General features: G+C 41.0%; 2 protein-coding genes across 3 annotated transcripts; both read left to right on the top strand.

Moving 5' to 3' along the window:
* Window positions 1-28,871: 28,871 nt before the first annotated feature.
* On the top strand, window positions 28,872-63,232 carry LOC142158758 (enoyl-CoA delta isomerase 2-like). The gene is made up of 10 exons (XM_075213007.1): window positions 28,872-29,010; window positions 38,934-39,096; window positions 41,348-41,446; window positions 50,146-50,331; window positions 52,853-52,922; window positions 53,339-53,441; window positions 54,644-54,764; window positions 57,868-57,957; window positions 60,488-60,631; window positions 62,461-63,232. The coding sequence occupies exons 1-10, from the start codon at window positions 28,949-28,951 to the stop codon at window positions 62,614-62,616; spliced, it is 1,194 nt and encodes a 397-aa protein (XP_075069108.1). The 5' UTR covers window positions 28,872-28,948; the 3' UTR covers window positions 62,617-63,232.
* A 16,728-nt stretch (window positions 63,233-79,960) lies between these two features.
* On the top strand, window positions 79,961-128,334 carry LOC142158759 (enoyl-CoA delta isomerase 2-like). 2 transcript variants are annotated; one of them, XM_075213008.1, is made up of 10 exons: window positions 79,969-80,029; window positions 84,797-85,061; window positions 86,615-86,705; window positions 107,518-107,691; window positions 110,485-110,554; window positions 113,927-114,023; window positions 122,749-122,869; window positions 122,974-123,063; window positions 123,476-123,619; window positions 128,084-128,334. In XM_075213008.1, exons 3-10 carry the CDS (start codon window positions 86,655-86,657, stop codon window positions 128,237-128,239), a joined length of 903 nt encoding a protein of 300 aa, XP_075069109.1. In that variant the 5' UTR covers window positions 79,969-80,029; window positions 84,797-85,061; window positions 86,615-86,654; the 3' UTR covers window positions 128,240-128,334. The 2 variants fall into 2 exon arrangements, with proteins under 2 accessions (XP_075069110.1, XP_075069109.1); XM_075213009.1 differs by lacking the exon at window positions 84,797-85,061 and having other exon boundaries at window positions 79,961-80,029.
* The last annotated feature ends 15,845 nt before the right edge of the window (window positions 128,335-144,179 follow it).

Raw genomic sequence — 144,179 nt, 5'->3', positions numbered from 1 at the left:
CTCCTCTCCCCTCCCCCACTCTCCTCATTGCTCTCTGGTATTGACTTTACTACCCACTTCACCTCCAAAATTGAGTCAATACAACAGGACATCTCCTCCCATCAGTCATCTCTTGCCCCTCCCTCTTCAACCTCCTTGCCCACTTTGTCCCAACTCCCACCATCCTCTGTGGACACTTTTTCCATTCATTCCTCCCCACTTTCACTTTCAAGCCCACACTCCTTCTCTTCCTTCACTTCGGTATCTGCAGATGAAGTCTGCACCCTTCTCTCTCATCCCTGCCCACATGACACCACCCCCTCCCACCTCTTCCAGTCCCTCTCTTTTGAGGCCTTTTAATGTCTTTCCCACCTCCTCAAACTACCCCTCTCCTATCTTAAACCTTTCCCTCCTCCTTTAAACATGCTTACGGCTTAAATACCATCCCCTGACCCTGCCTCTCTTTCTAATTATCGCCCTATCTCCCGCCCTCCTTTTGCCTCCAAACTTCACAAACGGTTTGTCTACAACTATTTCACCTCCTTTATTTCTTCTCACTTACTCCTTGACCCACTCCAATCTGGTTTTCGCTCCCTCCACTCCACCAAAACTGCCCTCACTATTGAGCTTCTCTTTGCTAAATCTAAAGGAAACTTCTAAACTTCTCCCTCCTTATACTTTTAAACCTCTCTGCTGCCAACAATACCGTTGACCACTCCCTCCTTCTGCAAACTCTCAAATCTATAGGCCTCTGTAACAATGTCCTGGTTTTTCTCTTACCTTACCAACCTTACCAACCACTCCTTTTCAGTTCCAACACATGACTCTATATACCGCCACCCCTTCTGTTACCAATTATTTCCCAAAATTCCCCAATATTGCATTCTTGGCCCCCTGCTCTTCTCCCTCTACACCATTTCCCTTGGTAACTTCATATGCTTATTTGGCCTCCGGTACCACCTCTATGCTGATGATACCCAAATCTATCTATCATCTCCTGACCTCTACCCTTACCTTATGTTTCATGTCTGCTGCTATCTCTCAACCATCTTATCTTGGATGCTCCAGTGCTTTTTTAAACTCAATATTTTCAAGCCTGAACTAATCATCTTCCCCCCTTCTAGAGCTCCCTCACCGCCCCCCCCTCTTTCTGTTAATACTACCCTCCTTTCTGTCCCTCAAGTCAGATGCCTTTGGGTCATCCTTGACTCCTCCCTCTCCTTCAAACCTCACATTCTGTCCCTCTCAAAATCCTGCTACAACAACCTTCAGGACATATTCAAGATATGGCCCTTTCTCACCACAGATGCAACTAAAACTCTTATTCACTTGTAATCTCTCGCCTTGATTACTGCAACCTCCTTCTCTCTGGCCTACCTGACTCTCACCCTGCCCCTCTGAAGTTTATCCTCAATAATGGTGTCAGCTTTATTTTTCTCTCCTGCCGCTCTATCTCTGCTGTTCCTCATTGCCAGTCAGTACACTGGCTCCCTAAGGCCTACAGAATTAAATTTAAACTACTCACCCTCACCTTAAAAACTCTCAATCAATTCTCCCCCTATACGTTTACAACCTCATCTCTACCTACACTCTTGCCTATCCCTTCATTTGGCCAGTGCACACCACCTCACTGATTACCTTTTCTCACCTTTTTTCGCCTTTGCCCGGGCTCTTCCCAGCTGTGGAGTGATCTCCCACTCTCCGATACCCTGTACTCTCAAAGGCTTTAAGAATGCTCTTAAGACTCATTTCTTTATTCATGCTTCCTCCTAACTCCCTTGTGTTGTCTTTCATTCCCCACTCCCCCAGTCAATACCACGATATATATGTCTCCCCATTTCCTTTAGGATGTTAGCTGTTAGGGCCCTCTTTCCTTGTATTCTCCTTCTACTGTTCCATCACCCTCTGTACCTCTTCGCCTGCTTCTCTAGCGCTATTTTCTTAATCTTAGACCTACTTCATAGCAATAATAATAATAATAATAATAATAATAATATTTTGTTTTTTATTTTAATCTTTTTGGTATATGGTTTATATTAGATTATGTCAAGCCTGGGACTTGTGTGAAAAATGTTCAGAGACAGAATATGGCTCCTACAATTGCTGCTGATTAACAGTCAGAAACAGGAGTGTGCTACAGCAATCCCTGAAACTGAGGACTCCTGTTAGTCAGAGGCCCTTGGAGGTTCTGTTGGGTTAGATTATGGTGGTGAAGATGGGGTGACTGCCCAAGACCCATGGCTCTGTTCCAAACTTCCCAAACACTGCCACTTCTGAGTAAGGTAGTAAGACAGGAAAGTGCCTAGGTGGTCCATTGGTTCTAATGGTCCCCCCCCTCCCATAGGCTGCATGCACATCACTAGATACAAGCAGCTTGAGGAGTGTCCATGAGGTTAAACTACCCTAAGGAGCAGATGTGGTAACAGGGCCAGAGGTCCCTCTTAGTAGCACTGCTTTAGTTAGTTTTTAACAATGTATAAGCCCTAGTTCTCAAAATCTACTTAGTTTATTCCATTTCATGTCTAGAAAAGGAGGGGAGAAATGCATATAGTGAAGTCCCGTTTACAATTAGTAATAGTAAAAGATGAATTGCACTTACATTTACATGAAAATGAAAAGACATATCTTATATGATCTATGTAACCACTGTTTTCACCTGGAAGTCCAAAAGCCTAATGGAAGTTGAAGTCCACTTCTAATCTGTCCTTTAAAAACTCCTGTTTCCCAGAAGAGGAACCTGGTACTGTCCACAGTCTCTACTTTTAGCTGATGGTGTGTATTACTTTTCAACGCGCTTCTTCACACTCACGTGACTTCAGGGGGTGTGTAAAAAATACATTAATTGGGGGAATTCAATTCCCAGGATGTGCCACGGAGTTCCTTCAGAACAGTCATGAAGACACTGAGGCGATGTAACATTACTGATTGTTCTTTTTCCCTTGATTTTCCTTTCCTTTACATTCCCTCCATTGTGTCTTAAGCATACTAAATAGTAGTCATATGTAACTGTTCTGCCCGTTATTGCTTACATGCTGCTGATGTTACATTCATGGCAATGAAAGAAAGTCCATTCTCCACCATAATCAATATATTTATAGGTACGCATATCAATATCATATCAAAATAATAAAATGAAATACAAACTAGAAAAAAATTACAGAACTACAAAACAAAAGTATGGACTGAAAAGTAAAAAATGTTAGGGAATGCAACAAATAATATTGTCTAATGAACATACAAAATCTTGTGCACAGAAGCTTTACACACGCTGAATTAAATCTGTCAAACACTGTTCCATATCTTGAATTGAGGCTTTTTTTGAATTATCATACATCTATCAATATCTCTAAATATCATACACAAGTAGTTCTTAGAAGAAAGAGTAATACAATGGTTATATTTAAATACAGACATAATACATAAAGTAATGTGTGCATCATGCAACACTGTGTCTGTTGTGGGTCGTACGTGTGCTATGTATAGACTACAGAAGGTCCACTGCTTTCCTCCCACGAAAATATACTGGTAGGTTAATTAGCTTTGGATAAAACTGTGTGTTTATGTGGTAGAGAATTTAGACTCAAAGCTTCACTGATTCAGGAACCAGTGTAAATGACTAAGCATTCTTTGTAGATCATTATGTAATATACTGGCACTATATAAATAAAGAATAATAAATAAATACCAGCTAATAATTGAGAAAGTAGAGCTCACTGCAGCCAATTAAGTTATATTAAAGTCAACTTGCCAGACATAATCCAATTAAATTCTAGCAAGCATATAGAAAAATTGTACTTCAAAAATTGCAGAAAATAATGAAGCATAATGTTAGAGGGCTATATCGCAGGTATAATATGCTATATCTCGCATCCAAACCTCTCTCTGACAGTCTTCATAAACATTCAATTATCTTGCAGTTCACCACAGTCTCCCAATAAGAGAATCAACACAATGAAATGCATTATCTTTCTATCTGCACACACAAGAGGAACAATATAGTGTGTGTGCCATGCAGTATTTTCCATACAAAATATCAAAATGTAGGGGGATCAACTATGGATCAAATCACCATGTGTTTGTGATTTGCATGTCAATTTGCAATTCACCTAATCTACTAAAGGAAAATTGCCATGTAAATCTGCACATTTTCAAACCTCACTTTGGCATTGAAAACAATTACAATATCCCATATTCCAGCAGACATTCAAACAAGTCCCTGGAAATTATTTTCCTCCACCACATTCAGGGGCTGACTGGAAGACTTTAACCCAGGGTACAAGCACATAGCACTGGATCATAAGTAGTATATAAATATATATTTATCAATATAAAAGAGGCTATTTTAATGTTGCTTAACCCAGCGATACTTTATTGTTATAAATCTTAAATAATACAAACAAAAATATGCAACAACAGACAAACCTCACTTTATATTGCACTTTATTTTATATGTTCCTTCTCCCTACGGCACTTTTGTTTTTGTTTTTTTACATACCTCGCTGACTATAATGGGGTATAAATTATAGCAATAAATTATATAATGTTCTATTACAGTACTGAACACAGGGGCTGATTTATCAAAATGCAAAAAGCCCTTTTGCTTTAAAAGCCTGATGTTTTTGCAAGCATAAGGTTTTGTTTTTGCTTTGAACTATATACTAACAGGGTTATTTGTTTTAGGGTTAACCCAAAACAAATAATATGAGCGGTGCTACTGGTAGGAGAAGCAGAGCACTAGGTGTCAATCTGACGCCCTGGCCCAGAGCTGGATTAAGGCTCTGGGGGGCCCAGGGTACTTTAGACAGGGGGGACTCCTTTGATGTAACATTATTATCATTTTAGACAAATACACAGGCAATACTGTGTGCACTACTGTTAGGTGCACACAGCTCTACCTCTCTACCTTCACAAGCAGTATAGTGTATAGCGGGACATACCTCCCAACTGTCCTTGCAGTCAGACTAAATCCTGACTAAATGAGACAGTCACCCAAATTCTGGACTACTCCACAGATTCAGGACAGCTGGCAGACTGTCCTGCTCTCTCCTACCAGTTCATGTCACTTTCACCACTTGTGGCTGCTGGTGTCTTTAGATCAGTTGCTGCTTGTCTGGAACCTGGAATGTTGGATGCCCTATTTCGAAAAAAAATGGGTACATGAAATTTAGAAATCTCCAACCAGCCATTGTGTTAAATCAATATAACAACCACGTTTTATAATAAAGCCTCTCTCCAGCCCAAAATTAATATAATAGTAATCACATTTGATAAATATTTCTATTTCTTTCCAACTAGCCCTGACATTAAATTAATAGCATACACATTTAATAAATAGACCTATTTCCCCCTAACATCAAACAGTATTCCCATTTAATAAAAAAAAAACTATTTCTCTCCCTACAAACAGCCCCCGCAATAAATTAAATAACATTTACATTTAATAAATATAACAATTTCCCACAACCATCCCAGGCATTAAATAATTCATATTCACATTTCATAAATAGACCTAATTTTCCCAAAACAGCCCCACATTCAATTAATAGCTCTCAAATCACCCCAGCATTAAATTAAAGGTCCAATCACCTCCTCTTAACTTCATAAGCCCAATTATTGAATTGCTCCACCACCCACAAATAAGATAGCACCCATAATCAGCCCCCAACCTGCACTCCACCATTATATAATAGACTAACTCCCAAATTATATTGAGATTCCCCTTCCCTCACACATTATATTAATATACTGGCCCCCAAACACAAATATTATATTGATATACTGGTCCACACACACACACACACACATTATATATACTGGCACACACACAATATATATACTGGCACGCGCACACACACACAATATATATACTAGCCCCCTCACACACACACACACACACACAATATATAGTGCCCCCCCCCCACACACACACACAATATATAGTGGCCCCCTCACACACACACACACACACATACACACAATATATAGTGGCCCCTTCTCACACAGACACAATATATAGTGGCCCCCTCACACACAAACACACAATATATAGTGGCCCCCTCACACACAAACACACAATATATAGTGGCCCCCTCACACACACAATATATAGTGGACCCCTCACACACACACACAATATATAGTGACACACACACACTATACAGTGGCCCCCTCCCACACACACACACACACACACACACACAATATATAGTGCCCCCCCATACACACACTATATAGTGGCCCACACTTACACACACACACACACAATATATAGTGACCCCCACACACACAATATATAGTTACCCATATACACACACATACACACACAATATATAGTGGCCCCCTCACACACACACAAATATATAGTTGCTACCACACACACACACACACAATATATAGTGGCCCCCTCACACACGTAATATATAGTGGCCCCCTCACACACAATATACAAAGGCCCCCTCACAATACAATACTCTGACACACACAATACACTGACAATACACTAACATACCACCTCCCACCGGCACTTACCTTGTTCCAGCCACGCTGTGCTCTGTGCTATGAAGTTCCTAGTCTTCACACATGGGACGGCACCTGTCACGTTGTGCGCGTCCCATGTGACAGCAATAAGAGGCCACACAAACTGGGAGAGAGGAGAGACGGATCACGGCCAATAGGAGGAGGTGGCTGGTCCCGGGCCAGTCACCAATAGAAACTAGACAGGGACCGGCCCAAAATAGTCTTTTTGGGTCCCAGCCCGCCCCTGAATACCTTATATGGCATGACACTGGTCTTTGTCCAAACTGAGAGTTGTTAGACGAGATTTAGACTAAAGATCTTTGGGTACATAGGAATAGGCCTGGCTGACATCCTGTTCAGGGACTCTGTCGACAAAAGAGCAGTGACAAAGATAAATACCACATCCATTTATCTCCTCTTTCCTTCCTTCTTCTATTCATGGATTTACAAAAAGAGTACTGGCTTCAATAAAAGGCTGAGTATGAGCTAAGACTGTAAACATGGGAATTGGAGATAATCGTGTTGCAATTTAGCAATAGAGTTGTAAATACCGTATATACTCGAGTATAGGCCGAGGCACCTAATTTTACCACAAAAAATGGGTAAAACTTATAGACTCGAGTATAAGCCTAGGGTGGGAAATGACTTGCTTCTTTTAATAAACTCAAGCTCCCAAAATGTCTCCAAATGTACCAAAAAATCAGCAACCATATTAGTAAGGTGTATATATAGTGTATATATAGTGTATATAGCGTTCACATGGGATAGCAATGCTACAATTTATAAAATATTGGAGACGATGTTTGTTATTAATAATTACTAGATAAACTGCACACCCCAGGTACTGCGCCCGTCTCCAACTAGGCTGTCTTTAGGACAGTACACACATCTTGCATCTCTTTCTCATTGACAAGGAGCTCTGGATGTGTCTCCCCTGTGTTTACTCTCCTCTGTGCCCGATAGGAAGGGAGGGAGGGATTTTCTTCAGTCCTTAAATTTCGCAGTGGAACACATGTGCGTTCCACTAATAGTAAGTTCGACATTTGGAACGCAAGTTTGCGTTCCAAATGCCGAACTTCCTGTCAGTGGAATGCACATGCGTTCCACGGCGGAAGATAAGGGCTGAGGGACCGGAGACCAGGGACTCACTCGAGTATAAGCCGAGGGGGGCTTTTTCAGCATAAAAAATGTGCTGAAAAAGTTGGCTTATACTCGAGTATATACGGTAGTTAGTTTCACAAGTCTGATAATGCTAGGAATAGTGAGTTTCATTGAATACTGTAATTATTGCTTCTATCGGATGTAAAGTTGTATATTTGCAGAGGTTATTAGAACATGGTTTAGCAGACAATATATGTTCAATATGGAGTTTATTGTGATATAATGTGTTGATATGTCTGGATTGATTATGTTGCACAAATAGAATTTGTATACATGTGGTAAAAACTTATGGTTGTGAGACAGGAAAGGCAATTAGGATTGAAAGGTTTACATACTGCAAATATTGCATAATCTGTAGGTTTGTTTTGTAAAATGAGTTTGTATGCAGACAATAGAAAAGATGACCGATATTAGGTCATGTGCTTTGTTAAGATGCTTTCAAGATGGCCGACATGGTAAGATGCTTTGTTAACCCCTACAATTCTGTGTAATCGGGGGACTGCATATGATGTATGGGAATATGGATGATAAATATACATGAGTTGTTACGAGTGCCTCCTGGGAAACCTGGATGTCGGGGTGCTTTGACCCCTCCTCAAGGGGGAGGGTACTGTTACGAGCCATGGCGGTGCTTCTAGTCACTGCGACTCACTGCCCCTGTCTGCCTGTGTCCCAGCCGTCTCCATGATGACCGGGATGTCACTTTCTGGTTCGCCCAGTCCATTGCTAAGGCAACGGTCGGAGCGCTCTTCTTTTGATCTCCGCGTTCCCGGCATAAGGAGGAGCTGGGCACAGGTGCAATCTGTTTAATTGCCTCCTGATCTGGCACTCTGGATACTGAACGCAAAAGGGCCAATTACAAAATAGGAAGAACAGCAGGAGAGGAAGAGCTTACGAGGCAATTAAACAGATTTTGCTCGGAATGCGGAGATCCACAGAGGAGCGTCCTGACGGTTACCTTAGCAACAGCCGGGGCGAACCCGAAAGTGACTTCCTGGTCTTCATTGAGATGGCCAGGACACAGGCAGACAGGGGCAGCGAGTCGCAGTGACTAGAAGCAACGCCGTGGCTCGTAACAGTACCCTCCCCCCAAGGAGGGGTCAAGGCACCCCGACATCCAGGTTTCCCAGGAAACTTTCTAAAGAACTCCATGAGGAGTTTGTCAGCATGGAGGCGTCTCTGCAGAACCCAAGATCGTTTTTCCGGGCTGTAGCCTTCCCAGTGTACAAGAAAATGAATATGCCCTTGAACTTTCTTGGAATCAAGTATCTTTTCCACAATTAATTTGTGATCTCCATTCACATAGACTGATCGTGGTCTGTGTGGTTTATGCAAATTGAATCTACTGGGAGCAGCAACAGGTTTCAAGAGAGAACAATGGAATGTGTACAGACGTTTTAAAGAAGCCAGTTTGAGTCTGAATGCCAATCTTTTTGATAATCGTAAAATGTCCAATGAATCTGGGTCCAAGTTTCTTACAAGGCTGTTTGAGTTTGATGTTCGGGGTGGAAAGCCAAACTTTATCACTGACTTTGAAGAAGCAATCCAAAAAGGATTTGAATCTGAAGGAGGTCTGAAGCAAGGCAGAGTGGACTTTTTTTCAAATAGCTCTGAGCCGTGAGGCAGAACAGACGCTCCGGAAACACCAGGAGACATGATAGAAGAGAGAGAATTTACCCTTGGATGGAAACCAAGGTTGCAGAAAAACTGAGATATGCAGGTTGAGGAATGACAAGAATTGTTATAGGCAAATTCAGCCCAGGGGAGAAGAGAGGACCAGTCATCATGAAATTTACAGATACAAACAAAGAAACTGTTCCAAGGACTGATTAATCCTCTCCGTTTGGCCACTGGATTGCGGGTGGTACGCTGATGATAAGCTAACCTTTATTCCCAGCAGGCTGCAGAAAGATCTCCAAAAGTGAGCGATAAATTGGGAACCATGGTCAGAAATGATGTCCTCAGGCAGACCATGTAACTGAAAAATATTTTGAATGAATAATGAGGCTAGTGTTCGTGCATCAGGTTGTTTAGGTAACGGTATAAACTGAGCGATCTTACTGAAGCGATCCACGACCACCCATATGGTATTGTGACCAGACAACCATGGTAGATCAACAATGAAATCCATCGAAAGATGTGTCCATGGTTTAGCTGAAGTAGACAAAGGCAAGAACTGACCTGAAGGGCGGCTTCTGGAGGATTTGCTTCTGGCGCACTCTTCACAGAAAAGGACATAACTTTGAACACCAGAAGACAAAGTGGGCCTGCAAACCCAACATGAGAGGATTTCGATGGTCTTAGATATTCCTGGATGCCCGGTAGATTTGTTTTCATGGCATTCAGTGAGTACCAATTTCCTAAGATGAACTGGAATGAACAGCCTGTCAGTAGGGGTCTCAGCAGGAGCAATTCTTTGAAATTGACGAAGAGTAATTTCAAGATCTTGGGCCATGTCTGAGGACTGGAGCAGATGTAAAGACATCTTTAATTGTTGAAAAAGATGCTAAAGCTGCTGGTGACCAATTAACTGTATCGGCACCTTTGTGTGTGAGAGCAGTAATAGGTGCCACTAGTAATGAAAATGAACGGATGAACCTCCGATAATAATTGGCAAAGCCAAGGCATCTTTGAATAGCTTTCAAATTAGTGGGGAGTACCCAATCCTGGGTCATCTAACTCATATAGTACTATATATGGAAACATTGATCTGCAAGTATTCTACCTCACTGATCTCTGGAGAACTAAACTGCATTAAAATAAATTATAATCATTCACAGCTATTCTATTCTTTCCTTTGTCCCTTGCACCCTGCTTAACGATGTAGTCTGTAGTTTAAACACAATTTTCTGAGCAGAGCACTGCATACTCACTAACTGTAATAGCTCCTTCCTCCTCTCCTCCCTCAAAGCATGTTGGGAGTTGTAGCTCTCAATTGTGGTTCTGGCTGAGACTATACGGCGCATGTGTATTATGTCAATGTTAAGTGATACCACAATTCCTTGGTGTGTGTGTGTATGTATATTATATATATATATATATATATATATATATATATATATATATTACATATACATACATACATATATATGTATATATATAAATATATATATATATATATATATATATATACACATACATACACAGCACCCGACGGGGGTTGCCACTCCTTCGGAAAAACCATAGATTTGTCCCAGAAGATATTTAGGTATTTATTTTAATGTAATTTTTTTTCTGGGCCCTGGCGGGCCGTAAACAATATGCGTTTGTTTGACACGTCTGAGTTGCAACCATAGAGAAGAGTGCTACCAGGGATGAAGGTGTAGCCATAGAGGAGAGTTCTGGAAGAAAGAGAGCAGCAATAGAGGAGAACGCTGTCATAGAGGACAGAACTGCCAGAGGTGAGAGCATAGCTATAGGGGAGAAAGCTGTCATAGACAAATGAACTGCCAGAGAAGGGAGTGTGAATAAAGGGAAGAGATCTGCTAGACCAGAATATTGCCAGAGAGGGAAGTGCTACTCTAGAGGAGAGTTCTATTACTGAAGAGAAGGTGAGCATGGAGGAGAGGAGTCATTGTGGGCTTCAGAGTGAATGAACTACTTACAAATCCAGAGGTCCAACTGTGTTCAGGTACCCTGAGGGAGCCCAGATCTGCTCCAGGCGTCTAGAGGGAGTTCAAATCAGGTTCAGGTGTCCAAAGGGATGCCAAATCCTGCCCAGAAGTCCCGAGGGAGTCCAAATCTGGTCCAAGTGTCCAGATCCAGTGCCAGTGTCCAGCAGTGCCCAGATGTCCACTTTCACTACCTTGCCTAGCCATCAGAGAACTGGGAGACAGAGTGCTTTAAGGCCCTATGTTGAATGTCTACTGGGACTTCAGAACTGGCATTTCTCTAAATATCTAAATATTGACCCAATAACAGAAAATTTTAAGACCAAAAGCCACACATGGTGCAAGCTCCCTCTCACAGTCACTGGTAGGATCAACCTAATAAAAATGGTGATCCAACCAAAGTACTTATACCCCCTCCAGCACTCCCCGGGGTACCTACCGTTAAAGGTTTTCGAAATGTTAATAAACATCTAATTTCCCTGGTCTGGAGTGGCAAAAGAGCTAGGGTGTGCTTTAACACATTATGTAGAACAAAAATTCAGGAGGTCTGGTCCTGCCTAAGCTTAGAATTTATTATCTTGCATCCCAACTTACACATTTGACATCCTGGCTGGGCGATACACAGAACATCTTTCTAAAACACTTTTTGGGTGCACAAACGGACCCTTTCCTTGGAGCTTTGCAGGTTTTGTTATCTAAGCACAGACCTAAGGAGGTGGCCCCTATAATAAGAGAGGCAGCAATGATTTGATCAATATCACATGCTCTTAAAGGAGATGAAGGGATGGACCCAGACACTCCCTTGTGGTTCAATACTGGCTTCAAGAAGCTGATGGGGTTGGAAGGTTCAGTGCTGTGGAAGGGAGCAGGAATTTACACCATTGGTCTAATATATATAGACAGTCAATTAGCTACAAATGAACAATTGAGAGCGGCCTTCTCGTTACCCAACAACCAATTCTTCCGGTATCTCCAGCTGAGACATGTCCTAAATGCAAAGCTTCCTGGGGGTTCGCTTCGGATATCAGATTCTTCAGTTAAAAATGTATAGCGGTCTGTGGAGTCATATAATACTATTTCTGTGCTTTACGCCTTATTGTTGCCTTGAATGTCCCCGGGAGGACTAGTTCCACTCAGTATAAAATAGGAGGCTGATCTGGGGGGTTTCTCGGATGAAGAGTGGAATGTGGTGGTGGGAAGTACTAGACATGCCACCTCTTGTTTTAGGCTTCAGCCGATCCATTTTATGTGGTACACAGAGTATACTTAACACCAGCCAGGATGCACACAATGAGACTGCGCACCTCTGCGGAGTGCCCCAAGTGTGGTGACCCTGAGGGCACTTTTTGTCATCTTTTATGGTCATGCCCAGTTGTCCAATCCTTCTGGGGCCAAATACGAACTGCATCTCTTCCTCACTATCTGTGACCCCTTCTTTATGCCCTAAGATCTGTCTGTTTGGCACTACACTAGAGAAGAATTTGAGTAACCCACTCTTTAAATATATATTTACCTTAGCCTCCGTGTCTAAAGTTATTATAGCTAGGGGGTAGATGGGGACTGAACCATTTAGTGTACCTCACTGGATCAATCTAGTTACTGAAGTCTGGAGGCATGAGAAGTTCATGTATGAAAGTAGGAAAGCAATGCATAAATACCATAAGATAAGACACCACTGGTATGAATCAAGTTATGTTATCCACCCTTATCAGGATGATATGGTGGGTGTGGGGAATGACTGGATGGGTAGTTAATTCTCAGTCCTGCGCAACTTCAATAGATTTCACCTGAAGTACAATTTATGAAAGTTAGCAAATATTAATATTAAATATATATATATATATATAATATAATAATATATAATAAAAAGAAAATATAATATAAAGTCTATAACAATATAAATATATCACTGTATAATGTTTATAGAGACATAGATAGAGATATGTGTTAATAAGATAGGATGTTTGATAAGTTATTTATATGATGTAACAAAACAATTTCAATAAAAAATACATTATTAAAAAACAAATACTTACCTGATGCTGCAGCATCCTGCACCCTCCTCCACATTTGCAGTGAGGAGCACACAGAGAGGAGCCCTGAAAAGTAGAGAAGACAATATAAAGATAAGTAAAGGGGAGCAAAAGCAGCAAGGAGGGCACAGTGTGAAACAGGGGAGACAGGTGAAGGGGAGCAAAAGCAGCATGTAGGGTACAATGTCAAGCGAAAGAAAGAAACCATTAAACTTTATTTTTGTTTTTTCTTAATAATAAGCCTTATAAAATTGCATATGAGATTTTGTTTTTCTTGTGGGCCACACAGTCCCAGACTTTGATTATTTGGAGTTTTGAGTTTGACATACCTCCTTTCCCATTTGCACTCCCGTGCTTCTCTTTTTTTGTGCCAAACTACTTTGGGGGTATATTTACTAAACTGCGGGTTTGAAAAAGTGGAGATGTTGCATATAGCAACCAATCAAATCTAGCTGTCATTTAGTAGAATGTACTAAATAAATGCTAACTAGAATCTGATTGGTTGCTATAGGCAATATCTCCTCTTTTTCAAACTTGCAGTTTAGTAAATATACCCTTTTGTCTCTGACATCACTTCAGCACATTGGGCATGTGAGAGATGGAGTCTTCAGTGCCCAGGGACTGACAGGATTACCCTAGGCCATCAACCCCTTCTCCTCTCTATCTCGGCCCCCAGGCCCTGGTTCAACCAATGCAGTTGAGTGCTGGGACTGGGGGTTACATTACTTTGGTAGATATGCACGTTCCAATAAAAAGTTTTCATGAAAGACATTCCACTGAAAGTATAGGCTAAAGCCTGGTGGTGGAAAACGTTGATTTGTGGATTGGGGGAAAGATCATGAGGTCACTCATCCCAAATAAGGAACATGCTCGTAAATGCACCCTCTCCACTCCTTGAATTTCATTCCTGCTCCACAAAACAAAATGCAATTTTGCAGGTAGATTTAATTTGAGACACACAAGTGCCCCTAGCCTGCACTTAGATGTAAATGTCCCTGATCCACCCAGCTTCTCCCATCATGCCAAGCAAAAATTATCACCCCTATAGATGTCACCTTTTCACATACAGTCTCCATTCTTGCATAAAATTGGCAAATTAGCTCAAAAATGGGCGGCAATAGCTGGGGGAAGAAGGTTAGAAAAGAAAGAACCTTGGAGACCAAGCAAGAGAGCTCTGGTGGTAGATGCAGTGGTGTAAATACCAACACGGCATGGTATGTGTCCGTTATTATGGGTCTACTATTCTGAGAATGCACTTGTTTCCTCTTCCCACAAATTTTGCTATGGGGCCCCAAGGGAAGAAGATATATAATTAAGATGGAAAAAAAAGATATTGATAGAAAAAAAAAAGAATTCTGTTAGAATAGAGGGAGCATGAAGCCAAAAAGAGTACACTAGAGGGAGAAAAAATATTTTGATTATCTAAAAAGGGCACTGTTGGACAGGTGACTGACTCAGAGCAAAAATAACATATACTTTATCTATGGTTATGTATTTATTTATGTATAAACAATACTTGAATCAACAACTGTTCTTGTTATTTAAAGTAAAACATTTTGACTACAAAATATATATGTTTATTGCAGGGCAGACTTATTGTTGCAAGTTGTTGTTTTTTGCTTTGTTATGCAACCAAGCTTTGGGAAACCTCACTCTAGAAATCCTGCATATGCCCCCTGGTGGAGGCCTGTATTATTATTTCCCTTTTGTAAATTACATTTATAGCCCATTACGTGTGGAACTGCTATCCAAAAATTAAGAAATATGTAATTCTATTTCTTCAAATGAATTGTGTCTTTAAGCCAGCACTGAAAAGCAGTGACAGAACAAAATATGTAAGGAAATGTATCTTTCAGCCATTGATTAAAATATTTATCTTTAGCCAAGTTACCAGGACAACATGAAACACTGAAAAAGGTGATGATTTGAAAAAAAAAAAATCAGCTTTTAGAGTCCAGTGTTTAGATAAGTGGACTATTCAGTGCACAGCATGTATGGGGAAGTGTGTCATTGTCACTCTCTCCACAGGTGAGATCATTCAGCATAGTGAAATCCCAGAAATCCCTACAGACAAAAATAAAGACAAATAAATGAAATGAAAAGAATATTTGATAACATGTAAATAACAGAGCAGTGAATATTTGCAAATAATAATGACTTAGCAAAATATAGAACACGAAACAATACAGAAAACAGGTGCTGTAGAGAGATGGGATATACATTGGACTAGGGCTGGGGAAACAGGGTGCAGGGCACCAAATAAGAGGGGGATCAAGAAAGTCTTGGCTAGCGTTCAAGTCGCCCTTGGTTAATACACCTGTAATAAAAAAGGTTGATTATCTGTCAAACTATAAAAGGTCTAATAATTCAGAGTTGATGAGTGTGCGATACCCATTTACTCATTAATTTAGAATTGGGAAGTTTATCCCTCCAATTGTCAAAAAAGGCAAAGAGCAACGCTTCAAAATGTATCTTTAATTGAAGATGAATGGTATAATTTAAAAGATACAACCTTATTCCAATATTTGCTTATTTTTGGGCATGAAGAGGCAGGTGGCGTGCCAATATGAGAGAAGGACTAAGAGAAAGGGAACAGAAGAGAAAGAGAAAACCTATTAAACATTTTATTTATGGCTAGCCACGCGGAAAAAGTATCTTTAAAGAATATATTTTGAGATGAATGAGGCGGAATATCAGTTTTTGATATTCTGTAGCACTATTTGTAAAGTGCTCACGGTGGAAGAACCAGTCCGACCTACTGAATGCCAGCATATCAGGTAAGTCCATCCTCCCTGTTTCTTTGGCAAGTACAATCTATTGCTTGCTTTTCTAGGCTTTTTCTGTTGCCAGATACATTTGCTGAAGACAGTGATACATTTTAAGAGCATTCTTTCTGCTGATATTGATAGGGAGCATTTCTAGGTAGTATGACAGTTCACACTCTTTACGACTGCAACTCTTCCCAATACTGAAAGCCTTAGAAGCTTCCAGTTAATTGGGAAACAATGGTAGTAAATTTACATTTAGGTATCTGAAATTGGTTCATGTACAGCAAAGAGGAAGTTAATGCAGTGTTTTGTGTTAGCAAAAGTACTTTTGATTTGTGGACGTTAACTTTATAACCTGCAAACGTGCTAAAAAGATTGATAGTATCAAGAATCGTCGGGATAGGAATCGATGGTTTGGAAACAAAGAGCAACATGTCATCTGCTCACTTCTACGCATCTCACAGAAATCCCAGTATACAGTTAGTTATGTAACGCCTGCGGGGAACAGGACAGAACGCACACAGATGAACTTACCTTACAAACGATGGTCACCTCCTGTCCGCTCCCGATGTACCCCAGCCACTGTCCTCTCCCAGCAGATAAGCAATCAAAACCTCTGTCTCCTCCACAGACTTCCCTCTGAGGAAGAAACAAGAATTAAGGCCGTGCCTACCAGGAAAGGGCTGTCCGACACTACGGCAATGAGCGAACACACTTACGTCAACCTCGCGTACCGCCACCTCGTGTTTCTCTTGCCAAGGCGCGGGACTACAGGTGCTTGAGACCAGGAACAGTCCCGCCACAAGCACCTCGCTCACCTCTCGGTGAGGGCCTAACCGAAAGAGGGAATAGAGCGTTATACACACCGGGGCACTCCAACTTCCGGTCCCTGCTTTCCTGCTCCTCCCCAACACCTGCGGATGACAGATTACACACAGCCTCCCTCTACTCTACCAGTGAGGCTAAGATGTACACCCACAAAACTACTTACTACAACAGGCGACCCGACCCTAACAACTACTAATGGCCTGTAACGCAACTCAACTATATAACAATAACTGTAACTGGGTGTGGTGTACTACCGGGACCTACTCACTGTACTTCACGGGGAACACCAGCCGGTGTTCAAGGGCTATTCCGGAGGGCTATTCCTAACACCCTCACCCAGGTCGTACCAAGAAGACTGTCTTCTTGCTATGGGGTCACCCATGGAATCCTAAGGACCGGCTGAACAAGGCCCGAAAGAGGCTCACTGGAACAGCGCACCACCGGAGTATCGACTGCCCCACGGAACCGCCGATCATCACCGCCGGAACTCGAAACAACTGCCTCCACTCAAGTGGAACACTTGTCCCAGTCCGGAACCGCCAGAGAACATGCCGGAACTGAGGACTGGAACACTCAACCAGAACCACGGCCCGCCCCTGGAACTCAATCGAGCTGTGCCGCACTGCCAGTGAGATACTCAATCACCACCTCTGGAAACCAGTGTAACCCCAGAGACCTACGGGACGGGAAAACTACTATGTGTTCTTTCCCTGGCTATGTGTAAGCTTTTAACTACACCTTGTCCCCACAGTACAGGTCAATACAGGAAAACAATCAGGAAACAAGAGCCTACCTTTAATGGGGGCCTGACGTCTTGTACCTGGAAAGAAAACACAGCCCAGCACCAAACACAATACACAAGGCAATATTCGCCGCACAGACGGAATAATACTCTGTTACAGTATATGGCAGGCTGACCACGCAAGTACACAGCTACTATTTAACCAGACGGTTAATATAGCTCTAACAGGAGCCTTCTGCTCTACTATTGTCTCCCACCTAGTGTACTAACCACACACGCAGGACCGCGTCCTACTCTCCTCAGGGCTCTCACGCCACTGACTACAACCAGGGCCTTATGCCCTACATCATGGGCCTCTCTGCCCAGCTGACTACAGAGCCTTGTGCTCTGATTATGGGCCTTAGCCCCCTCTCTACCTTGGGCTCTACACCCACTAACTAGGGCCTTGTGCCATTCACTATGGCCTCTAGGCCTCTAACTAGGGCCTTGTGTCCTGTCACCTAGGGGCAGTAGCCCCTACCTCACTAGGCCTTGTGGCCTTCCTAACTATGGGCACTAGCCCACTGCCTAACTACAAGGGCCTTGTGCCCTTTATGCACCTTTGGGCTTGAAGCCCACTAACTACAATTAAGGGCCTTGTGCCCAGTTCCCTGGGCCTTATGCCCCTAACTTGTGCCCGCGGGCCTAGCGTCCGACTGTGGCCACGGGCCCTGTGCCCGACTGAATGCTGAATATACTTACCTGCTTTGCGCAGGATACTCAGCTTGGTCTCGCCGTCTTCTTTTCCGGGTCTTTCAGAACCTCCAGCCGGCGACGCCTCTTCTCCGCTTCGGCACACTGTCTCTGGCAGTCTTCTGGGCGGGGGCGCTCTCAACCCTTACAAGGACTCCCCACCAACGTCTCCGTCGCTGTCTTCTTCTTGTTCTTTGGGCGGGGGCGCTCTTAGCCCTTACAAGGGCTTCCCGCCGACGTCTCCAGCGGTGATTATCAGTGGCAGGGTCGCTCCTTGCCCTGACAAGGGCACCCTGCCACTTCCGGTGTCTTGTTGATTGAAGATCTCTCCGGACGTACCACGACGTCCTCTCTTCACTCCACCAACGAACTACTGGCAAGATGACGCCGGTCGGTGGCTTATATACCCGCCGGCGCGACGTTATCACTGGGCCCTGCCACGAGCGCTCATTGGCTCACCGCGGCGCCAATCTTTTAAACGCCCGGAGGTGAGCCGTGATTGGCTCACTCATTCGGCTGCCGATTGGCCAGCAGAGAAAGGCGAGCCCTGATTGGCTTATCCTCCCTCCGCTGTCAACCCCTGCAGGAAGAAAGAAATACTCACCAACGCTGGATCGCAGGAATGGTAAGTACTTCTCCTCTTCTTTCTTCGCCCTCTTGATGGGCACAGCAGCCAGGGCCATCTTCAGTCTCTTCTGGGGCACAGCGGCAGCCTCCATCTTCGCCCTCTTCACGGGCAGAGGAACCGGAGCCAGGGGGCACATCTCTACAGTTACGTCAAAGGGCCATAGGTAAATCTTTAAGAATTGCATTATTGAAGTGTGTAGGGAGAACCTTGTCAGTAATAATATTATTTTAAACTGATTTCAGTAATTTCTGTAATTAAAGGTAGAAATATTTTTTTAAAAAAAAAACTCCACGGAAAAGGAGATTTCATGGGTTTCAAATATTTTATAACGGAAATAATTTCCTCATTGGTTATTTTTTGGATGAGACTAGACATTTGCTGCAGAGAAATTTGTGATAATGGAACTTGTTGCCAAAAGCTATCTTTATTCACCTAATTTGACGGTTCTTGTAAATAAAGTTGTTCATATAAGAATTTTAAGACATGTACTATCTCTTCTCACTTATATTTTAATTTGTCCCTGCTGTCCTACCTATTTGCAATCAGAGTAGAAGATCTGGTACCTTGCAGCAAATTGGAGAGCAGATGGCTCACTTTATTGCCATGTTTGTAAAATAGATATCTACCCTTCTTAATGTGTTCCCTATTTGGGTGACTAGGCTATCAAAACATAACTTTTCTCATTGTATCTATCAAGTACCCGCGAGAGTGACCCCTAATATTGCATATTGTCCCTCTGTGTCTATGTGTTGATTATGCATATCAAATTGTATCCCTTAGCGTATCAAAATGGTTACTCCTCTAGATTTACAGGTGAAGGACAAGCAAGCAGCCACCTGTTGTCTGAGCATGTTTAGTTTTTCATGCTCTGAGTCCAGTAGGTGGGTTTCTTGTAGAAAAGTGATATCAGAATTTAATTTATTGATGTAAGTTAAAATGTATTATTATTATCTTTTATTTACATATAAGGCACCACAAAGGGTCCGCAGCGCCGTACATGACATATTCAGAAAACAGTGACCCATGCCACAACATAATACATAAAGAACAAAATATGAAGAACAAAAATATATAAATACACACACACACACAAACACACACACACAGAGACACAGGTAACATGGTAATGCAAATCAAATTATTTCTGGGAGAGCGAGTGAATGTGATGGTAGAAATCAGTGAGAAGTAGGCCGAAGCTTAAGAAAACAGGGCTAGGGAAGCAGGTCAAGTGGTACAGAGGGTGATGGAATAGTAGAAGGAGCCGGGACAAGGGAGTTAGGAGGAGGACTGATTGACTTGAACAAAGAAAGGAGTCTTAAGGGCACACGTGAAGCCTTGAGAGTAGATGCTAATCTGATGGAACGTGGAATATCGTTCCACAGCTGGGGAGCAGCCCAGGCAAAGTCCTGGAGATGGGAATGGGAAGAGGTGATCAGTGAAGTAGTGAGGCGGCGGTCATAGGCAGAACGGAGTGGGTGGCTAGGAGAGTAGGTCGAGTGAGAGTGGAGATGTAGGGAGGGGAGGATTGATTAAGAGCTTTAAAGGTGAGGGTGATGAGTTTAAATTTAATTCTGTAGGCCATGGGGAGCCAATGTAATGACTGTTGAGGGGGACAGCAGAGATAGAGTGGCGGGAGAGAAAAATGAGGCGGGCAGCATTGAGGATAGACTTATGATGGTCAAGGTGAGAATCAGGTAGGCCAGAGAGAAGGAGGTTACAGTAGTCAAGGCGAGAGATTACAAGCGAGTGAACAAGGGTTTTCATGGCTTCCGTGGTGAGAAAGATGCGTGGTGATATCTTGAATATATTCCGAAGGTGGAAGTAGCAGGATTTTGAGAGGGACAGAATGTGAGGTTTGAAGAAGAGGGAGGAATCAAGAATGACCCCAAGGCATCGGACTTGAGGGACAGAAATGAGGGTAGTCCTGGAAGGGGGGAAAGACGATAAGTTCAGTCTTGGAAATATTGAGTTTAAGGAAGCGTTGGGACATCCAAGATGAGATGGCCGAGAGACAGCAAGAGACAAGAGGCAAAAGGGAAGGGGAGAGGTCAGGGGATGAAAGATAAATTTGGGTATCATCGGCATAGAGGTGGTACTGGAGGCCAAAGGAACGGATGAGGACACCAAGGGAAGAGGTGTAGAGGGAGAAAAGCAGGGGGCCAACAATGGAACCTTGGGGAACGCCAACAGGTAAGGGAAGAGTTATGTAGAGTCATGTGTAGAGACTGAGAATGAGCGGTTGTTGAGGTAGGAGGAAAACCAGGAGAGGACGGTGTTACAGACTATAGATTTGAGAGTTTGCAAAAGGAGTGTGTGGTCAACTGTATCAAAGGCAGCAGAGAGGTCAACAAGGATAAAAAGGGAGTAGTTACTTTTGGATTTAGCGAGGAGAAGGTCATTAGTGACCTTAGTGAGGATAATTTCGGTGGACTGGAGGGGGTGAAAACTGGATTGGAGCGGGTCAAGATGTCATTGAGAAGAGAGAAAGGAGTTTCCTCCTCTTAATCAGAGAATTAATTCCCTGAACATAACAGGAACAGAATTTTAATTTATTTGACATATCTTATATGTCACAGAGGTGACTTTAGTACCTGCAAGTATTGGCACAACTACACAAGGAGGCGCGGAGTCTAACACGCCGCCGGTATTCACCAGGGACCCCCGCAAGGAAGTTTGGACTTCGCGGCGAGCGACGTGCAGGTCGCGGCCCTCCCAGGTAGCTACTTGCGAGATAAAGGCCAAATCCGTAGTCGTACAGGCAGAGTCAGAACCAAGCGGGCAGATAAGGTACAGAATCAGGAGGCAGAGAATAGTCAGCAGGCCAAGGTCAAACCGAAGTAACAAGACAGGACACAGGGAGAATCCAAAGGCGAGGTCAGGAAGCCGGGTCAGTAACAGGAATCAACAGGTAGGATATAATGAAGATATCACAGGAACGCTGGAGGCTTGATAACTAGTTGCTCTGGCATCCTAGTGGTGTCAGAGCAGGATATATATAGGAAGTCCTTATCCCTCATTGGTGGGCAGAGATTCGGCGGTCTGACCGCCGACAGGAAGCTTAGCAGCGCGTCCCGTTGTTATGGCGATGGGCGTGCATGCGCACCGCGCCGCCAGAAGACGCGTCTCCGTTGCCTAGCAACGGAACGCTCAGGGAGAGACAGACGTCCATCCCGGCTTAGCGTGGAGGCGCGGGGACGGCATCTGACATTATAGATATATTGTGAGTGTTCAGGTTCTAAAGCCAATGACATATCGTTATCTTGCTATGAGAGTTTGCCAACCTGTTTTGCGGCAGCCCTTAAGCGTACTTTGTGCAGGTAGTTCAGACATTTGAAGATAATGGTTCTTGGTTTCATATCGACACTATATCTCATGAGACCAAAGCAATGTGCTCATTCAGATTCCAGACCCCTCAGATTGTCCGAGATGTTAAGGATATTAGGAAGATCAATTGTAAATAACTACAGGAGGGCTGGGCCCTTGATTGACTCAAGGACGCCTACCAGGCTTAGATTTTTCCATCCAGGGCCGCTGAGAGGGGGGGGAATGGGTACTATTTACCCGGGCACAGACATGCCAGGGGGCCCGGGACCCCACTGTCAAATTTTTTTTTTTGCATCCCAAAAAAATTTTCTGCTGTCTTTTCTTTATTATTTTTTTTTCCGCCGGGGGAGGGGGGATTAGGAGCTCCGACTCATTCGTTGGTGGGGGGAGCTGGATTGTGTAAGAAAAACAAACAAACAAACAACTCACCTGATCGCAGCGCCGGCGTCCCTCCTCTCTGCTCCGTTCACACTGGATGTTGGGCGTGACATCATCAAGTCACGCCCAACATTCAGGGATGAGAAGCGGCGCAGAGAGGACCAAGAAAAAAGACAGAAGAAAGAAGAGAGAAAAGAAGAGATGAAAGAAGCTAATAGAAGCTAAGTAAAGGGGCTGAGAGGCAAGGGAAGGAAAACAGAAAGGGACAGAGTGATACAGAAAGGGGGGGAGGAGAGACACAGAGTGATACAGAAAGGGGGGGAGAGAAGCACAGAGTGATACAGAAAGGGGGTGAGAGAGGCACATAGTGATACAGAAAGGGGTGAGAGAGGCACAGAGTGATACAGAAAGGGGGTGAGAGAGGCACAGAGTGATATAGAAAGGGGGGGAGAGAGGCACAGAGTGATAAAGAAAGGGGGGGAGTGACAGACAGTGTGATGAAGAAGAGGGTTGAGGCACAGTGTGATGAAGAAGGGAGGAAAAGCAGCATGGAGAGCGCAATGTGATCATAAGGGGGCACAGCATGGTTGTGATGAAGGGGCACAGTAATGTGTATGTGATGGCACAGGGGGCTTGTGGCAATGTAGTGTGTGTGAGGTAGGTGGTGGCTAATTAATGGGTGCTATTTTGTTTGTCGGGTGATGGTGGGGCAATTTAATAGTGGGGACTATTAATTTAAGATGGAATGGTTTGGGGGCTATTGATTTGGTGGGTGAGCTTGGGGAGAAGAAGGTCTCTTTATTAAATGTGAGTATGAATTATTTAATGGCAGTGATGGTTGCAGGAAATAGGTATATTTCTGAAATGTAAATACGATTAATTTATTGCTGGGGCTGTTTGCATGGAGGGAAATAGGTTTATTTATTAAATGGGAATACTATTTTTTCAATGGGGCTAGAGGAAAGCCTAATTATTACTTGTGGTTGCTATTGATTTAACAACGGGGCTGGTTGTAATTTTCTAAATTTACCCATTTTTTTATCCAAATAGGGCCCCCAACATTACAGGATCCAGACAAGCCACAACTAAAGAAAGCAACAGCCACAGGTGATGAAAGTGAGAAGAACAGGTAGGACAGTCTGTGAAATGTTGTGATTCTAGTGGGACAATCCCGATTTTTGGTGCGTGTTCTGCCCAATGTAAGGGGCAGGCCAAGACTGTGAACTGTTTATGTACACACTGCGTTCTTTCTATACTACACTATGGTGCTAGATGTCCTGAAAGTCAGGAGTGCAGGGACATATGTCATGCACCGGCAAGTGGGCACTGCACCCTTGTGTCAATGGTGTACACAACAATGCAGGTTTTTTTTGGTGTAGGAGGGTGACCTAGCACTTTTCACCTGCAAGCCACACCCCAAATAGTATGACCACACCTACAGAAGCGGCGATGCAAACTTTTTTTTACACACTCAACTGTAATGGGGGCCCCATGAAGTTGTTGTACCGGGGCCCTGAATTACACACGGGACTTTTACAGGGAAGGTGGGCCCAGAGGGAACTTAATTTAGTTATATAAATTATTGTGAAAGGATGGACCTCTATGCTACCCTGTCCATGCTGCTGGGGACCGGCTGGGCTTGCTTTGCCACCGTCCCTTTACTCTCTTCCAAATTGAGCCACTCTAAACACAGTAGGAGGGACCTGCTCCTGCCACCACTAGGTTCCTTTGCCAACACCTAGAACCGGTTCTTTCTGGGTAACTTTTGCTGCTAGTGTACCCCCTCGCTGGGCAGCTGGGCTGGTACCACTGACCTCTTCCTTTAGATCAGGGTTGCTGTGGATGGTTCCCCCTGGCCTATCACAAAGGTCAGAGCTGCAAGGCAGCAGGCAGAGCACTGATACTGGAATGCTGGGTCCCAACCTCAGAACAGCCGGATAACGGATTAGATTTGTCTAATCTGTAGGTCACAGCAATTGCCACAGGTAAGTAGGCATCAAATGAGGATCTTGAAGCAGTGATGTTTTATTAGCTCAAGTGTCCTAATGAGGACAGTTACACTAGTTTGTGGTACCAATGATCTTCAGAAGGTATAGATGGTATATTACTACTATATAGTCAAACAATGTGTTTTTTATACAGATTTACACAGATACCCTGGCAGGTGGTCATCCAGGTGTTTTCTGTAGCCTGCACATAAATCAGCCTGGAGGGATTTAACATTTTTTTACATTGTTGCTACCAGTACCACAACATCTGAGGTTTTATTTTAAATGTTTATCATCAGGATATAACATTTTCTCTAATCTTGCTTTTAACGTTATTTAAGTTGCAAAATTCACATTAATCTGTGATCACTTGCACCTGAGTTTTACAAACATAGGAAGTCTACCAACAAGTTTAATTACCCCCTTCTGTGGTCTCAGGCTCAAAAGATGTGTTGGTCACTCAGTGATGAAAAGGTCTAATTAACATGAGATTACCTGTCTCCAGACAGTTTCAAAAACACATCCCCTCCACACATATGCCTACTTTGGGATTTCCTCTAGAAAAGTGACAAAACCCAAACATGAAATACTGTTTCAGAAATCAATGCATTTCCATATAAAATGCATACCAATATAAAAACTTAAGTATATTTGCAATGATATCAATTGGCGCCTGCACCACTAATTAAAATACATTTCTACAATAAATTATTTCTATGTGATCCAGCCACACTCCTCCCATCTTGTCCATGTTGGCCACTAGCGGGCCACATTCCCACGATTTGGCTCCTAAATCCGTAGTCTCTTGGGGTTACCGAAAGTGACCCAGGGAATACGGCTCTTCCTGCAAAGACAGTCCGTCCACATTGCTGTGGGCCATCCGTTGCTTGTGAATGATATGAAAGTCACAACGTTGTGAGGCTATATGGGCATATTGATTTTATATTGGCATGTAATGTTTTATGGATAGATAGTGACTAACTGGTAGCATTTGAGGCTATATCAGGCACGCCGTTAGGGGGCTTTTCTGTCCAGGACGCGTTGACAGGCTGGTCTCTCCCTCGGGACCAGCCACTTTAGTGCTGTGGATCTACAGCTGCCTCATGAATCCCCAGAGCCGGAAGGTAGAGGGTGAGTGTGGGGCGAGGACTCTTACTGTAATAGGTGTCTAGAAAATATTGTAATAATGAGGTCATAGCAATGATTATTAATTTAAGGTGGTGCAATTTGGAGAGAAAGAGGTTTAATTATTAATCATAGGTGTCTCTGATTTAATGTTGGGGCTGGTTGGTGTCGGGTGATAGGGAGGCCTAAATGGTTTACTCACTGCAAGACTTTCCATATTTTATGTACGAATTCCTATTTTTCATACAGGGAGCCAACATTCCAAGATCCAAACAAGCAGCAATTTGCGTTTAAAACATGAGCAGCAGCAGTAGTGAAAGCAGCAAGAACAAGTAGGAAAGTAGTACAGTCTGCCAACTGTCCTGATTTTGATGGGGCAGTCCCAATTTTGTGTGACTGTCCTGATCCGTCAGGACTTTGTCCAGACTGCAGTTAGTTGGGATGCATGTCCAACTTCACACTGCTGCTCGTTAAGGGTAATCTGCATGCACTACAGTTAGATGCAAGAGGTTTGACCTTAATAAGCAGTACAGTGTGAAGTAGAACATATATTCCAACCAGAGCCGTAACGACGGCGGTGCGGGCGGTGCGACCGCCCAGGGCGCAGGCCCAAGGGGGCGCAGCCACCCGTTACCTGCCTCTGTGCCCAGAAGAAACCACGCTCTAATTCAAGCAACAATTCATTCAGGGCATTAGAAGCAGTTCAGTGGAACGCATGTGCGTTCCACCGAAAGCAGGAAGTTCGGCATTTGGAACGCATTTGCGTTCCAAATGCCGAACTTCCTGTTTTCGGTGGAACGCACATGCGTTCCACTGCTTCTGATGCCCTGAATGAATTGTAACCTCCTGGATACACAACTTGCTCACAATTCCCGGATACACAACTTACCAAAGTGTCCCCTGTATATCCCGCACGGTAAGGTTGTGACTTTTGTAGATCTTTGTTACAGATCAGTGATAGGAAACAGAGGGTAGTGGAGGGAGCTGTATGTGCCTGGGATCTCCCCTCCAGACAGGATTTAGTGAGCAAAATATGAAGTTGCACTGACTTTCTTATAGAGAATTTGTCTCTAATGCTTGCTACGGATAGTAAATGTAGAATTTAGCAGATTATATACATCCAATATGATTCAGATTGTTTTGGTGAAAGGGAAAGTTGATTTCCACCTCTATAAAAATCATGTATTCTCCTCTATAAAATATCCTGTTTTTCTTCTGTCAGTGCCTTTATGATTAAGATCTCTCATGAGACAATGTTCTCTGATTTTCCATCTGTCTTCTAATATCAATAATTTGGTTTGTACTTTAATATAGAACCAGTGCCATATATCTATATAGATATAAATATATATACATGCATTTAGCTTTTCATGCATTTGCAAATATGTGTAACAGAATTTTTTCAGTAAAGTGCCAACCACACCCCCACATTAGGCTGGCCACACCCACTCGGCAAATGTCACGCCCACTTAGATGGGGGGCGCCGGTGCCCTGTCTCGCCCAGGGCACTAAAATGTCTAGTTACGGCACTGATTCCAACTATCCTTAGAGTCAGAACAAAGTCCTGACTGAGTGGGACAGTTACACAAAAGTGTTACTACCCCACCAAAATCAGGACAGTTGATTACCATTGTCGTGTATTTAAAGGGGATGGGAAGAATTGAAGAGCAGCCTAGCACTGTCTTAAGTGATAGCCACACCCCTTGCAGCGTGACATAGAAACCCCTGTCCAGAAATCATTTGCCCCAGCTTGTAACATGTAATGTTATATGGAGATATGTTAATTTTATGTTAGTATGTGGGCATCAGGGCATGTGATACATATAAATAGATGATTTGGTGTGATGTACATGGTATTGCTTTTTCCATATTATGCATATTAAATATTTATACGTTTGCTCTACCAAAAAAAGTATATACAATTTACTGTGACCCACATGTTAAGCATTCACCTCTATGTTGCAGTAGGTACCTTGTTTTCAACAAACCATACATGGCAGGTACATATTTTCCAAATCATTAAAGGTCAGTGGATGGTTTCATTGCTTTAATAACATGCTTGTGTAAAATTTGGCACGATTTGGGCACCATAATGCAGTCACACATTTTAAAGAAAAGTTGACTAGATCTATAACTGTTCACTGAACAGTAACAGTGCAATAAATGTCCTTTTCACCGTTTTAAACATGACAAAAGTATTTGCCTTCCATTGGACTATGTATATATGGCACATTAAGGACAGAACTACCGCCAAAGCAGGGGGGGGGCAGTGGCTTTGGGGCCCAGAGGTGATTGGAGGATTGTAGTCACTGCAATGGTGGTAGTTCCACCACTGCTTACACCCACTAACATGCCAGAAGATAGCGGGAGAACGGACTGCATCAACAACCCCCTATCCCCCTGCAAATTTTGCTATGTAACCCGGGCAAATCAGGGGCGCTTAGAGGGGGTGGAGTAGGCACAAAATACAGGGGCTTGGGCCTGTCTGTGTAGTGGGAAGAGCCACAAACCTGGTGAAGGTGCCCCAAGAAACTGCTGTATAGAGCCCAAAGTTCCTCTTGGCCTTTTTTTTTATACCACTGATTAGCATACTAATTTAAACCTTATTTTCTGCAGAGCTGCACCTGTCTGTTCTTCATTTTAGCAAAAGTTGCCAATGCAAATCATGCAACAGATTACAGATTATGAATATATTATTGTTGAAATTAAACTAATTGGTTTATCATCAAAAAATAAGTTTACCTCCAGGCTAACATTCTGATTAAGTTGATGCCAATAACTAAATTGACGTTTATTAAACAAAAAAAACCCGCTAATCTGTTTTTCTTCCTATTTCACTAGTGTATTAATAATTAGCTAGAAGTATAGTGAACATAGAATTGTGTGCGTCACGAAAGATTAATGTAACCTGGTCTTTCAAGTTTGTACAGCGGACAGGAGAAAAAATCAATACTTATTTTCTGCCAGCAGAGGGGGTACGTTTTGAAGTAATGTACAATGAGTGACAACACTAACGTCCAGCCTGAGCTGCCATTACTGGCCAATCAGAGAACAATGCTGGGGAGGAAAAGGAATGACTTGCAGGCTGACACTGGCTGCTGGTATAGTTAGTTGGTCAGGGAATAAAAGAAGTCTATGGCCGCTTCCGTACTTTGTGCTCACAGCACACAGCGGCTCCTTCTTTCTAGAGCCTTCAGGTGAGCGTCAATTTCTATGTGTAACAAAACAAACATATATTGCATTTATTTGATCGTTCTATTAGTGTAAAGGAAACGATATTCTGAATGTTGAAAATTGCTATCCTCTAAAATGAATGTAAACTATATCTCAACGTATTTTATGTGGCTTAAGTTACCAATTCATGTAAATTTAATAGGCACAAGATGGCATTGGTTGTCCAAAAGCTATGCAACTTTCACAAGCATTTAAATATGGTGTATGTGACCTTGATTTTAGAATATGAGGTGGATTCAATTGAGTGTGAGGTCCAGTTGGAGCTGTGGGCGATATGCAACTGTGCACAACAACAGTTATTACGCTAGAGAAATTTCCATTAATTTTGGGGAAAATTGGAAGAGATTTCAGGCTGGAAGCTCGGCTCCTGTAAGTCCTTGTATCGAATGGATCCCCCCCCCCCCCCCCCCCATACAGACAGGGCTGTAACTAGGGATGACCGCCCAGGGCGCAACAGTGAAGGGGGGCGCTCTTTTGGAATGTTTTAGGTTAATTTAGTTAAAATTGAGGACTAGGGTGGCGGCATTTGTCTTTCTCGCTCCAGGCGCTAGAATTCTAAGTTACGGCTCTCCGGACAGATCTGGCAGTTCTAGAAAGGGCAATACTCTGGAGATGGGTCAGAGAGTTGATAAGGGATGCAGATGTGTCAATTGAATTTTTTTCCCATATAGGCATAAAAAGAAAATATATAGGACCTTATTCATTAAGGATACTTGCTGTATTTTGTGTAAAATTGTTTTGCACATGCCCAGAAATGGACTATACGCCAGTGAACCCAGGTGCAATGCAATTCATCTTCAAACGCAAAGGACAATCCGACAGCCTACATTTTGAAGGGCTGAACGGGGGAGGGAGGGTTTATGCCTGTAGGCAATGGTACAGGAAGGGTGTGCCAAGGTTGAGCACGCACATCCGTCTGACAGCAAGAAGCCTGATGTCCATCATATACATCCCATTATCTGCCACATATATCCCTAGTTCCATGGCCAACTTTGAAGCAATTTTGGTCTGGCAAAATTGCAGTAAGTGTAGGCAGCTTTAGTTACCAGCAGTAACTGTTTCGGCTCTGAGGCTTCTTGGCTTCTAGTGTCTATCCAGACACACTAAGAACACTACATAAGTTTAATTGCGTATTTGATCCACTCCTCTCTCCTATATCTACCCTGTCCTGCCCCAATGCTGCAGTCTCTTTCTATAAAACTTTGTTCACCACAGCCCTTAATGAGGCAGCTCACACACCTCCAAATAGACCCACCACCTGTAAAAGTATTCCCGTAACCTTCATACTATACCACCCGCTCTTGCCAATAAAACCTAAATGAACCCACTCAGTCGACCAACTCCCATCAACTCTTTACCAACTCTGCTCATCCCCCACCTTCCCTTTCTTCCCTCAATGCTCATGACTTCACCACCTTAGGAAAAACTTATACCATCCAGCAAGAAATCTATCGCCAGATCCATCATCCCACATCAACTTTCTCCTCCGTTCACCTACCTCACTATCTTCAAACATGCTTTTATCTCTCCTATCCTGAAGAAACCATCATTGATCGTAGGTCGCTTTCCAACTTCCATAAAATGGATTCCAGGCTTAATGAATTAGTGCTAAACTTTCACCTATAAACCTACAAGACATTATGGTTGAACAGTGTTAGATCTTGTATCCAAAGAAAACTAATACAAAAATATATACAACTGAGATTAACAATAAATCATTCATTTACAGACTTACAATTATAATGGTAGCCTTCACTAATAAAGAATTGGATAGTAAAATAAAATTATTTTTAAACAAATCTTATTATTCTTTTACAAAAAATGCTTTAACAGAAGGGAAAAAATAAATATTAAAAAAGGGATGTTTTATTTATTTGTTGTAAGGACAGCCGCTTGAAGCTGATCTATAAGAATATGTATACCCTACCATGTAAGGAACTCTCATAGTCACTCTAGATCAGTGTTGGCTAACCTTTGACACTCCAGGTCTTGTGAAACTACAAGTCCCAGCATACCCTTCAAGCAATAAGCTGCTATATATTGGCAAAGCATGCTGGGACTTGTAGTTTCACAACACCTGGAGTGTCACAGGTCAGCCAATACTGCTCTAGATAACATTATTAGGAGCAATCAATTCTCCAGTTCTGGTTGAAATGCTGAGTCCCACGCTCTTGTGTCTGGTCACTTATTGTAAATTCAGTAGCAAGGAGTAGTCTCCTAATGATAACTTCCAATACAATTTTAAGATGTTGGAACATGAATGTTCTTTTATTTATAAGGTAGTCACCTCTATAGTAGTTATTCAAATGGAAAGTACATAATATCAATCAAACTCACAGTTACAGCCAAGACACCTTGGTGGGTTTCACACCACTTGTGTCTGTTTTATCTGACTCAGGATGTAGTTTTGTTCTTTAGCTCAAAAAGAAACCAGGGGGTAAATGTATCTGAGAGTTTTCCAGCGGGTTTGAAAAGTGGAGATGTTGCCTATACCAACCAATCAGATTCTAGCTATCATTTTGTAGAATGTACTAAATAAATGATAGCTAGAATCTGATTGGTTTTTCAATCCCGCTGGAAAACTCTCAGCTTGATACATTTACCCCCAAAGCTCTGCAATTAGGTTAATTCTGTTAATCTCTGTCTCTTGGTTCGTACTTGCAGGCTTTTTCAAGTCATAATTTCTGTGGAAAAGGGAATCTTATATACGCAGTCTAACCAAACATTCCTTACTATTTGTTGATTAGCTAACTAGTAGGGCAAGGTACGTCATTCAGACAGTGTAAATGTCGGCACTTAACCCGCCAACATGATATGTCGTCATTGTGATTGCCGACATTCACAGTGCTGCCAATCACACTGACGACATTGTCCACCTGTCTACACAATGGAAGTGTCGGTATTTAGCCTGCCGATATTGTTATGTCTGCAGGTTAAGTGCTGACATTTAATGGCCACAAACGAATTAGTAAACATCTGTGTTTATACATTTGCCAAGCATCTACATACAACTACCTTTAAGCAACCAGACACAAGAACTTTCAACTGTTGTAAGTGATCATATATGTATTAGGACCAGCGTTGATAAGGAATCTGAGTTATTTTGTTTATAAAGAATCTGTGCCACATTATGATATCTGAATATTGTTGTGCTATATGCAGGGCTGCTGAGAAGAATTCAGGGCCCCGGTACAACAACTTCATGGGGCCCACCTTATAGTTTAGCATGTAAAAAAGAATTTGCGCTTGGTGGCGCAAAAGTGTTAGTAGGTGTGTTCATACCGTTGGGGGCGTGGCTATGCATCATTGTGGTGTGGTTAGCAGGTGCAGAACAGTCGCCAAAAATTGGGATTGTCCCACTAAAATCACATCATTTCACAGACTGTCCTGCTCTCTCCTACCTGTTCTTGTCACTTTCACCACCTGTGGCTCCAGGTTTCTTTAGTTGTGGTTTGTCTGGATTCTGGAATGTTGGGGGCCCTATTTGGGAAAAAAAATGGGTAGATTTAGAAAATTTCAAACCAGCCCGAGCGGGCGGGAAATCAATAGCACCCATAATTAATAATTAGGCCTTCCTCCGGCCCCAACATTACAATAATAGGTTTATTTATTAAATGGGAATACTATTTCCCTTCCTCCAAACAGTCCCATCAATAAATTAATAGTATTTACATTTCATAAATATACCTATTTTCCGCAACCATCACTGCCATTAAATAATTCATAGTCACATTTAATAGACCTCATTCTCCCCAAACTCACCCCCACATTCAATAGCCCCCAAACCACCCCATCTTAAATTAATAGTCCCCACTATTAAATTGCCCCACCATCACCCTACAAACAAAATTGCACCCATTAATTAGCCACCATCTACCTCACACTACATTGCCACAAGCCCCCTGTGCCATCACACACACATTACCACAAGCCCCCTGTGCCATCACACACACATTACCACAAGCCCCCTGTGCCATCACACACACATTACTGTGCCCCCTTATGAGCACACTGCGCCCTCCATGCTGCTTTTCCCCTCTTCACCTGGCCCCCTTCATCAGTCTGTTCCATGCTGCCCCCTCCCCCCCCCCCCCTTGATCACTGTGCCATCCCACCCTCCCTCTCCATCACTGTGCCATGCTGGTCCCCCCCCTCCTCCCTCCTTATTCACTCGGTGCCTTTGTTTTCCTTCCCTTGCCTCTGTTCCTTTACTTAACTTTGTAAAGGCTTCTTTCATCTCACCTCTTCTCTTCTCTCTTCTGTCTTGCTTCTCTCTGCGTCGCTTCTCACCGAATGTCGGGGCGTGACGTGATGACGTCACATCCAACATTCAGTGCAGACGGAGGAGGAGGGATGCCACGCCGCAATAACGAGTATTTTTGTTTTGTTTTGGTTTTGTTTTGATTGGAGGTAGGCTATTGAAAGTGTCTGGTTACTATCGGTTACTGCTCTGTAAGAGCCGATGTTTTAGAATGAGCTTAAAAAATATATGACTGGAGTTCGGTAAGTTGATCTAGTCATATTTGTGTTTGCATCCACCAAGAATTCTATATCATGCAAACATGACTTTGCTAATCTGTTTTTTGTTTGTTTTTTGTTTTTATCTGTAAAAGCCCAAAGGCTGTATGGGGTTTTAATTAAGCAAAATAACCTGGAAGTCATTATAAAGAATGAAGCTCTATTATTTACTAATCCAGTTTTTATTAAAAAAAGAAAAGAAGAAAAAGCCTGTTTATTGTTGGCATAATAAAATGTATTTAACAACTAACAGTGAATAGTGTGTTTGCTGACATGCATTTAATCATTTAAACGTTCGCATGTTTTCAATGAGATATTATTGTTATTATTATTATTATTATTGAAGCCATGATTTGCTCATTTTTATCCCAAAATAATATGTACATGGATTTTTTTTAATTGTATTTCATAAAAATGACAGTCATTACTTTTGAGTAAAAAAGAGAAAACAAACACAAAATATATGTAGTTCTTCAAAGGATTTCAGATGGTGGTTTTACAATGTAAAGTACTTGTTAATCTTCAAAAATAGCCTTTATCTGTGGAGTAGAGTTGGAGTAGAGTTGTTTATTTCCGTTACGTTTCCATACAGCACAGGTCTGTTCTAAGCATTGGATACAACAATTGTGCAAATGTAAATGTAAACATCTTGGTGAAATTTTAAAAGTAGGCTAGACAGATAAAGGTAGCGAATGGAATTAGGGACACAGCGCTGCTCTGAAGTGTACAGTATATGTGGCTGCCAATGTGGGACTGTGGGGGACGAATTCCAGACATTTCTCCAATATATATATATATATATATATATATATATATATATATATATATATATATATGTATATGTAACAAAAAAACAAGTAGGGCGCCCCAATGTGTATTATCAAATATGGTATTTGGGAAGGTGTAATAACTGCGTACCGTAAAGATGTATTCAAGATGTAAATGGTCAAATGGAGGTTCCTCTTCAGAGGTAATCCCTCTCAAACTCCATTAGATGTAGCGACAATGCAGAAAAACAAAACAGAAAATAACATAGTGCAGTATTGTTTCAAACTGTACCAATTCTGGAAATAGTCCTCCACCAGCAGATCAAATATTGAACCCAAAGGTGAATAATATAACACACAGGTGCAATGTACATCCCTAGGTGTATAAAAACTGCGCTGACATGAGGTTGTGACAGAGGAATTGCCTGATTTTATATACGGTCTAAGAAGGTCTATGGTCCTCTGGTTTTCTGGTACGCAGTTTTTATACACCTAGGGATGCACATTGCACCTGTGTGTTATATTATTCACCTTTGGGTTCAATATTTGATCTGCTGGTGGAGGACTATTTCCAGAATTGGTACAGTTTGAAACAATACTGCACTATGTTATTTTCTGTTTTGTTTTTCTGCATTGTCGCTACATCTAATGGAGTTTGAGAGGGATTACCTCTGAAGAGGAACCTCCATTTAACCATTTACATCTTGAATACATCTTTACGGTACGCAGTTATTACACCTTCCCAAATACCATATTTGATAATACACATTGGGGCGCCCTACTTGTTTTTTTGTTACAGCATTATCGTTATCCGGATTAACCATCTGGTCACAAGTACTCTGAGGCTGCCGCTCTCAACTGAGCTAAGTGTTGTTCTGGGACTGATTCCTTAAAACTGGACTTTATACATTACCTACACCAGTTGTCTATTCAAATTGCATTTACGCTGTGGTAATTAGCGCCATTATATATCCTTTTTTTGTTTGTTATATATATATATATATATATATATATATATATATATATATATATATATATATATATATATATATATATATATATATATATATATTATAGCAAACAATCCTTGCATGTAACAACTGGAAACTTTGAAATGAGGACGGGATTTGGGGGTTGTTCCCCATTCACATAAATACCGCCCCATTCAAACTGACTGTCTCTTTGCCCTCTATCCTGAGGAAGCTCCGACTGAGGGGTGATATGCGTTGAAGTGAAGGCGAATATATATATATTGAACTTACTGATTTTATTGCAACTATTAACCGAGGAATAGATCTTTTCAATGTTATCTTTCTACTGCGGAACGCAAGAGAGAGCGTGCGTTCCACATGTTGGAACCGAAAAAACGGAAGTTCGGCTTTTGGAACGCAGGGTGCGTTCCAAACTACAGGAGCCCATAGGAAGTCTATCGAACAGGCACTAACCGGCAGTGCACCGCACCAGCCAGAGGCAGAACTCATTACATGGAGTCCCTGGATGTTTGGAATGATCCTGTGCTACTGAAACCACTACTAGAGACTATGTTATTAGCATCATCACTTATGTGAATACTTGATTTTCGTTTTTTGTACATGCACACATCGGACTTTATTTTTGGACTATACTTTGTGTTTGGCATTGTCACACACCACCAACGAGTGGGAGTGCAAGAAGTCTGACCTGAACCATTGAATTTTGACTTTTAGGTATTGAACTATTGATTTATTTTTACCTAACAGAAGGCACCATTTTAGTGTAATATTTCTTTATTCAGTTATATGGTTTGGTAAACAATTAAGCACACCATCCAAACAAATCACCTAAGTGCAGAGCAATTTCTTCAACAGATATCAGCGGTACATTTTTACCATAAATAAACACAAAAAGGATATTCAAAAGAAAACAAAAATAACAGGAGGGGGGTTAACCCCGAATAGAGGAAGAGGGAAAAGAAACCTGGCTAATCCACTCAGGGAACGCCATGCAAGGAGGTAAAGAAGATAGATGAAGGGGGGGGAGAGAGGATGCAACTCAAATAAGAGTGAGATCAGGGTTGGGCACTGCCCGCTAAAGGTTGAGACATTGGGCTCGTCAACGATAGTAGCTTCCCAGATTCTTGGAATTCTAACCACCTATACCATGTAGCATAGTATTCTGTATACTTATCAGATGCAGAGAATGTCAGCTCATCCATTGATCTAAAGAAGGCTCGTTTCAAAAGCCACTCTCTTGTAGATGGGAGTGTAGGAGACCTCCAATGGGTCGGGATAACTGCTTTGGCAGCTGCAATGAGATATTTCACACATGATTTTTTGAGGCAAGAGATTGGTAGGTTTGTTTTGTTCAATAACCAGAAAGCAGGGTTATCAGGGACTTCTTCTCCCAGTATATCCGAATAAACCACAATGACCTGACTCCAAAAGGGTCTAAGCACAGTGCAGTCCCACCAAATATGAAGGGGAGTGCCTGGAGCTTCCTGACATCTCCAACAAACATTCAAAACTAGAAGGCACCATTTTGATGAGACCATGCTCTATATATTATTCATTGTAATACCTCATTCTTCGATACACTAAATATTTTTTTTATATATTACTGCTCAATTGAAATGGCTTGTATTGAAGGGGTTTGTTTTGTACAACATCAAATAGTGAGTTTTTTCAGACCTATATTAGGTTTACACCATAAAATAAGTTTCCAGTTGTTACATGCAATACATTTGGGACAAGGATTGTTTTTGCTTTAGACAGATAAAGCATTGTGTGATTAAAAGTTGTTGGGGGGGTATGTACAAATCAATAAATTATGGTGTATAAGGGAAATACTTTGGCGCAAGTGAGTGTGTTGTATAAGATTGACACCAAAATGACTACAAATAAGTCACAAGTATATATGAGAAGTGATCTTAATAGAATGTATGTAAATATATAATGCAGGATATATATAAAACAATTTCAAACATTACTTTTGTGTAAAATTTAAAATGTGGGTGGTTTATTAATTACCGTAATCAATTACTCCACATAAGCTTTGGAAAACACATTACTGTATCATATCATAAATATCTTGAAGTATAATTACTGACATTAGTTGCTTTGTCACATGATCAAGGTCTTTGCATGTGCCCTTGAGTCCAGATATAGTTATACAGTTCCTTATATTATAGGTTACTTTGGTTTCCTTTATACAGTTCTCGTTAGGGTTAGTATGTTTGTGGAAGATACAGCTGTTTGCTTACAGTGCTGATGATTGTGCTTGTACACAGAATAATTCAGGGAGCAGCTCCTTATACTTTTATAGACTATGCACATATTGAATTAAAAATTTAAGCAGTAGAATTATACAATAAGGTCAGTACAAACATTTGAAAGGCAGCACAGTTCTTTTTATCCTTTTAAAAACACCACAGCAGGGGTGTCTGATTCCAACTACATGCATCTATCTGAGTGCTATCGTCTTCCTGTCTGGGCTCTTAGTAAGTCACACCTACAGGTATATAACTGCTTGATTAAAGTTCTTGCTCTATGGTCCATGTTTGTATTATTCTTCAGCATTCCGTTAACACCAGCAATGATTTCTCGCTACTCGCCCTAACCTCCATTATCCCTATGGCTATGCTTGGGCTTTTCAATTCAACTAGTGACTTTCAGAATATCCATTCTGACCTCTCTGTGATTCAGGCTTCATGAAACACAGCAAGCCCTCTGATTGGTTTGTAACCTTAGCATCAGCTACCATGGAGGCTGACTTTCAAGCATTCTTGGTCCAAGTATAAATAGATGATGATGATGAAGTTTGATGCCTCCATCAACTTTTTCAAAAATAATCTGTTTACAGCAATGCACAGGAACATGTTATCCCACTTGCTGTGGCTCCTGAGCCTCGGAAATAATGCTCCTCATTTGCCAAGTATGCCTCAGTTGCCCATACCTGAATGCTTCTTTATGAGAAGCCTGCAGGAAATACTTCAGCTTGTAACCTTGCACTTATCACTCTGAGCAGGTCCATATTAAACTTGCCCTGTCCTTGCTTCAGTTATTCGCTTTTTAGCAGAATCCCACAACCCAGCTATAGGCTCATTGGACACCTTCTTCTATGCCAGGCCCTCCATATGGTTCACCACATTGATATCTCTTCTCATTGTGTTTGTTATATTACTGGACCATGTCTGTTACTTTCTTCAGTACCAGCACCTTCTACATTACTGTACAAAGGAAATATATATAGGAAATAAATAAGGGGAAGGCACATGGGTGTGATTCACATGCTCATAAGATCTTAGAGTATAAAGAATAGGAGTAATGGAGAGGTGAGTAAGAGGTCTGCAGTGGCACACACATGTCAGTGGGGAATGCTCATTGTAACATAGTTTGTCTATTCTGTCTACCAGGTCAGGGAAGTGAAGCAATCTGCATTTGATTTATTTATTTGAATTACAAGTAAAATAAAAGTATTTTGCAAATTAAAACACCAAACACATCAGCTGTAGGCATGTAATATGTCCAGCCTAAAGTAATCTAGCAAAATGAGTGAATTCATGTAGAATGTAAAACTGTAATACTTTGTCTTTTTCACAATGTTGATGTGATCGATCGCAACAGAGCCAGTAGCTGGAGCCGTTTTGCAGCCCTCGGCATACACACTACAGGAGGACACATGCAAGCAAATCAGAAGGACTTTGAGAAAGCACAAAATGATTTGAAATTATTGAAAAAGGACCCTGGGAATGATGTCAAATTGAAGTTGTATGCCCTGTTTAAACAGGTAATAACATTATAAATGCACATACACATAATACCGCTTTAATATTGTATACATGGGCGGTTTCCCTGCACCCATGGCACATTTAATTTGAGCTGCAAATATGGTCCATTGAAGTACCTGCCATACAAACAAGCATTCACAGTGAACGCCGGAAGGAACATGGGTTGACGATATACTATTGTTTTGCGACCATGGGTTCAATGACTGCTGGTTGCATAATGCAGTTATAGCTGCATTCTCCAAGCTGCAAACACAGCTCAAATCAAATGTACCACTGATGCATGGAAAGCACCTGTATATACGAGGCCTTTTAGGTTTTTTGGGAAATTGTAGGTCAAATTAAAATGTTTGGTTTATTCTTATTATAAAATCAAAGGTATCCATGTTGGTCAATTTTTTGTATTTTTTTCCCCTCTTAAGGTAAACTTAAAATCAATGTAGCATATCCAGGATGCAGTTAACTGGTAACAAACCTATTTTTGTTTGTTTGGGCATCAGTACAGTATGCAGCAACATTTTGAAAGGAACAAGCAAGTCTAAAGGACGTGGAATTACTCTCCTGAAATGCTGTTGTACATTGTGTGGCACCGGTTTCATTTATGTGACTCTTTTTACTCTCAGCGGGGGTAGTAATCACCCCAACTACTATATTTTAACCTTAGTGCTAAAATGTTATTCAGTGCTTTACAGAGAAAGTGTACTATTTACATCATCAATGTCTGCCCCAGTGGAGATTACAGTCTAAATTTCTTACATCACATGCACACAGACATTAAACTGCAAGTATGAAAACCAAAGCACCCTGGAGATACCTACACTGGAAAAGATACAAATTCCACACAGACAGAAAAATAGAGCCCATGACTGCCGTGCTGTGAAACTACAGTTCTAACCATTGTGCTACCAAGTCACCCCACTATTATCAGTACAATTGCAATACATTTCTGTTCTTTGCCGAATTTACACTTTATAATTGGCCTGAAATATATTTTTCCTTTAACGCACTGCCGTCCAGTGTAGAGATAAGGGGATTAGTTGTCAGGACTATTTTTGTGCAGTAAAAAGTTGGCTATATACAACTGGATTAAACCCTCAGTTTCATGATAACATCTTGTAAATTAAACATTTTAGAAATAACCTTTTTTCAGTTGATTTTAATATGTAATCCCCTTACATTCCGTATTATATTCACTTATTTTTTCTTTCCTGTAGTTATACGTTTTACTACGGAATCATATGTTACTAGTCTCGCTTAACTAAAGGAAATTAAAAATGCATTGTCATGTGTGCAGTATACAGTTTAACTTGTTTATACCGATGGAGCACGTTTCTCTTGATGACTGGCACAATAAAAGTTGCATTGTGCTGTTGTTGTAAGAGTAGCATAACTCAAAAAATTTAAATATATTTAGATGTAGCCATAGTTTTTCCAAACTGGCGAACAAAACATTTCCTTTTACGCTTTGTTGGTTCATTTTGTAACAGGATTGGGTTATAAAGCCAAGTGTGAGTTGAATAATTATGTCATGTTTATTAGACAAATCAGAACTGAGCCAAGGTTCTGTAGCATGAATCAAATTGTAGGTAAATATTTTCAGTTGCTGATGTAATCCTTGAAGCCCCAGGAATAAACTGTAGGCAATTACAGATTTATGGTCAAATGTACACTGGGTTAGTGTCCTGGGTAGATATACCGGTACTTATTAAAAGACAAAGACATGTCAGTTTTGTTACTCTTGCAAGACAGTAGCAGTCTGCAACACACTTCAAAGATATCATTTAAATAAACCATCAATACATAATGGGGGAAAAAAGAGCTGTCTCTTATGTTAACATTATTGGCTGAAAATTCAGGTTACTGGCATAGACACACATGCATCATAGCTGTTTATATGTAGTTCCCTCAAAGGTCTGTGACCTGCAGTTTGTGCTGTTACAATGGTCACTGAACTTCTCAGTTTCTCCTAAGATCCTTTATAAAGCAGTGGATAGATTTTTCCTACTATCTCACCTATGGCCCAAATACTCTACCATATATATAGATCTGCATAGATATCTTCGGTAGTGATAAGTTAGTAAGGCACTGTATTTGATTAAGGCTTTTATGTTTTAAGTGTGGAGTCTAGAGTGCACAGTTCAATATGTTTGTTATTTATAAGGGAATTTTGTAATTTGTAAACTTCAACCTTAGGACTTTGCTCTCTACTAAAAAAAAAAAAAAAGTTTGTCAAAAGTTTTTCTCTCTCTGCAGGGAACACAGGGACATTGTAGTACTCCCAAACCAAGTATGTTAGACTTTGTAAATAAAGCAAAGTGGGATGCCTGGAATTCTCTTGGAAGTTTATCTAAGGTAAGATACGTGTTCTCGGTGCTTAATTAAGTTATTGTGCATTTTCTTTTCATGCAAGGCATTCTTTCCTGCTGGTGTAATATGAACATACTATTAATTCAGTCCTCTTTCCTGCAAATGACCCCAATTATTTTTCTTTGGTTTATTGGTTTTAGTATGTTTTTAAAGTGAACCTGTCCCCAGGATCTACAATCGTTTTTGTTTGCTTATTGCTCCATGCCCCCAGTTGTCTATAAAAGATCATTTTGTAAAGTGAGCTCTCTATATGCCATCCTCTCTCCCAAATAGCCTTTATTGGTGCCACACAACAGCAGAGCTGTGTAGTATAGAGGATGCCAGCCCAGGAGAGAACAGAGTATGCAGACAGCTTGGCTTAGCTTCCACGTCAGTGTACCACTTAGAGCATGCTACATAATGTGATCTCTCACTGGCGAACACGGCACTGTGCAATAAGGAAATAAACAGGTTCTTTTTAATGCAAATTGTGTCAACAGAATATTGTAAGAAAAAAAGTAATTTTTGTTGGGAGGAGTTGTCTGTAGGTGGGTGTGTATGTTAATTACAATAGAGAGGCAGGTCTGAGATGGGGAAATTAAAGGGTAAGTGAGGGAATGAAATGCAGTATGAAGGAAATATAATTTATTTCTCTATTTTAACCCATTTTCCTCTAATTAAGCATTTAAGGTGGGTGACATGTAGGATAGATATTGTACTCCCAACCATCTTTCCACTCTACAAACTATCCTAAATGCAGCAGTGAGACTGTTCTTCCTCTATCCACTGCAGCACTGTGCAAATGCCTACTCTGGCTTCCCATTACCTCCACAATTCAATCCAAGCTGCTCATCTGCACCTTCAAAGCTCTCACTTGCTTCTACATCCCGGACCTCATCACAAGATGCACTCCCCCTCGCCCTCTTCGTTTTTCCTCTGACTTATGACTTTTATCCTCTCTGGTAACCACCTCCCACTCCTGCCTCCAAGACCTTCCGTGCTGCGTCCCACTTTTGGAACTCCCTCCTGTACCTGGCCAGAGTCCACCACAATTTTCAATCTTTCAAAACCCACCTCTTACCTATAGCCCAGGGAACAGGGGTAAATTACCCCAAATGGGGTAAAAATGAAATTCCTGGGGGTAATGCTGCCGATTCACATGCTGTCAGTTGGATTGTAGACCTCTTTAAATGTGAAATTGCTGTTGTACCAAAAGAGCCTCAAGGGTTGGCAGAGGCACTTCTTGAGCTTCAATGCAATAATAAAGCACGTATTGCATTTGAAAACAAAGCAGATCTGTCATATTTTTGGATGTCAACAGCTGCAAAGGCATTCAAAATTGCACATGAGGAGGCAGTCAAAAAGTTGCTGCCTTTTTCAACAACCTACCTTTGCGAACAAGGATTTTCCACTCTAACGAACATAAAAACAAAGCAGAGAAATCGATTGGCCGCTGAAGACTGTATCCAAATTGCTCTGACATCAAAATGCCCCAATCTTGATGCTCTTGTATCAAAATTGAAGCAACACAATTTCTCCAAAACCTAAAGTTTTGAAGTTGAAGCTTTCAAAGAAATATTGAATAGATTCAATACAATTTTGAATTCCAATAATTAATAATATATGATTTCCTTCCTTTCAAATCAAGGGTGTAACGTCGGTGTATCTAAATATATTTGGGGGTAAAAGGTAAAAAAGTTCCCTGACCCCTGCTATAGCCCATCCTACCCACACCTGATTCTACTCTGCATCTTCCACCAGCTACAGTCCCGCATCCACTTTGCTTTCACTAACTCCTAATGTCCCGCTTTGCCCTTTCCTTCTAGACTGTAAAGCTGGGTACACATCTATCCAATTATCGCGTAGATCGTTTGTTCGTATTTTGCAAGAGTGTGTATGCTTCCATGATCATGTTTTATCGTCCCACAGCACATTTGTTGATTTGATTTTTTTAAATTCCTAAAAATCATGATCAACAATGGAACAATGTCGGGCAAATTTGAAAGTGTGTACACACTCACGACCAGCAGTGTAGGCAGATATCTGTAGAGTGTGTACAGAGTCACAATCTTTTCAGCAGATGGTTATGATAGATGAAGATCACAGATATGAAGGTAAATTGTGTAGATGTGTACGCATGACTCGGCATGCTCATCGGGGCTTTCAGTCAATGGTGAAATCGTTACAGATATTGCACCTAAGTAAGATTGCATAGCCAAGTACCCAGCTTAAGCCCTTTACCGTATGTCTCATGTCTGAACCTCCTTCATCTACTTCAAATGTATTTGTTCTGTTTCTTTTTGTGTTTTGTAATTCTGACTGTCCGGCGGGAAGTAGTTTTGTGGTGTCTTATACATAAACAATGATGATGAACTTAAAAGAAAATGGAACAACAGCAATAAAGTGGTATTTGTTCAAGCAGAGTATTAATAAGTGTGATATATATATATTGCAGTGTTTGCTACTGTCTGGCATTGAGGTATGTCTTAAAATGGATACCATAGTGAAAGATACATTTGTGTTCATTTTTTTTTACATTTTATTTTCTAACATGTCATAAAATATTCCAATGTTACAAACACTTCACATGTGCTTAGTTTTCAAAGAGTTATCTAGCAAGACTGGTTTCTCTGCAAAGTCCTTTGAGGCACTGGTTACTGCCCAATCTCTCTGCTTAAAATAGAATATAAATTATTTACAAAATTGATTTTGAATATTCTCAAACGTCCGTTCCCATCACTGATCCACAGCAACTAGCTGATTTTTGTGAATGGGAGGTGAGGCACCAGACAACACCACCAAGTTATAGATATAATGCACGTAATTTAAACCTCAGGAATTCCTTCCATCCTCTTATCCACTGACGCCAAAAAGACTTTTGATAGAGTGGATTGGTATTTTATTAGAAAAGTCCTGGGACACATGGGTTAGGTCCTTCCACTTTCCACAAAATTCTAGAACTATAGAGTTCCCCTTCGGTAAAGATTAGGATGTCCCCTATCCACTTTCATTTTCAAACTACATGGTGGCTATGGCCAGGGCAATCCATCAAAGTCAGAATATATCAAGCCTCAAAATAGGTAACAAAGAATACCACCTGACGTTGTTTGTCTACGACCTAATTGCTATAGTTACCAATACGACTACAACTCAACATGATGAAATGTATGTAATTTGACCATCTAACTTTAAGATTACTTATTTGAAGTCGATGGGCCAGAATATCTCAAGAAGGAACATATAACTGGCCTACAAACAGACTTCCCATTTAAGTGGCAGCCCTTCCATATCTGTTATCTAATTATCCTGAACTACAGTCCTCTCCTGACTAAAATTTGTAGAGACCCGGGAACATGGTCCTCACAAAGGTTCTCCTGGTTGGGAAGAGTTAACATTCTAAAAATAAATGCACCCAACCATAGATCCTATTCTCCTAAGTTGTGGCAATTTTAGGACAGAAAAATGCGTTTTAATATTTCCATTCTCTTTATCACCGTACATGCTTGATCCCGACCAGTGGTTCCCAAACCTTTTCAGTTTGCGGCACCCTTAGAGTCTTCATAATGTTTTCAAGGCACCCCTCCAAAATAATTACCGAGCAGTCCTGTTTTATAAGTAGTTGGGTCAAAATAATGTAATAAGTATTTAGGTCAGGACAGAAATACTTGGTAAGTTGTTTGCAAAAATAATACACATAAATCCAATGGAAAAGAATATGTTTTCAATTATATTTCTGTCAAAGAATAATTTACAGCTAATACTAAGAGGAATAAGATCAAACAAAATAAAACTACATGTACAAAAATCATCACTCTGTGGCCTCCCTCGTCCACGCACTCTGTGGCCTCCCTCGTCCACGCACTCTGTGGCCTCCCTCGTCCACGCACTCTGTGGCCTCCCTCGTCCACGCACTCTGTGGCCTCCCTCGTCCACGCACTCTGTGGCCTCCCTCGTCCACGCACTCTGTGGCCTCCCTCGTCCACGCACTCTGTGGCCTCCCTCGTCCACGCACTCTGTGGCCTCCCTCGTCCACGCACTCTGTGGCCTCCCTCGTCCACGCACTCTGTGGCCTCCCTCGTCCACGCACTCTGTGGCCTCCCTCCTAATGAATACAATGTAAAAAGTAGAAAGCATGAACCCAACTGAAAAATGTAATAAATTAGAAAATCATTTGGGACTGGTTAAAGGGGTATGTGGCTGGTTTACCCCTTGCTAACATTTTGTGTAAAAGCTGTATAAAAAAGAGCTTGTAGTCTAAAGACTATGTACCATCTTCATTATGTGTGTATGACAGCTCTGCAGAGCAGTTTCTAAGCAATCTACTAGAGATTCTGCTATGTTGCTTTGACCTACAGATAACAACTAACACTCTAATAATAATTTGCCCGCTATATGGCACTCTTGATCCATAGTATGCGGTTAGGAAAGGTTTAGCCAGCCACACATACAACACAAAGTCATTGCCGGTTCCAGGTGCCTATAGTGATGGTGACTATTCTCCTACAGCCGGGGGTATCGTGTTGGTGTGTAATTGACACAGTCTGTTAGGGTTGGTTTGGCCCAGTAGCACTATTGGAAGTGATCAATATCAGCAGGATACTAATGGTTAGTGAGACCAAAAATAATCTGTACATCCCCTGACAGGGAGGCAAAGTAGGCTCTTCCTGTTACAGAAGATGAGCCATTGGTTTCGGCAAAATGATGGGGAGATAATATGATATGGGGATTTCAAATTTGAGGTGGAGCACAGCTAGGACAATACACTTTTTACCTATTTTGGACTGAAGAGTATAGGAAAACAAAATAATTGTTTATTTTAACTCCTGGCAAGAAGAAGGTGCAGGCTCTGACAGAGGAATATCACTGTCAGGACTTTGTTGGGGCAATATGCATTTACCTATTTCTGAGTGAAGGCAGAGGGTAGCAGGGAGGGGTTTGTGGTTTGAGAATTTAATATTTTTTATAGACCATGTAAAGGTTCTGGGAGTATTGCACATACTAGCATTAATGCACTAATACAAGTGTTACAGGTTGTTTACATAGTAAGTTACCTGCTTATGGATGAAGCAATTATACTTCCACTATGACTGCTTCAGCTATTACACTTGTCTCTTGGAATGTCCAACGTTTTAATGACAAATTAAAGAGAGCATTGCTATTTAATTATATCAGAATACTAAGACCTGATATAGTCATGCTGCAAGAAACTCCTGCATTAGGGCATGAAGTGTTGGCCCTTAACGCATAGCTGAGATATGCTTACCGCTCAGCATACTCTTCTTATGCCAGCCAGTATCCGTTTTAGTTATTAAAGTTGTCTCCTCCCCAATAACAATTCAATTGGACTTAAAGGGCAGATATGTAATAATTTATTACAATATTTAATAGTACTGAATTAATATTGGTTAATGTGTACTGTCCTATATTTGAACAGATTACTTGAGATTATACTAAAACTTGTTAAAGTCCTTCATGATTACTATAGGTATTTTAACATGCTAGGTTGGACATAATTCATAGATGAGTGAAATCAGGAGACCCTGGTCCACAGATAACCAAAATTCCAGCAACTTAATTATCACTGAGATCTAGGGACATATTTATCCAAAATAGAGTACACGTATAGACATGGCTTTACTATATGATGCAGTTCTGCGGTCCATATTAAAAGTGTGCTATATTTCTTGCATTATTTTGGATCCGTTATTTTAAGTGTAAACCTACTGCTCGATGTTCCGTCCACCAGAGTTTGGAGGTTCGTCCCTCAATGGGTACATTTACCATACACCAGATCAGCTGAGATAGAAACATATTTGAAGATAATATGGGCACAACCTCAAATTTTATATTATGAGATGCCTTTAACACTTCTACTACGGGCAACATGATTTCATTATTTTTATAATAAAGTGCTATTTATGCAGTGAACAGAATCCAAGCAGATCTCAAAATTAAAACATTATTTTCACAAACCTCCAAATATTCATAAAGCTCTAATGGGTGCAAAACTCACACGGACTAATGCTCAGAGGTTGCAGAAATTGGTTTAAGAGTGGAGATCGAGTGGGCAAAATGTTAAATAAATAAATAAAGCAGGAGTCGCCGCTTAATGTGGGTAGACTGCATTAAACATATATCTATAGTTATCTCCTTGAAACAGCAATAATTTGTATCCTGCTGTTCAACCATATCAAGCAACATATTAGGGTATGGGGAAAATTGTGATAATCATGGGCAGGTTAATCTGTTCAAAATGATTGTCCTCCCAAAACTGGGATATGTAGTTGAGTTATCGCTTTGTATCCTTAAACACTTTAAACATCAAGTATGACCATATGTATATGTATTGAAGAAATACTAGGTTTGGATATAAGATCCCTTAAAAGAAGAAAGGAGGAAAAAGAAAAGTCTGTACTACACCTACGGAGGGAGCAAACCATTATAGGTTGGTGCACTACCTGGCTGAAAATCAGGGCTTTGAGACATTTTGGACGGACGGTGTGTTTGATGCCCAATGAGAAGCTACAATCACAGACATTGCAACTTTTTATTGGTCTTGTTATAATGCTATCACTTCTGCAATCACTCTAGAAGCCAAAATAATGGTTTCCCATGAAAACCTTCTAATAATGGCTTTATTTTCAAATAATTCTATTGTACAGTATACCCCCTGCGCCCAATATACAACTTTCACAATTGGTAAACTAGTTGAGAACTTTGAAAATAAGTTAAACATATGTTGGCATGTTATAGCTGGTTGGTCTCTGCCTACAAAGTAAGCTTTAATTTCTGGAAATGTAAGTGAGAAAAGGATTTAGTGCCTATACATAACAAGGATTGGCACACATTTTAAAAGAGCTTGCTGTATTTTGTGGCCTCACTCCTCATAGATGCACTTCATTACATCAGGTGGACCAATCCTATTATAGTGGAAACCAGTCTAGCCTGTCAAGAGCTGGGTCCGGTTGATTTTGCGGAGGTGGCATGCTGCCTGAGTTTACTTTTGTTTTGTTTTTTTTATTACAGTGCAGCATCTGTGGTCTGAGAGATGGTCACCGTTAATCACTTGTGGTTCTGTTAAGTTGTGTGGGTTTTTTTTTGCTTCCTTCTGTAGGTGACAGTTACCTCCTCTTAGACCACAGATGCTGCTTAGTCATTAATTTAATTTGGGATGGGAATATCGTATATATGTGTTGCATACTGTTCAGTTATTTGACATACGTAGTACAATTCTCTGTGTCACCTGGGGTAGTACATGTACTGCAGGGATTTTCAGTATTGTGCTTTAGGAAAAACACTTGATGCATTTTGTTTCCTTAAAGTAATTATAAAGTTGAATTAGGACAGTCTACACACATTGCCAAAGCGTACAAAGGCACACAGGAATGAATAGAAATTTGTTTTAGAAAATTCAAAGATGAGTCATTCTTTGTATACATTCTTGGAACTTGAAAAGACACAATAGGTACTCTGTTTCATGTGGCCATTGTTTAATTAACTAAACTTTTTAGAAAATGCTTAAATATGTGTTATGCCATAGGTAATAGAATTCAATTTTGATAAGCTTAACTATTGGGGTAGTATTAAATCCTCAAATGAATTCTATAATACTTAAATTGTATAATTATCATAATCCTCTTAACTTTATTTGATTGAAATATGTTCTATTACGTATTTATCCAGTTTGTCAAGCATCAAAAGTCTGTTTTTATTAAACCTAATTTCGTGTGTGTGTGTGTGTATATATATATATATATATATATATATACACACACAAGTTAACCCGTGTATGATACTCAAGCATTCTAGTCAAATCAAGCTACTGAAGGTGTTAAAAAGGTTCTCGTCATGCATTTGGGCCTAGCCCAGGCCTCCTCAGGAGAAGAGCGTTACTTCCCGACGCAAGCGCCCTTTTTTAACGTGGTTTTATCCACATGTCGCCACCTCATAATTTTTCTCCATCGCCTCATCCTTCATCTTCATCGCCACATCCTTCATCAAGCTGCTTATGGTGTTAAAAACTCCCCTCTGTCACCCCCGGCAACCACCAACCACTCCCAACTGTCACTTCTCCTTCAAGAAATATATAGGTCAGTGTATAACTCTTCCCAGCAGGTGGTGCTGCAGCTTTTTTTTGTGTTTTTTTTTCACACACGCCAATAGGCATTTATATAGTAGATATATATATATATATAATTAGTGAAGGCATGCAAACAGCTCTTCACACAGGTTTCAGCTGAACCACTTAACATTTATTCATTGTCAGGATGGATGAACAATCTTGGCAGTGTATTCAGCAATTAAAACAAAATAATCCCATAGCACTGAACGCTGACTATAACAGTTAGGTCCCTGACTGGTCAGTGGCCACTTTCTGGCACCAGTATCCCACACACAGATCAAACCTAGCTTTGTAAGCTTCCTGACAGGCCTTGCTCTGGCTGACTCCTTAATTGATTAGGTGATCCACCTGGGGGGGGGGTGTAGATTTAACCATCTCTGCACCTATAGGCTGCAAGTGTAACTCATGAAACTGGAAGAAATGCCCACAAATGTTAACAAGCCCTAAAACTATGGCCTAGCTGTGTAATAAAAACACCCACCCTCTTTATATTGTACATCTCTATGGAAAATTATTATGAGCGATAATGCGATTTATTTTAAACTATACAAATTAAATAATTTTCTTGTCTATGTGTTTTCAGGATGAGGCCAGACAAACCTATATAGAACTTGTTTCTAACCTGGTCTCTTCTGAGTCTCCTACCAAAGATCCATCATCATCATCAAGAGCTGAACGGAAATATGAAACGCTACAGGTTTCTTGTCAGGATAATATAACTACAATATCTCTGGATAGACCAGAAAAGAAAAATGCCATCACTCTGCAGGTGAAGTACATGTTCTGTAGAAGTATATTGGGTTTTTGTTTGTCATAAAAGGAGTTATTATATTTGTGGCTCGTACCATGTTTAGTATGAACTAGTAGAAAATGCCTCATACATTATAATGAATGACTTATAAAGTAGGACCGTTTTACTACAGGTTTTTTTGCTATTGAAAATGTGAAATTATAAAAAGTATATTAAAAATTCCAAATTATTTAATTTAAAAATATATCATTAAATGCTATATTTATCCTCTTCTCTGTAAATTAAAGAAATTTTTTATTTTTTTACCGAATGGTTAAAATTGATAATTGTATACAAATAGGTAAAAAATGGCGATTACTCTAGGAAAAACAAGGTTTTGTGCGTCTCTAGCATAAAAGCTTAATGTACATCAACTGTCAAAATATCCAGACTGCAGAGATTGGGCTGCTAAAATGACAAATATCAGTTATCCCATTAATCCTTTATACTGTGACAATATTTATACTTGAAAGTTCTCAACTATATGGCTTATTATGGGATGTTATTGTTAGGAAATAACCAGTTGCGTATTTTTTGCCACTGACTCTTATACTGGGAGCATACCAGTTTCTGATTAATGATGTCCATAATCACTATTAAACCTCCGTTACACTGACTTTTGCTGGGTTTGTAATTGTTGGTTATTTACTATCTATCTCGTCCTGGACAATGCCCCTGCTTTTTCAATCAGCTATAACAATCAGTTGATCATGACAAACCGTTTATCACCAGAACAAATTTTAATTTCTATTAAGCTGGGCATTATCGTAAGTGGACAAGTGGTCAAAATATAAAATCCCTAGTTAAAGATGAGTGAAGTTTCAAGGTGGAATGGGCAGCATCACAGAAGTAAGAATTCCTAGCAATACCATTTTGAGTCCCGTTTTTTTTTTCCGCCATTCTTCGGGATGCACTGTATTTGTAAATACACATTTCACACTCCTTAACTAGAGGTGGGTCAATGAAAGTCCATTCATTCCGATGTGTGCTGGTGTAGGACTGGGAACAGTCGTGTGGTGTGGCTGGTGTAGAGCTGAGAACAGTCGTGTGGTGTGGCTGGTGTAGGGCTGGGAACAGTCGTGTGTGGTGTGGCTGGTGTAGGACTGGGAACAGTCCTGTTTGGTGTGACTGGTGTAGGGCTGGGAACAGTCGTGTGTGTTGTGGCTGGTGTAGGGCTCGGAACAGTCGTGTGTGTTGTGGCTGGTGTAGGGCTCGGAACAGTCCTGTGTGTTGTGGCTGGCGTAGGGCTCGGAACAGTCGTGTGTGGTGTGGCGTAGGGCTCGGAACAGTCGTGTGTGGTGTGGCTGGTGTAGGGCTCGGAACAGTCGTGTGTGGTGTGGCTGGTGTAGGGCTCGGAACAGTCGTGTGTGGTGTGGCTGGTGTAGGGCTCGGAACAGTCGTGTGTGGTGTGGCTGGTGTAGGGCTCGGAACAGTCGTGTGTGGTGTGGCTGGTGTAGGGCTCGGAACAGTCGTGTGTGGTGTGGCTGGTGTAGGGATCGGAACAGTCGTGTGTGGTGTGGCTGGTGTAGGGATCGGAACAGTCGTGTGTGGTGTGGCTGGTGTAGGGATCGGAACAGTCGTGTGTGGTGTGGCTGGTGTAGGGATCGGAACAGTCGTGTGTGGCTGGTGTAGGGCTCGGAACAGTCGTGTGTGGTGTGGCTGGTGTAGGACTGGGAACAGTCGTGTGTGGTGTGGCTGGTGTAGGACTGGAAACAGTCGTGTGTGGTGTGGCTGGTGTAGGACTGGAAACAGTCGTGTGTGGCTGGTGTAGGGCTGGGAACAGTTGTGGCTGGTGTAGAGCTGGGAACAGTCCTGTTTGGTGTGACTGGTGTAGGGCTGGGAACAGTCGTGTGTGTTGTGGCTGGTGTAGGGCTCGGAACAGTCGTGTGTGTTGTGGCTGGTGTAGGGCTCGGAACAGTCGTGTGTGTTGTGGCTGGTGTAGGGCTCGGAACAGTCGTGTGTGTGGTGTGGCTGGTGTAGGACTGGAAACAGTCGTGTGTGGTGTGGCTGGTGTAGGACTGGAAACAGTCGTGTGTGGCTGGTGTAGGGCTGGGAACAGTTGTGGCTGGTGTAGAGCTGGGAACAGTCCTGTTTGGTGTGACTGGTGTAGGGCTGGGAACAGTCGTGTGTGTTGTGGCTGGTGTAGGGCTCGGAACAGTCGTGTGTGTGGTGTGGCTGGTGTAGGGCTCGGAACAGTCGTGTGTGGTGTGGCTGGTGTAGGGCTCGGAACAGTCGTGTGTGTGGTGTGGCTGGTGTAGGGCTCGGAACAGTCGTGTGTGGTGTGGCTGGTGTAGGGCTCGGTACAGTCGTGTGTGGTGTGGCTGGTGTAGGGCTCGGTACAGTCGTGTGTGGTGTGGCTGGTATAGGACTGGACTTTTGAGGCCAAACTCTTCCAGCAAAATGTGAAATTTGACAGCCATTTGTGAAACAAGGCAGATTTCCCTTATCTCTATTCCTAGTCGTAAACGCTATTTTAATTTGTTTGATTGTTTTGTTTCAGATGTACGAGGAAATTGGTCTGGCTTTAGCAGAAGCTGCAAAAGATGATTCTGTTATTACTGTCTTGACTGGTATGTTTTCATTGGATAGTTATATATGCATATATTATACTCTATTGACCATGTTTATAACATGTTGGCTCACACACAACTGTTTATATGTTTGTAGTTCTTTATTAAGATATTTGTTTACAGATATTTTGTTTTATATCTCCATAATGCGACTCCATTTTTTTGTTCGCATGTAAACGCCTATATTTATATCTACTAATGCTTGGGAAAGACTTGCCTCTAAAAGCTGTGTGCAGGAAAGTCTTAACCCAGATTAATAAAAGCATAGCATTTGATAATGTTCCCAGAAGGGGAAGACTTTGGCGTGAGTTGGTCAGTTTAAGATATATTGTAATATGTGGAACTAACAGTCTGTTTAATCACCCTTTCATTAATTTGGCTAATCTCAATGTTTGCATTCTCTTTATGTTTTATAGGACGTGGTGATTATTTTTGCAGTGGCAATGACTTGAATAATTTCACAAACATTCCGCTAGAAGGCAAAGAGAAGATGTCTAGCGATGCTGCAGTAATTTTACAGTGTGTGATTCCTTTGTCAACTTAATGTATTCTCTTTATATACAAACTAAGAGCCTGATTCATTAAGGATCTTGAATGAAGAGGATTCTTATTTCAGTCTCCTGGACAAAACCATGTTACATTGCAAGGGGTGCAAATGAGTTTTCTGTTTTGCACATAAGTTAAATACTGACTGTTTTTTCATGTAGCACACAAATATCAACTTTAAATTTCAGTCTACAAATAATCTATCAAGTATTTGTGTGCTACATGAAAAAAACAGTCAGTATTTAACTTATGTGCAAAACAGAACACTCATTTGCACCCCTTGCAATGTAACATGGTTTTGTCCAGGAGACTGAAATAAGAATCCTCTTCATTTAAGATCCTTAATGAATCAGGCCCTAGATTCTACAGTACTATAACAACATGCTTGATTCATTTCGAGGGATTGATTAAAAATAATTTATGTAATTAAGTATATGTGTTTTAAGTAGTGAGGTTTCAGAAGAACATATACTATACTAGTGATTTTGCCAGAAACCTCATACACATGGTGTACAACGTTGATAGACAACGGGCCACCTGGTGAGCCTTCTGCTTATGCCCCTAGATCTTACCTGCTTGATGGCCCTGTAACAAGATTGTTTAAGAAAACATGCAGCTCTTTATAAATCTATATGTATAATTTAATTATATTTAAACTAGAAACATAGAAAGATGTGTGTGCTCTCTTAAACAATTGTGTGTTAAGTCACAAATGTGTAATTTGTGCACCACTCATTACCACTAGATCTAGCTGGGTGATGCAGACCAACAGGCAAAAAAAATAACAAGTCAGGAACATAAATTCATTTCTCCTTCCGTCCCCTTGTATAAAACGTCATGTCACTCAGCTTCTCTATGGGATGCTAGATACAGCAGGTCACTGTCTGTCTTGTGTATGTGATCCATTTTGTAAGTATGTTTATACAAAATTAACCCAACCAAAGAGCAGGTGCAGAGAATGAATTATGTTTTAAGAAAATAATATAGTTTTGACGAGGGTGGTGTTGAAATACATAATTAGAAGGGGGGTAAGATATTTGAAAGGGCACAACACGTATTGTAGAGGAGAAAATAGTGGTGATTATATGAGGAAAGTGGAAATGGAGAATTAGCTGTAAGGAACCGTTGTGCAATATATAAATAAATGTTTCATCGTTTTCATTTTTCACTTGTAGGGCATTTGTCAGTAAATTCATTGATTTTCCTAAGCCTCTCATTGCTGTTGTGAATGGACCTGCGGTCGGTATCTCAGTGACCATCTTGGGGATGTTTGATCTTGTCTATGCTACCGACAGGGTAAGTTTACTGGCCCTTTACATACTAACAGGCACAGTGGTAAACATGTACATTTAAAATAAACAGCCGTGAATACCGATCTGCGACAGCGGATATATTTATGTATCATCTATTCTCTACAATTATGTTATGTGCTTTCTCCCTGTGTGGGAAGGGGTTTTCCAGCAGCCAATATATGCTGAATCCCAAAGAGAACCGTAATTAATGGAACATACAAAATATAATGATATTACCTGATTGTAATTGCAAGACGGCAATAATTTTACAAATTTAAAAAAACAAATATAAAACTAATGTGGCTAGGGATTTCATATAAAACTGAGATTAATATATTGTTATTGCGGTTTCTCAAAAGATGTAGAATTGGCATGTTATTTTAATAATAGTCCTGGTAAGTACCCTTAATAAAGATAAAAGTAATACATTATTCAGTGTTAAATGTATTTATCAATATGTGATATTGAATATAAAATGTGAAATTTACAAAACCATGAATACTTAAAGCATGAATCAATACATATTAAGTGACCATTAAGTAAAAAAAATATTTCGACAAAAGAATTAGAATAGTGGATCAGTCAAGATTTTTTTCCCAATAGGGATTGTATGATTCATATTGGAGCTGCAGTATCTTTTGGAATTATGTATATCAGCTAAATTGAAAAAAAAAGCCACTTTATTAAATATATTAAGTGACAGCATATAAAGCCTATAACATGTAAAGCGAGGCATCTTTTCTTAGCTGTTTCACAAACCCCTAAAATAAACATCACAAGGGCAATCTTTAGCGTTATTGAATGTCAGTTTAAAGAAACACTGCAAATATTAGAGCGGTTCAAATGTTTAGTTCCCAAGGGTAAAGAGCCATCTACGTTCAGCTTGTAGTCAATTTTTTTTCCTTCAGCTGTCTGGGGGGACACATAATGTAAACTTAAACTGGGGTAAAGCTCCACCTCCTCTGCTATCTGAACCCCTCCTTAATCCTAGTCTGACAATGTCTATATAGTGTCAGGAACCCCTCCAACCAGTACAACACCACCCGGAGTCTACTCTGACAGTCTGGTGTTCATTGGAGCCCCTAGTGGTGGGGACAGACTTGGCTGCAGACTACAGAGGGTCGTGTGATGTGTACCAGTTGCGGGGAACCCAGAAGCAGAGGGTAATGGCAGACAGCAAATCCAAAGAACAGGCCGAGGTCAGGGGTCACTTGCTAGGAAGAATCGTCAGGAAACACGACAGGGGTCGAGGTCACGAGCAGGTCAGCGGAAACGGAGATATAAGCCAAAAGGTCAAGGGCACAGGCAAAAGACAAATCCCGGAAACAGGCAGGGGTCATACACGGCAGGCAACAATCCAAAGGCTTAACTACAGGAGTACAGCAGCAGGCAGCAACACAGGAATCTGGAAGCTATAACCGGCAGGGAGGCTAAGCCCTCCCTGCCTTAAATACTGGAATGGACCAATGAGAGCTCAGCTCTCAAATTGCACGCAGGCTGTCCCATAATTGAATTAATTAGCCCGCAGGCTTGCCGCCCTGTTGCGCACGCGCCCGGCTGCCCTGTAATGCGGCGCTGAACTGAAAAGTGTCCGACCGTTGCAACGGTCGGCTGGCCCCCGGAAGTGACGTCCCGGTCGTCATAGCGACGGCCTGGACGGAGGTAGGAGAGTCGCGGCGGCTGGGCACCGGCGCGGCTCGTAACATATAGTATGTACTGTTAATTTAAGGAGACGCCGGCTCGACAATGTGCTCTACAAAGGCTTGTACATTGTCGAGCCACCACCTCCTTAAATTAACACCTCAACAGCAACATTAATACAGTCACTCATGAAAGAGACGTCCTTGTAGGCGCCTGGCATGTTCATTTATCGGAATCCTTTGAAGTCTGTATTACAAGCAGTCGCTGTCAAGAGCCTGTCGGGGAACACACCATCGGTGTGATCGTGTCTGGGCATGCAGTGTCGGGTTTGTCTGCTTCGTTATTAAGACCACCACCGTTACGCAGATCTAAATGAAAACCGATGCCTGAAGAGCAATTTGGCGCAAGAATGTGATTTTGTTTTATTCAACTAGCTCTTGGGCAGTCAAACTTGACCCAAAAACAATATATGTAAATATAATGTGAATGGCTCTATGGAACCAACAATGTAATAAATAGATTATTTTGCCTTTTTACATGCATACCACATTTACTGGAAATATATTTCTTAAAAGTAAACACACTCGCTGCTACTGCAGTAGCTTTGCCAAATCTTATATTTACTTAGGCGTTCTTAGTTAATTTGCAGAATCTGTCTACTATAACTGTGTTAAATACATTAATAAGTGCATACATTAAACCTCTTAATGTAATATTTAAAAAAAATCCCTGCAAGTTAATTGAACTCTTATGCAGGCTAAAAACATCACAATAAATTAAATACTTAAATTATTAAATAGCTATCTTCAATATCATAAATGCCTATACTCACAGTTTGAGCAGTAAATAAATATATAAAAACGGTACTTTTTGTGTTTTTGTGGTGGAGCACAAATCCTGGCGTTGCTGGCTTGTTAGATGATAACTTGAACACAACACACAAAAGTCTGCAAGTTTCTGTTAGTTAACATTAGTCTTTTCCTAACAACACTTATTGCGAACTTGGAGGTCACGGTAGATCATAATGATATTACACAAGAATACAGGCGTTTCAGATCACTACTACATAGTGCAGAGAGAGGCCAGCCACTGTCTTTTATGATGCAGCTTCAGTAGCAAGTGGTCTTAAGGGCATAACCGAGCACCAGCTCACACTTTCCTCTAAGGATACTCTTCGTTCTTTTATTCACGGACGAGAAAATAATAATCTCTTTTCTATTTCAATTGAGATCTGTTCGTATGCACAATTCCTGATTGGCAGCAATAATTGGCAGCCCTGACGATTGCAATATCTCCAATTTGGTACAGTCCTTGACAGTTAATGTCTGACTTAACTTATCTGCGGTACTTAGGGAATGCATACATAACTTGGATTATTTTTTTTTAAACTCTGTTCTCACTTGTTTTTATAAAATACATTTATACTAGATCAAGTATGACCTTGTGTCTTTTTTTTTTTTTTGTAGGCAACTTTCCACACTCCTTTCAGCCAGTTAGGGCAAAGTCCAGAGGGCTGTTCTTCATACACGTTCCCTCGGATTATGGGTCTAAGCAAAGTAAGTCCTGCTGTATAAGAAAAGAGGAAAGTCTGTACTGTGAAAAAAAACCTGAAATCATTTCCCTGGACACAAAGAAGATTGTTGGCTATGCTAGTGAACCATGGGTGGTACATTTCCTTGCAGATTTGCAATTGGGATATGAATTGTTAGTGCATGTGACTTGCTGCAGTTGGTTAAAGGAGGTTTTTCCTCCTTTTTAAAACAGATTTTCACTTAGTGATGAGCAAAAGTAAGCAGAAACCTTTGCAAGTTTGCAATATTTTACTGGATTAGAACTATATGTAAAGTATTTACCTCTCTGTCTGTATGTATTACCCAGTATTGTTTTATTAATGTTTGTTCCCAATTGTAAAGCGCTACGGAATTCGCTGGCACTATATAAATAAATGATGATGATTTGTGGACCACAATTTTCAGATACAAGGCAACGATTGTGTGTTAACCTGACTTGTCCCAAATTTAAAATGCAATTATTGCAGGAGAAAATGTTATGCAATGCCTGAAATTACAAATCCCCAAGGGCTTACTGTAATATAGAAATATTTGTGAGCTTCAGGTAGAGCATTACTTAAAGATTAATAAACTTCAGAGCTTTAATATAAAATTGGACATGCTTGCTTCACTGAACCTCAAACAGAACCGAGCTCGACCCTGCTGTTCCCATGCATTGTTCTTAATGTTCAATTCAAACACAGCTGAGGCAATGGGCATATGTCTGTTTGATAAATATATCTTGGTCCAGTGGGTATGTCGTTGCTAATTTAAATTCACACAATCACAAATTTAGATTTTTCAGATATCGGTATTACCATTGAAGCCCAATAATATTTGGGAACCTTATAGTTTATTCTTAACTTTCTGAAAAGAACATCAACTACCGATCTTTGACAAATCACTGAAATACCAGATCATGAATAATAAAAATGTTCACTGTGAGTAGAAGAGACACTTTATTACATGTGTGCAAAGATAAGTTTTTAATGGCAGGGTTATAACAGGGTTTGTCCCTGTACGGCGCTACGGACACTTAGTAGCGCCCTATAAATAAAAATTAATAATAAAAAATTAATGGCAAAAACTCAGGCAACTGTTGACTATAACGTCAAAACCTAATTTTGCTCATAATTATTCTCAGTACAGTCACAAGCTACACATAGCTTAATGTTAACTCCTGTACAAGCTATAAGAAAAACTTGGGGAGTTGTCTGCTTTCTGACATTTTTGGACCTGCAGGTGATGTCATAGCCAACCTCTGGCCATGCTTTGACACGGATGTAGTGTAAAATGATTATCGGTCTTAAATAGGATTAACACAAAGGGGTGTATATATACTAAACTGCAGGTTTGAAAAAGTGGAGATGTTGCCTACAGCAACCAATCAGATTTAAGCTGTCATTTGTATTGAATAAATGAAAACTAGAATCTGATTGGTTGCTATAGGCAAAATCTCCACTTAGTCAAACCCACAGTTTAGTAAATATACCCCAAAGACTCCAATGTGTTTTAGGGCAGAGACAAAAGCAATAGCTTTCTTGTAGAATTTAACTTGACTAAAATCCGTTACCATAATCTTCATCTAAACTAGCTGAAGTAACAAAAAAAAAATTAAATAGTCAGTATAAAGGCCTGACTAAATTGACAGTAAGCTATCGGTTACTACTTAGACCTTTTGTCAAAAACCCTGTTATAAGATCTTCAGTTCATATATTGCACCCTGTGTTCCTTTTAAGTAAAAAACATAGCAAAAAAATTACATATGGATCAGAGTTTATTTTGGTGATTGTTTTTTTATCACTCTTATGTGCCACTGTTCTCTGCAAAGAAAATTTCCCATCCTTTTGCCAGGAGACTGCATGGTGTGAAACATGCAGCACTCGCCAGCACATCCTCCTATAGTCTATTTATTAGCAGTGCAGTCACTGACAGCATGAGTAGGTACAGGGGGGAGAGAATATCCGCAAACCAGGGGAATAAGAGCTGTGAGCCAGGAAGCATAGTGTGATCCTTGCCACGCCAATCAGCCTGAATATCACAAGCTAATCAAAGCTCATTCACAAGAGAGCTGAGGTTCTCCCCTTAGTCTTTAGTTATGTTGCAGTAATCATTTCAACAACCTCTGCCTTTTGTGTTCCCCTTTAGAGGTGAATTACAATTCTGAATTCTAGCTAAAGAAGTATTCTTAAAAAAGAAAATAAACTTTCAAAAACAATGATTATCCATGGGAAACAGGACCCTTCTACAGAAACATGTTTTATCACTAAAGGATCTATATAACAGTTGTGCCTCGAACCTCGAAAAATCTAAAAATCCAATATTAGCATTGAGCCTTAAAATAATCTGTCTGTTGCTGAATGATCTGCTGACCATATATTTCAAATGACAGTTTCATGCGAGGAAATCTGAAAGCTGTTGCTGCATAGGTCAAGTATACTGTAGAAATATTGACAATCTCTGACCAATTATAAAGGTCTGACATTTTACGATTACACTTTCACTTTTCAAAGCTGATCCATGTTTTCTGTAACAGGCTGTAGAAGTGCTCCTTTTCAACAAGTTGCTGACTGCACATGAAGCTTGTAAGCTTGGGCTGGTCACTGAAGTTTTTCCAGACAGCACTTTCAAAAAGGAAGTTTGGGAAAGATTGAAATCTTATGGTAGCCTACCCAAAAATGTAAGTCTTGTATGCCATCTCTCTGGCTATATGATGCCACTAAAAGGACAAATAACTGTGGTGTGTACACATTATTCATATGTTTGAAACAAAGGCTTCAATATTCGTGCTAGGGTGTTCTTTTCCTCAAACAATATCAGATATACTGTACTTACTGTTACAGCGCAGAGAGACTGCCCTGTTTTGCTGTTACTACATGCAACCTGTGAAAATACATTTATGTTAATTAATGTCTGTGATTTCTTAGAAATTAATTGTACTGCAATGCTTGCAAATAATGACTCAAAAGGGGAATATTAATGTATTATTGCCGTCTCTAGCACAGCAAACAGCCACCATTGTTGTTTATGTTGGAGATGTCATTTATTTTACTTGCTTGGGTATATATATCCTGTAGATTCAGTCTCCACAAATATTATATTATATTTAGGATTTTTTACCAACATTGGTCATATGTAAATTTGTTCTAAAATTATTAACATTCAATAAGACATCCATTATCATTGTCTAACATGCACCAGATCAGGGGTTGGCACCCTATTTGCCATGGTGTGCCAGCTAGAATCTAGTCAAACCAGGTTGGATGTGTGTGTGTATATGTGTAAATAAAAAAAAAATAAAAAATATATATATATATATATATATATATATATATATATATATATATATATATATATATATATATATATATATATTAGTCTTAGTTTATTATGCTAATATATTATTAGTAATGGCACAAACATTCATTTTATGCCACTTTGTATTGTGCCACATGGTTGAGCCCTAAATTCATATCATGCCTCATAGTTGTGTCCCAGATTCATATCATGACACATAGTTGTACCCCCTTATTCACAGTATGCCACACAGTTGTGCCCCCTTATTCATAGTATACCAATTAGATGTGCCCATCAATTTGCTGCTCTTGCTTACCTTTGGAGACGCGTCTTCCTCCAGAAACCCAGGAGCTGCTTCAGTAAAGCAGCCGATGACGACCAAAATGGCTTCTTTACTGAATCGGTTTCAGTGCCGCTTGCTAGACAGAAGTGGTTTCCGTGCCACGTCTGGCACGCATGCCGGGGGTTGCCAACCTCTGCACTAGATAAATACAAACTAACTGCTGACCGGGTAGTGATGGTTTTTATGTTAGTTTGCTGTTTTATTTGATCAGTCCTCACTATGTACATTCAAATTAAGGTGGTTACACAACCTCAGTAGTCTTCTAAGCTAAACTCGGGGGAGAATCTTTGCATATTAATACTATATATATATATATAACATTTCATAAAGCCAGAAGTATTATAAGTTTACATTGGGACTAGAGATCTATGTCCCAGACACCCTCATAAGTTATGTGAGGAGAATTATTCTTTGAGGGAAAAAAATGTTTTAGAAAATATTATTCACAACTAAAATAATTTTATTGGGTCTTGAACTTTTTTTTTTTTTTTTTTTTTTTTTACTTTATCACATTTATATAATAACAGATGATCTTAAGATACAAAAGACATGTATATTTTAAATGCCTCTCAATTCACTCAAAAAATGTAACATCACTTGGACACAAAATGTCTTCTATGTTTGTAGATGATGTGCACTTTAATTGATTAATTGTGTACATCATTTATTTGTAATACATATCAAATAATTACAGTGCATTGCATGTTTAATGTATTTCAATGTTCAATGTATTTGCTTTCCAATTTCACTTTTCTTTTTATATGATGGTGCATATTGAAACATAATTATTGCTCTCAACAAACTTGATCTTAGTGTTTTGTATATCCTATATAACCTAATAGATTGCTATGTTTAACTTTTTTCAACAGTCCTTGGCTTTCTCCAAGCAGCTGATTCGGGAGACTGACAAGGAGAAACTACATGCTGTGAATGTTCAAGAGTGTGAACGCCTGAAGGAGCGCTGGCTATCGGAGGAGTGCATGAACGCAATTATTAGTTTCTTCCAAAATAAAGCAAAGCTGTGATTTTTTTTTTTTTTTTTTTTTGTAATGCTCTCTAGGTCCTGAAATATGTCATTTGATACTAATCTTATTAAAACCCATGAACACGTTAATTTTGTTGACCATGTTTCTATAATTATAATACCATACCATGCTATCAGATAATATTTTTCTTCATTACCGTTAATTTTAACTTTTGTTCAGGGAGTTAAGGACATTACATTTTGCTTGTGGGGAAAATGTGATTTTTATATCCCAAATATAACATTGCTATCTACGTGGACATGCAAGTGGCACATACACAAAAACTACAATCCCCTAGGGAAATGTAACAGTTTGTCAATTATTGTGCTTTCTTGTTCAAATATAGTGAAAACATTTCAAATGGTGCATATTATTCTGAACATACAAAATGTTAAAATGTTTATTTTAGATAACTATTGGCAGACCTTGGCAAAAATAGCATCCCCAAATAATATTAAGATTTATATATATCTATAAAATACACATCATACATTGCTAATGACAGACCGTTATGTATTAGTCTTGCAATAGTTATAAATTAATTGAGGTATTAAATGTTTAAACACAATGGTATTTGAAATGATAACTCTAAATAAAGAGATTTAAATTTTTGTTATTTATAAGGGATGATTTAGCTGTTTAGATGTATTCTTTCACCTGTGAAATACACAAAGGAATCGCTCTTAAATATCTCACTTGCTACTTTTGCTATAAACATTTTAATGTGTTCATGATATATATTGACTTAGGCAATCGTACATTTTTATTTTTTTTTTTAGTATTTTTAATTGTATTATTTTGTGTAGATATTTTTGAAACGTACCAAAAGGTGGCATGTGGATGGCATTTAGAGATCCTGCACATTAGTTCAGATGTATGGCCTACCACTCGCATAATAATTATGTAATTTGTAATTGTAATAATAAGAACATTCATATAAGAACAATGGATACAGATAAGCAAAATAATAAATGCTGGATGCAATTAAAAGTACAAATCACATGGCATACAAAACCAATCCAGCATAAGACAAAACAGACAGAGAGGAGGATGGAGAATGGACAGACATAAGACTCAAAGTACAGACATGAGACATGAGAGCTTGAATTGTAGAGGGAAGGGATAACGAGAGGCAAATGGGAACAAAAGGCATAGTGGGGTTCACTATGGTACAGAAATCTGCAAGATACTGGGGCCATGTTGTAGAGAAGTCTAGATGGGGCCACGATGGCGCAGAGGCCTATTTTGGCAAGGTACAGGGGACTAGAAGGTGCAGTAGCCATGATGGTGTCAGGGACTAGGTAGTATAGCAGTCAGGACAGTTAAAGGGAGATACGACAGTGGCAATGTAATCAGCAATAAGTGTTAAGGCAACATTATGGTAAAGCAATATTACTGTAGATCAGTACAATGGCAAAGTCAATGCAGTACAATAATGGTAGCGTTAAGAGCAGTAAACAGCAATGCAATGGGAAAATACTAGGAGGGGGAACTGGTGGCAGGAAAGCAGTGACAGGATCAGGAGTTAAGTGGTGAGAGTCTGTGGAAAGCAGGACTAGTAAGGGAAAGGGTAGGGCACAGAGAGAGCAGGAGATGAACAGTTGGATGGTGAGAGTGAAGCAGGCAAATAAAGAGAGACAACTCAGTGGTTGGCACTTCTGCCTCACAGCACTGGGGTCATATGTTCGATTCCCGACCATGGCCTTATCTGTGTGGAGTTTGTATGTTCTCCATGTTTACTTGGGTTTTCTCCCACACTCCAAAAACATACTAGTGGGTTAATTGTCTGCTGACAAAATTAACCCTAGTCTGTGTCTGTGCCTATGTGTGTGTTAGGGAATTTAGACTGTAAGATACAATGGGGCAGGGACTGATGTGGGTGACAAATATTCTCTGTAGAGCGCTGTGAAATTGGTAGCGATATATAAATAAATGGTGATGAAAACAAAGATATAATTATAAAGTTCAGGACCTATTAATAAAAAATGAAGAACACTAAACAGTGCTCTCCCAGTTTAAAGCATAATGAGTGCATCTTAATTTGAATTACAATACTAATATTAAAAATCCCTCAAAATAATATGGAATATTCAAGTCCTTCAAAATGGCAATATATTTTATTTAAACATTCCCATGTTCTTTACAGATATAGAGGATTTTTCTTTTACAGCATCAGTTGTCCCCAGTTGTAATTGCACTTACGATTAGATGATAGATTTTCAGTATGTAGTGAAACTCCTGAAGGGAATATTTTTCTTTTTCCTTTCCACACTCTTTATCCAGAAAGGTTAGACCTTCATCTCCAGGGGTTAGTGGTCAAATATGATGTTCTTTACACCTCTCTATGACTGACCGTTATCACCATTCAAAATGATCTCCCATGGAGGAAATGAGAAATATAAATAAAAAAGGATCTAGAGCCTAACATTTTGATATTTATTTAAAAAGTAAAGCCATAAAATGTATTCCAGACTCTGTGATCAATATAGTAAAACAATCCAGTATATGGATATAAGTTAGCCTCCCACTGAAAAAGGGACTGAAAGACTCCTTCAAATCGCAGTGAAATTAAGATGTTAGCCCGGGATAATTTGCTCTGGAATGAAGTGAAAATCGGCTCCACCGATGGAAAGCTTGTTAGCAGAGCGCTCACATGCTGCCGACTAGTTTCCATTTTACTGAATCTTTCTCAAGGCATGTGGGGGAAGGGCCTATAAATACCAGAACACTAATTAATTGCTCAAAAAAATATCACAAAGGATTAATAAAACAAAACTACCAAAAATATCTTAATGGATGATTGCATATGTGTTAAAACAACAGTCATTTTGAATCAGTGCCTTTTATAATACAATGAAAGATCATATGTAATCTTAATATTTCCTTGTGTATTATAAGGGGCAAATAATTTGTCATGTCAAATGAGGCTATATGTATATATATATATATATATATATATATATATATATATATATATATATATATATATATATATATATATATATATATATATATAATCTCTCTATTAATACCACATATTCCATGTTAAGATATTAGATATAAATAAAACAACACTGCTTTTCTATGTAGTATTACCTATTCTCCCAGACGGCTAGAGATTGCAAATTGCCTGCAGGAATTTCAGGTTTATTGTTGGCAGGTATCAGTAGTTGTTGCCTGCTCATTCAACTGTGTCGTTTAACTCTTCCTTACACTTTGTGAGAGAAAACACTTAATGGTAAATTTACTAAAAATCGTGTTTGGTGGCGGTTTTATTCCACCACATATCATCAGTGACTTAGGGCTGGATTTACTAAGCTGCGGGTTTGAAAAAGTGGGGATGTTGCCTATAGCAACCAATCAGATTCTACCTGTCATTTTGTAGAAGGTACTAAATAAATGAAAGCTAGAATCTGATTGGTTGCTATAGACAACATCCCCACTTTTTCAAACCCGCAGCTTAGTAAATCTAGCCCTTAGTGTTCCAAACCGCCGCATTTACTACAGGGCAGTTTAAGGCTGCAATGTAAAATGTCTGGCGATGGGTGGCGGATTGAAAACATCTAAAACGCTGATGCCATAAAGGAAGACTTTTGATTCATTTGATAGCTCAATAACTAATGATTGCCTCCGTAATTTATATGTGAATGGTGCTTCCTCTTATATTCTAAATGGCAAGACAGCTCAAACAGCATGCATAATCACCTCTTCTTTTTTTTTTTTTATGCCATGTCAAACAGCAGCTTAGTAAATCTGGCTGTTTGTATTTTGATCATGTTAAAAGTCGGGATGGAGAATTGTAAAGTGGTGGTTTATGAAACTGGTGGTTTGCTGCTCTTTAGTAATCTAGCCCCTAGTAAGCCATGATGCACTTACTTTGGTGTTTTTGCCAACCTTGCCTATGTTCGTCATTCAATTGTTAATACTGCCTTTAAAACTTAATAAGGAAAAATTACATGAAAAAATAAAATAAAAAATCTAGCGTAGAAAAAATCCCAACACGTCTTCCCTTAGAGTGAATGCTAAGATATAGTTGGGATCATCATATAATTACAATGATAAACCATCCACTTGACTACCATTGGTTCACTTGCAGGACCCACTCTGCCAAGCGGGGCACAGCACAGAAGAAGTCTTGTAGGCGGGAGTGAGAGGTGGTTAGCAGAGGTGAGACAAGGCGCAGGTCAGAGGTAGATCTAAGAGAGCGGGAGGGAGAGTATATTGATATGAGATTTAAGATGTATGTAGGAGTGGTGTTGAGGGCTTTGTAGGTAAGGGTGAGTAATTTGATTCTGGAGCACATGGAGCCAGTGTAGGGATATGCAAGGTGGTGCAGTAGATGTGGAGCGGTGATAGAGGAAGATCAGTCTTGCAGCAGCATTTAGGATGGATTGAACTTTGGATATATGGGTGTCAGGAATGCCAGATAGCTGAAGGTTGCAATAGTCAAGACGGGAGATGAGAGAATGGATAAGAGTTTTGGTAGCATGTTGAGTAAGAAAAGGGCATAGTCTATATTTTTGAAGTGGAGTCGACAGGACTGTGAGAGAGTGTGGATGTGAGTAATAAAGGAGAGGGTGGAGTCAAGTGGGATACCAAGACAGCGGGCTTGGGGGCAGGTGGTGACTCTGGCAGGAGGGAAGATAATAAGCTCTGTTTTGGACATGTTGAGCTTTAGGTAGCTTTGGGACATCCATGTGGAGATAGCAGAAAGACAGTTGGTTACACGAGATAGTACAGAAGAAGTGAGGTCTGGGGAAGAGATATAGATTTGGGTGTCATCAGCGTAGAGGTGGCCTTTTGCTGAAGAGTTCCAGAACTGATGTGTTTCGTATCGGCTATGAGAGTTTTTTAAGAGAAGAAAACTGGCTATTTGTGTATAGTCTATCAAATAAATAGAATGAACTTCATTGATCTCAAGGGGTCTATACACGATTAGATAATCAGATCAGTTTTTACATGCTCAAGCCAATCTGAGCCTCACAACACTGAGTACATTTTCAGGGGGAAAACGCAGGATTTGCAGAGAGGGGTTTCCACGCCACGCTGCCAGTGAGCGTGACCGGCATGAATGTGGGCGTGACCAGCATGAATGTGGGCGTGGCTATAATTTTGGACAGTGCTTAACTGCTCTCCAACTCTTCCTAGCCCCATCATATTCATTGCAATGCTGAGTGGACTACTGTTAGGTGCACGCAGCTCTCCGTTTTAGAGCAGAGCCGTGTGAAGAGGGGGACACAGCAGGAAAGAGAGACCGTGCAGATTGATACAATCAGAAACAATCTGCACACAAGCTGCACAGTGGCTGGTTCTGGGGAGTTGGGTCCAGCCACCTCAAGCATACAGTGCCCCAGGTTGGGAGGGGGATTTCCAGGCACTAGAAACCCCCCTGGGTGCACTCCCCCCAAGCATAAATATGTGGTTCCACTAAAATGCCCCAATCAAGATGTTACTGGCATATCTGGTGTAAGAATAACTGTAACAGGTACTTTTTAAAAGCAGTAATAGTATATCTGGACTTTGCATTTTGGATTTAATATAGTGAAATGTTTTTTTAACTTCCTGTCAATTCTATATACAATAAGAGGAGCAGAGAGGTCAAATTTAAACTATTCAATGGAAGAGAGACATAGAAAGAGAATTAAGACAGAAGATGGAATCAGGGAGCAAAACAGTAGCAAGGGAGAGTGACTATAATAAAAGGGGATTGGATAAGGAAGAGATACAGATCAATACAGGGCAGGTAGAAACTACCTTAATTAAAGGTTTGTGGAATCGGATCCAAAACAGATCTAAAAGAGGGGAAACTTAAAGGAGCACTATTTAAATAAGACCTAGCAGAAAGCTCAAATGAGTCCTGCAAACCAAGAAAGATGGCAGGGGTAGGAGTAAGACAGCTAGAGAAGAGAACTGACAGAAACAACACATTTATGCTTAAAATAGAAGCTTCAATAAAAAAAAAAATACAGACTGACAATCAGAGAGAAGTAGGATACTTGTGATTTGTGATCAGAATTAGGGGTCTATTTATGATCTAGCGGCAAAAACATAATATATTTTTTTATCACTCCTTATCTTGTTACTCCACTATTTAACAGTGAGTGATGCTCAGCTTCCCAGAAATACTGACTGGCAGCGGAAAGAGGACTCATGTATGCACACTGGAACTGCTGAAAGGTCGGACTTAAGATTCCTTTAAAAAAATATATATAATTACAAAAATAAAATGTTTTTTCTTTTTAAACAATATTTTTTATTAGAAGCATTCTATACATGTAATAATTATGACATCAACCACATGTTTTACAGTGTTGTAAAGGAAATAAATATATCAGCTTAAACATTGGAAGTTATCAAATAAAAAGGGCATTACATAAAACCTTTTTCGGAGACTGATAATTAATGATACAATTGAATCAGATATTCATTAAGACCAATAAACTGCTTAACATGAGTATTAGTGTGTTCAAAAAACAAATAGCATTTCTCAACTTATTCATTAGTACCTCCATATCCAGGGCCTGATCAGCCAATAGGCTGACCAGGCTGCAGCCTGGGGCGCTGGGTCCCAGGGTGCGCAGTGTCCGGCACATTAATATCTGGTTTTTATATTTTAATTATTTTTTTTAATTACCGATTCTCGCCTTTTCCTTCAATCTCGGGGCCGCCCCTTAGTCTGAAGGGGGGCGGTCCCGACTGTCAGCGGATCCAAGAATGAGGCAGGCAGCTAACAGTAAATCCGAGGATGTTCGCTGTCCTGCCAGAGCGGGCGCGCTGTCACTGCTTAGTGTGGTCACATGAGATTCACATCTCATGTGACCACACTAAGCAGTGAGAGCGCGCCCACTCTGGCAGGACAGCTAACATCCTCGGGTTACTGTTAGCTGCCTGTCAGAAGACAGAAGTGCCGGCGACTGCAGAGAGGAGGACCAGAAGACATCCAGGTAAGTTTTGTCTATAATATAATGGAGGAGGGTGTGATACAGGTGGCGACTGAGGAGGAGGGGGATTACCGGTGTGGGGAGGGGGTTAATTAATCGGCAGCAATGGTTTTGATGAACTGCCTGGGGGGGGTGGGTAATGAGTTGCCTGCAATGGATTGATGATTTTGTGGGGGGCGGGGGGAGGTTAATTAACTACCTGCAGTAGGCAGATCATTGGGGTGGGGGGGGGTGTAATGCTACTGCCTGTAATGGGATAATCAATTTGCCCTGGGGGGGGGGGGGGTAAATGAATTGCCTGCAATGGGTTAAAGAATTGTGTGGTGAGGGGCAATGTATTGGTTGCAATAGATTGATGAATTTACCTAGGGGGGGTTTCTGAATTACCTGCAACCGTTGATGAATTAGCTAGCGGGGGGGGGGGGTGTTAATGGATTGGCTATGGAGGGTTAATGGATTGGTTAAAGTGAGGTGATTCATTGGCTGGGGGGTGGGTGAGCAAATAAGTGGTTGGGTGGGAGAAGATATGGATGGGGTGTCAAACTTTCTGGTGTGGGTTTACAAAAATGGCTGGGGTAGGTGATAAAATAGCTTGTGGGGGACCTGATCTCTGTATTGTGTGGTAGTGACGTGGATGATCTCTGTAGTCTCAGCGGTCACTAGAATGTTAAATACTTGACAGATGGGGCTGGTAGATGTTAGTATATGATTATAAATAATTTGTATATATTTTATTGTTTATATGTGCCTGTACTAGGAGGTTGTTTTATATGGTCATAATGGAGTGTTGTGTTTGTATCTTTCAGGGTTTGTTAACATTCTTCACTATAATAACATTTTTGCACATTTTCGAAACAGGACTCTCAAGTTTCCAGAATCCAGCCAACTAGCAACAATGCTCCAAGTATAAGCAAGAAAAAACAACAGGTAGTCTACGCTGCAAGATCAGGTAAGAGAGAACGGAGCAATTTGTCTAAATTTCACTGCGGAATCTTACTGTAATGATATTTAAATATGTTTGCAGAATTAATTGTGTTCTATGTATTAATTTATATTTTACAATTTTGTGTGTGGTGTGCATGTATATGTATGTGCGTGTGTGTGTGTATATATATATATATATATATATATATATATATACACGCACAGTGGCCATACCGCCACTTCTACTGTCTTCATTGTAAAACTTTCCTGAATTTCCACTTTGACCACTGTTTATAAATGGGATTGGGGGGGGCGGCAACCAGTGTATTAGCCTAGGGCGGCTGGAACCCTTAATCAGGCCCTGTCCATATCTCCCGCGGCTGGAGGCAAACAACAGGCTTCCACACATATTCGTGACTCTCTGAATAAAAGAACTATTATAAGATAATAGGCTGATCTCCTGCAAGTTCCTTTAAATTATACCAGAAAGTGAACTTAAGACAATCATGAATCTGTTTTTTCGTGGTTAATGGTAGTGTATCAATATAACTTTCCCACGTTCTCCCTTTCCCTCCTTCTCCAGTGACACTTCCACCCACTCCATTCTAAAAAGAAAGAAACACTTTTCTCTAAACAATTTTACAGGGGGAGAGTCCCAGTGTGCACTACAGTTTTATGTGCTGCCGCACTGATGGCTAATAATAATTTTCTACTACCCTAGTAATTTTCTGTTTTTTGGGAATAATACCGAATATAGCCCACTCTAGGGTGAATGGGATATAATTAACCAAATCTCTCAAAGCTAAAATTCAGACTTGTAGCCAGAAACTCCTGACCAGAGAGCAATGCCATAAGCAATGATATAGATCTGCACCTTCCATACCACATCTATCACATCGGGAATGTGTAGTAAGTCCCATATGTTGTCTCCTTTGAGGAGAGAGGTATGAACCATGGAAAATATTTAGAAACGTTTCATAAATGCTGGATGGGAGAAGTTTACAAGATAGTTCCAAGGCCCGCAATAATTCTTTGACTGAAAGGGAGGGGAAAACAGACAACCATGTACCCAGTCCCACAGTGGATGAGGAAAGATCTATAGGAGTGCGTATATGGTTATAATGTAAAGAAATAGCTTTCATTTTAGCATTTGGGGAACACAAAACTCTATCCACCGGATTATCCCAGTCTAGTTCAGAAAATGTCCTAAACACAAAACTTAAATATTGTTGAGCTTGCAAGAGTGTCAATGGAAAAACTTCAACATTAGAAAATTTGGACACCGCTTCATTAAATGTTAAAGGACGTCTGTCTATCTTGTGTATCAGACAGTCAATTGTTCCGATTCCCCCACCTTCCATATGGAAAAGGGATAGGCCACCGCACCATCCTGAAAATCAGAATTCCTCAGGAATGGTAAATTAACCGATTTGTACCCATTCAGACCAGCCTTGTGGCGAATAATGTGCCAAATCTTTCTTGTAGACCATAACAAAAGATTGTCATGCATTTCCTGGGTGTTCTCCTGGTCATGCAAATGTATGAAACTGACTAAATCCAAGTCATCCAGAAATTAACTCTCCAGAAATGTGGGGTATAACTACTCTGAAGCCAGTCCCTGAGATATTGAAGCAGTGAAGCATGATTATAAGTTTTAATATCTGGGAAATGAATCCCTCCATTTGATTTATTTTGTTGCAGTTTAATCAAGCTAATGCATGATTTCTTGCCTGCCCAAATACCTTTCCTGAATAAACTATTCATTTGTAGGATATCTTTTTGAGAAAGTAGAATAGGCAGTGTCTGCAGATAGTAGAGCAATCTAGGAAACACAACCATCTTAATAAGATGCACTCTTCCTGTAAACGACAGCATCATATTTCTCCATCCCTGTAAATCCCTTTCCATTTCTCTTATACAAGTGGAAATATTAAGAGGGTATAAATTAGAAATATTTTTTGGTAACTGAATTCCTAAGTATGTAAAATGATTGGGCATCCACCTGAAATTGAAGTCATGACCCCAGTCCGGACTCCCATTCCTCTCTCCAAGACATAGCGCCAGCGTTTTATCCCAATTTACAGATAGGCCTCAGATCTTTCCAAAAGATTCAATATCATCAATGATATCTATCAAGGAGAATTCAGGGTTCCCTATATATATAATAGGATGTCATCGGCAAAAGCAGTTATTTTAACCTCTCTCTTTCCTATTTCAATTTCCTGAAAATTTTTAGATCTAATAAGAAGGCATATCAGTGGGTCTAGTCAGGGCCGTCTCTTCCATTGGGCACAATGCTCAGGTGCCCAGGGGCCCTATGGGCTAGTGGGCCCGCAGGGCTCGCAGTGCATGTGGGGCGTGACATCATCACGCCTGCCCGACATCCATTGCGGAGCGCGAAAACGATTTTAATCAGCAGGCAGCAGCAGTGACTCGGAAGAAAAGTGAAGAGGATCGCATCGGAGAATAAGCCAATTAAAAGGTACGTTACGGGTTTTGTTTATTTTAATTATTTCAAGGGACGCTGACGGCTGACCAGTGCATAAAAAAAGTGATTTTGTATATATATATATATATATATATATTATATATATATATATATATATAAACTTTTTTTACACACACATACATATATCTATCTGTCTATCTATCTATATATATATTTATTTATTTTCACACACACACACATATATCACTTTTTTTTTTTTATACATACATACATACATATATATATATATATATATATATATATATATATATATATATATTCACTTTTTTTTTTTACGTGTATATATATATGTGGGCCCCGGTGCACTGCTTTGCCCGGGGGCCCATAATGTTGTTAAGAGGGCCCTGGGTCTTGTGCTAGGTTAGATAGTAAAGGTGAAAATGGACAACCCTGTCTTGTTCGTCTATGCATAGAGATTTCACAACCCCTACAACCATTAACAAGTAACATCGTGGTTGGAATAAAATATAATCCCCTAATTACACCTATGTAATCTTTATCAAAAGTTCTGTATTGAAGTATTTTGAATAAGTGAGACCACAACACTGTGTCGAAAGCTTTATGATTATCTAAAGTCAGTAGACTGTTTTGAGTGTTTGGCTTAGTTTTAGAGGCTATCACCGAGACCACAGCAGTACGAATTCCCTTAACAGAATGTCGCCCCTGAACAAAACCCAATTGATGGGGAGTAAGAATTTGCAATAAAATAGTTTGCAACCTATCCGCCATAATCTTTGCCAGTAGTTTACAATCAGTGTTTAGTAATGTAATGGGGCGGTAGGAATCCGTTAACTGGGGATCTCTACCAGGTTTAAGAATTGATGTTGTATAGCAGGGGTAGGCAACCTGCGGCTCTCCAGGTGTTGTGAAACTACAAGTCCCAGCATGCTTTGCCAGTAGATAACCAGCAGATAGGTGGCAAGGCATGCTGGGATTTGTAGTTTCACAACACCTGGAGAGCCGCAGGTTGCCTACCCCTGTTGTATAGGCATCGTTGAACCCAGGACAGATAGTACCCTGTCTGTGGATATTTGTGTACAACTATACCAGAGCCACCGAAAGTTGTGGCTGTAGTAATTTATAATAATCATTAGAGAAGCCAAAAATAAAATGTTTATAAAATGTAAACAAAAAAGTAATTGAATTAGACAATTCTGGATCAAAGAAAGACTTTATTTAAATATGTAATTTCTTAAGTTAACAAAGAGATAACTTTACTAAATGTATTAAATTACAGTAAGTGAAGAAATACAATAACACAGTTGCAAAGTAATTAAATGTAAAAACTACAAAAATGGCATTGCTTATCCAGAGAACTACAGACTTGTATGATAACACTTGCTAAATCCTGCACTAAACGGGTCCTAGGGTACCTCAAGGTGTAACATATTTGTCAGAAAATATTTGATTGTAATGGTAAGACAATGGCTCTCATTGAGAGCAGACTATTTATGTTTTTAGAAATAACTTGTGTAGTCATATCTTAAGTAAAATATAGCAGAGAAAACATATAAAGACTACTCATTTTTAAATAATTTATTATAAAAAAAGTACAGTAATCTTTGTGATATTTAATTTTCCCATATCTTCCCAATAAAAATTCTACTTCTTGTGGTCTTGTCCTTGTTGGGGGTTTCCCCTTTCTTGGCTATAGTCTCAAAAGCAAGAAAGAGATCAGCACCACAAACAGCCACCTGACCTGTAGCCAGGGGCGGATTGGCCATAGACCCTACCAGGAAGATTCCCGGTAGGCTGATGGCCTAATGAGGCCGGAGGCCACCCCACTTTGTGTCACGGTTTAAGAAAAAATAAAATAAAATAAATCTTTAGCCGCGCGGGGGGGTTGGTGCAGGGAAGCAATATCAACCATTGGTGTTCAGTGGGCAGCAACAAGCAGCCAATCGCTAGGCTGCCTGCTGCTGTATGGGCTCCCAGGCTGCTGTTCGGCAGACAGGAAGTCTGACTTCACGTCCTGTCTGCCTGATGTGAGAAAAGTCGCTGGCCTGAGTAACTGAAGGTGAGGGGGGCTGCCTATACTAAGGGGGGGCTAGCTATACTAAAGGGTCTGCCTATACTATACTAAGGGGTCTACCTATACTATGGGGGGGCTACCTATACTATACTAAGGGGGGGGGGCTGCCTGTACTATACTAAGGGGGCTGCCTATACTAAGGGGGGGCCACCTATACTAAGGGGGAGCTACCTATACTATACTATGGGGGGGCTACCTAGACTATACTAAGAGGGGGGCTGCCTATACTATACTAAGGGGTAGCTACCTATACTATACTATGGGGGGGCTACCTAGACTATACTAAGGGGGGGCTGCCTATACTATACTAAGGGGGATACCTATACTATACTAAGGGGGGGCTGCCTGTACTATACTAAGGAGGGCTACCTACACTATACTAAGGGGGGGCTGCCTATACTATACTAAGGGGGGCTGCCTAGACTATATTAAGGGGGGGCTGCCTATACTATACTATGGGGGGGCTACCTAGACTATCCTAAGGGGGGGCTGCCAAAACTATACTAAAGGGGGATACCTATACTATACTAAGGGGGGGCTGCCTGTACTATACTAAGGGGGGCTGCCTGTACTATATTAAGGGGGGCTGCCTATGCTATATTAAGGCTACCTATACTATACTAAGGGGGGCTGCCTGTACTACACTAAGGGGGGGCTGCCTGTACTATACTAAGGGCGGGCTGCCTATACTATACTAAAGGGGGCTACCTAGACTATACTAAGGAGGGGGCTGCCTAGACTATACTAAGGGAGGGCTGCCTATACTAAACTATAGGGGGTGTGAAGGACAGGGAGGGGCTACTATAATTTGTGAAGAAAAGGGGGTTATGTTGCTATAATGTGTGATATGAGGGAAGTGAGGGGGTGCTGTCTTAATAGCATTAATTAACAGCGGTGGAAGGTAGGCTATTAATTTAATGGTGGCATTTAGGTGGGGGTTAATTATTTAATGTGTGCTATTTTATTTGTGGGGTGATGGTGGGGCAATTTAATTTATTTGTGCGCTATCTCATTAAATAGTGGGGCCTATTAAATTAAGATGGGGTGGCGGGACCTTTAATTCAAAGCTGATGTGATATGGGGCTATAAATTTAATGTGGGACTGAGTTTGGGTAGGAGAGTTATTTACTAAATGTGAATATGAACTATTTAATGCTGGAGATGGTTGTGGGAAATGGTAATATTAAACGTAAATGCTATTAATTTTTTACTGGGGTTGATTGGAGGGAAGTAGATCTACTTATTAAATGTGTATACTATTCATTTATTGTCAGGGCTGGTTGGAGGGAAATAGATCTATTTATCAAATGTGAGTACTATTATTTTAATGTTTGGGCTAGAGGGAGGCCTAATTATTTAATGTGAATGCTATTGATTTAATGCTGGGGCTGGTTGGCATTTTCTAATTTTCATGTACCCATTATTTTTTCCAAATAGGGCCTCCAGCATTCCAGTATCCAGACAAGCAGCAACTGATCTAAAGAAACCAGTAGCCACAGGTCGTGTAAGTGACAAGAACAGGTAGGAGAGAGCAGGACAGACTGCCAACTGTCGTGAATCTGATGGGGCAGTCCCGAATTTGGGTGACTGTCTCGCTTAGTCAGGATTTGGTCAGACAGCAAGGACAGTTGGTAGATATGTCCCGCTTCACACTGTACTGCTCGTGAAGGCAGAGTTGCGTGTATCTAACAGTAGTGCACACAGTTTTGCCTGTGTATTTGTCTAAAATTTATCTAAAATAATAACCCCCCTGTCTTAAGTGCCCTGGACCCCCCCCAAAGCCTTATTCCAGCTCTGGTGATACTTTAGTGGTTCTTGCATTGATTCCATTGCCTCCTTCTACCTTGCACTGGTCCCATTCTCAGATCACTTTGTTGAAAATATGGCCAGCCCCCATTGCACTGACAATATGTCACTCACCGGACCGTGAGTGCCTCTTCCCGGACATTTAGGAACCGTGGCCGTCCACCATCCTGAGGGTCTGCGCATGCGCAGCCCTTTTCTATACTTCAGTGTATACCCCTTTAACTTAATTGGCAGATCAGGCAACCTCCCTATATTAAGCACCTGTGGTCACTACCACGTTGCCTGATCTTGGAGTCTCATTCCTCATGAGTCTCTGAAGGTGTTCCTGTATTACTTGTGTATTCAGTGCTGCTGATTCCTGTGGTTTCCAAACCACTTCTACTACTGTGGTTCCATACCACTTCTACCATCAACTGTATCATCATGACTGTTTGCTGATTCCTATCCGCTGCCTCCGGGCACTACAGTCTTCTACACCACTTCAACGTTATTTTATATCTAAGTGACTGTTTACTCATTGCTATCCGCTGCCTCCGTGCACTCCAGCTTTTACCTCACTCACCTGCTTCTCATCAAGTCTGTTTGCTGATTTCTATCCGCTGCCTCCGTGCACTACAGTCTCCTGCTTGCAACTCGCCTGTGTTCAACATCGTGACTGCCAGCTGACTACTATCCGCTGCCTCTGTGCACTACCGTCTCCTGCTTGCAACTCGCCTGTGTTCAACATCGTGACTGCCAGCTGACTACTATCCGCTGCCTCTGTGCACTACAGTCTCCTGCTTGCAACTCGCCTGTGTTCAACATCGTGACTGCCAGCTGATTACTATCCGCTGCCTCCGTGCACTACACTCTCATCTCATCTTTGCTGTGTCTTCCTCGAGACTGCCGCTTTTCATTACCATCTGCTACACTTCGTGATTTACAGCTCCTGCCCTGCGCTGCACTCCTGTTTCCCATCGCTGTTGGTTCCTGTGGTTGCTACTGGTTACCTCCGTGTGCCGCTGAGTCCTGCCGCTGTGGTCAGCGCTATCGTCCATCTCCTGCTGATCCACTCTCCACGCCTTCACGTGTTCCACTGGCCTCCACCCTCCTGTCAGCATTGGATTTGTATCTCTTCTACTACCCTCTGCTGGATCATCTCCATTCTCCTGGGTTTCCTATGAGTCCAGTTCCACGTGTTGCTGACTCCTGTGGATTCGTGTCCCTGTCGGTCTACTCACCTGTGCGCTGCACCTGCTAGACCGCTGCTTCTCCTATCCAGGGACTTCCTATCCAGTCGGTCTCCAGCCGCTCAGGTACCGCTGCAATCCCATCTGACTGCTACTGCTGAACCACGGTATGCATACTTCTCATTGACTGTGCTGTGTATTGCATATCTTGCTGGACTGTGTTTGGTTCTCTCTGGAGTCTGCTATCCGCTGAGTCTATTGCCATCATTGACTGTGTTATCATTGTGCTGGACTACTTCAAGAGACTTTCTAGATTGCAGACCTGATCAGTCATTTACATATATATATACCTATATTGTGCATATTACTGTGGATCGTGTATAAGGTGCCTGTGTATATCCTGTGTTGCAGTCTTCCCCCGTGCACCTCCTCACATATATATGCAGTGGTACAACTTGCTGATGTCAGACCACTGATCCCTGTTTCCGGTATCACCTGTTCCATTATCCTCTCACATAGCAGTGGTACAACTTGCTACCGCAGACCACTGACTACCTGGATACCTCCACTTGGATTCCATTCCTTCACTCAGACAGCGGTACCACTTGCTACCCGCAGACCGCTGACTCTCATCACCTCCTTGTCTCTGTTGGACATTCCTCCTCACTATAGCAGTGGTACAACTTGCTATCGCAGACCACTGACTACCTTCACGTGTCCTTGTCCATACAGTTCCTTGTGTATCATTACCTCATTATTACCAGTGTTGCTAGTCATAGACTTTCCTGAGCATCTCATCGGTCATCCTTTCATGTTCCGTGATCACCCAGCTACCAGAGTACCCTATTACCATCTACATTGCTCTGGTAAGCCTACCATCTGGTGATCCCTGGGTAAAGACTCCTAGTGCCCGTGACACAATATAATTAATCCTGCCTCCTTTGCACTTAGAATATCACCAGCAAACACTTGTAATAGCTTTCCCATTTACTTATGCCATTGTCTGTCAACCCTCCTTACACTGTAAATTCAAACCACCCCCAATCACTGGGCACATTTAGGGCTCATACACATTTGTTGCAAATTAAGTGTTTTCTTGCAGATGTTGTTTCACCTTTGTGATGATCGCACCTGGACAGCCATTTATTATAAGGCTTATTATTAATGCATTTTTGAAACACAGTACACATATTTATATATTACATAGAGAGAGAGATTTAACTGGTAGTTTGCATCTCATGACGTCAGGGAAACAACAGTGCGTGAGGTGCTCATATGCTGCTCTGGCAGACTGATCAAATACGATTGTGCCAACAACTTTCGTAATAGTTAAACTTATTAAACAAAGTCAGGTATGTTTTTATGAAGGGAATTTTGGAAGGATGTGTTAGTAGGCAACTAAACAAGTTGGAGCACAGAGGCATAAACCAGTCGCAGATAATGTAAAAGGATTCATGTAATTTTATGACACAGGATTGGCAGCATTTGTCCTGCATTGCTTTAGAAATGACCCACTGTGTGTAAAGTCATCACATCTAGGTTTTCCTAAATGTTACTACAACCAGATTCCTGTAGTTCAAAATCCTGCCTACTTTTGTGTTGGCCCCACCTACAGTTATTTTGGTCCCGCCCACATGAGGCCACTTCAATATTTTTTTCCAGGGCCACTTTAAATTCCCAATCCACCCCTGCCTGTAGCAGTGTAAATAAAAATCTAATTAAGTATATTACATAGTATACTTATATGCAATTCTGCACTGGGTAAAGTTAAAAAAACTGTACCTTATTCATATGTTATCTTTAAAATTCTGCCTGCAAATGGCCCAGATGGGCTGGAATTGTTAAACAGAGAATACCATTTAACTCAGGTTAATATGTGCAAAAAGATCTAGATGTGTGCATTGCCACTTTAAATGAAGGTTACACTGCCCCTTTAAAATTTGTAAACTCCTCTGCCTGCATTTTTTATGGTCTCAGCTACAAAAGTCTAGGAAGAGAGCACTACTGCTGCACACTGGAAAGCCTTTACTTGGTAAGAATCATTTATTAGGACAAATTATGTTAAACCTGCTGATGTTTGACCATACAATGTGTTATACAAAACATTTGTGTATAATTTGAAATTAGCTAGCTGTTTCATTCTGAGCTCTATACGGTAGTGTGTAAAGAGTTTTCTTCTAATTGTGCTCACCAATTGTGTTGATTATGTGCACATGTGGGCAAATGGTGCTTTAACATCACAAAACTTGAACTTTACTTCATATTAAGTGCTCCACAAATGCTGCAACCAGATACTGCACAAATAAAACTTATAAAGTTGTTAGAACAGTATTTATTTTTGAACAGTAATAATTAATTATTGGTCTATATATATTGAATTTGCTTTGTTAATGTATAGTGCTACACTGCACATTATACTTTTTCTAATAATAACAGTGAATAATCCAGACAAACCAAAGCATTTTTTCTAAGGTATATCATTTAAATCTAATTATACGTCACATCCATAGACTTTCCATTCATGCTCACTCTTTCTGTATGTCTGGGTCGTTCTCCTGGACTCCCAGGAGAGCAGGCCTTTCTCCTGCATCCAACCCACTGGTGGAGGGAAAGACTGAAAAGTTTTCCCTCCTCCCTCAGCGTCTCTCTCTTCCCTCCTCCCTCAGCGTCTCTCTCTTCCCTCCTGCGTCAGCGTCTCTCTCTGTCCCCCTCCTGCGTCAGCGTCTCTCTCTGTCCCCCTCCTGCGTCAGCGTCTCTCTCTGTCCCCCTCCTGCGTCAGCGTCTCTCTCTGTCCCCCTCCTGCGTCAGCGTCTCTCTCTGTCCCCCTCCTGCGTCAGCGTCTCTCTCTGTCCCCCTCCTGCGTCAGCGTCTCTCTCTGTCCCCCTCCTGCGTCAGCGTCTCTCTCTGTCCCCCTCCTGCGTCAGCGTCTCTCTCTGTCCCCCTCCTGCGTCAGCGTCTCTCTCTGTCCCCCTCCTGCGTCAGCGTCTCTCTCTGTCCCCCTCCTGCGTCAGCGTCTCTCTCTGTCCCCCTCCTGCGTCAGCGTCTCTCTCTGTCCCCCTCCTGCGTCAGCGTCTCTCTCTGTCCCCCTCCTGCGTCAGCGTCTCTCTCTGTCCCCCTCCTGCGTCAGCGTCTCTCTCTGTCCCCCTCCTGCGTCAGCGTCTCTCTCTGTCCCCCTCCTGCGTCAGCGTCTCTCTCTGTCCCCCTCCTGCGTCAGCGTCTCTCTCTGTCCCCCTCCTGCGTCAGCGTCTCTCTCTGTCCCCCTCCTGCGTCAGCGTCTCTCTCTGTCCCCCTCCTGCGTCAGCGTCTCTCTCTGTCCCCCTCCTGCGTCAGCGTCTCTCTCTGTCCCCCTCCTGCGTCAGCGTCTCTCTCTGTCCCCCTCCTGCGTCAGCGTCTCTCTCTGTCCCCCTCCTGCGTCAGCGTCTCTCTCTGTCCCCCTCCTGCGTCAGCGTCTCTCTCTGTCCCCCTCCTGCGTCAGCGTCTCTCTCTGTCCCCCTCCTGCGTCAGCGTCTCTCTCTGTCCCCCTCCTGCGTCAGCGTCTCTCTCTGTCCCCCTCCTGCGTCAGCGTCTCTCTCTGTCCCCCTCCTGCGTCAGCGTCTCTCTCTGTCCCCCTCCTGCGTCAGCGTCTCTCTCTGTCCCCCTCCTGCGTCAGCGTCTCTCTCTGTCCCCCTCCTGCGTCAGCGTCTCTCTCTGTCCCCCTCCTGCGTCAGCGTCTCTCTCTGTCCCCCTCCTGCGTCAGCGTCTCTCTCTGTCCCCCTCCTGCGTCAGCGTCTCTCTCTGTCCCCCTCCTGCGTCAGCGTCTCTCTCTGTCCCCCTCCTGCGTCAGCGTCTCTCTCTGTCCCCCTCCTGCGTCAGCGTCTCTCTCTGTCCCCCTCCTGCGTCAGCGTCTCTCTCTGTCCCCCTCCTGCGTCAGCGTCTCTCTCTGTCCCCCTCCTGCGTCAGCGTCTCTCTCTGTCCCCCTCCTGCGTCAGCGTCTCTCTCTGTCCCCCTCCTGCGTCAGCGTCTCTCTCTGTCCCCCTCCTGCGTCAGCGTCTCTCTCTGTCCCCCTCCTGCGTCAGCGTCTCTCTCTGTCCCCCTCCTGCGTCAGCGTCTCTCTCTGTCCCCCTCCTGCGTCAGCGTCTCTCTCTGTCCCCCTCCTGCGTCAGCGTCTCTCTCTGTCCCCCTCCTGCGTCAGCGTCTCTCTCTGTCCCCCTCCTGCGTCAGCGTCTCTCTCTGTCCCCCTCCTGCGTCAGCGTCTCTCTCTGTCCCCCTCCTGCTCCAGCGTCTCTCTCTGTCCCCCTCCTGCATCAGCGTCTCTCTCTGTCCCCCTCCTGCATCAGCGTCTCTCTCTGTCCCCCTCCTGCATCAGCGTCTCTCTCTGTCCCCCTCCTGCATCAGCGTCTCTCTCTGTCCCCCTCCTGCATCAGCGTCTCTCTCTGTCCCCCTCCTGCATCAGCGTCTCTCTCTGTCCCCCTCCTGCATCAGCGTCTCTCTCTGTCCCCCTCCTGCATCAGCGTCTCTCTCTGTCCCCCTCCTGCATCAGCGTCTCTCTCTGTCCCCCTCCTGCATCAGCGTCTCTCTCTGTCCCCCTCCTCCTTCAGCGTCTCTCTCTGTCCCCCTCCTCCTTCAGCGTCTCTCTCTGTCCCCCTCCTCCTTCAGCGTCTCTCTCTGTCCCCCTCCTCCTTCAGCGTCTCTCTCTGTCCCCCTCCTCCTTCAGCGTCTCTCTCTGTCCCCCTCCTCCCTCAGCGTCTCTCTCTGTCCCCCTCCTCCCTCAGCGTCTCTCTCTGTCCCCCTCCTCCCTCAGCGTCTCTCTCTTCCCTCCTCCCTCAGCGTCTCTCTCTCCCCTCCTCCCTCAGCGTCTCTCTCTCCCCTCCTCCCTCAGCGTCTCTCTCTCCCCTCCTGCATCAGCGTCTCTCTCTCCCCTCCTGCATCAGCGTCTCTCTCTGTCCCCCTCCTGCATCAGCGTCTCTCTCTGTCCCCCTCCTGCATCAGCTTCTCTCTCTGTCCCCCTCCTCCTTCAGCGTCTCTCTCTGTCCCCCTTCACTTCCTTTACTTACCTTCTTCCCTGACGTCTTCTCTGCTGCTGCTCCTCACTGAGGCTGCCGGACATGATGACGTCACGCCCGGCAGTCAGTGAGGAGGAGGAGGATTTTGGGTTTTTTCTTCTTTTTTCTTTTTTTTTTCTAGGGCGATCGCGGCACCCCTGTGACAGCGCCGCGGCACCCCAGGGAGCCGCAGCGCACAGTTTGGGAATCGCTGCTGTAATGGATAAATCAACATTTAATTGGTCACATGCGGCTTGTTTCTCTTTTACACTAAGATTTAGTGATTTATATATATTTGTTATTTTCACCATTATATTAATAAAATACACATTAAGATTCTGTATGTACTTCGATAACTAGAAATTTGGAATAAGGTTTGTGCAAAAAGGGAATGGCATACTTTTTAAAACCGCAGTTACTATTTGTGCTGTCTATATAAGTGGGTGCTTTTCCTGATTGTTCTTACAAACATTTTTACTTCTCTTTGTAGCATTTTAATGACAGTGCTGTAGATAAAAAACAAAACAATATATTTTATCTATTATAATACTTTTGGTAACATAAATATTTATTTTAATGAAAGCATTTCTGATTTTCAAAAATGGTCCATTAAATGTTTTAATGTATTAGAAACCTGGATTTGCTCTAACAGAATAAATTCATAAACCAGTGTGGTTATTATTAATTTAATTATTTTACTAGCTAGAATTTGTTATTGTACTATAGTTCTGATGATGTTAATCTGCTGCTCTATTAAACAATGTCGGCACCACAAAAATCCCCCAAAATTAGATAACAAAGTAATTATAAATAACCTAAATGTAATTTAATTGCAAAAATATTACTTTAAGAATATAACAAATCATAAACATGAGGGATACATCCATTGGAAACAATGCCAAATATACTGTAGTATAAAATGCGTACATACAGGAAAACGCTTCAATGCACCGTTTTCTTAATCTGCACTGGCCTACGTTATTAAATGTTTCATTAGTAATATTTAACTCAGATTAAATTTTTGTAACAAATGTTGATATACAAATGATTCAACACTGAGTTAGGAATAACAACAGTTGAATTGGGTTGGTGTTTTAACTGCTAATTTTGTTTAGCACTCTCTAATGACCAAGTGGACTTTTTCATTGCAGATGGTTGATGTCATTATTGTTTTTCAGGTCAATTTTTTGGCTTTAGCATATTACTTCTCTGGGGGGGTGCCTATATAGGATATATTTGTAATTGAATTTATGTTATTATTTTCTCACCTGGAACAAAACATTTTCAAATCATTTTAATTTTATTTCATTTTATATGCTATAAGTGCAGTGCTTCTGTGTTTGTCACTGGATATGTTTCGGACTAATGGAATCCTTAATGAAAATATTGCTATTTGTTCTTAAACTTTGTGTAATAGCAATGATGGATATTTAAATTTTAAGATCAACTTCATGCATAGTGTGTTTTGGGAATGTAGCAGTGATAGATTTATAAATATCCCTTCTTATTGGAAGAGTGATCTGTATTTGAAAAAGCAGTGAAGACATAAATGTTATATACAGTATATCGTGACTATCCAAAGTATTTTTCACATTTATATATTTCTTTTTATATATTTTCTTACAATATAAAATCAGAATGGATATATTTGGAAATCCCTACCACTGATCAGCATAGATAATATGTAATAGGTATACATATGTTATAGGGAAGAAATTTTAAAAGCTTTTTCTTAATTAATTACAAATAAAAAGAAAGTAAATGATTACGTCTCCCAGAATGTCCAGGAGACTTCCCGGAGTCCAGAGAGAACAGGCAATACTTCCTGGAGTGCTTACCTGCTTCTAGGAGAATAGAGCCATTATGCAATTTGTATCAACAAGCCCTGTTTGCCTCAGTAAACGCCCAGTGGCAGGGCTTGATAGCCTGATTGCTCTTCCCCGTTTTTGACATGAGTCACTCCTTCAAGCCTCCGTCCCCGCAAAGACGCTTCTAATTTATGGTTTTAATACTTGCTAGAAGCACCATTAGCTGAAATTACAGGTAGGAGTTCATGTAAGGTTTGTACCAGCTATACTTATATAGATATTGAAATTTCCAGCCATTCTTCTTTGTAATATTTTTCCAGCCATATGGATGGATCCATTATATTTGTATGTAAGCCACTCAAATGTGTATTTATTTTTTGTCCTGCTGAAAAAAATAAGTCCTAGGTTTCTTGCAGACTGCAATAGGGTTTCTTCCAAGATGTGTCTATATCTTACAACTTACGCCATTAATTTTTTCCACCTACTTTGGCAAGTTTTCCAGTCCGTGACGCAGAGACTCATTCCCATATCATTATGTCTCCACTACCATTATTCTCGGTAGATAGTTTTCGTGGGATTATGTCCAGTCTTAAGTGTGGTCTCATCAAACCATATAATCTTCTTCCACTTGGTATAAGGCGCTTCCACAAAGTTTCAAACTCTAAATGAGATTTAATGCCACTTTTCTTTTGCCACCCTCTCATAAAGCACAGAGTTTTAAAGTGTCCAAGCTATTGTTGTCCCATGGACAGGTTCTCCCATCTCTTCCATGAAGAACTGTAACTCTGGAAGAGTTGCCTCTTGGTGGAATTTATAACAAATACCGTTCATGTACTTTAGCTTTTTAGAATAACCTGCTTGCAAAAACATCAAAGTTGTGCTATAGTTTCTCAGTTTCTTTATTACAGACTTTACAGTGCTTCGGGGGATATTAAAAATCTTTGAAATCATCTATCCTTCCCGATTGGTGCATTTTCAATAATCTTTTCTCAGGCTTACGTTAAATGTTCTTTGATCTTCATGATAAAAGTTGTGAGTCTCACAGACTGGTGTATATATTTTGAAAATAATCAAAATAATTAACTGAAACCATGTAATTGTTCGCATGTGAACAATGAATTATTTGACCTCTGAAAACAAATGTGTTTTTTTGTTTGTTTTTTTTTTTTTTTTGCATCATATTTTTATTTTCTAGTAAAGTAAGGAAAAAAAATGTGTTTGTTTGTTATTTAATTAGACTTTAGACTCTAAAGTTTAGAGTATTTCGGGATGATCAGTGGTAGGAATTTCCAAATAAAAAAACCTTTTGTTTACATGTTGTAATTCACATTTAAAAAAAAAATGCTCGTTGCACAGCTCTTAATGATAGCAATATAAAATATCCTGAGCAATAGGGCACTTAGAAATTTAACATAAAATTAGAAGTGATTGTGCTTCAACAAGGAAAACCTGACAGATTTAGCAGATTACATTTTAAATTGCACAAACTGCAGCTGCTTTTAGTATGCCACAGACAACTCAGACACTCATTTTGTTTGGTATGATACATACTTTGTTACTATTACTAATAATAATTAATACAGAAGCGATGGCATAAGTAATATCCATTTACAGATTTTATTTAGAGTATTTTATAGATATATTATCAGCACTTGTTTATTAGAGAGAGAATATTTTATATATTGAAGTTAAACATTACATTTACAATTCTTGCAAACTTTGACCTATGTTCAATGTTCAATCTGGTCTTCTGTACACACAGTATGGTAAATCTGTATTCTCTTTCAGTGCAGGACACCTGAGAGCCAGCAGTGTACGATTCGGACAAATGATAGAATCTGACTGTGCAATGAAGAAGTGCATAGACAATGTGTTAAAGGTGAGACAGTGATGTATATTGAATAGCTAACTATAAACCTTATGTGGGTCTCCTGCATATGTAAAATAAAATATAATTACACATTGTGTTTGCATTTTATTTTAAATCATTCTTTTATTTAACTGTATTACTTAGCAAGCATTTTGCCTGATGTTTTTTTGCATTTTTGTTTACACTTATTTGTATACATAGACTATATGTTCTTTGCCACAAGAATATGTTTATGTGACTATGCATTTATGTATAATCTTACCACTGAACTAATTGTTGCTTGTTTTTGTTTTCCAACTGTTATAGAAGTAGGGATGAGCGCGCTCGGATTTCTGAAATCCGAGCCCACCCGAACGTTGCGGATCCGAGTCGGATCCGAGACAGATCCGGGTATTGGCGCCAAATTCAAAAGTGAAACTGAGGCTCTGACTCATAATCCCGTTGTCGGATCTCGCGATACTCGGATCCTATAAATTCCCCGCTAGTCGCCGCCATCTTCACTCGGGCATTGATCAGGGTAGAGGGAGGGTGTGTTAGGTGGTCCTCTGTGCTGTTTAGTTCTGTGCTGTTTAGTTCTGTGCTGTTTAGTTCTGTGCTGTTTAGTGCTGTGCTGTGCTGTGCTGTGCTGTGCTGTGTTCTGCAGTATCAGTCCAGTGGTGCTGTGTGCTGTGCTCTGTCCTTCTGAGGTCAGTGGTGCTGCTGGGTCCTGTGCCGTGTCCTGTTCAGTCCAGTGGTGCTGTGTCCTGTGCTCTGTGCTTCTAAGGGCATAGTTATTTCCCCACTATTCCCAAGTTTTTTAAAAATAAAAAAAAAGTAAAAAAAAATAAAAAATGTAAAAAAATAAATAAATATAATAATTATAACCAAATTTGCAAAACCAATCCAGCATTATAAGTCCATTGGTACTGCAATATTACCAAGTTCACACATTCTGCAGTATCAGTCCAGTGGTGCTGTGTCCTGTGCTCTGTCCTGCTGAGTTCCGTAGTGCTGCTGGGTCCTGTGCCGTGTCCTGTTCAGTCCAGTGGTGCTGTGTCCTGTGCTCTGTGCTTCTAAGGGCATAGTTATTTCCCCACTATTCCCAAGTTTTTTAAAAATAAAAAAAAAGTAAAAAAAAATTAAAAATTAAAAAAAAAAAAATATATAATAATTATAACCAAATTTGCAAAACCAATCCAGCAGTATAAGTCCATTGGTACTGCAATATTACCAAGTTCACACATTCTGCAGTATCTTGTGCTACATATAATGGAGACCAAAAATTTGGAGGATAAAGTAGGGAAAGATCAAGACCCACTTCCTCCTAATGCTGAAGCTGCTGCCACTAGTCATGACATAGACGATGAAATGCCATCAACGTCGTCTTCCAAGCCCGATGCCCAATCTCGTAGTACCGGGCATGTAAAATCCAAAAAGCCCAAGTTAAGAAAAAGTAGCAAAAAGAGAAACTTAAAATCATCTGAGGAGAAACGTAAAGTTGCCAATATGCCATTTACGACACGGAGTGGCAAGGAACGGCTTAGGCCCTGGCCCGTGTTCATGACTAGTGGTTCAGCTTCACCCACGGATCTTAGCCCTCCTCCTCCTCCCCCCCCCCTACAAAAAATTGAAGAGAGTTATGCTGTCAGCAACAAAACAGCAAACAACTCTGCCTTCTAAAGAGAAATTATCATAAATCCCCAAGGCGAGTCCAAGGGTGTTGGTGGTTGTCAAGCCTGACCTTCCCATCACTGTACGGGAAGAGGTGGCTCGGGAGGAGGCTATTGATGATGTAGCTGGCGCTGTGGAGGAACTTGATGATGAGGATGGTGATGTGGTTATTGTAAATGAGGCACCAGGGGGGGAAACAGCTGATGTTCATGGGATGAAAAAGCCCATCGTCATGCCTGGTCAGAAGACCAAAAAATGCACCTCTTCGGTCTGGAGTTATTTTTATCCAAATCCAGACAACCAATGTATGGCAATATGTAGCTTATGTAAAGCTCAAATAAGCAGGGGTAAGGATCTTGCCCACCTAGGAACATCCTCCCTTATACGTCACCTGAATAACCTTCATAGTTCAGTGGTTAGTTCAGAAACTGGGGCTAGGACCCTCATCGGTACAGGGACACCTAAATCCCGTGGTCCAGTTGGATACACACCAGCAACACCCTCCTCGTCAACTTCCTCCACAATCTCCATCAGATTCAGTCCTGCAGCCCAAGTCACCAGCCAGACTGAGTCCTCCTCAATACGGGATTCATCCGAGGAATCCTGCAGCGGTACGCCTACTACTGCCACTGCTGCTGTTGCTGCTGTTAGTCGGTCATCTTCCCAGAGGGGAAGTCGTAAGACCACTAAGTCTTTCACCAAACAATTGACCGTCCAACAGTCGTTTGCCATGACCACCAAATACGATAGTAGTCACCCTATTGCAAAGCGTATAACTGCGGCTGTAACTGCAATGTTGGTGTTAGACGTGCGCCCGGTGTCCGCCATCAGTGGAGTGGGATTTAGAGGGTTGATGGAGGTATTGTGTCCCCGGTACCAAATCCCCTCGAGATTCCACTTCACTAGGCAGGCGATACCAAAAATGTACAGAGAAGTACGATCAAGTGTCCTCAGTGCTCTTAAAAATGCGGTTGTACCCACTGTCCACTTAACCACGGACATGTGGACAAGTGGTTCTGGGCAAACGAAGGACTATATGACTGTGACAGCCCACTGGGTAGATGCATCCCCTTCCGCAGCAACAGCAACAGCTGCATCAGTAGCAGCATCTACAAAATGGCTGCTCATGCAAAGGCAGGCAACATTGTGCATTACAGGCTTTAATAAGAGGCACAACGCTGACAACATATTAGAGAAAATGAGGGAAATTATCTCCCAGTGGCTTACCCCACTTAGACTCTCATGGGGATTTGTGGTGTCAGACAATGCCAGTAACATTGTGCGGGCATTAAATATGGGCAATTTCCAGCACGTCCCATGTTTTGCCCACACCATTAATTTGGTGGTGCAGCATTACCTCAAGAGTGACAGGGGTGTGCAGGAGATGCTTGCGGTGGCCCGCAAAATTGCTGGACACTTTCGGCATTCAGCCAGTGCCTACCGCAGACTAGAGGCACATCAAAAAAGCTTGAACCTGCCCTGCCATCACCTCAAACAAGAGGTTGTGACGCGCTGGAACTCCACCCTCTATATGCTGCAGAGGATGGAGGAGCAGCAAAAGGCCATTCAGGCCTACACAGCCACCTACGACATAGGCAAAGGAGTGGGGATGCGCCTGAGTCAAGCGCAGTGGAGACTGATTTCCGTGTTGTGCAAGGTTCTGCAGCCATTTGAACTTGCCACACGAGAAGTCAGTTCCGACACTGCCAGCTTGAGTCAGGTCATTCCCCTGATCAGGCTGTTGCAGAAGCAGCTGGAGAAAGTGAGGGAGGAGCTGGTAAGCCATTGCGATTACAGCAAGCATGTAGCTCTTGTGGATGTAGCCCTTCGTACGCTTTGCCAGGATCCGAGGGTGGTCACTCTTTTAAAGTCAGAGGAATACATTCTGGCCACCGTGCTCGATCCTCGGTTTAAAGCGTATGTTGTGTCTCTGTTTCCGGCGGACACAAATCTACAGCGGTGCAAAGACCTGCTGGTCAGGAGATTGTCCTCTGAAGAGGACCGTGACATGCCAACAGCTCCACCCTCATTTTCTTCCACATCTATGGCTGCGAGGAAAAAGCTCAGTTTTCCCAAAAGAGGCACTGGCGGGGATGCTGATAACATCTGGTCCGGACTGAAGGACCTGCCAACCATTGCAGACATGTCTACTCTCGCTGCATTGGATGCTGTCACAATAGAAAAAATTGTGGATGATTACTTTGCTGACACCATCCAAGTAGACATGTCAGACAGTCCATATTGTTACTGGCAGGAAAAAAAGGCAGTTTGGAAGCCCCTGTACAAACTGGCTCTATTTTACCTGAGTTGTCCCCCCTCCAGTGTGTACTCGGAAAGAGTTTTTAGTGCAGCGGGGAACCTGGTCAGTGAGCGGCGAAGGAGGTTGCTTCCTCACAACGTTGAAAAAATGATGTTTATAAAAATGAATAATCAATTCCTCAATGAAGTACAGCACTGCCCTCCAGATACTACAGAGGGACCTGTGGTTGTGGAGTCCAGCGGGGACGAATTGATAATGTGTGATGAGGAGGAAGTACACACTGTAGGGGGAGAGGAATCAGAGGTTGAGGATGAGGACGACATCTTGCCTCAGTAGAGCCTGTTTAGTCTGTACAGGGAGAGATGAATAGCTTTTTTGGTGTGGGGGCCCAAACAAACCAATCATTTCAGTCAAAGTTGTTTGGTAGGCCCTGTCGCTGAAATGATTGGTTTGTTAAAGTGTGCATGTCCTATTTCAACAACAGACCTCTCAACTGCAGCTCATCCCTCCTCTGCGGGGATAATGTCTCCTGTGCTCTGACACGTCACTCTGTGTACTCTCAGCCTCAGGATCTGACACTACAGCTACCATGCCTCTTGTAGCAGCCCTCACTCCAGGGCCTCTTCCATGTGCAGTGTCCCCCTCTCTCTTGGGTTCACTATAGTGGCATGGAGTTCTCCCCCTCATCCAGGGCACACATTCCTTGCCCTGGCTCAGTCACCACGCTCAGACTTCCAGGCAATGCTGGGGGAGCCTGGGAGCTTCCACCCCAGGTCCCCAGCTACAACTCTCCTCTCCTGTGTCTTCTCTCTCTTTCTGACACTTTAAAGATCGTGCCTTTAAATGAAAAAGTCAGTCTTCATTGCACGACTATGTGCAAGTGCAACAGGGACATTTTTTTGGGTTTACAAAGTCAAACAATAACACTACGACCCTGTCTGTCTGGGGTCTGTCAATGACGAATTGTCTGGAGCATGTTTTGAGGAGGTATTGTGGCCCCGGTATCAAATTGGGTACCGGGGCCACCCCACTATGCAGTCCAGATACTTGTTTGGTGGAATTCAGACCAGTTGAGGGTTTTATTATTATATTGTGTGGACCACTCTATCTATACCACACTACAACTCTATACCACTCTATTTCCTACTTTAATTCTATTTAATTCTATTTCCTACTTTAATTCTATTACTAATTAATTACCATAAAGAGGAACAAAAAAAACCAATTTTACCAAAAGTATAATATGACTTAGACTTACAAACACTACACTTGAAAGATCGTGCCTTTAAATGAAAAAGTCAGTCTTCATTGCACGACTATGTGCAAGTGCAACAGGGACATTTTTTTGGGTTTACAAAGTCAAACAATAACACTACGACCCTGTCTGTCTGGGGTCTGTCAATGACGAATTGTCTGGAGCATGTTTTGAGGAGGTATTGTGGCCCCGGTATCAAATTGGGTACCGGGGCCACCCCACTATGCAGTCCAGATACTTGTTTGGTGGAATTCCGACACGTGGAGGGTTTTTTAATTATATTGTGGCCTCGGTACCAAATTGTGTACCGGGGCCACCACACTACGCAGTCAAGATACTTGTTTGGTGGAATTCAGACCAGTTGAGGGTTTTATTATTATATTGTGTGGACCACTCTATCTATACCACACTACAACTCTATACCACTCTATTTCCTACTTTAATTTTATTTAATTCTATTTCCTACTTTAATTCTATTACTAATTAATTACCATAAAGAGGAACAAAAAAAACCAATTTTACCAAAAGTATAATATGACTTAGACTTACAAACACTACACTTGAAAGATCGTGCCTTTAAATGAAAAAGTCAGTCTTCATTGCACGACTATGTGCAACAGGGACAGTTTTTTTCTTTACAAAGTCAACTAATAACACTTGGACCCTGTCTGTCTTTAACATACTTGATGGGATCTCAATGACGAATTGTCTGTAGCATGTTTGGAGGAGGTATTGTGGCCCCGGTATCAAGTTGGGTACCGGGGCCACCCCACTACGCAGTCCAGATACTTGTTTGGTGGAATTCTGACACGTGGAGGGTGTATTTATTTTATTGTGGCCCCGGTATCAAATTGGGTACCGGGGCCACCCCACTACGCAGTCCAGATACTTGTTTGGTGGAATTCTGACACGTGGAGGGTGTATTTATTTTATTGTGGCCCCGGTATCAAATTGGGTACCGGGGCCACCCCACTACGCAGTCAAGATAGATAGATGCGTATCATAGATAAAGTACATTCAGTGGTGTGGGGCAAATTGAAAAATATTAAAAATGCACTGACATTATCAAAAACAAGAGGTTGTCACACGCTAAAACTCCAACATGTATATGATGGAGAGGATGGAGGAGCAGCCGTATGTGTAGTGTAATGCAGACCTGTTGAAGGTTTTTTATATATTTTATTGTGGTGCCCAGTGCCCACTCCTCTACGCAGTCCAGGTACATTTATTGGTGCGATTCATAAAAGTTCAGGGTTTTTAATATATTGTGGTGACCCACTCCTCTACGCAGTCCAGGTACAATTATTGGTGCGAATCATAAAAGTTCAGGGTTTTTAATATATCTTGTGGTGACCCACTCCTCTACGCAGTCCAGGTACATTTATTGGTGCGATTCATAAAAGTTCAGGGTTTTTAATATATTGTGGTGACCCACTCCTCTACGCAGTCCAGGTACATTTATTGGTGCGAATCAAACAAGTTGATGGTTTTCTTATTATATATATTGTGGTGACCCACTCCTCTACGCAGTCCAGGTACATTTATTGGTGCGATTCATAAAAGTTCAGGGTTTTTAATATATTGTGGTGACCCACTCCTCTACGCAGTCCAGGTACATTTATTGGTGCGAATCAAACAAGTTGATGGTTTTCTTATTATATATATTGTGGTGACCCACTCCTCTACGCAGTCCAGGTACATTTATTGGTGCGATTCATAAAAGTTCAGGGTTTTTAATATATTGTGGTGACCCACTCCTCTACGCAGTCCAGGTACAATTATTGGTGCGAATCATAAAAGTTCAGGGTTTTTAAGATATTGTGGTGACCCACTCCTCTACGCAGTCCAGGTACAATTATTGGTGCGAATCATAAAAGTTCAGGGTTTTTAAGATATTGTGGTGACCCACTCCTCTACGCAGTCCAGGTACAATTATTGGTGCGAATCATAAAAGTTCAGGGTTTTTAAGATATTGTGGTGACCCACTCCTCTACGCAGTCCAGGTACAATTATTGGTGCGAATCATAAAAGTTCAGGGTTTTTAATATATTGTGGTGACCCACTCCTCTACGCAGTCCAGGTACAATTATTGGTGCGAATCATAAAAGTTCAGGGTTTTTAAGATATTGTGGTGACCCACTCCTCTACGCAGTCCAGGTACAATTATTGGTGCGAATCATAAAAGTTCAGGGTTTTTAATATATATTGTGGTGACCCACTCCTCTACGCAGTCCAGAAAGATACCTTTTTGCAACGTTTTGGACTAATAACTATATTGTGAGGTGTTCAGAATACACTGTAAATTAGTGGAAATGCTTGTTATTGAATGTTATTGAGGTTAATAATAGCCTAGGAGTGAAAATAAGCCCAAAAACTTGATTTTTAAACTTTTTATGTTTTTTTCAAAAAAAATCCGAATCCAATACCTTAAATCCGAACCGAGACCTTTCGTCAAGTGTTTTGCGAGACAAATCCGAACCTCAAAAATAACGAAAATCCGGATCCAAAACACAAAACACGAGACCTCAAAAGTCGCCGGTGCACATCCCTATATAGAAGTAGTGTAATAATATGTTGAGGGGAATACTGGGCATGAGAAATGCTGCCCCCACCCATAACAGAACTGGGGCTGGGAGTGTAAGTGGAGTCTTGTCTCAGCTTGTCTGCTGTTCACACTAAATCATTTTAGTTCTCCTCCCATCTGCACCTCTTGGTCTTACTTCCCTGGGATGCTTAGACACAGTGGCACCAGATGTGTGGTGTTGTCTTAATATTCCAGCATACACCGCGTATTTTATATTGGTCTCTAATATGCCTTCTGTACAGGGCCATCTTAACAACATTATGGGCCCCCCCGGGCAAAGCAGTGCACCGGGGCCTATATATATATATATATATTATACAAGTTAACCCGTGCATGATACTCATGCATTCTAGTCAAATCAAGCTACTTAAGGTGTTAAAAAGGTTCTTGTCATGCATTTGGGCCATAGCTCAGGCCTCAACCACCAACCACTCCCCACTGTCACCCCCGGCAACCACCAACCACTCCCAACTGTCACTTCTCCTTCAAGAAATATATATATATTTTTTTAAAATCTTTATAAACACTTTTAACAATTAACAAATTAAAAACATCTTAGTATACCAAATTTCAGCCCTTTCTGAATTTTTATTTCCACACACACTAAGAATTTAGTAGGTCAGTGTATAACTCCGCCCAGCAGGTGGCGCTGCAGCTTGGTTTTATTTTTTCCACACACACAGACAGACTAACACACGCCACTAGACATTTATATATTAGATATATATATATATATATATATATATATATATATATATATATATATATTTATATGTGTGTATGTATAGAGATGCAGATGTATATATATAGAGATAGATAGATGTACTTGCTCAGTGACCCTTGAAGGTTTTTTTTGCAGGTTTTTTCTTTTGCAGGATTATTTATACTAATTAAGAGCCCTGCCTATGGGGCCCCCTTGCCCGTGGGGTCCCCGGGCACTTGCCCATCATACCCAATGGAAAAGATGGCCCTGCTTCTGTATTGTGTAGAGATCAGTATTATCCTCTCTGTATTGTATATTGATCACTCAAATGCTGTATGCATCATGCACTGCTCTCTAGAATGCTCTCTTTTTGAATATTGGTCACTAGAGACTAGATCAGTGTTGTTTATGAGTCACAAGAAAGGTTTCTATATGATAGTGCTCAGGAGATTGTTTTCTATTAATGCTCTCTGTATTCTAGTGACGAGCAGTCAATAGCATGCTTGCTGTATTCTATAGCAGTCACTAGAATGTTTTCTGTATTGTTTAGAGGTCACTAGAGTGTTTGTTTTGTATAGGACACAGGTGTATAACAAGTGGGTTGGGACTACAATAAATAAATTAAAAAAATAGATAATCATTTCTGCGCTGAGGTCACACTACAATAAATATGTAAATAACAGCATGAAAGATGTCATAAATAATATATAAACAAATAAAGAATACTTAAATTCAAAATTGTTGACACACGCAGATTCTTCTCTTGATTCACAGTAATACCATATGAAAAAAGTTCCTTTACGTTCACTTCCACTACGTTAAGATAAGACATGTATACGTCACTGCCAATGTGGGAGTCCTGACGAGTTTGTTTACAAATGTTAAAACACAATCCAGTGGGTATTTATGCAGGAATGTTGTAACCTCTTTATTCCTTATCAGGTTTTACATATTTTTTAAACTTAAAACAATGACTTTGGATTGTGTTTAATGAGCTAAATCCACACTCTGCTACATGAAAGATTGTATAATGGGTTTGTTTGTGTTTGAGTTGAACTGGGCGTATATCATGGCAAATGCATGTAATTTGCTCGCCTAAAGAAATATGCATAATTAATTGGTAAAAATGTATGCTGTTTTATAATTCTATCCAGACCATTATTATAAAAATGCATAGCGTACTCTCCTCTCCCATAAGCGATACATACATGGTAGAATGTATACAACCTCCACACAGATTAAGGGTGTGAGTCTGGATTAGAACTCATGACTCCATTTTTGGAACGTGGAGTAGCTAACCACTAACGCATGGTTCTTTTTGAAAAAAGAGTGAGAAGATCAACAATACAGCATGCGTGCTACAGATGAAAGTGCTAGTTAATAGTACTCTTCATTATTAATCCAAAATGCATGCAAATTATGAATCTCACAGGTAGCTTAGTGGTTAGCACTTTGATCTCACAAAAGTGGTGCTATGAGTTCAAATCATACTTGCCGACTTTCTTCAGCTCCCTTCCGGGAGCCAGGCAGTGGAGGGAGGCGTGAGGGGGGCAGGACGGCAAAAATCACGTCATTTTGGACCCGCCCCCTGTGACGTCATGACGTTTGCGTCATTTGACAGCGGGGGGCGGGGCCAAATGCCGTGATTCACCGGGAATCGCGGCGTTTGGGATCTTATTCCGCCCACTTCACTAGGAAGTGGGGTACTTCCTAGTGAAGTGGGCAGAATTCGGGAGATTGCCACACTCGTCCGGGAGTCTCCAGGACATTCCGGGAGTCTCCCGGGCATTCCGGGAGAGTTGGCAAGTATGGTTCAAATACCAAGCATGCCCATTAGGGCTGCCATCAGAAATTGTAGGGTCCAGTACTAATGAAAAAGGAAGCCCCCCCCCTTCCCCCTCACCACCGCGACAACTGCCCTCCACCCCCACTGAGTGCCCCACCACCCCTGGGTATGTTTTAGGGGCAAATGTAAAAATGCCCAACCTCCTGTCAACTCACGCTATAGCACCCCCTCACCTTCCACCACAAGGTATTAAGCGGTAGGTAAAAACAAACTTGCTCTAAAATTAAAATCCAACCACCTGCACCCCCCCCCCCCCCCCCCCTCCTTCAACACACACCAATGTTTATTTTCCAGAGCTTTACTACGGGAACATATCAAGTTTAAAACCTTATTACATCTTTCTTTCTTTTTACTTTGGAGAACAACAATTCTCTTATATTTTACAATTAATTTCAGTTTATTTCTCTCCCTGTCACAATATTGCACCCCAGAAATGTCAACCTATAAATTCACTTTAGAAACCAAATAAATAAATAAATGGTGATAATAATGAGGAAGATTCATGTCAATAATTGGCTTTACATGCTCTTTGATCACTGTGATGTTATAGAAGAATTACATATTTAAAGGGGTTTCCAACCTAGATGCAACTTTAATGCATAGGTTTGTACATGCCCCCCTGCAACATTTACTCAGTACGTGGCATTATCTTTGTGGCTTCCGCTGCCCTTCTTTGTGTTTTGTATACAGTAGTATCCAAAGGGCAGTTCTGTGTCATATCCAAGGGCAAAAAAAACAAAGGGCTTGAAGTAAAAAAACACAGATGGAAGATAGAAAAGTAGGAAGTGAAAAATATAAAAGAAGGTATTTAGTGGAACCTGCAGGAGAATGTGCACAATTCAAGTTGCCAGAAAGTGAAATGAAAACAATAATTATATATAGAATGTTTGGTGAGGTACACGTGATTGAAAATGTACATTTGCGGCATCAGTCAATAGAACAAAGCATACTGCTTACTTTCCCGGAATATCCTGGATACTCACGGATTTTAAAGAGTCCTCCCGGACGCCAGGCTGATTAGACCACCTCCTTTTCTGAAGTGGGCAGGGCCAAAATGACGCAATTTGATGAGAGTTGCATCATGATCTCTCCCATCACCCACTGCGGGTTTCCAAGCCTATCTGAACTCCCAGAGGTTCAGACAGTGGGTATGCATGGAAGAAAGTATGTTGTGTATTTATAAACCCCCACTAAACACACCTTTATCTCAAGTTACTAAAATTATTCCACATATCATCATCATTTATTTATATAGCCTCACTGATTCCGCAGCGCTTAACAGAGAACTCATTCACATCAGTCCCTGCCCCATTGGAGCTTACAGTCTAAATACCCTAACGTACACACACACACAGAGACTAGGGTCAATTTTTGATAGCAGCCGATTAACCTACTAGTATGTTTTTGGAGTGTGGGAGGAAACCGGAGCACCCGGAGGAAACCACTGCAAACATAGGGAGAACATACAAACTCCACACAGATAAGGCCATGGTTGGGAATTGAACTCATGACCCCAGTGCTGCCCATATTGAATGTTACCAGTATTTCTTTTATCTTATGAATAAAGCCGATTTTAGCAATTTTTTCAGTGCTAAAAGTGAACTTTTAATTTCTAAAATCTGATAAAGCCCATTAAGGACAGTTACTGCTTTTATTGTAAAATGATTGTAGGTATGCTACAAATAATGACTTACAGAAGTTACCATAAATAAAGGTTATCTTCAACATAACCTGCAAATTGCCTAATAATTACATTTACAATTACAGCACTCATTCATTAGCAACAAGAATCCAAAATCTCAAAACAAAAGCACAAGTTCATGCACGGAGTTGGCTGTGTCTGTCAGCACAAAGATTAATGGCATAGTTAAAGAATGATGTAGAACATTTATTAAAATTACTTACTCTGTACAGAATGAACAAGATGTTGATTGCAGCAGAACCTCTGTGTGACCTCACACTGACAGGGAGAGGGGGTGGATCTCATGATTATAAATGGGTGGGTCTTTCCCCTGCAGTTCATCTCTGATGCTGCTGTGTTCTCCCCCATGTCCCTGCTGCTGCTGTGAGCTTTGCAGTGACAGGCAGCTGTCAAACGCCGATCGGAGATGAACGATCACGTTTGACAGCTGCCAGTCACTGCCAGGCTCACAGCACCAGCAGGGATGCCGGGGAGGACACATCAGTAGTGGACAGTACATCGGTGGTCAGTGGGCCCCCTAGACAGTCCGGGCCCCATACACCAGTACCCCCCGTACCCCCCTGATGGCGGCCCTGATGCCCATAGCATCTGTGTGCAGCTTGTGGACTTTATTCATTAATCAAAGAAACACCACAGGAACTTGGCACAAACAAGCTTGTTTTTTACTTTGGCATTCAAAAGTTATCTACTACACGCTCGACCACAATGACACATATGTCCTCATATTTTACATGTATCTAACACTCGCAACTTTCTTAGGCCATTTTTTGTTTTTTTCTGGCTGTCAATGTTAATGTTTTAACTTTCCAAAAGAAAGATAGCCCACAGTTCACATGCACATTGTTATGTGCATGTGCTGACATTTATTACTAGGAATGGCCTAAGAGGTGGGGGTGTTGATTTGGAGCGGACAGGCTCCTTGGAGTTAAATGCCACATTGTCTGGAAAACTTGTTTTTTCGGCATCTACAGCTTGCAGGTTATGTTATGTACTCAGCTTTACCCAAACAGAACGCTGACCACAGTGCAGTAGCATGGTGGCTTGAGTCACTTGCACTTCTGCCTTACTGTACTGAGGTCATGAGTTCAATTCGCAACTGTGGACTGATCTGTGTGGAGTTTGGATGTGCTCTTCAACGTTTGCATGGCTTTACTCTGATGACGTAAGTTAACATTTCACTACCACTACAGTCACCTGATTGTGTGAAGTTTTTAATTTTGTATGGCATTTGGCATATACCTTCCGTAATGATTATGGCCCCCATGGCACATTATGTTTATGCTATTACTACGGATGGCCTACCTCTTGGAGGGGTGGATTGTAGTTTGAGGGCACACGTTCCTTTTTGTGAAATGCAAATAGCAAATGCCAACCCTTTTTCCCTCATCTACTGCTTGTAAGTTATTTACCCCATCTTGCATAGAAAAATACTATAACCAACACCGAGTCAACACGGTGGCTTAGCACCTTGCCATCCCTGTGCTAGTGTCATGAGTTTGATTCTTGACCATTGCCTTATGTGTATGGAGTTAGTGTTCTTCCCATGTTAGTGTGAATTCCTTCAAATATCCTAATCCATACTAGTGTATCTTCGTTTGCTGCTAACAAATTGACCAGAATCTGTCTGTATTACAGCTTTTACATTGTAAGCTCTTTTGGGTCAGATTGTCTTCTCTGGACACTGAGGCAGAAATAGTGGTGCTATATAAATGGTGCAATGATGATGTAGTAGTAACCAAACAATCGTGTTTAAATGCTATTTTTGTTTTATTGAAATATCCATTCTTTATTGTCCTTATTTATTGTTGTGCAATTGTAATATATTAATAAAGACACACACCAATGATTCTGTTTTAAACAGATTTATAACAACATCCAAATTATTAAACTATTTACAGAAACCTTAAAATCTAAAAGAATTAATCATAAAAATTGGCCCATAGTTTGGTTTGCTTCTGCAATTTTTTTGTATATATTATTTTTATTTTTTTTTATTTTTTTTGGGCACAAAATTATTGTGGCCCGAATTTCAGGCAATGATGGTGGAGGGGAAGGGGAGGGGTCGGGCCACTCAAAGGCCTCATCGTGAGCTGGAAAAGAAAAAATAACAAAAATTAAATCCCTGGCAACCCAATTGTGAAAACAGTCAGAAGTTAGCAGAGATGTGTACTGTTATTGTTAAGAACCCCAACAGCCAGCAACACAAAACCCGGAGTCTACTCGAAGTCTGGTTTTTGCTGGAGCCCCTAGTGGTGGGGACAGACTTGGCCGCAGACAGCTGAGGGTCGTGAGTTGTGCACTGACTGGGGAGAACCCAGCGATAGCGTATAGGAGCAATTAGCAGAGTGAAGTCCAGGCAAGGGTTGAGGGACGGCAGCAGACAGAATATCCAGTACACAAAACCAGGGTCAGAGGTCACAGGCAAAACAGCAGCGTAGGAGTCCAGGCAAAAAGGTCTAGGGGCACAGGCAATCAAACGTAGTCGGGTATCAGGCAAAGGTCGGCAACAAATAATCAAATCCAAAGGGTACAGAAACCAGGAATACAGCAGGCTAGTCAGCAGCAAAGCAGGAACTATAACCGGCAGGGAGGGCTTGTCCCTTCCTGCCTTATAAGCAAGTACTGGCCAATCAGAGGTGTCCTGCTTAGCAGGAGGATTAGCCCAGCTGGGCTTTAATTATTTACTTAGTGCGCACGCGCCCAGCTGCCTAGATGCCGGGATGCGGCGCTAGCAGTTGAGAGTGTCCCGACCGTTGCCTAGGCAGCGGCCGGGACCAGGAGGAAATGACGTCCCGGCCGTCGTCATGACGACCGGGACGTTAAAGCAGAGCCTGAAGTGAGTCGCGGCGGTGCCCAGAGCCGCCGCGGCTCGTAACAGTTATATTACTTTAAAATGACAGCAATGTCGAATAGGATGCCAAATACAGTTGGAGCAAGAGGCGTAAGGCTTTTGTGTAGCAGTATTATATATATATATATATATATATATATATATATATATATATATAATTTATTTTTTACACAATTCTGTTGTGGCCAGGAGAGGGGGGCGTGGAGAGTGTATTTTCCAAAAATACTTGCTAGTCCCATCATTATGGAAACCTGTGACATTTATGTCAACTTTGATTAAACATGTGTGACATCGGAGATTTATTACGATGGACATCTAAATGTTCTAAAATTATGTAAAGGCTTTAATGAAAATACTTACTATCTCCCAAGGACTCCAAAACTTGAGGCACCACCTCCTCCTCCTGGTGCACAGTCAGTGCCCCTTGGGCAACCAGCTGGGCCTCATCCTCTGCCTGGGCGTCGTCCTCCATCTGGGCCTCGGGATCCGCCTCCGACTCGGACTCCGACTTGACATAGGCATCGGCCTCGGACTGGGGCTCGGCCTGACCCTGACCCTTCGCCTGGGCCTCTGCCTCGCACTCACCCTGGGCCTCACCCTTGGAGTTTGACTCCGCCTCCACATCTTGCTCCTCCTCTTCCTGGGCCTGGCATTGTTGCCAACGTCTACGGTCTGTTTGATTAAAAAAACAATATCAGTGTATTGTTCAAATATTCACCTGCTTAATATAGATGTAGTCCGATAATCATGTCAGACATTGTGAACCTTTTTAATTGCCACCACAGATAAATATTAACTTCTCCCAAAGGATATAAACATGACAGACACAATCCACTTCACATGGCCTATAACAAATGATTGCTTTTGGCTTAGGGACAGGGGTGGATCTAGAAAACTATTGTACCCGGGGCGATTTAGGGGAAGAGATTTAGGCCACGCCCCCTTTCTAACATCTAAGGCTGCCGGCAGCTGCACAGTATGTGCAGATCCGCTCGGCGGTGACGGGCAGGGACAGTGTGCTGCCCGGCCGCTTTGATTGTGTTTAACACAATCAGAGATTGTGTTTAAAACACAATCAGAGCGGCCGGGCAGCACACTGTCCCTGCCTGTCACCGCCGAACGGACCTGCACATACTGTACAGCCGTCGGCAGCAAGTCTCTGCTAGGGGTGGTCATTGCCCCGATTTCCCCCCCCCCCCTGGATCCGCCACTGCTTAGGGATGTGGACTATCTCACAGTGGCCTAGTGGTTAGCACTTCTGCCTCACAGCACTGGGGTCATGAGTTTGATTCCTGACTATGGCCTTATCTGTGTGGAGTTTGTATGTTCCGATTAACTCCCACACTGGGAGGTTAATTGGCTGCTATAAAAAATGTACTCTATTCTGTGTGTGTATATGTTAGGTGTGTGTGTGTGTACATATGCTAGGGAATTTAGAGTGCAAGCTACAATGGGGCAGGGACTGATGTGAATGAGTTCTCTGTACAGCGCTGCGGAATTAGTGGTGCAATATAAAGAAGTGATGATGATGATGATGATGATAATGTTGAAATAGTCCTTTGTTGGGGCCCCATCACAATTCAAACAGCCAGATAATGACTGACTGATTAGGTATATATAATACAGTAGATGTTTTTGTTTGACCTTATGTGACCTTATCAATATTTGTCCTTATAAATATGTGAAACTCCGCTAAGGTCAACTGTGAGTGTGGACATGGTTTTCAAAGATGGCGTTCAAATATTTTTTCAATAACAAAAACACAACTGCCACTGTAATCTGCAAAATGATTTTAAGGTAAACTCAAGTTGCCTTAGTGGGTAGCACTTCTGCATCAAAGCACTGGGGTCAACTGTTGGAGAAAGCCCCTATGACGTGCGGAAAGCCAGCTATGGTGGCAAACTGCTGCTTAATCCACACAAGGGACTCCTCATAGAGTGGCAGATGGATAAACTGTGAGAGCCGCGACAGGAACGCCCTTGGCACAACCTTCAGCACGCGGCTAAAGGTGGCCTGGGACATATCTGCCACAGCCCCCACTGTGGTCTGGAATGATCCAGATGCACAAAAATGCAGTACCGTCAAAAGTTAGGTCAAAGGCGCTACTGCTGTCAGGATATTGCGCATTGGCTCAAGGACACTCTGCACAATGCGCAGGGTGTCCAAGATGACAAGTAAATTTCTACCATGTATAGAAAAGTACACATGCGCATCCATGCTTATTTGCTGATCTTGCTTTTCTATCACACCTTTGTTGTGTTTGTAAAATAGAAAATGTTTGTGTGTCTTACTTTATTACTTTATCCTTAAACCTTCATGTTGCCAGTAATGCATGTGTTGTGTTGGAAATTTCCATATCCAAACATTTAAAATGTGCATGTAGCACAGGCTCGAATATTGCATTGTTTGGTATAAGAAACGTTGATGCTTTCCTTCTAGTCTAAATACTACGCCAATGTTCAAGGTGAAACAGTAAGTGCATGAAATAAAGAATACACATTTCATCTGTGGGTTCCTGATTTTGAGTCTTTTTGGAATATAGCTAAATGGTTTTAAATTGTGAGCAGCTATAACACAGAGAAGCAGCTGTTGCAAATAACTTGTTTGCAAACACTTAGGTTTTTGGGACTTTCATCTGGGGATATTTCCTAAGTGGGGCCAAAAAAAACAATTCAAGACAATCAATTTGAAGCCCTAATCTTATTTGTAGCAATTTTTATTTATTAGGATACATGACTGCATTGCCATATCCCAAAATATAAAATGTGCATGTACGAATGCTTTCTGTCTCTAATATTTAAAAGTATTGACATTAATTAAAACCTATAAAGGAAATAACATAAACATTGTTATGAAAGAAGTTGCTGCGCAGCTTTTCATTCTCTGCAATTTCGTTTACATATTGTTCTTGCCACTTGAACGTTGGCATAGTGGTTAGACAATCCACCTTTGTACAGTTGAAACATGAGTTTGAATCCTCACCAACACTTTTGTCTATGTGGTATCAATAATATTCTTCTCATATATGTATTGAGGTCCAAAGTGTCTCGGGTGTAAAAGTATGCTTGCTTTAAGTTCATCATCCGTGAAAATCTCAGAAATTATTTCTGGTTATTATTAGTAGCGTTTGTTAGATGTTTGGTTACAAACACTAGCAAAGAACTGTTGACACATCAGCCAATTTACATAGCGAATAATTATAATATTTGGTTGTAAATAAAAAGATGGATTTTTGGTTTATACCTAAATAGAAAATGTTGGAGCTCCATAAAAGATTTTTGAGGGGTTTATTCCGGATGCTGAAATGGGTCTGCCAGTACCTTAGCCAACCATTCCGGCTGCCGGAATGGATGGGGAATGCACTCGGCAATCCATTCCGGCATACATTAAGGCAGGTAGAGCAGATAACTATAATTATATATATATATATATATATATATATAATACACACACACACACGCACGTTGTACCACATATTCCAGAGAACATATGCACTATACAGGCATAGAAAACACAGCAAGCTTTACTCAAGACACACCAAGCAGCAAAGGGCGCTATAGTAAGCCGACGCATTCCGGCAAATCCGGGTTTAACCAAAACCTCAAATCTCAGCACCTACCTGTTGACACATCAACCACTTTACATTGCAATTTGTTACAATGTTGGTTGTGAGTTAAGAGGTGACTTTCTAAAAAAAATTAGCCAATGTTTAATGTTTGATATATATCACAAATAAACTTGAAAACCCCCCCCAAAAAAAAAAAATGTGACGTGTATTAACATGTATGTATGTTGTGCATAATTGGTTGTGAGTGTTTTAAACGAATGATGCTTTTTGAACAGTTTAAATTGTTTTAGCTTGTTGTTTTGGATTTAAACATGACCCTCAGCTGCATTAACTTTGAGCAAGGAGTTGAGACACCATTCTACTTAACTGTCTTACACGGACAGAGGGAATGCCTACTATTCTCAAGTCCTAACAAATAACGCCTACTCTTCTCAACTTATTTACGATCTCCGCCCACTCCACGCCCACTCTCCTCCCATTCCCATCCCTTTTTTCTCAAGTGGTCAGCCAACTTCGCAAATGCAGTTGCGAGGAAATTTGACGCTTCCCTTACGCAATGGAGTAACTCAGCTTGCGCATCGGATTCTAATGTTTTCCACTTCGCATCTCCCGTTTCTGGACATGCACAGAGACGATTATCGTATTATCCGCAAAATGCGTTCCTTGATGAATCAGGCCCATAGTGAGACTTGTAGTCTGTGATAAACAAAAGGTGAACCACTACCATTGAGGTCACTAGAATATGATCAAGATACTTTCAATAAATTGCCATAATTGCAGTGATCCATCTTTATAGTACTGTGTGGAAGGATAAACCTATAGTTCAAACCAAAGCTGCAATTTCAGTAAGGCTGACAATGGAATAAATACATTTTAATGTACATTTGTGCAGGGGATATTCCTGGTAGTAAGTAAGGGTGAAGACATATATGTGTGGTATAAAGAGGGCACTGCACAACAATCCAGAAGGTTTCATCAATATACACATTTATAATATATGAAAATACTATTGTATTCTAAATAAAAATAATCAGTCTGAGCTGTTGCAGCATATACAAAAGGAATATATAGTGACACGAGCACCCACCAAACTTCTTGCTTTTATTTTGCACTTGTATTGTGCCTTTCTGACAGCATTAGGGTCGCAAGAAAATGGTGTGGAAAATTTTCCTAAGTTTAACAGAGACTAACTAGTCACTGGCTAACTTGTTCGGCATCTTTGCATAATGATGAGAACACAGGCTTAAATACGTTACACTCCCCAGCTTGGTGGACACATTGACACTCCCACCTGGTTATTATAGAGGAGATCTCTTCAGGTGATCTGCTTGATTGAAAAAAATGCATCCAAACCACATCAAAATATGTAAGATAAATCACACACTATACTTTTACTTCGTCACACATATGTCCTCCACCTGTATATCTTTAAGCTAGGTGCACTGCTGTAGAAATGTGTACCTGTGTTTGCAGCCTTGCACTGTAGACTGTCAGGTAAATGCCTAACTTTCTATTAGAGTTGTTTTGGTAAGCAACTCCCTTCGACACATATCCCTCTCTCTAGCGTTGGCAGCTTAGGTGGTGCAGACTTTGCTAGGAGCAGAAATTTTCATGACAATGCAACTGCATTTATGTGCTAAATTCCCAGTTTACATTCTACTGTGAAAGATTGCAGTGCTAAGAATTGCATTTACCTCCCAGTTTTTCTGCAGGCAACGTAATGTGCATGATCTGTTATTACTGAGAATTTTCTGCCTAAAAGATAATAGCGCAGAGTTTCTGTGGCCCTTTTTATGGCAAGGCATTCCTTCTCCACAGTTACATATTTTTGTTTCCACTGAAGCAACTTCCCACTCAGATACAGGACAGGATTCTCTATTCCATTTTTCTCCTGTGACAAGACTGCACCCAAGCCGACCACAGAGGCATCAGCTTGGAGGAAGAACCTCCAGGTAAAGTCAGGTGCTTGTAGCACTGGAGAGATGGCTAAGCGAAGATCTGACCAGGCAGCGTTTGCAGAGTTAGACCTGTCATTACCTTTCCAAATCCACTGCCCATTCATAACTTATCCGGAATAGTCTCAGGTGTTTAATCATAATTCTCTTATAACATCATTATTTCCAGTTCCCCTATTTTATGTCAAAGACTCCTTGGCCTGCAATTTTGTACATTTATATGGTCACAGCACTCCAGTGATTTCAAATATCCATATAATTTACAGTAGCTGGTATGTTATCTCATATGTCTCGATACTAATGCTCATGCTTCTTTATACTAAACCGACTTATTTTCTGTAACATATCTGTAAGTGGAGCAGCTCTAGGAAGGTTTTTAACTATGATGTAAAAAGTTAAGAAATAATTTCATGTGCAACCTCAATTTCTGCTTGTGTTCACTTTCAGGCCCAAGAGACTCAGAAAGCTGTTCATCTTATACCAAACTTGGTGTCATCAGAGCCTCATCATGCAAGAAGAAACAACCTTTCAGACTATAAAACCCTTCAAGTTATTTACCAAGACAACATTACTAAAATTATAATGAAACGACCGGAGAAAAAAAATGCTCTTAGCTTTGAGGTAATGTTTTTCTAACTAATATAGAGTTGAGCGATTTACTTATATAATTTATCAGATTAAATATGTTATGTAGCAGACTGTGGAAACTTCAGTTCGGGAGTCATTTAGAGTTGGCCGCGTTTCTCCACCAAACGTTAGCAGTAAAAGACACATGCATGAAAGAGCATATTTGTATGCTAATATCCATCTCTACAACACTAACCTATGCACCAGGTTTACATCAGCGTAGAGATTGAACTTAGTTAGTAGTAAAAGTGCAACAGAGAATCATGCCTGTTATGTTATAAATTAATGCAAAAGTTGATCTTCATCATGTAAAATATAACTGAATACAATTTGAATTCAATTAAGCAAAAATTAAATACAAATATCTGTTATTTTCACCTTTAAAGTATTTTACTGTAGCAGTCAAAATGGAAATATGAAATAAGTAATGCACATAGATGACCATGACTTCATATAATATAGCAGCCACACTAATGAATCAAGGGATATCAGCTGGAAAGGTGAATCTACAAAACTATCACACTCTTCTAGTTTAGTGCTACCAATCATAGTCATCATTGTTTCTCATTGCACCAGCACCTGCAATCGATATGCCTCCTGACAGAAGTATATTTGTCTGCATTCAGGGCTACTTCATTGGCAATTATGTGAACACACCCTTACTGTATTACAACGCTCATGCTTAGTAGAGGTACATGAGGCCCTTAATCCTCAGTTTTGGACAAAAGTATGTTCGAATTAAAAATGAGAACTAGGAATGAAGTGGGAAGGTAAATGGAGGTATGAGTAAAGGTTGTGGATTGGATACCAATGTAATGAGCAGAAGGTGATCACCGATCAATAATTGAGAGAAACATCATTCCATGGTATGAACTAACATAAATCGCCAAGGATGGCTAGGTTAGGCTGATTATCTAAATTATGGACAATGGCCATATATAGCAACTGAAAACAGGTAGCCAGTAAGGCAGGGGTCAATATGCAAACGTGATCACTATTCCCTAAATGCAGCCTCATCTGTACATAACAATACATGTTATATTCAATAGTACCAAGTCCAGCAGAGCTCCCCCTCTAGTTGGTTCTTCTACCACTTGTAAAAGGTTATCGTTAACATAGATAAAAATAGGCTTCCTTTATTAGAACCACTGGTTTCATTATCACAATTTATATAATTATAGTTAAAATCATCCATAAGGAGTACAGCATTTGTTGCTGCCATTTCAGTTTTTTAATAATAATAGAATTTCCGTACAATCATATATGCTAGGTTGCTTATAACAAACGCTAATCAATACTTTACTTTACTGGTGTCTTTTTCTTATATATATCTTCTTTAAGGACTTTACAATATCATAATCTTCACAGATATCCTCCCACTGTGCAGGTTTTAAACAGATTTTCACATATAAACAACCCCATTCCCCTTTCCTATCCTTCCTAAACATTCAATACCTTACCAAATCCACTGCCCATTCATGACTCAACCAGGTTAGTCTCAGATGTTTAATCGTAATCTCTTACAACATCATTATTTCCATTTCCCCTATTTTGTTTCAAAGACTCCTTGTGCTGAGCCTGCGATTTTAGTATTTCTGGTATACTATAGAGTTTTTGATTACCCTTAACCCCCTGTTCAGTGAATATTGCATGTTTAATGGCTGTAGTTTTACCAGGTACATCCAAAAACAAGTCTGTTTCTTATGAGAAACTCTTTAGCCTCATGCTGTTGAGCATTTGAGAGGGTTTAGCTACTGTTACTTCCAAAACTAGTGGTATAGTGGCTACCTGGGAAACTAGGGTAGCTGACAAAGCTACTCTGTCTCTGTAAGGTTTACATGGTAGATCTGTTCCAGCTTTCGTTTCACTGGCTGGTATACCTGGTAATCAAGTTCCCTCACATTTTGCCATTACTTCAAATGGTTCTTTTGGACATTTAGCAAAAAATTTACTTTCTACTGTACGGGCTAAAATAAGCACTCTGTCCCTGGGATCAAACATAGAAACAGCATTATGACCTAAGCCACCACAACTAAAACATCTTATCAGATTTTTATCAAGTCTTATACGGGGCTGGAACCTTTCTGGCATAACTGGCCATTCTCCAGGTTATCAGCCTTCAGTTTCGGAATATTTCAATTAATTCCAACGCCCAACATCCTTTTCTCCTGGAACAGTCTTACCAGTGGTCTCCGGAGCTCGCCGTTGCAGAGTTAGGGGCTATTGGGGTGTATTCATCAGTTCCTCTGCTGCCACATACCTCTCCATCATCTCCACAAGCTGGTCTGCAGTTTTAGGGTCCCTGTGGCTTTGCCACTTGCGCAGAACAACAGGCAGGGACTGTAGATATCAATCCATGAGGTTGGAACCACTTCTTGGTCAGATGGATTAGGTCATGAATCTGTGAGCGGGGAGTATTGTACACCTGGTATCCCCAGCGATGAAAACGTTGTGCCTAGACTGACATTGTGACCCCCAAACAAGTCAGTATTTCAGATTTTAATTTATCATAGTCATTGGCATCGGTCAGGCTTAGGTCACATTATGTCTTTGTGATTCCCCGGACAGGAAGGGAGCCAATAGGCCTGGCCATTGATTTTTAAGCCAACTTTCTCTCTCTGCAGTTCTTTCCAGTGTTCATCATACTTTTTAATTTTCATTCTGTAATTCTGTTCCATTTGCTAGTGTATTAACGCAAAATAAAAGTAAAAAAAAAAAGTTGCATGTAATTCACTGTCACAATGCAAGTATTTACTTTAAAAATAACAATATCTCCTTTTCATGCAGATGTACAAAGAAATTGCTGTTGCACTGGATCAGGCTGGAAAAGATGATTCTGTTTTAACAGTGTTAACAGGTATTGGTTGTACAGGTTGAAATTGTCTTTTCTATGTCTAGTCAAGTGGGAGGCTTAATTGATCAAAATAGCAGGTCTAGACGACCGTTCATTTATTTATTTTTTACTTTTACTTTGATTAATTATCTTTAAATGAAATATTCCAAGTTAATACATTTTTCCTGGGGCTGCCACAATAATGACTTTATGCATTATGCTTATGTCTATTAGAAGTTATCCATTTTGCTAAATGTAGAAGCCAATCACCAAGCTAACAATATAATTTAGCACATCTTTATCTGCTATACCAGTTTATCCCTACAGCTTTGCTTTTAATCATTGCTGGACTAGAATTACATTGACTTCTATTACTTATGCAGTCATATTTCTGCTGTGTGTTCTGTACAAAACCGCTTATATCCAGCAGATTCTGTACCATATGCATAATCAGATAGAGGCAGGCCACAGTTATTGCTAGATGTGACATTACGAACACAGTGGCCTTTATATGAAAATCCCATTCATTGCAGAGATAACTATAATAAAACAATCACTTATCGGGTGCATTTATTTAAGAAAAATATCATAAAGCTGATAATATGGCTTTTCACCCTTTGATAAATAGGCTACAGGGTAGATCACAATGCAGTAGCAGTAAAATGCATGTAAATTCACCCTTCCCTAATCTACAAGTGCACACAGGGGTAGAAAGTGTCGTGTACTGGGACATGAAGGGTCCACAGGAGAAATATAATGGTAGGGCCCCATGAAATGTGTGCGCCACAAGGAAGGGACATGGCCAGCTCCAGAGGGAGTGTGGCCAACCCTAGAGAGGGCGTAAAGAAAGAAGAATTATTGACCTGTTCATGTCATGTGAATTATTCTTCTTTCCTTCTGACACAGTGTCGGAAAGAAAGGACAAATTGCAGACTCTACTGCTCTGTCCTACTAGTCACTGTAACTTTCATTACCTATTGCTGTTTGGGTCTTGAGCTTAGTTGCTGTTTGTCTGGATCCTGGGACCCTGTTTGGAAAAAGGATAGGTACGTGAAATATAGACAGCCTAGTAATGACTAACCCTCTAGGCCACTCTCCGCCAAGCCAACCCTGACATTAAATCAATTGCACCCACTTTTAATAATTAGGCACCCTAACCTGCAACCATCCCAGACATTAAATTAATAGCAATCACATTTATTAAAGAGACCCGTTACCCACCCCCAAACAGCCCCAACATTTAAAATTACAATTCCCATTTAATAAATAGCCCTCATTCTCCTCGGACTACATTTAAATATTAGTCCCCAGACCATCCCAGCATTAAATAGGTAGTCCCATCACTCAACCGTAAATTAACAGGCAGTGCCGACACTACCATAACCCCCTTATAAAAATAAATTGGCCCCTCCATGACCCTACAAATAAATCATATCCCTCAGTGACTGTTAGGCGACTAGCCCTTATCATTCCCATTAAATTAAGAACCATCACACCCACCGCCATTTTAAAGGTTCCTCCATTCCCATGCACTTCTTCTCTGTATCCCAAACTCTTTACAGCAGGGAGAAGGTGTTTATTGATAATTGAGATGTTTATAGTTATATTCTGTATGGGAAATAAGAGGATACGGTAATTAGTACCTATCACTTATTTCTAACAGTGCATCCTACTGGAGTCACTTAATCCATCAGCCATGTCTCTAGCACAGTGCTGGCAACCCCATCCCATACACTGTCCCCTATTCTGCAGACTTTAGTTATTCGCCCTCTTTTGCGTCAGATACCTTCAGGTGTCACTCTGCTCCTACCTCTTGTCATGGCCTCCATCAGCCCTATCTAAATGCCATTAAATCAGTAAAAAACAATCATGCAGACTAAACACTTCAATGTGGCACTATCTAGCATGACCAGCACAGCACACAGAGTGAGAGGGCGGAGTCACTGGTCAAAACCAAGCCTGCAGGGAGTAGTGCATGGTCTGGTCCCCGCCCCCCTCATGCATTGGGGTCCACTGGGGATTTCCCCTGATTTCCAGGTGGGCATGTCCAACCCTGGGGGTAGATCCAAGGTAGAGGAGATAAGTCATGTCTCTCCCATAACTCTCTTGCCTTTTTCCTAAAGCCCCATTGCTTAGATTTTAGTTTTGTTTATTTTTATACAATAATCTTTAACTTGTCTCGCAATCCTTCCTCCTAACCTTTTACTCTTCATTTTTTAATGTATATAATTCATGCACAGTTTTCACCTTACACAGTTTGTAGGATCAGCAAAGTAAAATAACTTAACAACCCTACAATTTCAATGTAATTGGTTCTTATATCATGCTGATACTAATTATTTTTTTAAGTTTGTTGAGACGGAACAGATGTGTGTTGAGAGTATGGCATTGGCGATAAAGCTGAGCAGTGGAGTGCTGTGAGAGGGCAGGAGGATTCCATTGTAAATGTTGTCCTTGATTACTTCTGTAGGATTACTGAAAAGAGAAATTAATATATAGATAAAACTATGAACACATTGTTCAACAATATTGATGGGCTAAGCGAAGTACTAAAAGACATTTCTGCTTTCGATCTTATTTCAGCATATTTCCCTTTGCTAACATCTAATAACTGTCCTTATACTGTGCATAAATACATTTAAATACCAGTGAGAATCTCATATGATGACTATCTCAGTAACATTATTTACAGATTCAAATTTGCTTAGTTTAAGGAACCACTAAACCTAACAAACAAATTTGCCTAATGTAAAAGAAAAGCATCTACTAACATTTACAAATACATAAATGACCATGGCAGGGCTTCAAGGTTTTACATTTGCTCCCTCGTTATTAAGTGGAATGCAATCTGATGTCCTAGATACTCCATGTTATGTATATGCTAAAGTTATGCTGGTCAGACGCACAGCAACAGCTATATGGGGCAATTGGACTAATATCAGTGTGTGGTCCTAATAATCAAATTGAAATCAATGTGATCATACATTGACATGTTGGTAAATGTGGTCAGAAGATGATTGCAGATTACCTTTATTGGCCTATGTGTGCAGTCATCTTCCAAACGCAATGACAGGCCCCTGTGTTGCTAAAAGAGACCCATCTACTTGTCCAGAACAGCCAGGTTGTATTCAAGTTTGAGTGGAGAAACAGAATTGTAGTGTAGAAGTAGGTGTTAATAGCCAAACCTTCAGGAGTTAAAAATAATTCTGTAAGTGTGATAACATCAGTAATTGTCTGTAAGAAACTATGTTGTTGTTTAATGGATTATGCTCATACAGATATGTTATTCCTAATGTAGAGAATAGAGAACATGTTTATTATGCTCAAGTAAATGTCATGTCCTTATTTATGTCTTGCTGTGTATTGGGCATGAACCATATGTTGTGTTTTATGCAGGAGACGGCGACTACTTTAGCAGTGGTAATGACCTAAATAATAAATCAACCACCGCAAGCAAAGATGAAATGAAAGAAACAATAATGGAGATTGTAAGGTAATTCATTTTTTCTCTACACTGTGATTGTCAACCACCTAAGACAAGCCATATGTAAACTTTTTGTTTTTATGTGCTTTGAAAAATGTTATGCGCATATGTTATTTGAATACACAATATTAAGACTTTAATTATTAAGAGATTAAGAATTTTTCACTTTTTAGAACCAAATAATTGCCTTTATATATGATTAAATATATTTTACTCTTCAATCCTCCATGGCAACCATTACAATGAGTAGGTTACCCTTCCAGTTTAGATAGACAGGTTAAAAAAAAAAAAAGGTGGACAAGTGTCGATCTAACTTAAAAAGAAAGAAAGTCAGCAAAACATACCTGTTGAAAAGCATTGAGATTATGCAGAGATGCATAGATTGAGTGAAGCATCTTTGGATAATACTGTTGTATATACTCCATGGATGTATGGGCAGCACGGTGGCGTAGTGGTTAGCACATCTGCCTTACAGCACTGGGGTCATGAGTTCAATTCCCAACCATGGCCTTATCTGTGTCGAGTTTGTATGTTCTCCCCGTGTTTGCGTGGGTTTCCTCCGGGTGCTCCGGTTTCCTCCCACACTCCAAAAACATACTGGTAGGTTAATTGGCTGCTAACAAATTGACCCTGTCAAAGCCGTATAATTGGATGAACGAAAGTATATTGGTTTAATATTGGTTTGCCGTGCGTATTGCGAAGCGTACGCCACGTGTTACGTGGCGTGACGCGATCGCACGCTAAAATACGCACGCACACACTCGCATTACAACAGTTAGTTATTTATATAATTTCATATATATATATATATATATATATATAGTGATTATATGTACAATGTAGTGTTATTAAAGGTTTAGGTAATAGGAAATGGTCACAAAGCAAAAAAAAGTCTTCACACAATTCAGCACTTTCATCTGAAACACTTATCTTTTAGTTGAAGAGTTTTCTCAGCTAATGACAGGGGGAAATAATAAAACAGCAGTTTCTTGATAAAAATATGATCAGGAAATGCTGCAAAAGGCGAAACAAACAGACAAAAATACAAATGAGAAAGCATACTTTATTACGCAGTACGACAATTCTGTACCACACATTTCAAAAAACATTGGCCTATGCCGAAAGATGAACAAAATACTACTGCCCCATCCTGACATGATATATAAGAAAGCATCCAAAGTAAGAAAACAACTGGTCAGAAATTAAATTAGACCTAAAAAGGATTCAACAGTCCTACATTTATCCTATGGAAAAAAAATAGGTTCTACCTGGTACTACCTATTGTGGGAGATGCTCCAACTGCAAAGTATTGTGTTATAATCATACTAAAGCCATCAAGTCATTCAGTTCAAACCACACCAAGCTTTTATGCAATATAAAAAATGTCATGTATGACAGCAGTGGAGTTCTTTATCTAATGGAATGTTGATTCCAATACGTAGGACTCACTATCAGACCCCTCAGAGTTAGAATAGAGGAACATTTACAAAATATTAGAAAAGGTCTAAAACACATAACCTCTAAATGAATTTCCAAGAAATTCATAGCTGCAATCCAGATTTTTTAAGCTTCATAGCAATTCAGGAAGTACCCCATAATTGGAGAGGGGGAAATTACATCAGCCAGCTCAATAAAGCAGAGATCAAGTGGATATATGAGCTTAAAATCATGACACCAAAGGGATTGAATGTTCTAGAACTGCAAACCATTCTTTCAGTCTGTAGTTACCCACTGCATTACTGCAGACAATAATCAGTAACTTAATTCATTAACTAATACGGCCTATTGTTAATTAGAAAGGATCTTATCTGAAACATTAGAAAGGATCTTACCTGAAACATTAAATCTTGAATTCCCCTGTTCTGTATCAACCTATAGAACTTATCAATTATTTATAAATCCCATAATGGACCCATTATTCTCCAGCTTGTATCCTCCCAGTAATCAAGGCACTTCACAAATTCCATTGAGATTGCTCCTGATTAAGGGCATTCAAATCATTCCGACAACATTACCATGTCCATATTACAAATCCACTTCACAATCTGTTTGAACCTATTCTGTTACTTGCTGTATCCCATCACACTGTTCCACACTGTTCATCGTTTACACAATGTCCTAATGAATAGTACTGAATTACATTATACTGTTACTATACAAAATAAACAGAAGATCACAATGATTGGTCTATTGCACATCTGGACACACCCTCTGTATCTATAAGAAACTGGATATCTTACTAGTGACAATGCATCATATCCCTGAAGAAGGCAGATTTACTGCTGAAACATGTTGGAAGTTAGTCACATGCTTGAACACACACTATCCAGCTACTTCTGGGTTTGTGCGTTCCACAATGAAACACATCGCTGCTGTGAGACTCAGAACAGCAGTGAACACCGCTGAGTATTGTGTATACTTTTACAAGTGATTTTTTTTTTTTTTTGATCTTGAGATTACTTGCAATTACTTCTGTTAGAGCAAGCAATAAAGTCAATTTATTTTAACCAAACAAGATGATTCAGTCTACTAATACATAAGCCCATAGACATGCACACCTACTTGTACCAGCTGATCTAATGAGGAATAGATCTGCAAAAGAGCAGACAGCCACTACTGCGGTGTAAGTACCTATGTTGTCTTTTAGATTACATATGATTTTTGGGTATAAACTAATATCCTATATGTGGTTATCTTGCAAGGCAATTGGTACTCTGCATCAATCAGATAATTAGGAGGTCCATTTCAAGCAAAGTTTGCAGGCCACAAGTACATAACATAAGAACATTAGAAATTTACTTGCACTGTGTTTAAATATACAAAAACATTATTTTCTTTTTGAACATTATCTTGGGACATTGTATTGTACCTTGATGATAGAAGTAGCAAGAATCATGTCAAGGGCAGAGAGAAACCTGAAGTCACTCTCGGCACTGCATGTAGCTGGCAAGCAGAACATAGTGGCCGATTACCTCCGGCAAGAACAGATTCATCCAGGGGAAAGGACTCTTCAACAGGAAATGTTCAAGCTGCTGAAAGAAAGATTTGGGCTTCCTCAAGTAGATGTTATAGCAACAAGCAAATATGCCAAAGTTCCCAGATTCTTCTCTTGGCTCACAGCTCCAGAAGCTGAGGGAACGGATGCCCTGACAGTTCCATGGATATTTCTCCAGGGGTATATCTTTCCCCTGTTTCCACTCATCACTAGCATGCTAAAAATGATCTGAAAAGACAAGGCAGAAGTGATAGCAATTTTTTAATTTTGGTTTCAGTATTCTTCCCTGTAGCCTGGGAGATGCTCAGATAGCAGCCTTGGCCTCTACATCACTGGCCAGATCTACTACACCAAATCCAGAGAGGCTAGTTTTAATGGCATGGATGTTGAGTGGGAACTGCTAAAAAAGAGTTTCAGAACAAGTAATCAACACACTGTTACAGGCAAGAAATGATCTATTACAGGATTTGAAGGAAGTATATCACATGATGTGACTGTAGATTCAATCCAGGTGCAGAAACTATTCCTCAGGTCCTTGACTGACATGGTTTCAGCCAAGGTTTTGCTTTATCTATATCCAATGTACAAGTATCTGCTTTGAGTGTACCAAGCTAGCCTCAGAATATTTAATTATTTATAGCAGTGAAGAGGATCCAATTAGTTCTCGACACTGATGTCAGAACCTTTTGAACTTCTACAAGAGGCTTCATTGAGATGGATGACTGGTGTTCTTAGTAGCAATTCTTCTGCTCACAGAGTTGGAGAATTACAAATACTATGGGCAAAGATCCTTTTCTAAATGTCTACTCGGATTAAGTGGTGCTTAGAGTCAAATCAGCATAGGATTTACTTTTTACATTAATCCACAGGCTGTACTGTCATCTTTTTGTACACAACCAAAATATGAAAAAGGAAGAAAATTGCACTCCTTAGACTTAGGGATATTGTGGCTGGGCTTTGGAAAGAAGATGCCCCTTCTAAACAAGCCATTTCCAGATGGATCAGAATAGTAATTGTACAGGCATACAAGAGAAATTAATGTACACAGCCAGAGATCCTGAGGGCTCACTCAAGATGTGCAGTGGCAACATCATGGGCTAGTAAGGCTCAGGTTTCTGCAGCTGAGCTTGCAAGGCAGCTAGATGGATGCCTATCCATACCTTCATTAGTCATTATCATCTGATGTCTCTCCCTCTTCTGATTCTCAGTTTGGGAGACATGTTCCCTGCTAAACCACTAAATAAATGCATGGTTTTGCAGCATATGTGGCTGTTTTGGTTTTTTTTTGTGGCCCTTCTTACTGTATTGTTTGGGGACATCCATTACAAAGGTTGCCATGAAGGATTGATGTGAATTATGCTTACCGTTAATTACTTTTTCTCAAAATACAGCATGGCAGCCCCGTTTCCCACCCATGCTTGCTATGTTTGTTTTTCAGAAGAAAGCTTGGGAAGTCACTCAAAGACCTAGGGGAAGAGGAGGAGCTGTCTTGTATATTATCCAGGAGTCATTTTTTAGCTTGTATCCCTCTTAACTGGAAAGGGATCCTACCCATTGTAATGGCTGTCGTATAGAATATTTAGAGCAAAAGGAATTAACGATAATTTACATTTTTCAACTACAGCGCAGACATTCTAGTTGTAGCTTTTGAAAATCAATCAGAATTTTTTAAGATCACTATTGTATATTGATGTGTATGGCCGGCTTTAGCATGTAAGTCCTTAGGACATAATGAATTCTGTGTACAAAAAGTGTGGTGTATATCTATTTGATTTTGTTAGTTTTCAACTCCATTCATACAGCACAAAATGCTGTCTGCTGATAGTATACTGATTGGTAAATAAGACGCAACTGTAACCATAAATTAGCATATATCACCTCCCAACATTTGAAAAGAAAAAACTGGGAAACAATAACTCATGTCCCTGATGCACCCAAGCCAAACCAATAGTCAATGCAACTATATCTCCACATTCCTGTTCTGAGAGACCAACAATCTGCACTGCTTGTAAAAGAATGGCCATTTTGGAAGGTATAGTTTTATGGTATTTACTAAATGTATTATACCGTCTGTAATGACCCAGCAAATAGGCTTAGAATCTCCAGTCTTAAGTGGTTTGAACTTCTCAGATGAGTTACAAAAATCATAATCGCCTGCTTTCAGTTCTTTCCTTTAATGATGAAATAAAATAGCTCCATTCATACAACATATATAAATAAGTAGCTCACTGGATTTGTGAATTATAAAATCTGATTAATAAATATGAACTTTCTCTTCAAAAAGCCAATGAAAACCAGGGATGAGCGGACTCGGATTATCGCAATCCGAGCCCACCCGAACAGTGCGGATCCGAGGGCGATCCGAGCACTGTTCGGGTATTTCCGGCGCTGAGAAAAACTGAAAACGAGGCTATGAGTCCAAATCCCACCGTCGGATCTCGCGATACTCGGATTCTATAAATTGCCGTCGCCATCTTCACTCGGGCATTGATCAGGGAAGAGGGAGGGTCTGTCCTGCTAAGTCCATTGGTATAAAAAAATTATAAAAAAATTAGTACTGCAATATCTAACTACGTTTACTGTTCCTGCAGTAAAAAGGAATTTCTACTGCAATATCTAACTACGTTCACTGTTCCTGCAGTAAAAAGGAATTTCTACTGCAATATCTAACTACGTTCACTGTTCCTGCAGTAAAAAGGAATTTCTACTGCAATATATAACTATGTTCACTGTTCCTGCAGTCCAGAAAAATTAGTACTGCAATATTTAACCATGTTCACTGTTCCTGCAGTATAAAGGAATTTGTACTGCTGTATAACTCAGTCCAGTGGTACTGTCCTGTGCCACATATAATTTTTAAAGCCTTTGCCGGGTATGTGTGGTTTAGGGGTACGCTCTCTTGTGCTGGATATAATGGAGTACAAAAATTTGGAGCATAAAGTAGGGAAAGATCAAGAACCACTTCCTCCTAATGCTGAAGCTGCTACCACTAGTCATGACATAGGCGATGAAATGCCATCAACGTCGTCTGCCAAGGCTGATGCCCAATCTCCTAGTAGAGGGCATGTAAAATCCAAAAAGCCAAAGTTCACTAAAATAAGCCTTTTGACCTAAAAACAATATTGTGAGGTGTTCAGAATAGACTGGAAATTAATGTTATTGAGGTTAATAATAGTGTAGGAGTGAAAAAGAACCAAAAATATGGATTTTAGCACTTTTTAAAAAAAAAAAAAAATCAGAACCCAAAACCCTAAATCAGAACCAAAACACGAAAAGTGGCCGGTGCACACACCTAATGAAAACCATGTCATATTAACAGAAGCCGTATCTGAATTAAGTCCTTACTGATTAATGGACTTAGAGTTACTTATAGTTGTAAACCACAATTGTGAAGTCAGATGCCGAATTTACAGAATAAACTTCCAAAACCTGGCTAGTGATGGCATTTGCCTTTGTCCCCTTTCTGTTAGAGCTGACCATGCTCCCAGTACTTGGTTTCCCATAGGTCTTGTACACACAGTAGTAAAGGGTTATTCTGAGATAGGCACCAGCACAGGAGAGTATTGGAGACACAAAGGCCAAAACAAATGTGTAAGCCCAAAGGCAAAACATAAACAGAGGGTTGTACACACAGGTGAAACACAGATATTCACACTGGCCAGTGGGCCAGGATCAAAAACTGAGAACAGACAGGTTTGCACAGGTTAGTGGGATGATACCGGGTTTAATGAAACCCTCTGTGCCGCACAGCTGGCCTACCCGGTACATATCCAATGTTCAAAATCACCCTGGCAAATATCCAAAATAAAATAAATAAGTTTATTTAACAAAATGGTAGCACCAAACAGCAATAAACATCTTTAAATAATAACCTACAACAAATAACACTACAGTCTGGCTCAAACAACATACAGGGTATAATGTCAACACTTCACCAGTATCTAAGCTACTCTCAGGGACTGCTGTCTATCTATCCAAGTTTCTCCCCCGCTCTTCTTTGAGGCTACCAGTAAGGCAACGGTCCTGAGTCACTGTCACTCCGCTTTTGGCAGACACACAGCTCCCCAAGACCTTGAGAGGTAGATCAGGGCAAAGGAAGTACTCCACCAGGGCAGACACCGGGGCCTTAACACCAGCCTAACTTCAGCTATCACTGGGTATTAAATGCCCCTTTGCTGTCCTCTGGAGCTTTCTTTTAAGCCCAAAAATGACCTCAGCAATTTCAGGACCTGCCTGATTTAGTCCTTTTCTGAGTTTTACTTTTCACACCCAAGGGATAGCAGATGAGTCACTCTTGATATAATTAATGATAGGTATTGTTCTGTGGCTATACAGCAGAGTTTGTTTAAACTGGAGAGATCACAATCCAGACACATTACATTTAAATACACATTGTAGTCCCCTGTAATTAAACATAGAGCTCTATCTGTGGACCTTTCATCTTGACACATGAGACTCCCTGGTGTGATTAACATTCATATAAGAATAGTGGACATAATCCTTTTGCTTAGACTAAAACAATGGACTAGTCTGCAGGTATACATAAGATAGGAAAACCATGTTGCCAGAAATATTACCACTTAAAAATACAATATATATAACTTTAAATATGACTGACAAATATAGCGAACCACAGGGCTAGAAAAAGTATATATTTTTATAGTCCACAGTTTGTGAGGAACAAGGTGCAGACTGGTTAAAGTGATAATAATACCTTGTTTCATCACAGCTAGGTATATTGCTCGTATAATGGGCAGCAAGGGCAGGCTGAGCAGGAGCCTGGGCCGGTCCCATAGGGGGCTACTTTGGGCTGGGTCACTGGGCCACCTGCATTTTTTTCCCTTTAAAATAGCCTGTTGAGTTGAGTCTTGGCCCTCGGGCTAAAATTTGCCAACCCTTCACTGATGGGCAGTGAGGAGTATAGCTACCTGCACCATAAAGGTACAGACAGCCAATAAAAATGTTTCGTAGGCAACAAGCCCCCAAAACTGGATATGGCTTTAGTGCAATCAGATAATTACACTGCAACTACCTGACTGGCTACTCTTAGACGTCCATAGCAACCAAGCAGGTGGTGGAAGGAGATAATCTGAGGGATTGTGTTCCCAACGCCAGGGCCCTCTTAAGAACTTCTTGGGCCCCCGGGCACAGTAGTGCACCGGGGCCCCTATATATACAAAAAAAAAAAGAATTATTATATATATGGGCCCTGCAGCCCAGGGGGGCCCTCCGGGGCCAGAAAAAAAAAACCCTGCAAAAAAAGAAGACAGTACTTATCGTGCTGTCAGCTGGCGATCCGGCTCCCTCCCTGGTCTCCTCCTCCGTCACACTCGCAATGGATGTTGGGCGGGCGTGATGACGTCCCACCCGAAATGCACTGCGACCACGACGGAGGAGGAGACCAGGGAGGGAGCCGGATCGCCAGCTGACAGCACGGTAAGTATTTTCTTCTTTTCTTTTTCCAGGTTTTGTTTTTTTTTGGCTTCCTCCGACGGGCCCCCCTGGGCTGCAGGGCCCCCGGACACCTGCCCATTGTGCCCAATGGGAAAGACGGCCCTGCCCAACGCTCATAACAATAATTTAAATGAAAAAAAAAGTATGGTGCTAAACTGACAGATTGCAGTGTAACATTTCTTAAAAAATACTTTTGTGTTCTTGTTACTTACACACTTTATGTGTTATCTCTGAATATAGTGTCTGTTTCTAGAGTATTTATTTTATACCTTTTCTTATAATCAGGACTTTTGTATGTAAATTCATCGATTTTCCGAAACCTCTCGTAGCTATGGTGAATGGACCTGCAATTGGCATCGGTACAACTATTCTTGGTTTGGTTGATCTTGTATATGCCTCTGACAAGGTAAGAGGTATTAAAAAAAAAAAAAAAAAAAAAGAGGAAAATATGATAACTGTTAGTTATGATGCATAAATTAATCAATTACTAACCATATTTTTCTAATGCAGGCCACTTTTAATACACCTTTTAGCAAATTGGGCCAACATCCAGAGGCATGTTCTTCCTATACATTCCCTAAGATAATGGGCTTAGCAAAGGTAAGTCAAAATTTAAAGTTGTACATAAAATGGCCTCCTTTTTAACACTTGTGTAACTATATATGAAAATATCTACACGATCTGCAAATTAATATTTTTTCAGTCTTACAGTAAATACTTTCTAATCTTTCTAATCTTTTGAGAACAATGCATTTAATACCATCAGTGTAGTATTTTCCGATCCTCTGTGATCCATAAAAGTCCACATATATCTCTGTTCTGGAATGTTTGCCTCTCTACCACTTTGTTGTTTGGTGTGATAATAGAAAATAATTAGCAAGGCGGACAGCTTATAATGCTCCAGGCATTGAGAGTATTTAGAGATGTATGCTAAATGTTACAGACTATTGTGTCATCCGATATTTTTCCTATATTTTTGTTCACTTTTGTGTTTCAATTTGTTTTGGTGTAGGCCACTGAGGTACTTGTTTTCAACAAGACTTTGACGGCTCGGGAAGCTTGTGCCCTGGGCCTGGTCACTGAAGTATTTCCCGACAGCACGTTCCAACAGGAAGTTTGGTCAAAGTTAAGAGCTTATGCAACTTTGCCTAAAAATGTAAGTATGGCGACCATTTAATCCCTTAGTCTGATCTGTGCCAGATTGTTCACAATTGTTCTGATATCTCACAATAGTGACAGAACTTTAGCATACTTGACACTGCCTTCCCTGTAGTGAATATACAATACTTCTATGAATAGTTCAGTATGAAATTGATTGACCACCCATTGAAGTTGGTGAGGGCCTGGAACTTATTTCGCTATGTCTCTTGCTCTTATCCACCTTAACTTTTTAGGACATTAACTATTTTACCTTCTCATGGCTACATTTTTGTTGCAGCATATTGGGCTTTTGAGCAATTCGTTTTACTGCATTTTTTGTTTTCATATATTATTAATAGAATGTGTGTTGCATTTGTAGAATGTCTTGGATGGGATTATAGTTGTCATTGTGTTCTTTACGACATACATTGCTGATGCCTTTTTTTAAAGCACTATTACAAATGACCTAGGGGTAAATGTATCAAGCTGAGAGTTTTCCGGCGGGTTTGAAAAACCAATCAGATTCTAGCTATCATTTATTTAGTGCATTCTACAAAATGATAGACAGAATCTGATTGGTTGCTATAGGCAACATCCCCACTTTTCAAACCCGCCGGAAAACTCTCAGCTTGATACATTTACCCCCTAGTATGCTTGATATTATACTATATATATATATATATATATATATATATATATATATATATATATATATATTATACTATATTGATATAACTTTGGCATTTCATACCAATAAAAATACAAATCGTATAGTAGTTTATATTGTTGTTATTATTATTGCAACACAGTGAGAGAAATGTCGGATAATAATACTGGATACACAAGATTTAGGCTTAGTTGGACATTTGGGTAAACTGGATCAAAGTGGTCAATTAAGTTGAATTCAAATTGACCATGTGTATTGTATTCTCTATATTATATGTTTTCTTAAGTATGACAATAACCAATGTCAAAAATAACCTTTATCATGAGCTTGTTTGGCCAGTGCAGGGACATGTCTGCATTGCTTTTTGATTTGTCGGGAAGGTACCTGAATGATCAGTGCAAGTTGGCCAAAAACTTGGAAATAGTAGGCAGGGTTCTGAAAGGGTACATCCTTCAACAATCCTAGTGAACCTTGCAAAGAAATATCAGAAAGATGGGACTAATTTAAAGTGGATCTGTCACCAGGTCCTAGGATGCGGTTTTCTTGCTTTACTATAGTGGTTTGGGCACTAGATAGTAAGTAAAAAAGGTATATTAAAAATGCTGTTCCTTTGCACTGAAGCGTGAACATTTTGTTCAGCGACATTGTCTCTCCCAGGCAGGTTTCCCCTCCAGTCCACATATCAGAACTGTGAGGTAGGGGATAAACCAGCCCAGGAGCGAGCACTGTGTAGCCTGAAAGCTGGGACTCAGACCAGGGGCGGACCCAGACATTTGTCCTACCCCGGGCGATTTAGGCCCCACCCCCTTTCTAATTTCTAAGGCTGCCGGCGGCTGCACAGTATGTGCAGGTCCGCTCGCCAGTGACAGTGTGCTGCCCCGCTGCTCTGATTGTGTTTAAAACACAATCAGAGCAGCCGGGCAGCACACTGTCACTGCTGAACGGACCTGCACAGTGTGCAGCCGCCGGCAGCAAGCCCCTGCTAGGGGGGGGCGATCGCCCCGATCGCCCCCCCCTGGATCCGCCACTGACTCAAACAGAGTCAGGCTGTTAAAGTAGAGTCATTGCTCCCTAGCCGCCTACTTTATGCCACAGGTATGGAGACTGGCTGAGAGAGAGCATTCACGTTTAATAAAATGCTCTTTCCGGAACTAGTGGGGCTCCAGGGGAAACTCTGTGGTTTTTTTTCGTTTTTTTTTGTCTAACTATAAGGCACTATGGGGGGAATTCAATTCCCCACTAAGTACCGCAGCGTAAAAACAATTACCGTTATTACGGTAATATTAACCCGGCTTTCTGCTCGCAGCTAATCAAGTTCAACCTATTTTGGATCTCCTGCGATCCCTTTCTTATATTTGAAATTGATCCAAATTAAGCAACCACCAATCTGTTTCAATCAGGAAAAAACCCTCCAGACCCAAAATTGCAGTCCTATTTTTTCCCTATATCCACTACTATCCCAGATTTTAATTAACGGTCGTATCCCTGGATACACTTTTCAGCTAAAAATTTGTCTAACCCTTTCTTAAACATATCTATTGAATCTGCCATCACAATCTTCCCTGGCAGTGAATTTCAGATCTTGACTGCTCTTACTGTAAAGAATCCCTTCCTTTGCTGGTTGTAAAACTTCCTCTCCTCTAACCTTAGGGAGTGACCGTGTGTCCTGTGTATAGTCCTTGGGGTAAAAAGTTCCCATGAAAGTTCTTTGTATTCACCCTTAATGTATTTGTACATAGTAATCATATCTCCTTTTAGACGCCTGTTTTCTAAAGTAAACATGCCTAAACTGGCTAACCTTTCCTCATAACCTGACTCCATACTCTTTATCAATTTTATCACCCTTCTCTGAACCCTTTCTAGTTCCAAAATATCTTTTTTATAGAGTATTGCCCAGAACTTTACTGCATATTCAAGATGAGGTCTTACCAACGATTTATACAGTGGCAAAATTACACTGTCTTCCCTTGCATCTATGCCCCTTTTATGCATGACAATACTTTATTTGCTCTTGTAGCTACTGCTTGACATTGAGCACTACTGCTAAGTCTACTTTCTACAAGCACTTCCAAATCCTTTTCCATTATAGATTTATAGATTGTGTGCTTGTTTTTGATCCCTAAATGCATAACCTTGCATTTATCTATGTTAAACCTCATATTCCATTTAGCCGTCCAATCCTACAGTTTATTTAAGTCCCTCTGTAGAGAAGCTACATCTTGCTCTGATTTTATTACCTTACAGAGTTTAGTGTCATCTGCAAAAAATGGGAACTTTACTTAACCAGCCCCCCTTATCATTGAGGTGCAATCTATCTCGACAATAAAGATGGCTACTGGCTGAGCAATCAGCCCAGTGCTCTAAGAATCCAAAACCCTCCTTTCTACACCAATCTTTTAGCCATGTATTAACCTCCCTAATCTCCCGCTGCCTCCCTGGACTAACATGTGGCACAGGTAGTATTTCTGAAAATACTAACTTGGATGTCCTTGTCATAAGTTTGCTACCTATGTCCCTAAAATCATTCTTTAGGACACCCCATCATCCTCTAACTCTAACATCATCCTCCCAACATGCACCAAAACCGCCGGGTCATTCCCAGCCCCTCCTAACAATCTGTCCACCTGATCCGCAATAAGCCGAACCTGAGCACCCAGGAGACAACACACTGTTCGGCATGCATGGTCCCGGTAACAAATTACCCTATCTACCTTCCTAATAATTGAATCCCCTACCTCCACAATCTGCCTGGGTCCCTGAGTAACTTTGGTCCCCTCTATGCTGTTTGCTAGAGGAAGCAGTCTTACCCAACTCTACCAATTCTGAACTGCCATCCACAGTATCTTCATCCAATCTGGCAAATCTGCTGGGATTGCATAGCTCAGAACTGGCCTGCCTCTTCCTCCCTCTGCTCCCCCTAGTAACTGTTTCCCAGCAGCCTACCTGTGAATCCTCCTCTGTCTCTGCTCAGCTAACGTATCAATGGTGAGCTGTAAACTCTGCTGCAAGTTGGCAATCTCTCAGTGTTGCAATGGTCTGCTTTAGATCAGTTACCTGGACTTCCAAAGAGACCAATTGCTCACATTTCTCACACTTGGAAGAATTGCTCCAAGTGTGTATACATATGACAAGATATGCATTGAGTGAGATCATCAAGCCTGCTACTACTTATCTTATGATTAACTTAGCTTCTTATAGCCTACAGTGAACTCGAAAGTACTAACCTTTGCTAGCCACTTATCAGAGTCAACTCCTTACTGGATCTAGCTCCACACTAAACAAAAATCACTTGAAATCAAAATCCAGTGTAAATCACAAGCTCAATTAAATAGCTTACCACCACTTGTTAAATAGAGCTTGCACTAACCAGCTGTATCAACTAATGCAATTAAACCACACCCACTAGCTCTAACAGCAAAAAAAAAACCACTCAATAAACACACAGAAAAACATATCCCCTTCAATAAGCACTCAGAATAATCCCCCAATGTCTATCACTCTCTCAGCACAACACAACACTCCTTACTGGATCTAACTCCACACTTTAAACCAAAGGCGCTTGAAATCAAAATTGTGGTTTACTCTTATCACTGGCAGACAGGAAATATGATGACAGTGAGTAGATACCTGCAGTAACTACCTGTTACAGCCAGGTAATTGCTTTTCTCCTGCAGAATTATTCTTAGATTAAGTAGAGACTTATTATTTACAGTAAACTATTGATGAACATATACTTTACAAATGCTATGTAAAAAATATTTCAATGATGTGAATAATCATACTAACCAATAGTTCTATCATTTTTTTCATTAGTGTGTGGCCCTCTCCAAACAACTGATTCGCAATATGGAAAAAGAGAAACTTCATGCTGTGTGTAGAAAGGAATTTGATCTTCTTGCTGAAAGGGCAGGTTCTGAGGACTCCATCAAGGCTCTACAGCTTTTTTTCCAAAGAAAGGCAAAGTTGTGATTTATCTTTTATCATTTAACACATTACATTACTATGGCTCGTTGGCATTATCTTATTAAAACATATTACACAAAGCTGTGTAAATTCAGTCTTCATATTTAGTAAATTGACTTTTATTGTATACATAATCATCACTTCTTAATGTAAGCACAATTTTCATTACTGTTTTGCATCATTCAACAGCTAGACTTGTATGGTGGGACAATGTGGCTGTGTGATGTACACTGTATACCTGATCCAAGTCCTGGTCCTTTTCTTGAAAAAGCATTAAAAAAAAAAATCACGGAAAAAAAAATCACAGGCTTACATGTCTCTTACATCTTGTCAGCCACCTGCATGGGAAGAATCGGTGAATACATTTCAAATGTGTTTTATTTAGAGGTACTTTTAAAGAAATGGGATTTTACTGTCGTTTCTTAATTGGCATTGCAGCATTATACCATATGCCCTCCACCTCAATATCTTACTGACCTTAGCAAACCCAAACTCTTCATTGTCTTTCATCTGTAAAGAGCATATGGAGAATTTTCCAATTTTAAAATCAATAAGGACAAATCTGAAATTCTCCTTCTTAACCTCTCCCAAGACAGAACATTTACTTCTACAAAACTATGACTTTAGATGTCAATTAGATGAAATTAAATACCTGGGCATTTTCCTGTCCAGACATCATGATCGGCTATATGAGGCAAACTTCTCATCCTTATTAAACACCCAAAAGAAAAACCTCATTGACTGGCAAAGGCAATTTATATAATGAATATGGAGAATAATATTACACGCTGTCCATAGCACTCCCATAGAGTTCTATTGTGTACTGTATGCCAGCACTGACAGGCAATGCATCGGATAATGTGATGGTGCGGGAAAGTGTGCTCCAACAGGCAGCCTATTTACGTTCAGGAGTGGACAGATGTATTAAATAAGTAAGAGAGAGTCCCCTTTTAGACGAGCGAAATTAAATAGTGACAGTGTTGCATTCGTGTTTACACTTGCCTGAAAGAGTTAAAGTTGGGAGGTGGGCTGGACAAAGATTGTGAGGGGAGGTTCGGATGGCTTGGTAGGTGATGCGTTTCCTGGGAGGAGTCACTCGGCTTGCAGAATCCCACCCACCCATGCCAGTTTTATTAAGATTAGATTTTATATTGGGCATTAGTCGTTTTCAGTAGGTTTAGAATGTTGGTGGGGAGGAAGGCACTGCGATCAGCGGCTGATATAGACGGCCCTATCGTGATTGGTCGCAGGTATCTGTCCCCTTACAAGGCAATTCGGTTACTCTTGTCTCTTCCGTGGGGAGGGGCCTCGCCCGGCTCAGTGAGGGAGGGGGAGTGAGTAGTGAGGTGTGGTGCAGTTTACTCTGATGCCAGGTTAGGGCCGGCCAAGCAGTGGGGTTATGAGAGAAGTGGGTGGACTTAAGGCTATATTGTCATGTCCACGCTTGGTTAGGTATCGCTGGAGCTGATCTCCAGTGCCCTTTCTCCGCCACCAGGGTTAATAGGTTATAATAAAACAGTTTTTTAGTGCCACTTTACTCAAGTCTCCGTGTCTTTATTCTATATAAGTTGGTGATATGAATTAAGGTATTGTGTGGAACGAAGGGCATACACAGTGAACTATTTACTTATGATTCAACTTCCCAATTGTTGCTCATTTTGAATTTTTACAATAATGTAATTGAAATACATCAGTTATCAGCAGCAAAGAATCTCACTATGCAAAAACTAGTAGATGAAAGACATGGAGTGCACTTACATATGTTGGAAGGAAGTAGTAGTTAAAAAATATCTTTAGGAGCTAAGAAAATTTGAAATTCAATTCCCGACCATGGCCTTATCTGTCAGGAGTTTGTATGTTCTCCCCGTGTTTGCGTGGGTTTGCTCCAGTTTCCTATCGCACTATCCAAAAACATACTGGTAGGTTAATTGGCTGCTAGCAAATTGACCATAGTCTGTCTGTCTGTCTGTGTGTGTGTGTGTTAGGGAATTTAGACTGTAAGCCCCAATGGGGTAGGGACTGATGTGAGTGATTTCTCTGTACAGCGCTGAGGAATTAGTGGCGCTATATAAATAAATGATGATTATGATTCCTTAACTGTATGTTTCTAAAATCCAGGTGCTCATTGTAGGTAACTGTATACTGTAAATTGAAATGTCTTCTGGCCTCATAGGCTTACCATATTAACTGCAAGTGTCACTTTACTAATGGCATTATGTTGTAGTAATTTTATGAAAGTGGTGCGTTCACCTAATCACTGCATAGGCAACCTTGTGGACTGAACAAGCTACCCTCCTATCTATTTGCTAGGAACCAGTAATATCACTGAGGTAGTGTCTAACATTGTGAGGCCTGACTTATATTCTTGAGATACGGCTTCTTAATGAATTGATAGGCTACAGTCTCATGAATATGAGTTCAGTCCACAAAATGGCTTCCAATCATGAGTGACAGCTCAGTTTTAAGAGCTCACTAGACAAGTTTTTCTCACTTTCAAAAGATGTCTGCATCAACTTTACCTGCTAAAATGTGGCTGGTCAACTGGAAAACCATGGGTCACATGCAGTCCGTTAATGCTTTTGTCACAACTTACCCGTCCTTGTTTCAGCGCAGCCTCGCTTGCGCTGCTGCCCGGCACTTCCGGGTGACACTAACGTGATGGCTGCTTAGGGCAGGTTTTTTCAAACTTGCTCTGCTATTTAAACAGAGCCCTTCTTCCACTCCACCGTCTCTGGTGAACTCCAGTAGTACAGTTCCTTTCTCCACAGTACTATACCCTGGGGCAACTCAGAAGACTGCGACCTACAAATTCCTGGCAGCAAAGTCCATCCTGCCTTGCGGTGGTTCTTGGTGAATAACGGGGAACTCGTCAGACTGCGCACCTCTGGGCCTGCCAGCATCAGTCAGGGATAGTATCTGTATCCTTACCTTCGTGGAACGTGACAGCTTTTTAACCTTCTACATGAATAAACTATTTTATTGCATAATTGTAAACTGTATGTGACTTGCAAGGACATAATTATAATTTAGATGCTGCATTATATTTTCATGTAATAACAGGACTCTGCTAAAAATAGAAGAAAATATTTAAACAACTCCTGGGGGTAAATGTATTAAGTAGCGATTCCAGCAAATCGCAGATATTCGGCAACTTTGCCGGCATAATTTAAAATGGCAATGGGTTTAAAGGCAAGTTTGGCCTTTAAATCCATTACCATTTTAAAGTATGCCAGCAAGTCGCCAAATATCGTCAATTTTCTAGAATCACTTCTTACATTTACCCCCTGGACTATTGGACCTCTACAAGTCCTTAAAGCACTGAATGTTATAGTACAGATTATTAGGAAGTACCCATCAGTGGATCCACATGCAATATAACAGCAAACTCCTTCTTTCAGCCAGGTGATTTGACTAGAGACTTGTTAAATATTATACTGGGATAAATACACTTCTACACGCAATAGATCTACACTGTGCAACTCTAGCATTTGGGAATTTACCACCTTAATTCAAAATGACTTTTAACCAGGGCCACCTTAACTACTTTATGGGCCCCCGGGCAATGCAGTGTACCGGGCCCCTAAAAAAAATAATTATATATATATATATATATTATATATATGGCCCCCCTTAACTTACCTTAAGTCCGATCCTCTTCTTTTTCCGCGCCGCTGAATCTCTTCTGCCCTCTTCCGTGCTGTGGTTGCAGTGAATGCTGGGCGTGACATCACGCGAGCACAGCACGGAAGAGGGGACCAGGGAGGGAGCCGGATCACCGCTGATGTGACTGCAAGGTGCTTTTAACACCTCTCCCAGGCCCTCTCTAGGATACAGAGATAATGGTTGGGAAAGATATGGTAATATAGGTAATCTATTATTAATAATATTTTCTGTAAGTGTAAGTACTGTTAGAATTAATGGTTCTCAAATCTGTCCCTAGGACAGTTAATTTATTTTGATCCAAAGCCAGGAGTAAAGTTTGATAAATTGCGGGTCCATTCAATTTAATGCATTCATATGTGCTTCTAGCAGATCCACAAAGCTTGCACTGTTAATGAGACCTGAGGACAGGATTTACAACCCCTAGTCCTGATGATATGACTTAAAGCTACAGTACCTTTTATCTAAACATTTTTTTGAAGGTGCCCACCCCTCTATCCAAAGCCCCAAAGTCTGCTCTGTGCAGGTGATTGCTCCTACAGATCCAGTCAAAAACCTGGGGGAAGGAGAAAGTAAGTGGGAGATATCAATCAAGATATTGCAATTTGTGATTAGTCCTCGCGCTCAACACCCCTCACCCTCCCTTCCTTCTGTCCCCATCTAAAGTTATTGAATTAAAATAATTTGCCGGTAATGTATTGATATAACGTTTTCCCGAAGATCAGGCTAGGGGGAGGTGCATCTTAGAAAAATCTTTTACATAGGTGGTAGTGTTGCAAGACTAACTCATTTAAGTCATATTTTAGTCAAACTTAAACTTCCATGCCAAGCTTAAAACGTGCTGGTGGTCATCTCAAGACAAGTACTGCAGCCTTGATGAGTTCTGAACTGGGAGGGTTGCTATCATGAAACATTTACAACTCTTCCAGTTGAGGGGAGTGGGAATTTAGGTAATAAAAATAGAAGTTGCGTACAAAATGGTTGAATTTCAATGCGGAAATGCAATGAGGACAAACTGATGCCCTTTTGGAAAGTGTCTGTAAGATCATTAATTAGGTTACATAGTAAATGCACCACTAAACCTCAAAACTGAAAATTTCAGATATGAAACATGAAGGTAGAATTCATTGTTCACCTAATTTTCCACTGCAGCTATGTTAAAAGGAGAAGTAACACCTTCCACCTCACTAAAGACAGCTGAAGTTCCTCCTATAATTTTAGAACTGTGTCCTAATGGGACCTACACAATATTAGGCAGGTCGATGTATATGTTATGATTATGTGTATTTATATATGTATGTTTGTTAAATACTTTGGGGGGAATTCAATTGGCAGCACACTGTTACTGTTATTATGGTAATAGTGCGCTTAAATACCGTTATTACGGTAGTTTCAATACTGGCTTTTTGCTCGCTGCTCCCTGAGCTGCGAGCAGAAAGCTGGGTTCAATTTACCGTAATAACGGTGAAAGGTTTAGCACTGCGCTACTTTGGGGGGAATTGAATTTCCCCCTTTATGTCTTAATTGTTTGCAGACCAAGTAATTATTCTGGGTAATATGTGTTAGTATTTACACTTTTCTACATCAAAATCCTAAACTATCTTTTGTTTTAGAAGTTGATACCTCAGACTCCGTTTCTGGAGCAAGTCATTCTCAATGTGTGGAGTGAGAAGATGTTTTTGCTTCCCTGTGCCTATCTGGTCTCTAAAAGTCTTGCGCTGAGAAGAATTATAATATTGGCAAGAAGGAGTAACTGGTTATCAAATGTGCCATTTTGAATGTTCTAGCCATCCTGTGGCAATTCTTACTAATCACATAAATCTGGAATTGATATGTACTGTTAACAGTTGTTCCCTAGACAGACTAGGTGGATTTTTTTCTTCTCTTGCTTTAAGTTTATAATTTCACAGTGACCTGGGTGCAGAAATAACAAAGCCGGTGCCATTTCTTGCATGTTTACTGAACCCCATTTGGAAGGAACTTCATAAGAATAACTTTTTGGGGCCACTGTTTCTAAGTATTTCCTCACTCTTCTGAAAGATGGGTATAAATGTCCCTTTTCTTAAACATCTATGGCTGTTAATTTAACATTCCAGAATGGCTGTAAAACTCAGTTTCTTCACTTATAGGTACCTGAGTCAGCACGAGTTGAAGTGTTAAAATTATTCCATTATTCCAATCCTGCTGCACATTTAGAAGTATATAAACCTCTAAAAATATTAATTTACCAGCGTTTAGGATGGACCAGTATGTGGATCTAATAGCATTCCCTCTGATCAATTATCAGATTTATACAGAGTGATGACCAGTATATGTCTCGCCGCCCAAATTTAGATCTATATCTGATGTTCGTACAGGGTAAACGTATGATTTGTATAGTGCATTTATCTCAGTACAACATTACTAAAGCTTAACTTGTTTCTCCACTTAGTCTCAGTTTCAGTGCTGCCAAAACAGCTCTGACCCATCGAGGTATGGATTCGACAAGACCTCTGAAGGTGTCCGTTGGTAGCTGGTACGAAGATGTTAGAAGCCGATCTTTAAGTCCTGTAAGTAATGAGGTGGTTCTTCCATGGCTCTGACTTATTTTTCCAACACATCCAACAGATGCTAGATTGGATTGAGATCTGAAAAAGTCAACACCTTGAACTCTCTGTCATGTTCCTCAAACCATTCTTGAATAATGTTTGCAGTGTGGCAGGGCGCATTATCCTGCTGAAAGAGGCCACTGCCATCAGGGAATACCATTAACATGAAGTGGTGTACTTGGTGTGCAGCAATGTTTAGGTAAGTGGTACTTGTCAAAGTACCATTCACATGAATGCCAGGACCCAAGGTTTCCCAGCAGAACATTGCCTCCGCTGGTTTACTTTCTTCCCATAGTGCATCCTGGTGCCATCACTTCCCCAGGTAAATGACACACAAGTACCCAGTCGTCCACATGAAGTAAAAGAAAATGTGATTCATCAGACCATGTTGCTTTCTTCCATTGCTCCATGATCCAGTTATGGTGCTCATGTGTCCAATTTAAGTACTTTCGGTGGTGGACAGGGGTTAGCATGGGCACTCTGACCGGTCTGCAGCTAAGCAGCCCCATAAGCAGCAAGCTGCAATGCACTGTGTGTTCTGATATCATTCTATCATAGCCAACATTAACTTTTTAAGCAATTTGTGCTACAGTGAAATTGGACCAGTGGGCTAGCCTTCACTTCCCATGCACATCAATGAGTTTTGGGCACCCATGACCCTGTACTTCTTGTCCCACTTTCGGTAGGTACCAACCACTGCATACCGTGAACACCCCACAATACCTGTAATTTTGGTGATGCTCTGACCCAATCGTCTAGACATCCCAATTTGGTCCTTATCAAAGTCGCTCAGATACTTACACTTGTCTATTTTTCCTGCTTCAAGCACATCAACTTTAAGAACTGACTATTTACTTGCTGCCTAATATATCCCTCGGCTTGACAGGTGCCATTGCAACAAGATAATCAAAGGTATACATTTCACTTGTGAGTGGTTTTAATTTTGTGGCTTATCGGTGTATATAAATGCAGTTATATCATTAAAGTGTAAAACAAATTTAAAATCAACACATTTATATAGCAATAAATATTACTGCAGTGTAGAAACACTCCTAATTAGGATCTTTAAGTGTTTAAATAATTAGCTAGTTATTTAAACACTTAATGATCCTAATCAGGAGTGATTCTACACTGAAGTAATGTTTATTGCGATATAATTGTGTTGATTTTCAACTTATTTTACATTTTGCCGTTTTAAGTGCATTGATATATATGGTATGATTATGTTTATGTATATATACTGTAGGAAGAGCCCGCTACTGCTGAAGCACACTCGAACAACTTCTTCCTTTTTATGCAGTTTTATTGTCAGGATGGTAAATGCAGGGCCGTAACTAGGGCTGTGCGACAGGGGCGACCGCCCAGGGCGCAACGCTGAAGGGGGGCGCAATTTAGGAATATTTTAGGTGAATTTGGTTAAAATTGAGGGCTAGGGGGGCGGCATTTGTCTTTCTCGCCCCGGGCGCTAGAATTCTAAGTTACGGCTCTGGGTAAATGTATTTGACACCGGCACCATATGAATTTCACACAGATTCTGGAGACCCTAAACGCTAGCTAGACAAAGACCAGCTCTCTAAAGACCAGCCTGCTTTCCCAGCATTGGTCTCCTCCTGAACAATGAAACAAGCAAGGTTTTATACATGACACTCCTCCCACAGCCCTAGCTTGATGGGCAGGTGACACACCCATCATGTTACATTGCAAGGGGTGCAAATGAGTGTTCTGTTTTGCACATAAGTTAAATACTGACTGTTTTTTCATGTAACACACACATATCAACTTTAAATTTCAGTGTACAAATAAGCTATCAAGTATTTGTGTGTTACATGAAAAAACAATCAGTATTTAACTTATGTGCAAAACAGAACACTCATTTGCACCCCTTGCAATGTAACATGGTTTTGTCCAGGAGACTGAAATAAGGATCCTCTTCATTTAAGATCCTTAATGAATCAGGCTCCAGATTGAGACTAATATTGTATTTAAAAGGGTAAAATGTTTTTTACACACTATACAATAACATTTTACCTGTGGTGAAATTAGCTGTATTCACCACACAGTGAGTTTTAGGTACATACTGTCACATTAAGTATACAGTAAGATACAGTTACCATAGAAACAGAAGTTCTTGCTGCATCCACTGTGTGGTTGATGTCGTTGACTGGACTGCAGGTAAAATGCTATTGTTTTATGGTTTTAAAGTTACCTAGTGTGTTTAAACTAGAGATGTTCACTGACCCCCGTGTTTTGGTTTTGGATCTGGATTAACTTTGTGTCTTGGCTTTGGTTTTGGCAAAACCGCCCTTGTGTGTTTTGGTTTTGGATCCTTTTTTTTTTTTTTTGTTTTTTTATAAATCCTTATTTTTTTTCTAAAATCACATAATTTGGCTCTTTTTTTATCCTTACATTCTTATTAACCTCAATAACATTAATTTACAATAATTTCCAGTCTATTTTTGTCAAGTGACAAGAACACTGCTACCCATCCTGTTTCTGTATGAGCAATGGCATTGGAGACTGGAGAGTGGCAAGAACACTGCTACCCCTGTTTTTATGTGAGCAATGGCACTGAGCAATTTCACTGGAGACTGGAGAGTGACAAGAACACTGCTACCCCTGTTTCTGTGTGAGCAATGGCACTGGATCTCCTGGGGACGGAGGTACTTATGGAATCCAAAACCTGCGACATCCGACAATGCAACAATGACGTTTTGCCTCGATTCAGATCCGAGGGCATGCAAAAGTAACGAGCCTACTCGGATCCCCTAAGTTCGGATGGGTTCTGTTTTCAGAAAACTGAGACTGAGCATCTCGGGCCTGATTCATTAAGGATCTTAACTTCAGAAACTTCTTATTTCAGTCTCCTGGACAAAACCATGGTACAACGCAAGGGGTGCAAATTAGTATTCTGTAATATCAACTTTAAATTTCAGTGTACAAATAAGCTATCAAGTATTTGTGTGCTACATGAAAAAACAGTCAGTATTTAACTTATGTGCAAAGCAGAAAACTAGTTTGCACCCCTTGCATTGTAACATGGTTTTGTCCAGGAGACTGAAATAAGTTTCTGAAGTTAAGATCCTTAATGAATCAGGCCCCTCTAGTTTAAACCCTCAGAGTAAATAATGTATACTTACAAAATTTACAGTCAATATTTGTGTGTAATTACAACTTACACATAATTGGAATAACCCAGAAAAATCTCACATACCCTCACATTGAAGCAAATGGCCGAGGGTCTGGGGGATTTTGGTAGTATGACATTTATTAGCCCTAGTACGCAAGACAGTCCCACCAAATTCAGAACAGTCCCTTTCCTACCTGTTCTTGCTGATTTCTTAAGCTCAGCAGCTGCTTGGCTGGATCCTGGAATGTTGGGCCCTGTTTGGAAAATGCATAGTCACTACTCATCTCCTGGAAAGCTGAGCAAATTATATACACCCTCACCAGCTCCAACATTAAATCTGCAAAATATTCACATTTACAAAATGGGCCAATGTCTCCTAACTAGCACATTATTAGCATCTCTGTTACATCAATAATATATCTATAATTTATAATAAATAATCACCACACAATACAGCAATTAGCAATACAGCCACATTCCAGCCCCTTAACATTATATTAACCCCGTTCCCAGATTACAGAAATCGGTTATACCAGTCCCATACTATAGCAATACCACCCCCACTCTTGCTGCAAACTGCTCCAATACCACCACTCTCCCCACACTGCCCCAATACCACCCTGCTCCCCACAATGCACAAATACTACCCCTCTTCCACATTACCCCAATACCAACCTGCTCCCCACACTGCACCAATATCACCCTTCTGCCCACACTGCACCAACCCTACTCCTCTGCCATCAATGCACCAATACCACCACCCTGCTGCCCATACTGCCCCTCCCCACATCATAATGTCTCCTCCCAGCATCACATTGCCCCCGCTAGCATCACACTGCCCCCCCCCAGCAACACACTGCCCCCCACCAGCATCACACTACCAAGCATCACACTATTCTTTACTTCCCTATCTTCAGGTATCTCCTCTTCTTCTTTATGTTGTTTCTGTTTCTCCACTGGCTGCACCGTAAGAGCTCCCCCACTGATGAGTCTCTGTGACAGCCCTAATACCACCTCTATCCCATATGACACCCATCCTTCTCGGGAATTAGGCCCCACAGGACCCCGCTCCCATGTGCCCATTCCCCCTGCGACCCCCCCCTCCCCCATAAAATAAAAACATTCTGGAACAGCTTAAACTGTCATCAGTTGTTGATGACAGCTCCAGTTTAGAAGTGCCGGTGTGACATACCGTCTCATACCTACACACTACGAGCACTGATTTGAACAACGGGATCAGTTCACACATATACATAAATTATTACAATGTTATACAACAATTCCAAAAAGAAGTTATTTATAATATGCAATAATTTCTGTCTCTCTGGGCGGATGAAATGGCATTTTTGCTTTCAACCCTCAGGCAATGTTGAAATCTGAGTTTTTGTTCAATTAATAATCGGTAAATCCTAAATAGAAATATTACAATTAGCCTTAAATTATTAAGGATTTAACACCACAAGCTTTTACTTAATACTTATCTTGCTATTAAGATATTGAACAGAGAATCTAGTCTATGTTAATCAGGGCCTCCCATAATCATTGTAAACAATGCTTTGGGTATTAACTGAATATGAAAATCTATTCAGTATTGTATTTGTATCCAGGGTCGGACTGGGACTGGCCTGCTGGGGGACCAGGCTATCTCCCGGTAGGCCCCGGCACTGATTGCTCCCCTCTTCGTTGGTGGGGGGAGCGGAAAATGTAAAAAAAAAAAAAATACTCACGTGACAGCGGCGCTCCCCGAATCCTCTCTGCTCCATTCGCACTGAATGTCAGGCTTGACGTCATCACACCTGACGTTCAGTGAGGAGCACCACAGAGAGGAGTCGGGAAGAAGACAGAAAAAAAGAAGAGAAACAAGAAGCCAATAGAAAAGGTAAGTGAAGGAACGGAAGTAAGGGGGAGAATGGCGCAGGTGAAAGGGGAGTGTGAAGATACCGGGTTTATCTGGCCCAATGCTACCCACTTCACGCTGGCTGGCCACCCACGGGTGCCTTCCTATGCCGGGGAAGTCTACCCAGTACCTTCTAGGATTCGTATGGTCACTCAGGCAAATGCAGTTATAGAAATACAACAGTATATTTATTGTCATACAAACAACACTAGAATATTATGTACACACAGTAAATAAATGCCAGGCAGGTTTACCACTTTATCTGTCCCTTACCCCAATAGCTTAAGGAGATATAGTCACCTGGCTGTCCAGACTTCACGACCCATGGATCTCTCTCAGCTGCATATATAGACTCTAGTTAGAGAACGACAACTCAAAACTAGATCTTGCACCTTCATCATCATTTATTTTATATAGCGCCACTAATTCCACAGCGCTGTACAGAGAACCCATTCACATCAGTCCCTGCCCCACTGGAGCTTACAGTCTAAATTCCCTAATATAGACACACACTCACACAGACATACAGAGAGAGAGACAGACAGAGAGGGAGAGGGAGAGACTAGTGTCAATTTTGATAGCAGCCAATTAAACTACCTGTATGTTTTTGGAGTGTGGGAGGAAACCGGAGCACCCAGAGGAAACCCACGCAAACACAGGGAGAACATACAAACTCCACACAGCTAAGGCCATGGTCGGGAATCGAACTCATGACCCCAGTGCTGTGAGGCAGAAGTGCTAACCACTAGGCCACTATGCTGCCCAACTTCATGAATGAAATCCCAGAATGAACACCCTTCCCCCCTAGAGTCGTTCCTTATATCTCAGGTCTAATTTCCACAGTCTTTCCCCTTCCTGGGAAAAACCCCTGGGTCTATTCTTCTTAACCATTGGCTAGGGGGTTTGGACAGGGCAGTGAAGATGAGCTGTCCTTTCACAGAAACCCCCTGCTGGGATGCAGACAGAACGTCTGGACTAGTCCTAAGGAGAATAATTGATGCTAATTGGCTTCCCCTACTTCCAAGGATAAGGTAGCAGTAAGCCCCTTCTAAAATTAACCCCTAACACTACTTTGTGATGTCACAGGGTCCCCAGCTGTTCCATGCTTCCTGTAGAGGAAGGAGGGGGGAGAATGAATGTATTGTGGACACCACTTGATCTTTACCCATAACCCTCCTGGTTTCAATTTAAGGACAATGAATAGCAACCTTACTGCAAGTCATCAATATACAATACACAATATACATATTTACACTGAACTACAATGTCCCCTTAACCACATGTTATTGGACAATGCAGTTGTAGTTTGGTGAGTGGGGGAACAAAAGCATGGGCTATAAAAAGTACTATCTAAAATCCACATTATGTGAGAAATGAGAAACCGAATGGTCACAGGGTTATCACACTCATTTCGTCACAGGGAGCATGGCGCAGAGTGAAGGGGGAGCACAGACAGCATGGCAGAGAGTGTAGGGGGAGCACAGACAGCATGGCAGAGAGTGAAAAGGGCAAAGACAGCATGGCAGAGAGTGAAAAGTGGCAAATATAGCATGGCAGGCTGTAAGGGGGATTACAAACAGCATGGCAGACTGTAAAGGGGGTGCACAGACAGCATGGCAGACTGTAAAGGGGGGCCAGAGAAGCATGGCAGAGTGTGAAGGGGGGGCCAAAGCAGCATGGCAGAATGTTAAAGGGAGCCAAAGCAGCATGGCAGAGTGTGAAGGGGGGGCCAAAGCAGCATGGCAGAATGTTAAAGGGAGCCAATGCAGCATGGCACAGGGTGAAGGGGAGCCAAAGCAGCAGCATGGCACAGGGTGATGAAGGGGGGCCAGGAGAAGGGGGAAGTGCAAAAGCAGCATGGAGGGCGCAATGTGATCATAAAGAGGCACAGCATGGTGATGAAGAGGCACAGTAATGTGTGTGTGATTGCACAGCGGGCTTGTGACAATGTAATGTGTGTGGTAGGTGGTGGCTAAATAATGGGTGCTATTTTGCTTGTAGGGTGAAGGTGGGGCAATTTAATTTTATAGTGGGGACTGTTAATTTAAGATGGGGTGGTTTGAGGTCTATTAATTGAATGTGGGGCTGAGTTTGAGGAGTATGAGGTCTGTTAAATATGAATATGAATTATTTAATGGCAGTGACAGTTGCGGGTAATAGGTATATTTATTATACGTAAATGCGATTAATTTATTGCAGGTGCTGTCTGGAGGGAGGGAAATAGGTTTAATAAATGGGAATACTATTACTTTAATGTTGAGGCTTAATGAAGGTCTAAGTATTAACTGTGGGTCCTATTGATTTAACGTCGAGGCTGGTTGGAATTTTCTAAATGTACCCATTATTTTTTCCAAATAGGGACCCCAACATTCCAGGATCCAGACAAGCCGCAACTAAAGAAACCAGCAGCCACAGGTGGTAAAAATGATAAGAACAGGTAGGACAGTCTGTCAAATGTTCTGAGTCCAGTGCATTCTTGGCTAACCTGTGGCACTCCAGAGGGTAAATGTATCAAGCTCAGAGTTTTCCGGCATGTTTGAAAAACCAATCAGATTCTAGCTATCATTTATTTAGTACATTCTACAAAATGATAGCTAGAATCTGATTGGTTGCTATAGGCAACATCTCCACTTTTCAAACCACCCAGAAATCTCTCAGCTTGATAAATTTACCCCCAGGTGTTGTGAAACTACAAGTCCCAGCATACCCTTTCAGCAAAAAGCTGCTATATATTGGCAAAGCATGCTGGGGCTTGTAGTTTCACAGCACATGGAGTGCCACAGGTTAGCCAAGCCTGGTCTAGTGGGACAATTCCGATTTTTGGTGACTGTTCTGCCCAATCTATGGGGCAGGTCAAGACTGTGTATTCTTTATATACTACACTATGGTGCTAGCTGTCCTTTGTAGGCTGCCCCTCCCCCTCTAGTGTCTGGTCTCACCTCTATGATGGCTGGCCACACCCCCTCTGGTGGGCCCCTAGCGTTGCAGTCCCCTGGTGGGTCCCACATGCCCCAGTCGGACACTGTTTGCATCTTACCTGTGTTTATACTAACTAAATGTGCAAATCTATTTTTATATACATAAATTAGGTTTCACAGCGCTTCACATGAGACTCTAATTAATATTCAGTGTAGCTGTTAAATTATATATTTTATTTATATAGGAATACTAGGTTTTATTTATCTTATTAAAAAGAAACATTGGGGGGGGGGCTTTGCAACTGGCTTACAGTGCTCAGAAGCAGGGCTGCCAAGAGGAATTCAGGGCTCCGGTACAACAAATTCATGGGGCCCCCCTCATAGTCGAGTAAGCTAAAAAAAAAATGCGCCGCCTTACAGCAGAGAATTTTTTTTCGGGGGTGTGGTCATACATTTGGGGGCGTGTCAATGTGCCGTTGGGGCGTAGCTAGCACATCAAAATCACTAGGTCCTGAATTCACCAGAGCGTGACATATGTCCCAGCACTCCTGACTTACAGGACATCTAGCACCACATTGTAGTATAGAAAGAATGCAGTGTGTACAGAAAGAGTTCAGTCTTGGCCTGCACTTTACATTGGGCACAACACTCCCCAAAAATTGCCATTGTCCCTACTAGAATCACAACATTTAACACACTCTGCTGCTCTCTCCTACCTTGTTCTTCTCACTTTCACCACCTGTGGCTGCTGGTTTCTTTAGTTGTGGCTTGTCTGGATCCTGGAATGTTGGAGGACCTATTTGGAATAAAAAATGGGTACATTTAGAAAATTATAGCCAGACCCAGCGTTAAACCAATAGCACCCACAATTAATAATTAGGCCTTCCTCCAGCCCAAACATTAAAATAATAGTATTCACATTTAATAAATAAACCTATTTACCTTCATGTACTTGTAGTTTCACAACACCTGGAGTGTCACAGGTTAGCCAACACTGATTTAGCGGGTCACTCTTTTAGATCCACTTTTTAAAAACTTTCTAACAGATCTATGGAAAATATTGACCATCACTAACTGGTTTGTCCTGGCTCATTAATGTGGACAATCATACCTACCAAGTGTATTCATTTTATTGTTTCTGCATGTGTTACTTTTGGTGTTTTTTGTGTGTACACATTTTATTGTATTGTCACCAATAGTCTGTTGAGCAGAGTATGAGTCTGCATTGTTTAAAAAAAAGTGAACATGTACAAACTCTGGACATTTGAAAATTTGGGAAGTATGTTAAGTGGAAGGCAAAATATATGTGTGAATATATGCAAATAAACCACATTAGCTAACCATTCCAGCACAGCCTCATTGATTCTGGTAATAGTATTAAAAGATTAATACTGTCTACAGCTTAACAGAGCAACGTAGTCTTCATTTTTTTAAACATTAATCATGCTACAAAAAAAGCTTACTTACTAATCATAGACATGTTCTGAAACTACCTTTAATAAAACAATTTGTTATTAACTATCTATTGGTTTTATTGCTGATATAGATATCATTTACACATGTTCCAAAGGGAGACTCATAGGTTGGAGATATCAACAACATTTAGCTCACTAAATAACTGAGACTCGTAATTATTATATTACCATTTTCATTGGTATAAAAGATACTGTTCAAGAAAATTGTGTTTGCACACTGTTGACAGGCTTGTTTGATATAAAAAGAAAAACATAATAACACACAAGCTTATTATATTTCA

Source organism: Mixophyes fleayi, chromosome 5, assembly GCF_038048845.1.
Source record: "Mixophyes fleayi isolate aMixFle1 chromosome 5, aMixFle1.hap1, whole genome shotgun sequence".
Classification (NCBI taxonomy): Eukaryota; Metazoa; Chordata; class Amphibia; order Anura; family Limnodynastidae; genus Mixophyes; species Mixophyes fleayi.
This window is presented reverse-complemented; position numbering and strand designations above follow the sequence as displayed.

Excerpts from the sequence above, each read along its gene's own strand:
- LOC142158758 (XM_075213007.1), top strand. The coding sequence starts at position 28,949 with ATGGCCGCTTCCGTACTTTGTGCTCACAGCACACAGCGGCTCCTTCTT. Across the intron at positions 39,097-41,347 it reads TGTATGCCCTGTTTAAACAG|GGAACACAGGGACATTGTAG; the intron begins GTAATAACATTA and ends CTCTCTCTGCAG. Across the intron at positions 54,765-57,867 it reads TTGTCTATGCTACCGACAGG|GCAACTTTCCACACTCCTTT; the intron begins GTAAGTTTACTG and ends TTTTTTTTGTAG.
- LOC142158759 (XM_075213009.1), top strand. The coding sequence starts at position 86,655 with ATGATAGAATCTGACTGTGCAATGAAGAAGTGCATAGACAATGTGTTA. Across the intron at positions 107,692-110,484 it reads AAAATGCTCTTAGCTTTGAG|ATGTACAAAGAAATTGCTGT; the intron begins GTAATGTTTTTC and ends CTTTTCATGCAG. Across the intron at positions 122,870-122,973 it reads TTGTATATGCCTCTGACAAG|GCCACTTTTAATACACCTTT; the intron begins GTAAGAGGTATT and ends TTTCTAATGCAG.